General features: G+C 37.1%; 3 protein-coding genes across 3 annotated transcripts; 1 reads left to right on the forward strand and 2 right to left on the reverse strand.

Moving 5' to 3' along the window:
- Positions 1 to 2,909: 2,909 nt before the first annotated feature.
- Positions 2,910 to 5,375, reverse strand: LOC132154208 (5-hydroxytryptamine receptor 5A-like). The gene is made up of 2 exons (XM_059562793.1): positions 4,609 to 5,375; positions 2,910 to 3,284 (listed from the first exon to the last, which is right to left on the reverse strand). The coding sequence occupies exons 1-2, from the start codon at positions 5,305 to 5,307 to the stop codon at positions 2,949 to 2,951; spliced, it is 1,035 nt and encodes a 344-aa protein (XP_059418776.1). The 5' UTR covers positions 5,308 to 5,375; the 3' UTR covers positions 2,910 to 2,948.
- A 5,744-nt stretch (positions 5,376 to 11,119) lies between these two features.
- Positions 11,120 to 33,989, forward strand: LOC132154891 (PAX-interacting protein 1-like). Its single transcript, XM_059563614.1, has 21 exons — positions 11,120 to 11,330; positions 11,930 to 12,064; positions 12,171 to 12,214; positions 12,378 to 12,441; positions 12,557 to 12,667; positions 18,752 to 19,390; positions 19,645 to 20,497; positions 21,653 to 21,747; positions 23,419 to 23,511; positions 23,691 to 23,828; positions 24,209 to 24,330; positions 24,719 to 24,903; positions 25,020 to 25,063; positions 25,195 to 25,262; positions 26,316 to 26,418; positions 26,749 to 26,917; positions 28,948 to 29,048; positions 29,249 to 29,383; positions 29,911 to 29,986; positions 30,151 to 30,210; positions 33,688 to 33,989. Exons 1-21 carry the CDS (start codon positions 11,250 to 11,252, stop codon positions 33,702 to 33,704), a joined length of 3,333 nt encoding a protein of 1,110 aa, XP_059419597.1. The 5' UTR covers positions 11,120 to 11,249; the 3' UTR covers positions 33,705 to 33,989.
- Positions 33,990 to 37,651: 3,662 nt separating this feature from the next.
- On the reverse strand, positions 37,652 to 99,189 carry LOC132154892 (sickle tail protein homolog). The gene is made up of 21 exons (XM_059563615.1): positions 98,485 to 99,189; positions 80,618 to 80,898; positions 75,668 to 75,863; positions 75,097 to 75,295; positions 70,860 to 70,953; positions 51,789 to 52,561; positions 50,389 to 50,490; positions 50,234 to 50,274; positions 49,985 to 50,151; positions 48,722 to 48,897; positions 46,682 to 46,818; positions 46,364 to 46,511; positions 45,874 to 46,273; positions 45,010 to 45,232; positions 44,247 to 44,494; positions 43,785 to 43,928; positions 42,588 to 42,704; positions 41,587 to 41,661; positions 39,714 to 41,456; positions 39,129 to 39,254; positions 37,652 to 38,529 (listed from the first exon to the last, which is right to left on the reverse strand). The coding sequence occupies exons 1-21, from the start codon at positions 98,663 to 98,665 to the stop codon at positions 38,011 to 38,013; spliced, it is 6,090 nt and encodes a 2,029-aa protein (XP_059419598.1). The 5' UTR covers positions 98,666 to 99,189; the 3' UTR covers positions 37,652 to 38,010.
- Positions 99,190 to 144,179: the final 44,990 nt, after the last annotated feature.

The raw sequence follows: 144,179 nt of genomic DNA on the forward strand, positions 1-144,179 counted from the left end.
TGCTTATTTGCGACAAACTTGAAAATGAGCCAGATTTAAGTAATCCTTGCAAAACATTATAATATTTCCCTAAGAGTGCCAGATTTGATCATTCTTTCAATATCAGTCATATTTAAAGACCAAGGAGAGGGAATGTTTATGATCAAACCTCCAAACATTTGACATCTCTAAAGCCCTGAATGTGTTCTGTACAGAAACTGTGGCATGCAGAGTCTCAAAGAAATTCACTAAAAAAAAAAAAAGAGAAAAAAAGACAACAACATAAATAAAAATGCACAAGTGGGTATTTGGACAAGAGGACAGGCAGCTGGATGGTGCAAAAGACCAATCAGAATTTAATATTTCATTCCAAATTTAAAAATGTAAAAAAAAATGTAAAAAACAGTAACAGTATAAACATGATGGCTCGGTATGTACCTCGGTTTTGACGTCATGGTTCGGTATAGTTTTGGTACAACAGGGGCAAAAACTAAACATAAAATTGCTCTTTTTTATAAAACAGTGGTTTACTGAACTAATTGCTCTTTCCTTAAATAAATTCAATTATAATGAAAATAACCTCAGCTTATGCTCTAAACTATAGGGAGCCCTTTTACAGTAATATAAAATTACAACTAACAACAGAGGCCAAACTTAAATTGAATAACTATTTATTTTTAAATATAGTAATCAACACCCAACATAAAAAAAAAACAATTGTGAGCAAACATGTAAATTGCACATAATGCGATTTTTAAATTATAAAATTTATATTTGTTGTTGAAATATATATGCATTTACACAGTGGCTGTCATAACTTGTTTCATATAACACATTAAATAATTAAGACATCACTAACAGGTAAAGTAAAATATAATAAGTAGTTTAATATTTAGCAAAATGCTCTTCTCTAGACTTCATTTCTCTAGTGAACCAACGAGCTGTGGACACTGAAACACTGACTGAGTGATTACATGGGGCATGAGATGTTCATATATATATATATATATATATATATATATATATATATATATATATATATATATATATATATATATATATATATACAGTACAGACCAAAAGTTTGGACACACCTTCTCATTCAAAGAGTTTTCTTTATTTTCATGACTATGAAAATTGTAGATTCACACTGAAGGCATCAAAACTATGAATTAACACGTGGAATTATATACATAACAAAAAAGTGTGAAACAACTGAAAATATGTCATATTCTAGGTTCTTCAAAGTAGCCACCTTTTGCTTTGATTACTGCTTTGCACACTCTTGGCATTCTCTTGATGAGCTTTAAGAGGTAGTCACCTGAAATGGTCTTCCAACAGTCTTGAAGGAGTTCCCCGAGAGATGCTTAGCACTTGTTGGCCCTTTTGCCTTCTGTCTGCGGTCCAGCTCACCCCTAAACCATCTCGATTGGGTTCAGGTCCGGTGACTGTGGAGGCCAGGTCATCTGGCGCAGCACCCCACCACTCTCCTTCTTGGTCAAATAGCCCTTACACAGCCTGGAGGTGTGTTTGGGGTCATTGTCCTGTTGAAAAATAAATGATGGTCCAACTAAACGCAAACCGGATGGAATAGCATGCCGCTGCAAGATGCTGTGGTAGCCATGCTGGTTCAGTATGCCTTCAATTTTGAATAAATCCCCAACGGTGTCACCAGCAAAGCACCCCCACACCATCACACCTCCTCCTCCATGCTTCACGGTGCGAACCAGGCATGTAGAGTCCATCCGTTCACCTTTTCTGCGTCGCACAAAGACACGGTGGTTGGAACCAAAGATCTCAAATTTGGACTCATCAGACCAAAGCACAGATTTCCACTGGTCTAATGTCCATTCCTTTTGTTCTTTAGCCAAAACAAGTCTCTTCTGCTTGTTGGCTTTCTTTAGCAGTGGTTTCCTAGCAGATATTCTACCATGAAGGCCTGATTCACACGGTCTCCTCTTAAGTTGTTCTAGAGATGTGTCTGCTGCTAGAACTCCATGTGCCATTGACCTGGTCTCTAATCTGAGCTGCTGTTAACCTGCGATTTCTGAGGCTGGTGACTCGGATGAACTTATCCTCCGCAGCAGAGGTGACTCTTGGTCTTCCTTTCCTGGGGCGGTCTGCATGTGAGCCAGTTTCTTTGTAGCGCTTGATGGTTTTTGTGACTGCACTTGGGGACACGTTCAAAGTTTCCCAATTTTTCAGACTGACTGACCTTCATTTCATAAAGTAATGATAGCCACTCGTTTTCCTGTACTTAGCTGCTTTTTTCTTGCCATAATACAAATTCTAAATGTTTATTCAGTAGGACTATCAGCTGTGTATCCACCTGACTGCTGCACAACACAACTGATGGTCCCAACCCCATTTATAAGGCAAGAAATCACACTTATTAAACCTGACAGGGCACACCTGTGAAGTGAAGAACATTTCAGGTGACTACCTCTTGAAGCTCATCAAGAGAATGCCAAGAGTGTGCAAAGCAGTAATCAAAGCAAAAGATGGCTACTTTGAAGAACCTACAATATGACATATTTTCAGTTGTTTCACACTTTTTTGTTATGTATATAATTCCACATGTGTTAATTCATAGTTTTGATGCCTTCAGTGTTACTCTACAATTTTCATAGTCATGAAAATTAAGAAAACTCTTTGAATGAGAAGGTGTGTCCAAACTTTTGGTCTGTACTGTATATATATATGAATGAATCTCACATGCCTTATATATACTGATACAAACTGACTGCCAAAAGCCAGATATTGTCTGTATTCATTTAATGCAAGGGATAGTCTGACATTTTGGCTGAGTGTTCTTCACGGTTGTCACTGGGTCAAATTATGACTTTGCCTGACAGTAAAAGCCCGGACATCGTTCCCTCAATATTTGATCGCTGATGCTTTGTGAATTTCCCAATCTTAAGGGTGTCTTAAACCGGCATTTGTGGCAAGGCCAAGATTTCTGATATCTCTCAGCACTGTCGGGAGAAGAGATTTCTGAAAGCGTTATTATAGTTCTTGTTGAAGGCTGTGTAAATGAGCGGGTTGAAGAAGGAGTTGGAGTAACCCAGCCAGAGGAAGATACTCTTCCATATTGGTGGAATGTGGCAGGAGCACAGCGGCGTGATGAGCTCGGTGAGGAAGAAAGGGATCCAGCACAGGACAAACACTCCGATGAGGATGCCCACCATCAGAGCTGCTCGCTTCTCTTTCTGCTCTCGCCACGTCTCACTGTCGGTCTGGAATGTCACTGTGGCATGGCGTACCGTGAACACCATCTGAGGCTGTTGTCTAGAGGCCTCTTTCACCTGAGGGAACAGATGCGTCTTGAGCATTACTGCTGTGAGTGGATCAGTCAGGAGCATACAGTAGATTGAGGTCAAATACCACAGTATTTAGTTTTAAAATTAGAACACATAAAGATAGTGTACATCCCTACAGGGTGTAATAATATTCATATTTTCCAATAAAATGATCTATTTATACAATATTCCATATATTCCTCATAAATTATATGTAAGCCTCAGCAATGTATACCATTTAAAGGTTTGGGCTCACTAAACTTAGTGTTTTAGAATGAAGTCTTTTATTCTCATTAAGGCTGCATTTATTTAATTAAAAATACAGTGATATTGTGAAATATTTTAAAAATGTAAAATAACTGTTTTCTATTGTAATATATTTTAACAAGTAATTTATTCATGTGATGACAAAGCTGAATTTACAAAAGCCATGAATGTCAGATGATTCCTCAAAATAAGTTTAAAATGCTGATTTGGTGTTCAAGAAATATGTGTTATAAATATCAATACAGATAATAATTACAGCTTATTTGTGGAAACCGTGATCTTTTTTTTCAGGATTATTGGATGTATAGAAAGCTCAAAAGAGCCGTATTTATTTAAAATAGAAATCTTTATAGAAAATTTAAAATTTCTTGATCAATTTAATGCAACCTGAATACAAGAATTATTTTACTTAATACTAAAAAGAAATATTTTGAATGGTGGTGTATGTATAATCAAATTCTTTAATGATTTCATTACACTGAGAATATAGATGAAAATAAATGAAAATAAAAAGCAAAATCTACTGAATCCAACAGAGAGATTTCGACCCTGCACATGCATGTAGTTTTTTTCCAGTCATTCTTTCTAGGGTTAAGATATCATAGCATAAAAATGCATAGAACTTCTGCAGTGTTGGAATGGCCATGAAAATAGCCATTTGAGAATAAGCTTTTAAACCATTAATGTTCCTGTGTCAAACTTTTGACAATCCCTCCTGAACCCACTGAAGTAGAACAGGATGGTAATAGAATGGAAAATAATGTAAAACTTATCTAAGGAAGGTGTCAGGAATACTATTCACTAAAGTGCTGTAACATGCTCAGAGATTATGCCATCATGTTGTTCAAGGTAACAGAGCAACAAAATTGGACATTCAAGTTCAGTTGGCTATTGAACTGCCGTATACTAACATTCTGTAAAATAATGACAGGTTATATATTTACAGTCTGATGTAAAACAATAGATTTCATTCAGCAGTCTTAGGAAAGAAACTCTCTCCGCAGTACATTATTATAATGCCAACCTAAGAAGTTGCTGAAAAAAAGCAACATATCATCTGTACCTCATGAACCTCTGCAACTGGAGTGATGGTGTTGGTCCTCTTTGATCCAATTCGGAACTTAGCAGCTTTGTATATCTTCCAGTAGACAAACAGCACAACACAAAGAGGCAGATAGAAGGCTCCAAATGTGGAAAAGATGGTGTAAGACGGCTCCTGGCTCACCTGGCACTCCATGTCCTCCTCTGAATACGTCTCACCCCAGCCAAACAGAGGGGAGAGGGAAATAACAGACGAGAGCAGCCAGGTCAAGCCAATCATCACATTGGAGATCTTCTTTCGGGTCTTCAGCGTGTACTCCAGGTGGCGTGTTATGGACCAGTAACGGTCGAGGGCTATTGCTGTCACGTTCCAAATGCTGGCAGTACAGCACAGGACGTCAAAGGATATCCAGACTTGGCATAGAACTCGGCCCAACTTCCATCGACGACCGTTCAGCTCATGGACCAGACTGAGAGGCATCACCAAAGCAGCCACCATAACATCAGATATAGCCATGGAGGCCACCAGATTGTGGGGCACACGGTGGAATGTTCTGACTCTGAGAATTGTGACTAGGACGAGCATGTTCCAGAAAAATGTAGCCACCAAAAGCATGGCCAGCAGGGTAAACGTCAAGACGCTGAACACTGTCTGTGGTCTGAAGACATTTCCATATTCTGAGCTTTGATTAAAGGAGCTGTTCTGGCTGCCATCAGCCATGTTATTGAGTGCTCTTTTGTCTGCTTTACACCACTTACAAAAAAACAAGAAAGATCTTCACTGGACTGCAACAGCTGTAAAAAGTGAGAAAACAGACTCTTAAAAATTCAGCTGCAAACTTTTGTAAACAAGTTTCAAAGTGCACGTCTTTGAAAATGATACTCTGATCATTTACGAAACTACGAAAATGTGAATTTGTGAAAACGGTGATATCATACACATGCTTATTATGTGTCCAGTCTATGAATATATATATATACACATGCTTGTAGTGTTTCTTTACAAAGTAGCATCGCCAACTACTGGCTTTGCATGCATAATACAACGTTTTCAATCATTTTCGCAAGATCTGTGTGCACTAGGATTGTTTTGACAATGTTGTCATTTGTACAGAACACTTTTTCAACTGTACTACCATCTTTGTTGTGTACATATACCCTTAAGCACAGCATTTTTTAACATAATAAAACATATTTTTAGCTGAAATGCCATGCCAGAGAAAATATGCCATTCGCCATCTCTGGTGTGGCAGAGCTGACATTGAAATGTATACTAAGGTAGATCTGATGATATGCATCTTGCTGGGAGCAAAATCTAATTAAATCTTTGATAATTTATTCATATTTAATGTGAGTGAAAAGCTTAAATCCAAATTTTACTACAGGTGCTTATACATCAATATTTTACAGCACGTATTCCTTCATGACACAATAGTTCATCATGCTTTGTGACTCCATAATGAATCTGCCACTGGAATCTCCTCAAGATGTAATTTCGCTTTGTCAAAAATGTCTGTGTAAAAAACTGGTCAAACTGATTAAAGGGTTAGTTCACCCAAATATAAAAATTATGTAATTAATAACTCACCCTCATGTTGTTCCAAACCCGTAAGACCTCCGTTCATCTTTGGAACACAGTTTAAGATATTTGAGATTTAGTCCGAGAGCTTTCTGTCCCTCAGTTGGAAGTGTATGCACGGTATACTGTCCATGTCCAGAAAAGTTATAGAAACATCATCAAAGTAGTCCATGTGACATCAGAGGGTCAGTTAGAATTTTACATTTACATTTTACAGTTAGAAAATACATTTTGGTCCAAAAATAGAAAAAACTATGACTTTACTCAGCATTTTCTTCTCTTCCTTGTCTGTTGTGAGAGAGTTCACTGCAGTGTAGTGATATCCGGTTCTTCTTGATCCAGTTCACCAAATCGAACTGAATCGTTTGAAACGGTTCACGTGTCCAATAAACATTAATCCACAAATGACTTAAGCTCTTAACTTTTTTAATGTGGCTGACACTCCCTCTGAGTTCAAACAAACCAATATCCCAGAGTAATTCATTTACTCAAACAGTATACTGACTGAACTGCTGTGAAGAGAGAACTGAAGATGAACACCGAGCCGAGCCGGATAACAAACGTACGATTGACTCGTTCTCGAGTCAAGATCCAGTTGCATCAGTTTTCGGATCACCATTAGTGATGGGAAGTTCAGTTCTTTTCCGCAAACTGGTTCTTTCAGACAGTTCGATTCAATAAACCGGTTGAAGAAAACGGTTCACCGGTTCTTTTGCGCTCGACGTAATGACGTCATTGGCGATGATTGCCCTTGATTCAAGCCTTCGGTTTACCCGCGCTCATAACATTAGCACAGAGTCAGTTCAGAATCTATCACCAAAAAAAAACACAGTTCAGTTCAGACGCTCTGTGTGTCAGTCTGCTTCACGCTGAATCACATATGCGCAGTATCATCAGCTCCTCGGTTCTCGAATCGGATGCGTCTGACAGAAACGGTTCATGACTCGAGAACGAGTCAATCGTTTGTTCGTTATCTAGCTCAGCTCGGTGTTCATCTTCAGTTCTCTCTTCACAGCAGTTCAGTCAGTGCACTGTTTGAGTAAATTAATTACTCCGGGATATTGGTTTGTTTGAACTCAGAGGGAGTGTCAGCCACATTAAACAAGTTAACAGCTTAAGTCATTTGTGGATTAATGCTTATTGGAGACACGAACCATTTCAAACGATTCAGTTCGATTTGGTGAACCGGTTCAAGAAGATCCGGTTACATTGAGTGATTCGTTTTGAACTCTCTCACAACAGTCCCGGAAGAGAAGAAATGCTGAGTAAAGTCGTATTTTTTGCTATTTTTGGACCAAAATGTATTTTTGATGCTTCAAAAAATTCTAAATGACCCTCTGATGTCACATGGAGTACTTTGAATATGTTTTTATTACCTTCTAGACATGGACAGTAGACCATACACACAGTTTCAATGGGGGGACAGAAAGCTCTCGGACTAAATCTAAAATATCTTAAACTGTGTTCTGAAGATAAACGGAGGTCTCACGGGTTTGGAAGGACATGAGGGTGAGTTATTAATGACATAATTTTAATATTTGGGTGAACTAACCCTTTAAGCATGCATGCATGTATGGCTTTGGGAAATCCATGAGCAGAAACAATAAACATGTCAAATCGGAAAGGTGAAATATGGAAAGATTGATGACCGAAATAGCCCTTCTTGTCTTAGGCCCACGCCTTAAGGGCATGAGGTTTTCAGGGAAAAACAAGTAGTGGATGATATATGCCTGATGTATGTAAAACATAAAAATATTCAGAACACCTTCAGCTTGAATGTGCATACACAATAAACGAATCAATTATTTTCAATATCAATGATCAATGGTCTAAATCAAACATCAGCTCCAAGTGTCAATCTGTTCTTTTAGACAGTATTTTAGAAATGAAATGCACGTGTGGGAAATAAACCACATAATAAACCACTTAATTTCCTTTAATCAAATATGAGATATTCAACAGACTGTATAATTTGCTCTCACGTAGCTGATGTTCTCATCTTTGAAACATTATTTTAATGACAGTTAAAACAGTGCCACGTCGGAGGGCTCATCCTAATCACACTGTCTCTTCTTCTTATTCTTCGCAGCGGATCCCTTCAAACATAAGGTGACAAGGGTTCATTTCAGACCTGCTCAGTAACACAAGGCTCCTTCAAATTGTGTCAGGCAAGTGCTTGTAAACCACGCAGAAAACATAAAATGTTTTGTGTTGTATGCATATATAAAATGCCAAACCTATACAGCACTTTATTAGTTCTCACTCAGTGGGTTTTGAATTTGTGCCTGTACCGGTGGTTTTGGACTTGATGACACCTATTGCTGTTAAACCATGATGTTTGTTTTGCTATTTTTTTGCTTCATGCAATATACATCTATATAATACATTCCTGGATTCAATGCCAATGAATTCTTGTGCATTGTTGGAGGTTCATACTGGTAAGTGGTCTGGCTGATGCACTGTAGTGTGATCAGACTTCCGTGAGTTCTCTTCCCCACAGTCACTGTGCGTTGGATAGAGGCATATTTCCTTGATCTGTGACATGGAAGCTGCTGGTCGTCACAGTTTGTTTAATCAGTCTAGCAGAGACTGGTTGTTGTTTGGACATTTTATATCTACACTCTTACTCATTCTGTCTGAACTGTCTAGTGGACTGCGCACATGCTGATCCATAGAGGTGACCTCAGGTCAGTTGGGACACATTTTCCCATTAGAATGACCCATTAGCTAAAGCATCAGCCATGAGACAAAGAAAATAATATTGTTGTTGTTATCAGGATATTATTAATTCAATTGCAAGATGAGGCTGGTCATGTGATCTCAATATGGCAGCGAAACGTGGAGTTGACATGCAGAATAAAACAGCTTTATCTGCGATTCTATATTTTAATGATATTTCTCAAAAGTGCTGTTCATTTAAAAAATAATAATAATTTGCAACATGAATGCATCTCTACACTTAAAATCCATCTTCAAAGTAGCTACATCAAAATGTAGGCTACAGAAGTGTCTACTGAACTGGTCTGTGAAGGCAGTTTATTGTGCATTGATATGCTAAGCATCAGCTGTCACTTGTCAAGCTGCCCTACAATTAACATATGCAGAAACGATGTAAGTGTATGCGTATCAGAGAGAGAGAGAGAGAGAGAGAGAGAGAGAGAGAATTCTGCACATTGCGCGACTCACATATAACAGTTTTTTGAATGTAGGCTAATTCGCAAAACTGGTTATCGTGCACACACAGTCACACAAGAAAATTATGGGTGACAATTAGTTGCACAAGGTGAGCAAAGTTAGTTATGATTCGCAATATAATTTGTTAATAAAAATTAACTTAGCGTACTAATGAATTGGAAAGACCATTACTTTCACGTGACATTCACATTAGCCTACTTTATTATTTCAACGAATACAGCATAACTAAATGGCACACATTTACGCGCATACAAATTCACGGCACCTCACCACAGCACAGCTGGATATTGGTTTTCTTCCATTACCACTTACCTTTAGGCAAGAACACTTTTGCTGTAGCGAAGGCAGTATCAGCACATTCGGTAGAAAACAATGTCCTGAGCACACGCTGTCCGTCAGTGTGTGTTTCTCTGAGAGGAGTGACCGCGCTGCGCTACTGCAGCTTCTCTAGTATCCACCTCGGCGCAGACCACATGGATAGGTTAAGAGTTACCATATCACATCCCAGTGAGAGAGACAACTGTACTGAGCTGTGTGTTACAGTTAGACGGGTATTTTGTATTATTATTGTTGCTTTCTGCAGTTTTTGCACAGGAGAAATTATATTCTCTGAGGCACCTAGCCTATTTTAACGTGAAAGGCAAACAAACACGCATACAGAGAAGCTACTGTATATTAGTAAGGACAACTAATAAATGCTTAATTGAGCTTCATGATATTCTTCCGCTACACATAACCCATGCACACCCTCACCTGTTGACATTAGATTTATTCTACAGCAAATTTTGTGGATTTTCCAGCATATATATATATATATATATATATATATGGCTCTCCAAAACAAAGCCACACATGCACAGACAAAAAGATAGGGAATAAACAAACAAACAAAATCAGAAAACCTTATTAGCTGGTTGTATTATTGGTATTGGACCTAATGAAACATGACTGGGAGCAGAAAAAAAGACAAATAAATCCTGTCTTTGCAAATGCTGATTTACTGTAACCTTATTTATTTACACATTATAGAAATATAGCTTAAGAAAATGTTCTTTAAATACCAACAACGTCCCCTATTTATAAACGTCTTATCCATGAAGATGTCTTCTCTGGCCTGTCCCCATGCAGCTAGCCTGTGCATAATGAAATGAAAGGTCGAGGTTATTTAATTATGTTTATTTATTTTACATTTTCATGTACATAATTTTATGTAGCTTTAAGTCTCACTAGGTTGTCACTGTCAACCGTGTTACATCATATTAGTCTTATTAATAGCTCTTTAATTTTTTTTACCTTTACCCAAAATGTAACTAAATCTATATATGATAAAAAATTAGTTATTTCAAGTTAAAAACAAACTACAGCGAAATGTAGAACTCTGTAGCCAAATCACAGACCCGTCAGAAGAATTCAAATTCAAAGGTAAACTGCCTTCTAATTAAAATGTGTTGGTTATAAAGAAGAAACAGTCACAATACAGACAGAAGTGTTTCATATTTGGCGCTTTAATTTATGTAAATAAGCGCGTAAAAGATGACGCGTCGCCCACAAACGTGACATATTGCACAAATATAGGGGTGTACTGAAATAAGCATTATATTTCGTTTAATAAAACTACATAATATATATACAAAAACGATCTGGAAAAACAATAAAAAAACGTTTGTGGTAATACAAATTATAATGTTATTCTTGTATTTTATATATTTAGCAGACGTAATTGCGTAAAGATATTGATCTCCCCCCACGGAAGACATGTAAGTGCCCGGAGCCCGCCGAATCCTCTTTGGCGCTTCTGTACTATTTTCCTGTGAGGTCGGTTCTACGCTAATCTGACAGCCACATAATGCTTACTTTCTGCTGTAAAATTAATTAAACCTGTAGAAACAATGTCGGAAGACGACTTAAAAGTACCGGAAGAGCTTTTCAAGGACGTGAAGTTCTATGTGGTGGGAGACATTGATCAGAAGGTAACCTTTCATTTAACAGTAAGAGGCTATTCATTTAGCTTTTTGGCTAATAGTGGATGTCTGGTGTTAGCATGAAGGCTAACCTACAGCATCTCATAACATGGTGAAACTAGGGGATACCTATAGACACATTGTATTGAATATTATTCTTTAATAAAATCGGCTTTATTATGTCTGGTGCCTTTATCTGCTGTTAGCGAAAGTCCTTTCTTCAATATGTTAACGTTAGCCATTCTCAGTGACAACAATGCGACACTTCTCACGTTGGACTCAGCTTTGAGTTGTGTTAGGGATTTATTTGCGACTGTGGGAATGATCCTGTGTGTAAACAGTTTTTGTTAAGGGTAACTTGTATCTTAAATAGGAATTCGAACAAACGAAAAAAACGTTAGCATATGTAGCCCTCCTTTATGTGTTTATCATATTGTCTTTATTATGGATGGATTCTCATTTGACTTATTATGTTTACATTACATTCTTGAGTGATTTTTTTATACAGTTCCTGCTACATCAATTAAAATACGGTTTAAAAACAGATACGGTTTAATTTTAAAAATTGATTGTTATTTGACTGAAATGTTGTTGACATTTGCTGATAGGTTGTACAACTTCTGAAAGCTGGGAAAGGAAAAGAAGTGTCTTACAATGCCCTAGCAACCCACATTATAGCAGAAGATGGGGACAATCCAGAGGTTGGGGAATCCAGAGAGGTCTTTGACTTGCCTGTTGTGAAGGTAAAAACACATGTTTGAAAGACATTTACTGTTGGCAACCGTTTTGGCTGATCTCCTGCCTGTATTAGATGTGATCACTTACTGTCACTAATGCTTTCTGTTTTAGCCGAGCTGGGTGATCCTGTCTGTCAAATGTGGAGACCTGCTGCCGTATCCTTTCATGATTAATGGGTTTGAAAGTCTACAGTTGTGTTGTTGTTTTTGCACACGACATGTCACACATCAACTTAATGCAACTTTGCAAATGTTGACTAATTAAAGATGAATAGCATACTATTTAGATGTTAATTTATCTTGACTGGTAATCAATCAGAGTTACAGGATTTTCCCCAGAGTCAGGACAAGTGTTCTTTGGTGTTACAGCTTGTCTGCCACATGTAAGTTTCTCCTGCATATTCTGACAGTTCATTCAAATCTACATCTTGTCAACTGTCATTTTCAGGCCGCATGGATTGATTTGAGTATTTACCAGTCTTGTTATTTTTATTATAGCTGTCAGACGATCTCAACACACTTTGGGCCTTTATTACATTCTATGGAGGTGACTGTCAGCTCCACTTTAACAAGAAGTGCACACATCTGGTTGTGCCTGAACCGAAAGGGGTAAGCGCATGTCTTTAGTCTTATAATGAAATGTTTATTAATGGTAGTTAGATGTCAGTCTAAAATTTAGGCTATTGTGTTTTTATTAATTTTGAATGCATAGTGCACCATAAGACAATGTGCATCAGTACAATGTCTTATGGTCCACTTTCTCTCCAAAGTAAAGTGGGGGAGGTGTGTGAGTTCCAGCTGCTCAGTTAAATTGTACGACTAATAGAGTGCGTTTAACAGCTGCTGTCTGGAAGACTCTAGGTTTACGTCCGTGGGTTGTTTGCTATTGGATCAATTGAGGGATGGAATTGGATTGCTGGTCTTGTTTTATTGGCTCTGTTTTTGAGGTCTCAGTGCTGTATTCAAAAACGGGTCCGTTTTATACCCACCATCTTAACCATCTAGGTTTTCAAAGCCTGCCTTTTATAGACTACCCTTAGTAACCAAACAAATGTCATTGGTATTATCTTGTAAGCACGCTGAAACTAGGGATGGGCGTTTTCCGCAAAATATCACATTCTAATATTTGAGAGCACAAAAAAACGAATATTCGTCGATTTAAATTGTTTAATAAGACGTTATTTTTCAGCAACACTTATTGTTTCCGTCATTTTTGAACAAGCTTATACATAATTAGCTTGAACATTACGCTACATCGTGTTTTGTAGCTGAAAACCTTTAACAATGCGTGCAAACCAACAAAAAAGTACAGATTAAAAGCAAAAAAAAAAAAAGTGAACAAAGAAAAAACGTAAATAAAGCAGCCTGCGGTATTTAGGCTATTGTACAGAAAGTAGCCTACATTTAACTTGGAAACTTTTAAACTGTCAGCAAATCTTTTTTTTTTTTTTACATGTTCTTGTTAAGGAACACAGGCATGTCAACATGGTAAAGTCGGCTTCTTAGTCTGTTAACAATAAGGACGGCTGCGAAGAAAACGCGTTCTGACGGCACAGACGTTGCCGGGACACACAAATAACGGTGTGCTAAGAGACTAAGTTTTGTGAAGCGCTTCGTGTTTTGTTTCACCACTGAATGTGATCCTCATCTGGTGGAATACATGGCTCCAGCAAGAACTGTTCCCACTCGTCTCGGCTGGACTCTCTGTAATCGTCGCTGAAGAACTGGCTCAGCCTTTTCCGACAAGCCGGATCCTCTTCATCGTCGGTGGTGGCGGCTGCATCCGCACCACTCTGATAATGAAGATGCTCTGATAATGTTCAAAAAGTTTTTTTTTTTCTTCTCTTATGTTTTCGTCGAGGAACCTGAGATGTTTGTGCCGAGGGTCTAGGGCATACACGAGAAGAAGACCCTGCATTCTCCAAGTTAGCGGTGTTTATTCGTTGCTTGAGATATGCCGCAACAATGTTCTTGAATTCGTTCTTTTTCTGTGATTCTCCACCGCATATTTGAATCATTGTAAAAGACCGCAGTTCTTATTCACTCCTTAATTATTTTTGCTTACAGACATCTTCAAATATGCAGTAGAGAATCACAGAAAGTGACCAAATTAGGTTTTATTGTGGAATATAGTGAAATTTGAATATCATTTTTATTTATCGAATAATTACAGCAGAACGTATATTCTAATTTTCGACTATCCATGCACAGCCCTAGATGAAACCTTTCTGATTTAACTATTTATATTGAGTAAATCCTGTGTACTTTGACAAATTTAATGGAAACATATAACCACTGCAGTGATCAGTGATAAAGTTGTGGATTTTTCAGTATGAATTAATGTATCTGTCAAGCACAAAATATTTTATCACTGTCATGTTGTAACATAAGGCTGTATGTTTTCTGATACAATTATGTTAGTAATTAAAATTATTATTATTTTTAATAATAGTAATAATAAAAATAATAAAAAAAAAAGCTCCAGGTTTTTTTTTTTTTTTGTAGGCATGCACAATTTGGTAAAAAGTTTTTATAGCTTTATGATTATATGATAATAGTAAAAATAAAATAGTATTAATATTAAACAAAATGTGGAATATTACTATTTTATTATTTAACTGTAAAATAAAATTTAACATATAATAAAAGAAAATATTATATATATATATATATATACATGTATTTTTTTTTTTTTTACAGTACAGCAGTTTTTTTTTTTTTTTAATAAATTATATATTTTTTAATTTATATTTATGAAGCCCTTAAAGCTTCACTTTTGTTGACAACAGTCAAATTTGAGAAGATGGTTGGCATATCCCCCCCCCCCCAAATTAGGGCTGCACGATGTGTCGTTTAAGCATTGATATCGTGATGTACGAATCCACGATAGTCACATCGCAGGATGTGCGATGTAGGCTGTCGTAGTTGATCCGTTATTCATTAACTGTACGGGCCAGCTGCTCCCCGGCCCTTGACGAATGTGATTCGCGGATTAATTGCACAGCTTAACCATCTTTAACAGGGCAGAGAGCGTGAGAGAGAGCGTGAGAGAGAGCATGAGAGAGAGCGTGAGAGAGAGCGTGAGAGAGAGCGAGAGAGAGAGAGAGAGAGAGAGGCCGCACGCTCACCGTCTTCAAACAACACGAGAGCTGTCTTGCTCTCTCTCCCTCGTGCATATTAATCAATTGACACGATCGTGTCGATGTTTAAATCGTTTAAAATGAGAATGTAAGTGTGCTCACCCCATTTTTGTTTGTAAGAAAAAATTAGATTAGATTTCATATCACAATATATATCGCAGAAAAATAAAATATCGCAATGTCTTTTTTTCCCAATATCGTGCAGCCCTACCCCAAATGCATATTATAAGCAACCCAATCTTGCTGCACATGTATAAATTATTTAAACTAGAGAAGCATTTACTGTGACCCACAGCACATTAGGGGTGGGCGATATGGAAAAATTTTATATCACAATCTTTTTTATAAATATCACGATTCATGATTTTATCACAATTCTTTGTCATGTTGGTTTTACTATTTTGCAAGTTGTCTGAGTTTAACAGCCAAACTAATTTCCTATTATAAAGACAAAGCCTTTCAAGTTAACAAAAAAGAAAAGAATGGCAGATATTTAGTCCAAAGATAAAAATCTTTGTTCTTATTTTTTAATAACAAAGATAAAAGAATGACAAAGATAACCACGACCATATAATATACAAATAAAACAAACAGTGCTTTATTTTTCAGGTACAATAGGTGTATTAACCCTTTCGAATCGATTAACGTGGATACGCGTTTTGAGTCATTTTCTCCTGATAACCCCGAAATGAACTTAAATTACACTTTCAGTTTTAATCGTACAGATAAGAGCAATACATCAATCGAATCTGTAAAGGGTCTACTTTTTTTTGGATACAGACATAATAACAACAAAACTTTGTGCACTTACAAAATAAAGATAACAAACAAGGTGCGCTGTCTGCAGCCTTTGTCTGCGCTGATCTTTATTTACAAACACGTCATTAAAATGAACTGTAACTCCGTGAATACTCAACGAAAATACATGAGAGAGATATCTATAGAAAGCTTGACATGTCTATTTTTAAACTAAACAAGTGCTGCCGAAAACAGATATTCTGTGATAAAGTAATCCATATGAAAACAAGGCGATGTCTGTTTTTCAAGTCTCCCTTCATTATATCTAATGTGACCACGCCCCCGCGCTGAACGCGCTATTCAGATTCAAACTGAAGCGCGCAGCTTGAATTGGCCCATAACAGAAGAAAAAGCAGTCAGACTGTACTTCAAGTTTTTATTTTACTGTTTGCTTCGCGATGAGAGGAATAAGACATAATTCACCCCAAAAAGATGTGATGTGGTTGAGGATTTGAGAAATGGATTTCCTCAGAAAAAAAAGAATGAAGCACTTTATTCAGCAGAGATCATAAACATGAGTAAGTCTCTTTTTATTTATTTATATACTTGTACTAGTTTTCACATAATGTGTAAACATTTTACTAGTTAGACTTTTTCCAAATACTTTTTCCAAACTATAATTCCTGACTAAATGTATAGTAATCAAGTGAAACATTATGAAGTTTCAATAACAATATACAATACTATACCATTCAAAAGCTTGATGTAAATAATATAAATGTAACAAATAGATAACTGTAACAAATGTAAAAACAGTGCTTTTCTTTCAATTTATTCCCCCTAAAAACCCAGAAAAATATTCTCAGCTCTTTTCAACATTAATAATAATGATGATAATAATAACAATAAATGTTTTTTTGTAGAAAATAAGATTGTTAAAAGGATTTCTGAAGGATTGTGTGACTGGAGTAAGGATGCCAAACAATTTGTTTGAAAGTCAGCTTTGATTGTTTCTAATAAACTGTTTAACTGCTCCCCCAAGTGGATATTAAATTATGTTGTGGAATAATTAAATATATTCTAAATAAACTACAAACATAAAATTATATAGATTTATTTTGTCTTCACATTCTTTCTTGTAACTCCTCACTCTCAGTGGCATAGATGACTGAATGGCTCATTATGCAGCTCATTATGCGGCCCTTTGTCTTCTCAGGTGTAAATCACAATGATATTCATGGTAGTTGACGCCTACTCGCATATGACTTTTACCAACAAAAAGTGTCTTAGAAAATTTAAATCAATATATTGTTTTCTGTGAGTGAGTAAACAAGATGATTTTCACATAATTTAGAAAGAAAAAATCTAGGCTACAAGCTCCAGTTCTCAAAAATCCCGGGAACCATTGTTCTTTATGTGTTTTTTTGCCTTATTCAAGAGTTTTAACATTTTTAGTTTTTCACTAACCACGCATAATATTTTTTTTCTCAAAAACACAATCATGTACATACATGCATTTCACATATTATTACAGCCCAGTTTGTGCTGATTACAGTGAGATTAGACTTTACCCATTTAGATATTTATAAGAAACTGAAAAAAGCACAAATGTCAGGGCATGACAAAACTTCTCCAGGCCCCAAAAATACCCTTAGACTCCAGAGGGTTAAGCAGGAGCATTCAAGAAATGTAATGCAAAATATTTTTTAACAAATATTAAAATAAAATATTATATGAAATGATTCCTAAAGCAACTGTATTACATTTCTTCAGTCAAGAGCAGTGAGTGATTTTTTCCCTCTTTGTTTTGTTGTTTTATTAACGTTAAATAGTTCACCCAAAAATACAAATTCTGTCAGCTATCTGTAAATTCTGTAATATTGTTTTATATTTATACCACCATTTACTCACTCAAAAGTGGTTTTGAACCTGAATGAGTTTTTTTTTCTTCTGAAATAAATGCGTTTTTGAGGAACGTGGAAAACCAAACAGTTGCTGGTCCACAGTGACTTCCACAGTATTTTTTGTTACTATCAAATTCAATGTGGACCAGCAACTGTTTGGTTACCCACATTCTTCAAAATATCTTCTTTTGTGTATAGCACAAGAAAGAAATTAATACAGCTTTTGGACAATGTGACAGTGACTAAATAATGACAGAAATAAAATTTTAGGGTGATCCATCCCTTCACAGCAATGACAGTAGGCTGCATGTTTAATAGGCCTACTGTCCCTTTTAGACCTGCACACATCTGATATACAAGCACGTATAAGTTTTTCTCTAAACTGATTACTTAATTTTAGACATAACCAACTGAGTCTACATGTAATCCTTGTGTGTTTTAACCGTATTAGCGCAAAAGAAAACTTCGTTCAATAATCAGGTGCTGTTTGATAGGTTTTAGTGCGTACGCTTCAAGTGTATGCAGCGCTCAGAAAAAGCACAGGTCAGACCAGCCCGCGAATGAAAAGCACATGCAGATAACGAGAGAGTAACTCTACCGCTCAGTTAACACTGCTGTGAATGCATGTGGCGTTGTACAGTATATGATGGAGGCGTCAGAGCTGCAGCTTATAGAGTGTGCACTGTAGCACGATACTACGATATTTCTTCAAAAGCAGATAGTGGAGACATTTTTATCATCCACGTTCAAAAATCGTTATATCGCACACCCCTACAAGCACACATATTTATTTAAATAAATTGCCTCCTTTGTGATTTGATAATCTCACTTGGCCATATTGCAATTTTTTTTTTTTTTTTTTTTAGATTCGTGTAATTAGTTTCTCATTTGGGTTTTTCTGTCTTTTGCAGGCCAAGTATGAATGTGCTTTGCGGCATAGCAACATTAAGGTAGTAACTCCAGAATGGATTTTGGACTCTGTAAAAGAAAAGAACAGGAAGGATGAGACTCTGTATCACCCACATCTTACAGTATATGAGGCACCAGAAGAGGAAGGCAGCGAGTATGAAAATGAAAGGAGCTCACATTCTGAAGGCAGCTACGGTGACAGATGCTCACCCAACAGCCGACGGTCCAGCCCTACATCATCCCGCGATGTTTCCCCGGTAGACAGGCGTAGTCGTTCACCCTCATCAAAACATGAGCGCAAGTCAGAGTTGATGTTTGATGACTCTGATGACTCGTCTCCTGAGAAGGAGGACTGCAATCTGAACTGGACCCCAGCTGAGGTGCCACAGTCTGGCCCCGCCAAGCGTCGAATACAGCCTGGCAAAGAAACAGGTTTGATCAATCTCTGTGCCAATGTCCCACCTGTACCTGGAGGCTTTGGACAGCCAGATGCTCGACTGGTCAGCGCAGGTGGAGGTGTGCCTATAGGGGTGGAGAGATCAGATGTCATGGGTGGATGGAATCCAGCTGCTCGGACTCTGAGGAACATTACTAACAACACAGACAAGCAACAGGCTTCACGAACCTCCAATGTGACACATGTAAGGGGTTTGATTTTGTTTTAAACTTATATAGAGGTAGAAATTCTCCTCGATTTATCATGGTTTTTATCATGGTCAAAGTTTTTGAAGTCTTATTCAATGAATCAAAAAAACAAACAGTAAAAAACAATAATATCGTGAAATATTACTGATTAAAATAATTTTTTTTCTGTTTTAATATATTTTAAAATGTAGTTTATTCCTGTGATGGTAAAGCTGGATTATTTATTTGTTTATTAATTCTTTAATTCCAGATCCTTCAGAGTATTTCACCCTCCTCTAAAGGTGTGGTGGAGCACCTGGGAAATCAAGGCCAGTCTGGTGTTCCCCACCAGCTTCTGTATAATTCAGTTAAGACCCCGCAACAACTACCACCCGAAGCACAGCAGCAGATAATGCAGCAGCAACAGTTACATCAGCTACCACAACAGCAACAACAGCACCCGCAGCAGATGGCACAACAGCATCCTATGATGCTGCCACAGGTGATGCAGATGCACCACCATCAGCAGCAGCAGCAACCACAACAGCAGCAGCAGCAGCCGCAACCACAGCCACAGCCGCAGCCACAGCTACAGCAAGGCTTCCCTCAAATGCCTCAGCAGTCTCATCAGTTCTTACAGCAACAGATGCATCAGCAGATGTATGCACAACAGCAGCAGCAGCAGCAGCAACAACAACAACAGCACACATTCCCACAGCAGCAAATTCGACCACAGCAGCTCCCGAGGCCACCACTTCAGCAGCAGCATGCATTGCAGCAACAGTTGCAGCAGTTACAACAGCAGCATAGGCTCCAGTTACAGTTACAACAACAACAACAGCAGCAACAACAACAACAACAACAGCAGCAGCAGCAAAACCAGCAGCAGATGCACCAACAGCATTTGCAGCAGCAACAACATTTCTTACAACAGCAACTCCAACAGCAGCACATGCAACAGCTGCAACAACAGCAGCAAATGCAACAGCAGAATCTGCAGAACCAGCAGTCTCTGCAACATCAGAGCCAGTCGGTTACTCCACATCAAACCCAGACCATTCTGCAACCTCCAGTGACGCCTGTGCAGCTGCACCAACTGTTTGGGCATGAGCCAGGCCAAGACAGTAAGTGCAGTGGTTGCTGCTTTGCGATAACACACAGGCGCGCACAATATAAAAAGTTTGTCTTTGTTATTGAGATGTATCTAGAGTCTTATGAAATTTCAGCTAACTGAAACAGTGATTTCCAATGAATGGACTGACTCACAAGTAGGGCTGTTTGATAAAACGATAATGATAATTATCACAATATGACTTTCCTTGATAAAACTATAACAAGAGTTTGAATCATCTTTGATGTAATGTTTATTTGCCATAAGTGGGATGAAACGGCACTACTCATTTGAATCACACCACACAGACCATTTATCCGCTCAGTTTAAAGTTCAAACGACAGTGCTGCGTGAGCTTGCTAGACAAGATGTGTTTACTCTCTAATAATTGACGATATGCACCATTACTTCCTGGATTTAGATGAGCCAGCTCAGTCATTTCCGCTCAACTGTACTGTGCAGTAAAGGGAGCGGCCTTTGCTCGGTTTCTCTACATATTTCATTCAAAATTTTGAGAAAAGCTTAGTTTGTCTAAGATGACCAAACTTCCACCATTTCAGGAATGATAAACACGGATTAAAAATTTATGCGAGAGAATCCGTTAAATCATGCCGCGCGTCATTGCTATGATTGACATATGATTGAGTGGCAAAAAAATTAGTCATCTAACGAGCTGATTCAGATTAACAAAACTACAACAGCAACAAGTCTGTGTTGGATAAAACTTAATGTAGTTTTTTAATTAAATCTTAACATTTAAAAATATTCAATGCATTATTTATTTGTTATAACTTATTTACTATATAGGTATTTAAATATTTCAGCATTATAGGCTGTTGCCTGGTCTTCATGATTTGAAATAATATCACTCATTAAAACATGCAGAACCTAAGACATTTTTTGAGATATTTATTTTGTTAAAGAAAAATAAATGAAAAAAAAGAAAAGGAAAAAGAAAAAAAGTGAAAAGAATTAAAAAATGTGAATAACTTTCACCTAGGAGCAAAAATCTGCCTTTTAAACTTGAAAGAAATAAAGTTTAGAAATTTATCGTGATAATTATCGATATCAACTGTTATGAAAAATTTTATCATGATGATTGTTTTAGCCATATTGCCCAACCCTACTTACAAGATGCCAGGGGAATTAACATAATTATTTTTTTCAGTCCCTGAAGAGGGATTCCTGGTTGGCTGTATCTTTGCAATTGCTGACTATCCAGAACAGATGACTGATAAACAGTTACTGGCCACATGGAAAAGGGTAAGTGACTCCACCGCACCTCAGCTAATACTGAATCAGAAACTCCAAAATATAGTTTTTTTTCCCACACTTATACTTTTTAAATTTAGGTCCAGTGTTCAGAAGACAGTTTGGAGCAGTGGTTCTCATCCAGGGCCTCAAGATTACTTAAAATAAGCAAAACAACTAAATATCAAGATATAAAAAAATGTATTTAATAGAAAATGTGAATTTTTAGTTACTTTTTTTAGGGGTGTGCACGGATAGTCGAATATTCGTTCTGCTCTAATTATTCGATAAATAAAAATGATATTCGAATTTCGCTATATTTTTGCTTATCATAAAATGTTTTTTAAAAAAGTCCACAATAAAACCTACAGTAATTGGTCACTTTCTTTGATTCTCTTTGGCATATTTGAAGATGTATGCAAGCAAAAAATAATTAATGAATAAGAACTGCGGTCTTCTACAGTACTTCAAATATGCAGTGGAGAATCACAGAAAGTGACCGAATTCAAGAACATTGTTGCGGCATATCTCAAGCAACGAATAAACACCGCTAACTTGGAGAATGCAGTGAAAACTCCTCTTCTCACGTCCGCCCTACACCCTCGGCACAAACATCTCAGGTTTCTCGATGAAAACATGAGAGAAGTAAGGAAAAAAACCTTTTTTGAACATTATCAGAACATTTTCCTTGATGCGAGTGGTGCGGATGCAGCCGCCGCCACCAACGATGAAGAGGAAGCAATGCCCACTCGTCGGAAAAGGCTGAGCCAGTTCTTCAGCGATGATTACAGAGAGTCCAGCCGAGACGAGTGGGAACAGTTCTTGCTGGAGCCATGTATTCCATGTATTCCACCAGATGAGGATCCCATTCAGTGGTGAAGCGAAAACACAAAGCGCTTCACAAAACTTATTCGCTTAGCACACCGTTATTTGTGTGTCCCGGCAACGTCTGTGCCGTCAGATCGCGTTTTCTTCGCAGCCACCCTTATTGTTAACAGACTAAGGAGCCGACTTTCCCCCAATCATGTTTACATGCCCGTGTTTCTTAACAAGAACATGTAAAACAATAGAAAGAAAAAAGAAAAAAAGATTTGCTGACAGTTTCAAAGTTAAGTATAAGCTACATTCTGTACAAAAGCCTAATTGCTGCAGGTTGCTTTACGTTTTTTCTTTGTTCACTTTTTTTTTTTGCTTTTAATCTGTACTTTTGTTTGTTTGCACGCATTGTTAAAGGTTTTCATCTACAAAACACAATGTGTAATGTTCAAGCTTATTGTGTGTAAGCTTGTTCAAAAATGACGGAAACAATGAATGTTGCTGAAAAATAAAGTCTGACTCATTAAACTTAATTTAAATTAACGAATATTCGAATATTCGTTTTTTGTGAGCTCAAATATTCGAATGCGATATTTGCGGAAAACGCCCATCCCTACTTTTTTCTTTCCTTAGAAGTACCAGGATTTCCATTGTCTTAAAAAAGTATATATGAGCTAAACTAATTTTAACATTTTAGACCTGGAAAACTCCTGAGGTCTAGTTAGACCTGACTAACACATTATGAAATAGTATGTTAGAATATCAGTTCTGAAAAGTGCATCTCTGAAATCCAGCTCTCACTTCAATGTCCCTTTAGATTTCTTTTCCTGACAGAATGCTAATAAGACATTGTTATTTTGCACACAGATCATTCAGGCAAATGGAGGAGCTGTGGACTCTGCTCTCAGCCGCTGTACTCATTTACTTTGTGAGAGTCAAGGCAGCAATATCTATGTCCAGGTAAACATAAAATCTTGTTTTGAAAAGAAGCTTGCATTATACATTATCCTTGCTTTCTGTTAAACTGAATAGTGTTAAATTGGTGGGAAAATGTCCTGAATGTTATGTCCTTTTTTTTTAGGCTGCTCTGTTGTGACATTTACTAATGATCTGTTATTAAACTCTTTTTTCTTTGCCAGGCTTTGAGAGAGGGAAAGCGTTGTGTGACGGCTCACTGGCTCAACACTGTTCTCAAGAAGAAGAGGATGGCCCCCCCCCACAGGACCCTTCATCTTCCCTTCAGCTTCCCTCCAGGGGCCAAGCCCTGCTCGCAGCATGTAAGAACCAGTCCTTTCTGTTCACTGGCTGTGTTCAGTAGTAGACATGATTTTTAAATAATCCTAACATTTTATTATTATTTAATAATAGTGATTACCTGATTTTAAATAATCACAACATTTTAAATAATAATACTTAAGTATTATTGATAATGATAATACAATTTTTATCTGGGACATGAATGTTCACATTAGTGTTTGAAATATAGTCCTTGATATTGAATCAATAGAAAAACAGAATCAAATTCATTCTGCAAATACCCAATACCCAGCCCTATGTCAAACATGTGCTGTTATCCAGTTTATCATACATTTGAGCTGTGCTGTACATGACCTTTAGTTTCATTTTTGTATTTTGTATTTGGTTTTTGTTGTAACAGATCATTTCTGTGACTGGATTCGTGGACAGTGATCGTGATGATTTGAAGCTCATGGCCTATCTAGCAGGAGCCCGATACACAGGCTATCTGTGTCGTAGCAACACTGTACTCATCTGTAAAGAGTAAGAACCAATGCAGTCTCCAGTTGTTGCTGTCTTTCAACTGGTTGTTCACTTCTGGAGGCTTTTTTCCTTCCAGAAATTGTTAAAGTTTACTAAAGTTAGTAAATCTAGAGTTTTTTTTTCTCACTATTACAGTTCATAGAAGTGTAGTAAACTGAACATTTGCAGTGCATATGTGGATTTGTTTTTCTTTCAGTGATAAATATCATAAGTTTTTATTTAAAAAAAAAAATTCTCAATTCCCTTTTAAGGCAGTTAGAACAGTTTTTTTTCTTTAAAAAAATGAGCAAATATATTAAAAACAACAAATTACGGTAATTTTTTCTTATATTTCTGTAAGTTCAGTCTTATTATTTATATGCAATGCCCCCTCTATCAATGCCATCAGACCGAGTGGGCTGAAATACGAGAAGGCAAAGGAGTGGAGGATCCCATGTGTGAACGCCCAATGGCTGTGTGACATCCTACTGGGGAACTTTGAAGCTCTGCGGCAAATCCAGCACAGCAGATACTCCCAGTTCAATTTGCCTGAACCACTGGCACCTAACCCTCATTTTGTGCACAATCTTCTGAGTAAGCTTTATTTCAAACTTCAGCAATGTCATTTTAAGTTATAACGATGCTATAGCTGCCAGATTTCCAAGCTATCAAGGAGGTAGAACATAACATGCTCAAATTTTTGGGGTCAGGTGCTTGGCGTATTCCTGTGAAGATCTCTTCGGAGGCGTTGGCGGTGAGTGGGCTCTCACACAGGCACTCTCTGATTGCTTGCTCTCTTGTTTGTGCATCTTGAGTCTTGCAGTGAAAGTCCTCAGTGGATAGAGGTGTATCACAGTCATCTTTTTTTGATTTCGCTTCATACAGAGCTTACGTCTGCAGCTAAAACAGAAACAGCCTGATGTCGGCTCGCAACCACCCAACAAGAGGCCCAAGTGAGTTCAAACCGTTAAAGATTGTTGGAACTATAATTAGAGCTGTATGGTAGAATCCAGGTTGTGCTATTTCCAGATCCAGTTCTTCCAAAAATGTTCTGCTTTATCTCTCAATGTCTAAATTATAATTGAGTTTTGATGTGACTGCTAAGTGCATTCATATGAGTGCATTCATACAGCCAAGCATGCACAAAAACACATGCAAGCTAAAAAGATTCATCTTTATCCAGTGTCTGCTCTATTTTCTCTCCAGGAGTTATGATTGATAAAAATTCAGTAACACTTAAGTTTAGGTAGCAATTTTCACTATTAATTAGTTGCTCATTAGCATGCATGTAACTAGCATACTGTATATAAAGCACATATTAGTGCCTTATTCTGCACTACCATATTTTAGATCCCTTAATCATACACCACACCTAAACTGAACAACTACCTTATAAACAATTGATACAGCAGCAAATTAATAGTTAATAAAAGTTAATTAACAGTGAAAATTGGTCCCAAACTAAAGTGTGACCAATAATTCATTATACTAACTTGTTTAAACTAGAATTGCAGGTAACTCTTGAACCTTTCTCACAAGTGCTCATCAGCTCTGTACAGGACTCATGTCTTGTACTTTATTGTTTTGTTTTCGTTGTTCTGTCATTTCTTTTTCGTTTGTGAGACTAATAATTATTAACCTTTATGTATTAACCTATATTGAACCAGGCAAGTCACTTATGAACAAGTTCTTATTTTAATTTTCAACAGTAGCCTGGCAGGAGAATTAAAATCTCCTGGAGGACATACAAACATACATTGCCATATACAAAAAACCCCCCAAAAAACAAAAAAGTGTAAAATATTGAACGCAGAGCTGAACCTGTATGTGCATGCTGTGGTGATGGTAATGACATTTGCTTCATGCATATACAACTTTGGGCTTAAGTAGGTGATAAAAAGGATAAAAAATAAAATATTAACAGTGTTAGTAAGTACAATAAATAAAAACAAATTAAACTTTCCGGGCTGAATGCTGAACAAATAACATTCTCTTTTCTTTTGCAGGTTAGAAGAGTTGCCAACACCTACTAAAAAGCTTCCTCCCGAGTCCACACCTTACGTGCTTTTCACAGGCTTCGAACCTCTGCAGGCTCAGCAGTGCATAAAGGTAACTAAACACATACACACTTTTTGTAAGCTGCAGAGGCAAATGTACTGACACTGATCAAGTTTTAAGAAGTACCATAAAATGTCTCTAGTCACATTGTGTCTAGCTGGCAGCTCTCAAGGCTGCTGGAAATCTCTGAAAATGAACATGTTTGTAAAATGGTCATGAGCTCATTTCCTCTGAACTGTTCAAGAGCACAGAGAAATATATTGCTCCACTCAGATGCGCTTCAGTAAGTAACCCTCATGGTGTTCTGCTCGCCCTCCCCTGGATCCTTTTATCCTCTCTTTAATCATCTTTCTCCCTCTCTTTCCTCCTCCTCGTCTCCAGAAATTGTATGATCTTGGAGGGGAAGTGGCTGACAGCGCTCAGAAGTGCACTCATCTGGTTGCTAACAAAGTGACAAGAACTGTGAAGTTCCTCACTGCTGTATCTGTAGTCAAGCACATAGTCACTACAGAATGGCTGGAGGAAAGCTGGAAAAGCCAGAAATTTGTGGGTGAGTCTGTGTGAAATCTTATTTATATTTCAATCGATTTTTACTGATGCGTGAATGCTCTGAGGAGCCTTGCTTCATATTCCAGTAAGAAATGTTTTGTGATTAAAAAATTAAATATTAATGTTCTGTAATGAAAAATGGATTGGAATATAGTTGGTTCTTGAGTTTCCATTGAAATGGACAAGCAATCTCAACCCAGCTCCAATTTGGGTGTTAATTCTCAAACCTATTTGGAATGTGCTGATGTGGAAATTTTCATCGGTACTGCCAATTTTTGGACACCAGAAGCAAGCTCACACTTGTCACAAGAAGACCAACCTGTCACCCTGAAATATTTTAGGTTTGTTTAAAATATTTCAAATAGTTTAAAATGATATTGAATATTTCAAAACTGGTTTGAAATCTGATCACTTGTCAGGGTTGAGCACTGTCCCAGTGAGCAAGAAAACAGCAAACAACATAGAATGAAATAGCGAGAAAGCAAAAGAGGTAGGGGTGTGTGAAATCTCGATATTTTCTGGAATTTTGTTGAAAACTATAATTAGAAGTGCTGTCAATCGATAAAATAATAATAACAACAATAGTCACAATTTTTTTTTCTGAAATTAATTGATTAATCCCACCTAACATTAAAGTTTTTAAATATACTTCTATTGCAATAATTTTACATTGACTCTTCAAATTAATGTAGAAACATATGAATACTACTGATGTCACTGTGAATTCCCCCCCCCCCCCCGAATATTTAAACATCGACTAGCCATTCATTCAAATGGCTGATTGATTCAGTAATGAAATACTGTTGTGTGTTTCTCAGAGATTCAAAAGTTTTGCTGTGGCTTTGTTATTGAACTATTTTTGTTGTCAAAATACAGCAGAAACAAAAACTGTTGTGTCTAAAATATCAATCACTTAATTTTAAAAGGATAGTTCACCCCAAAATTACAATTACCCCATGATTTACTCACCTTCAGGTCAAGTGTATGTAACTTTCTTCTTTCAGACGAATGGAGTGTATATAATATAAATTTAGGAACTCTAAATGTGCTCTTGGAGTAGTCTAACCTACATTTGTAGAGTGGATGCATGCACTAGAGGTCTTCACGGGTCCAAAAATTCGTGCCCGAACCCGAAAGAGACCCGTAATGTACTATACCGAACCGACCCGGACCTGTCTAATATTTCAAAAGCTGTACCCGGACCCTTGTAGATCCGAGAAATGCCTACCTGGACCCGACCCGGACCCGTATATTATTTGAAAGCTGGACCCGAACCCGTTGGGAAGACACAGACCCGACTGTGCGCTCTGCTTCTAACGGCAGAGAGAGAGAGATCGCAGTTTTTTTTTTTTTGCTCAGTCTGTTCTTTTCCTAATTTTACAAGTTGCAAGTTACAAAAAACACAAGCAGTGTCTGATCACGGCCAGGTGTTCTCCGAGTCCGATGACTCCGATCGCATGGGTATTACACACAATGTTAAACAGACCCGGGACCCGAAGTAATAGATTAGGACCCGACCCGGACCCGGCTGATCATTTAAAATATAGTCCCGGGTCGACGGGTCTCGGGTGCACTGTGAAGACCTCTGGCATGCACTCTTTGGGTTCGCACACCTCTTGTAAGAGGAGAAAGTGGATGATATTTTATATTTCCATTCTGTGCAAATTGGTGTAAAAAATTTCTATTTTTTATTTTAAACACTAATTTATTCCAGATGTTCAAAATTCCGGAAAGAATTTTGAATCATCAACCTTATAGTTTATTTGGCATAAGCTTTAAGGCATAAGGTTTAGAATGTTGCAACTAATTTACAACCAATGGGGCAAAATAGGGCATGATCTGCTTCTAGTAATGTTTCAATCACACCATTGGCTGCAATTTAAAAACTGTTTGGTTGCCAACATTTTCCAGCATTTTCTGCAAGATGTTCTGCAGAAGAAAGTGGTAAAGTATCCCTTTAAGAACATTATATCAGTAGATACAGCTGTATTGCACACTCCTAATTTGATTTGTTTGTCTTTTTGTTTGCAGATGAGAAGAGATACATGCTGCGAGATGCAGAGGCAGAGGTGCTGTTCTGTTTCAGTCTGGAGGAGTCACTGAAGAGAGCTCATGCGGCTCCACTCTTCAAGGTTAGGAGCTTTGGGATATTTAGTGTCCATCCACTCTTATCACTTTCCCACTCTGGTGTGTGTACTTTGACTCAAACAGACTTGTTTATGTGACTGCGCAGAACAATAGGCCAAACAACTATGTGTCTCTGCACTGACATGTGGCCTAATTGGATATCACAGGGAAGTATGTGTTCAGTTGTCTCATGCTTCTTTTGCAGGGGAAGTATTTCTATATAACTCCAGGAATCTGTCCGAGCCTCAGCACAATGAAAGTTATAGTGGAGAGTGCCGGAGGGAAAGTGCTGTCCAAGCAGCCCTCCTACCGCAAGATCATGGAGCACAAGCAAAACAAGGTACCCTAATCAGATCCCCAATATAGAGGCATGTGGGGCTGCTGTATTGGTGAGGATGCTGTGCCAGACTCGACTCGCTCACTTAATGAACATCTATTTACAGCCAACACAGCTGCTCTTTGGATTTTGTGCTCTTTTTGTTTTGTTTGAGTCACAATGTAAATTCAAAGTACCATTTAAGGGGAGTTATGTTAGATAAACTAGGATGCATTACACTTTTTTTATTGCCAGGACATGTAGTTTACATAATATAATACTTAATACACACTATAGTTCAAGCTTTCAAAGGCAGTAAAATTGTGCTTTTGAAAAATCACTGCTCTTCGGCGAGGACACATTAAATTGATCAAAATAAAAAAAAAACAATTGTGCTAAGTTGTTATTATAAGGTGTTACCAAATGCTCTTTGACACATTTGTCATTAACTATGGCCTGAGCATGCTTTGAAGTCCATGTGAGACCTGATCTAAAATTGTGTTTGTCTGTGTAATAGGAGCTGACACTTGAGTTATCCCTGTTTGTTTTAGAATTTACCCGAGATCATTTTAATAACCTGTGAAAATGACTCCCACCTGTGTCGAGAGTACTTCCTGAAGAACATCGGTAAGAGGGCATGTCCTTCAAGCCCAGTTTCCACCTCAACATTTACATTTCTCACTGTATAATACTGTATATAGCCACTGTAGTAGGAAAATGTAGCATGTTCACATATTTCAACCAGCCATCAGTCAAGCACAATCAAATGATTTTTTGATGATTTATTTCAGATGTTTACACTGCTGAGCTCATCTTGACGGGGGTGTTGACTCAGACCTTGGATTATGAATCATATCCTTTTAAAATGCATGCAAGATATAATAGACACATAAAAATAATTTCTGAATCAGCTTCTGAGTGACATCAGTGATGTCAGACTTATAATGAAGCAAGAACTGTTTTATGTAATTAAGCTTTGTTAAACTCATCATTACTGATGTTCATATGACAGCAAGTGACACATTTTTAGCTTTTTTGTAATAAACAGGGTTTCCAAGCTTCTTGAAAGTACTTGCATATCAGACACATGGATTCAAGGCCTGGAAAGTACTTGAAAACAAATATAAGTCCTTGAAAGTGTTGAATTAAATTAAATTTGAGATGGGGTAGCGTGAGAAAAAAACTTGTGAGCTGATGTGCAGCCCTCCATGAACCTATGGAGAAGCAGTGCATTTGCGACTGAAAACTACTGCGTGCAAATGAAAAAAAAATATATATTTAGGAGCACCAGTGCGACTGACCGGATCAGCATATTTGTATTTGCGCTCAGGGGAGCTTCAAAGGTTTCTTATTTATTTACAACGTGTGCTGAGTCTGAAATCTCACGAATCCTCTCATTATAGGAAACAAAGTATTGACAGGTTGTAAATAAGAGATTCATTATGCATTGTAGGGAGCTTCGTCGATTATAATGGAACTTTGTGAGATCGCGATGAGTGAGTGACAGCTTTTAATAATTATTAAGGGAGTTTGCAAATGAGATATTGATTTAATACAACAGTTCATTAAAATAGAAATGAATATTAAGTGACTTGCATTGTCTGACTACAAAACTTGCCTGAGTTCGCTCTATTTTATAAACAAAAATAGTTTCAAACAAAGTCACAGCTGAGCCACTGTGCATCTCCGAGAAAACACATGCATTTTTAAACAAATCCGAATCAATTACCCATTCATAAAGCCATTCACTTGCTTCATTCCTTAATTAATTAGTTATTCGAATGAATCAATTGAATGAATGATTCAGTGATAAACTCAAACGCCACATACTGGCAGTTTTGCTTTCATTTTTAAAGGATCTTTTTATAGGGCTGGACGATTAATCGAAAAGTAATCGAAACCGAAATTTAGAACCTCTAACCAACCTAATTTTCCCATGTCGGTTATTTCGGTTATTTCCTGTTAATACTTCCCCCTTAAAAGCGTGTGTAGCCACATGATTCTACCAGTCTGTGGCATAAAAGCAAAACACAGAGGTGAACGCCGGTTCAACACATAGTGATGGCGCGCGAGCGGTGAGCCTTGAGTCTTCACTAAACTTTGTCAGTTGTATTTGTTTTATGGTTTGGACGTTCAAGCGATTAGACGATCGGATGTGTATTATTATATCGAGCTACCATGTTCGCGCAGCTGCATTGTGGCACGAAAACTCATAGCTGTGAAGATTGCGCGCACAGAGGAACGCAGTTGTCAGCGCTGTCCTGTGATTTATCACTAAAGTATCTTAATATAGCATATTTTTCTACTTTTGAAGGAACTAGGCTATTTACAAACCCCAGCTTCACAATAATATAGAGACGGTATGACTAATTCACACACGCAATCACTCGTACTGGTACTGTTTACCTTTAATCTTTATCTCTTACACCGAGCAATAATATGTAAGAAATGTTACGAACATAGATAAAATAACTGCTGATAGTGAGCTATGATCGTTCTTTCAATAGGAAAAAATATCCCACCTTTAATAGTCGATCTCAACCGTCTGGCTGAGGCCAGTCTAAAAAGATGCTCAGGACAGTTGACAGAACGCTGCTGCGTGTCGACACGAAAGCGTATCATTTTCACGTGTTAAGCCTTGCCACTTGCAAATGTAACCATTCAAAAGACTTTAAAAGACAAAAAAACTTTAAAGCATTCAAACACAAGACGCGGAAAAGCTGAACTGAGTAGCTGGTTCGTGTCTCACAGACAGTAACACTGAACCGACCTCTCGTTTGCAAAGTTCTCCTTTAAGTTCCTCCTGCACCTCAACGAACAAAACCAAATCGCAGTTTAAACAAACAGAAAAGGATGTGTAAGAGCCCACTTCATCACCGCGGTCTTCTGGTGTTCAGGGCTCACGCAGAGAGAGGCGTCTCAAAACACTTGAACACCGAATTTGTCTGTTTTTGCTCTTGTGAAAATACATAAAAAATATGTGAAAATACCCATCTTGGATAGTATGTTCGAAAAAACTGTCAGTTATGTCTTAAGTTAAAGTAAACAGTTGAGAAAAAAATTGTATGTGTATTATATTGGATGCATTCATTGTGTCTTAAAGTGACCGCGCCTAATAGGGTTTGGGCATGTTGATGAACAAATAAACAGAACGAACATACAAATGAAACACTTTCAAACAGGGCCCACTGGTACAACCTGAACCGGGGCCCCGCAATCCCCAACTATGGCCCTGTTTACAGTACAAACCTTGTAAGTGAACTATGAGGGCAAAAAACAAAACAGAAACAAAATAATCGCTCATTAATCGTAATCGAGGTAAAGTGTTCAATTAATCGAGGTTTTGACTTTAGGCCATAATCGTCCAGCCCTAATCTTTTGTTATTTTTATTAATTTAATATTTCTGTATTCAACATTTTATATTTAAACCATTAACCTCAACATGAATTTATGAATTTAATTGCACTCATGCCACCTGAGTCTCATTAAACGTCTGAAAATACACCTACAAGCCACTTTTGTGTTTTTTCTGTATCACCTCTGTAGTGCAAATTAGTTTTTTAATACTGATTTCATTTGATTGGTAACTTATTCTACTTGATTTTATTCTGTTGTTTTAATTAGAAGTTTGAAAAAGCTTATAAATGTTTGAATTTGACTAAAGATTACATGTAATAAAGTTAGAAAAATGCCATTACAAAGGTGTAAAAACTAAATTCCCTGTAAATCACTTTAAGGAGTCAACTATAATCTCGTATTTGGAAGGCTAATATTTGATCTGAAAGTTTGATTATTGATTAGAAGGGCCTCCTGAAATTTTGAACTGTTTTTAACATTTTTAAAAGTAAACATAGAGCCCTGTTTAACCAATTTTTAATAATTTAAAAATTGAGAAATTCTCTCAAATTGAAATCTTTTACAAGAATTACAGCAAAAAAAGTTATATTTATTTTTATCAATATTTAAGAAATTGTATTTGAATATTACCATGAACTTCATTGACTTCAGTGGATTTAAATTCCTTTGAACACAACTGCTAAAAATGGTCTAAATTTATGAAACCTAAATGTTCAAAACCTCATCACTCTGAAATTTTTACTGTAAATGATATGTGTAAGTGAAATGTTAAGTGCTGTAAGAGGTCTGTCATAATGCTACATATGCTGTGGTGTGAATTTGATAGGTGCTTGATCTAAAATAAATGGTGCTTGAAAAAAAAAGTCCTTGAATCCTGTGTTCATGAAAGAGTGGGAACCCTGAATAAATTTGAATGTAATTATTGATTTATGTATGCATGTTTGTTTTGTTATGCTCCTTAACAATCTCACATATAAATTCACATGATGTCCATGTAAGAACATGAATAATATATGACTGCTGGTGCCCTGTTCTGGATCAACGCTAAAGGTTACTTATTAAATTTTAATGTACAGTCATGTTATATTTCAATGTTTGTATTTTATTACTTGATTTAATTATTTGTTACCAGTTTTGTAAACAAAGTAACAGTGAATCTACATAAATTACTGTTATTTGTAATAATTGTTTTAAATGAAGGCAAAGCTATGTTTTTACTATGATAAATGTTTTCCCCTTTTATGGTTTTGGAATAAAAATCTGAAATTTGATAGTGATTTAAGTAACGAATCTGTCAGTATATCTGTCTGAATTGATTCTTACATTTACACACATTTCTAAACTCTCCTTGAAATGTATTGAACATATTTATAAATGTCAGGTCTGGAAGAAAAAAAATAAAAGACACATCTTTTATTCTGTCTAAACCCCCCACAAATCTCCCAGGTTTGCCAGGTCACAAAACACATTGACTCTCAATCATGTCGTCTCACCGATGCTTTCAGGAGTACACAGGGTACTACTCTGTTCTCATTGAGGCGTTCTCTTAAAAGCATTATTCTTGATAGACAAAATTCAATTAAATGCTAATGAAGTGTTAGAGTACTTACCGGTGGAAGGCAATTGTGTGCTGTCAGACAGTTCGCCCGGGGTGATCCCATGGCTCCTGAGTTGGGTTGTGGAGTGGAGCTGGCATTAATGCCTTCTAAAATGGGATAAATTAAAACTTCCCCAGCCAAGGTCATGTGCCAGAAATGCAACAGGGGAAACAATAGGTGGTTTGTTCAGAGCTTGAGATCGCCCACTCAAGTGTTAAAATATAGATTGATGCACCCTAAAAGTGCTTTTACATTGCTTCTGTTTTGGAGTCTAACATACTGCATCAGAGAATGCTTACAACTGAATAATCCTGTGCAAACTGTACTACATAGCTTCATACACAAGTCCACTGAGGTGGTTCTTTGTGCTGCTACAGAAACCTTGAAACTTGTTGTGGAATCCTTGTATCCATCTTTCTTTTTCAACACATTCATCGTTTATGGTTAAATGGTGACAAAATGTGTTTCAATCTTTGGTTATCTGGTTGTTACAGTAAATAAGCTCTAGCAGAAGATTGAGAAGAATAAACGTGAGTTTATTAAATGGCACAATAAATAGGAATACAAAGAAATTTTAAGCAAACGGCAGTAGCTTGAATAACTAATGCAGCCGCCTTAATTTCCTATCCAACTGACACTCTTGTTAATTGCGATGAATTAAAAATGCAAATTAGTGACCAGATCTTTGATTAACTTACACAAGTTCCTTGTTGGTTTGTTAATGTCCTCAAAGATTTATGATGTTGATGCTCTTGTACCATAAGACATCAGGAGACACAATAATTAATCTTAAATGCTAAAAGGACTTGCGCTTTAATTACTCTCGTTCTGCTCCTCTCTATAGCATTGTAGCATTTGGACACTTCTTAATGGTAAATGTATTATAATATACAAATTACATGCTAATTAGTTGGTGCTAAGCTTAGGGATTCAGTCATTCTAAAATTTGCATATGAACTAATTACTTTCATTAAAGCTGACTAATTACAAATTTGAGGAGGGACCTGGAATGGAAAAGGAGCGTTCCTTTGTCCAGACAGTGTTTTCATCTGGATTATTTGTTTATGTACATTTGGAAAAACTGATCAAATCAGAAAATTATTTTATACAAATTATTATTATTTTTTATTTATTAGAAATGCCCATGAGTGAATGTCATAGTGCTGAGTTTGTGAATTGCAACAATAAAACAGTCAGTGGAAACTGCTATTTGTTAGCTGATGATCGCCTGCACCATGTCTCTGAACAGGTACGCTAAATTAATTCTTTAAGACTGAATTCAACTTGCAGTTAAAATAATGCATATCTAAGCACGGCAAACAAGTCCAAATTAATAGATGTGCCAATCATTTGTCTCAGGAGTTTTGCTGTCCACATATTAGATATGACTCTTACATCAATCAGGTATTAATTGCTTTCATGTCTCGTATAATAAAATGACTGCTGAGGGGCATAGGCACAGTTCTAAAATGGCTTTTGAAACCCATTTTTAAAGACTTTTAAGATCCCCACTTCAGTTTATCTGATATCTCAATATAACCTTTCTTAAATTGTTACTTAAAGATCTGAATTAGTAATGGGCTACTCTCATAACACTGACTGCATCACATCCAAAGTATATTATAGTAAAAAAAAATATTTATATTTATATATATATATATATATATATATATATATATATATATACACACATGGCATATGACACATTTGACCACATGACTATTGCTCCTAACAGCTTATTTTCATCAGTTCTTTTGTTTTTGAGTCTTTATATTTCTCAGATTTCTGCTCATTTTAAACCAGATACAGATAAAGTAGCACAGTAAAGATGACATTTATATGAATGCATTAGCGAGAGAGCAATGACAGGGTCTCTTAGTGAAGCTGTTGGTTTAAGAATTAAATGCTAGAACTTTTCAGTTTCTAATTATTGAGAAATCACAGAACAGTGTTGGCATTTCCTGACTACTGAATGATTCTGTGAATGATTCTTTAATACACATATAATATTGAGAGGTTTTCCAATTAAGCTTTAGATGATTTCATCACGTCTCTTTTCAGTGAGAATCCAGCAAGTCTGTTGCTCTTGCAGTTGCATATTGAAGTGATGCGAACTGGAAGTGCTGTCATCAGTTTTCAAATCGCTTTATCAGGCTTTGAAACAGGTTAAACTCTTTTACGTTTGCTAAAGAGACAAGTGTGATGTTTTGACATTTGCTTTAAATTCTGTTCTGCATCCACGTTTTAAAATATGTAGTTGTCAGACATTTTACACATTCACATGCATAGCTTAAATAAATGCACACGTAAAAATAAATGACAATACACTGGAAGCCCTTTATTTGATAAACATCTCTGGCAAGCATTTTCTTCCAAACAATTTTCATAAAATTTATACAGTATTACAAAATCAGAGGTAATATTTACAGCATTTATCTTTGCATTATCCATGGTTAAATATCTGAAAAGCATGCATAGGAGTAAAAGGTTGTTTGACATTTGACGAGATATTTGAAGGAGTACAAGAATAAAGCTGAACACAAAGCTAGGCTAGAGAACCACTATGATGGTTGCACACTCATCCACTCATACTACAGTATATACACCATTGTTTTGGAGTCTTTAAATTAAAACGAAAAAAAATATAAACTTTGGTTTTATGACAAAACACTACAAACTGCAAATTGTTAAAACTGGCAGTGCACTGGAGGCAAAACGCAACAATTCAGATTAAATTTAGTTAATTTTAAACTGTCAAATCAATCACCACAAACCATAATTCCATAATTCAGAAGCACCATATGTGGCTCTAGATTCTGAACTACTTCTGGATTTCAGTGGAAGTGCACAAAGACAATAACACAACCCTAAATACATGGCATAACTAAATCAGTATTTCTGTTACACCTTAAATACCACCAAAATGATTGCACAAACCAGTTAAACCATTTCTGATAGATATACAGTGGGGTCCAAAAGTCTGAGACATCTGGTGAAACTGCTTTTATTTAGCATTTTTAATATTTAATATAACATGTTATATATAAAATAAGCATAACAATTTAAGTTTGTGTAAAATCTGATGATCATGTTTTCCAGAATGATTTGAGAAGCAGGAACATCTGATAATTCGTACATATTTACAGACTTGCTTCTTTGACCTCTTCATTTGCTTCTAGTGACCTAGAAGAACAGCAGAATCCTGCATATTCGTAAATCCTGCATTTTTCAAATCCTGCACCCTAAAGAAAATCCTATAACAACAACAACAAATAATAATAATTAATAAAGATTTTAGGAAGGTCTTATACATTTTTTAATCATCGCTCTCTCAGACTTTTGGACCCCCACTATATATGGCTAATTTAAAACACAATACACTGAAAAATCTTTCCTTTTTCTAAAATAGCAATGTATATTTCATATAGTTCATGTAAGTAAACAAATGCACTTCTTTAAAATATAAAGCCAACACTGTCAAGTTTAATCCCTCACATATATCAAAACAAAATCCATAATTCAGAAGCACCATATGTGGCTCTAGATTCTGAACTACTTCTGGATTTCAGTGGAAGTGCACAAAGACAATAACACAACCCTAAATACATGGCATAACTAAATCAGTATTTCTGTTACACCTTAAATACCACCAAAATGATTGCAAACAGAATGAACAAAAGAGAGAAATGGACAGCTCATGCCATGTTCCCGGTAAAAGATGGTGGTGTGATAGAGGCTTGGCTACTGCTGGTCTTCAGAGACCTGTGGCTGCTGAAGCTGGGCATGTGTACAGCTCGACCTCCCCGGCACATGACAGTAGGAGACCGGAGGAATGGAGAGAAAAGGGATGAGGAAGAGGAAGTAGAGGTCGGAGAAACGGAGGAGGAGGTAGAGTAGGAGCTAGAGGAGGATGAGTAGGAAATGGAGCAGGACTGGCCATTTTGAGTCTGCGGAGGGAGGGTTAGGTTTTGACCTTCAGGCTGCTGAGAGGGTGAGACGGGTCTACAGTTGGGCCAGCTCAGGCTGAGACATGGGATAGAGGACTTAGAAGAAGAGGAAGAGGTTTGGTTAGTAAGCCTAGATGCATTTGAACAAGGAGCACGGGTTGAGCTATGTTTCCATGAGCTAGGTATAAAAGCTGGGATCTTAGAAACAGGCAAAGCAAGGAAAGCATGTTTACTATTCCCACCAGCTTTCATAGCACTCCCGTTAGCCTGCGAACAAAGATGCCGGAAGACATGGGAAGTCAAGTAGGATGATAACACAAACGTGAAAACATAGAGCTCTATATTCCATAAAAATATTCTACAGTACAACACCAACAAAAATATCACTCTGGCAACAAAGGGCGTCATTTTGTTTCTCTCTTTTCTCTCACAGTTTATTTCACACATTAAGCAACAGAGAGAAAAGAAGGAATAAAAGGAAGAATATGGGCACCAGACCAAAAAGGTCAGAGGCTCTTCAAAATGTCTTCATATTACAAAAAAATGGGAATATAAACCATCACTCCCCAACCAACACAGTAGGATTAAGCTCTAAATTCATAGTGTTTGCATCTATGATTGACTGTTGGATGAAAACAGTCACATAGTTTTCCTGTATAGCTCAACTGGACCAATATGCTAACAACGGCAAGGCCACGGGTTTGATTCCTAAGGAGCGCAAGGATTGGTATATATGATAAACATGCACAAGGAGTTAGTTATGATGAATTGTAGGGAAAGAGAGAGCATCATATTGGATCCATGTGTCCACAATAAAATTACTCCAAGATGTCTTCATGCCTTACACTGCCCTACAGTAAAACTACCTGCCGGAATTGTCTCTGGGAGTCCTGCAGCTTTTGAGGTTTTCCGGGTTTTTCCACATTTCCTGCTGGCTGCTGGCGAGACTTGGGTGAGGAAATCCGACTCGAAGCAGGAGAGTCAACAGAGTTCTGAAAAGAACAAGGAAACAATTTCAGCGATGGATTGAGGCGATTGACAAGTACACGACAGAATGAGGACAGAGCTTTTAAAGATTTCTCATTTGTAGATGTGATTGGGGACAGAAGAATGCAGGCAGCATGCTCAAGTGTACCATCAATTTCCCAACCACAGTGCATGCACTATATTAATCCCAAAATTGTGAGGCTCTCAGACAGAGAAACAGTGTGTGGATACAACCTCATTGAAAGTCTGAAAAGTGAAAGTAGACAGAGTGGTGTGAAAAAGAATTCCATAATCGTGTCCACTGAAATCACACAGAGCCCTCAAAACAGAGCGTTCCCAAGTGAGTTCACCCAAAGACACCTACGAAACACATTCAAAGTTGATTACAGTCATTGTTTAGAAAGTCAGGCTTTTAAAGCAAACCCAAGCCACCAGCAGAAGTTTGCAAAGGAGTTGAGAAAGACCTGTTTACTGTTGGAGGAACTGGAGGAAGTGGCCATGCTTGAGGAAGAACGAGACTGTGTTCTGGATCTCTTTTGCAGAGATGACTTGTGAGATTTGGGCTTCAGAGGTGCTGGCTTTTTTGTGGGACTGCCCTCCTCCGGTTCTAAGTCACTGGCAATTCTCTTTGCTTTCGATTCCTCTTTGCGAGAGACTTCTGAAATCAATGCAGGCCCAATATCACTTACGGTGCTTTCTAACTGCTTAATGGTCTGCTCGAGGCTGTCTAATGTTCGATAAGTTGACTTACGGAGTTCCTCAGTTCTGTCTTTGGTGCTCTGTGATGTGGTGGTCTGGTTTTGCGATAACGACCTAGGGGTGGTAGACTCAGAGTCTGCATGGGACTCGATCTCAAACCTTTTAGCTTCTTTGACCTCAGTCATGGTTCCATCTGGTTCCTCTTCATCCTCATAGACAACTACCTGCAGTGTCTTTTTGCCAGTTTTTGTCCCCATACGAAGGGCCTGACCAATAGCTACAAGCTGCTTCTTTGGGAACTTAAACTTGAATTTCTTTTTCGTGTCTTTAGGAGATTCTGTCTTGTCTCCATCCTCAACGGTAAGAGCAGAACTCTCAAAGGAACTCTGCTGTTGTAGAGGCACTGTAACACTACTACTTCTCTGATTGTTTACCCTGTTCTCAGTTCTGCACTGATCTCGATTATTTCTAGGTGTTATCTGACCGATCTGACTCTTTGAGTTGGCTTCCTCTTCCTCTTCCTCTTCCTCCTCATTCTCTTCATCTATCCTCTCTTCCGATAGCACCCTCTCCAGCTCTTCTTCACACTCAAAGATGGTGGAAAGCCGCTTGTAGGCCTGACAGATATCCATAGGCTCGTCAAAAATGATTATAACCGGCTTCTTGTCACATCCAGAGTCCTCAGGGGCAGATACAGTTGGTTCTGAGCCCACTTTAACAGTTTGGACATCTGTGCCTTTACTGTTTACTAGCTGTTGGTACTCTCCAGTTGATAGAGCCTGTACCTTGGTTTTAGTGATCCTGAAAGCAAAGTTATTTGGTGGAGGAGGACCTTCTTCTCCTGGGAGGTCTGGACTTAGACTGGCCTCCTCAGTGTATCTGGCCTGATCTTCAGATGATCTCTTTGTTACTTCCTGCTCAATGTCATGGTCATTTGGTTGTGTTGAAAATGAGGCGTGAGAGTTTGGCTGATGGACTGGTGCATGAACCTGAAGTTCAGCACTTTGTGGAATCTTTCCAACGAGTGTAACCTGAACAGTGGTTGTGCGATGTCCATACTTTATTAAATTATCCAGAACAGGTTCGACTTGCTCAGAGGACGTCCGCAGTATCTGCTGTTCTAACTTCTCCGCAACAGGTGAAACTTTCTCAGAAGGTGTGGGAACTGCCTGCTTTAGGGACTTCAGCACTGATTCAGTCTTGAGCTCTTTAATGATCAATGGCTCTTTTTCAGCTTCAGTGCTGTTCTTTAAAGAGTTAAATGGGTCAGATGACACCTCATGAATAATAGTTTGCTTGCTTTGGACCTTCTTGACTGATTGGCTTGACTGAATTGAAAATATAGATAAGTCATTTGATGTTAACAGTTTTTGCTTGGAAAGGTCAGAAGCATTCTCAAGTGCAACCTTTGAAGGAGAAAAAGTGGCTTCCTTATGTTCCTTAAGGTCATCTGGTGTAGAGGTGCTCTCCCTTGATGTTTTTGATGTTCCAGTGATATAATACATGACCTGACAAAGAAATCAAGAATCCTTTGGACTGGACTTCAAACAACATATTAAAGTCAAAGTGAATACAATCTGTATACATGCTCTTAAATCACATATAAATCTAATGGAAACATTAACAAATGATATTTACCTCAGGTGAACCAGGTGTTGCACTATCTTCCCTACTTTCAGATAGTGCTCCTACTTCAGACAGGTGAGTGGTCTGCTAGGACAGGTTGTTAGCACAGAGTCATTGCATTACACTGTTTTAGACCTTTATTTACATTTTCAAATTAATACCCAGCTAGTCAGTAAAATGCAGAGAGAAAGATTAAAAAAGAGGTCAATGGTGCCATCTAGAGTTTAGTTTAGCTTACATCCTTAGTTTACTAAGGACTGCTGTATGTTGTCCACCATTGTGTCAAAATAATGTATTTAAGGTGACTAGAAATGCTTGAGGGAGTAGTGAAATTGTATGTATAGTATTTTCCATGCAAATAAGTTTGGTGTTGAAAGAGATTGCTGAAAAACACATGCTTGAATTTATATTTTGTCTATTTAAAAAAAAAACATTAAACACAAATTTATACATTACATTTACTACACATTAAAACATTCATAAAGATGAAAATATTACCTATCCCTTATATGCTTTTAGAGCCCAAAACATCATACAAAATATTTAAATATTAATTTAGAATTACCAAATTTGATACCAAATATATAATGTTTGGTATCCACATACATATTTTAGTTAATTTTACAAAGCAGTAATATTATATCTTTATACCTCCTTATGGTGGACATTTTGGCCCTTTTTCAAAGTGAACTCTGAATGCTAAAAAAGGAAAGGGTCAGAAGTCAAGAGTGCTGAATGGCTCTTCCGAACGCTCCAGTCACTCTGACCCACCCCATGCTGTATCTATTAGCATTCAGCAGGAGAGTGTGAGTGACAGATCAGTGTTAGACACATTCAAACATATTACACCCTCACTTGATGAGGGGCTACGGTCAGGCATTGACGTGCGTCAGTACATCAGTATGGGTGTTGCGAAGAAGTGTCAGTAGAGCAGGAGGTTATGGGACATGACTGCTCATACAAGCACTGTTGTTAAACTGCGATGGCAGTTTAGCACACATCACATCCATTACCTTTGTGTAGTAAGACAGGGAAAGCCCTGGCTCCATCTCACTGTCTAGGGGCTCACGGGTTGTGAGATCAAGAATGTATCGGGGCAGTAAATCTTTAATAGTGCACTTCTGAAACACCTGAGGAGCGGTAAGGGTACGGTCATTAGGTGCTATGGCTGTGTAGGGGTGAGATTTCTGTCCTGTTTTTGTGCAATTATGAGATGCCAACAGAACTAAACACCTTGATCCAGACAAGGTGCAATACATGTTCCCTATACACACACATATATATATATATATATATATATATATATATATATATATATATATATATATAAACATCAATGCATTAGATACAAGTGGCACCTGCACATATAAGATGCAGATTATTTTCTTAGAACTAACTTCACCTTTCAGTTTTACAATCTGATAATAAAGTAATCTTATTAAGAATGAATAAATTTGAATAATAATAATATAAAAAAATACATATACTTTATTTCACTATAACCCTATATACACATTTTCATTCAGTTATATTCATTCATGTTAATGTATAATCATTCATTCACTTATCACTATTCAATACTTCTGCTGCACAATATATGCATAATCCTATTCACACTACTTTGTCTCTTTTTTTGAGTTATTTATTGCATACATTAAAATAGATGTCATCTCTCTGATTATATTTTTTAGAGCATTTTATTTAATTTAAATCAATTTTTTGGTTTCTTAATGGTTTTTGTGGACCTGCAATTTTTGTTTAAAATAAAATACTATACTTGGTTTTCTTTAATATTTTGTTAACTGATACAATGTCATTTCATAAATTTTTCAGTGTGATATGTACAAATACCTTTAGAGGCCACTTTATGCTGTTGATTTAGTACTTTTATTCCTAATGAAAATAAAATCGGATTCATGAAGATAGATTTGTAGTATTAAACCTTACCCATTCTCAACAATAGAGGGCAGCACAAGTGCAACTTCTGAGAGAGTCATAGTACCCCCTTTTTGATGCTTTTGAGTAAATGTTGACACTGGTGTGGCCGTCTGATTTTTGAATGGGCTCAATATTTGTCCCTTAACACCTCTGACATGTCTCACACTTCCTGTGTGTTTGGTTTTCCTCTGTTCTTGTGTTCGTAAAAGAACAAGTGTGCGTTCATGTCTTTGTGTGAGTGGCTCCTGTGAGGATGATTGTGGTTTGCTTACCTGTAGCTCAGCCATGATCTTATCTTCTTCATCCTCTTCATCTTGTAAGGTGGAGGTGTTGACAGGAGGAGGGGGGCGGGGCTTAGGCTTGACCTCTGGGGGCACACGCAAGGGTTTGGGCTTCGGGGCCTCCTCTTCACCCTCCTATAACCAAAACAACCAGTCAAGTGTGACCGACCCTCACCCTTCATTATGTCTCTCAAATCAACAAAAGCAGCTGGAATCTCTACCGTGACTTTCTGTCACTATTATTCACAAAAACAAGGACGCATTATGGAGCGAATGATACACACAGGCAAAATCTAACACACTGAAATTTCTACACGTAGCAGATGTGTTGTTTTCAAATACTAGTTATTAAAATTGTCAAGTTGTGTGGGAATGCAGCTTAGCAAGGCCTAAGTCACATGAATAATGGTGTGATTTTAATTAGAGGAAGCTGAAAAAGCAGGACTCAAGCACCTGTGCGCTCGTGGACTCTTTCCGGGTGGTGTAGATCACCTCTCCTGAACGTCCTGTGGTGAGTCCAGTTCCAGAGGCGTAGAATCTGCGTGGAGGGGGAGGGGGAGGCGATTTGCTGACCGTTTCAGGGTTGGGCTGTACTCTGTCAACACTGGCCCTGTGGGGCTTCTCTATGGTCGGCTTCTGTGGCCTATGCAAACTGGTCTGGACTGGTTTATCTGCTTTGGGTCCATCCTGTGGTGCCGCTTCTGTTTGAAGTAATATAAAAAGTGCATCGATAAACAATATAAATCCTGCAGATTAGATCCAATCTATAATCAAGCACATCTGAACCAGCTAATTTGGGTTTATTTAAAAAACAGCGAGGTGTATTGCAATATTTAAAAAAAGCTTTTGTCAGGTAAAAAGACAAAGCATAACATGGGGTCCAACCAACATGCAGAAAAACAAAACATAAAACAGGAAATGACAGAAAAAACCCCTGGAGCCTCTCATGACTGTGTTTCAAGGCAAAGGAAACATCAAATAAATTCATATATTTAAAATATCATAAAATAGCTTAGGTTGTAATGTGGTGTGACTCCAAAAAATTAAAAAAATATTTATGAATTAATGATAAATCTTTTTTCTTCTTCTTATTTTTTTACTTTAAATAGCAAAAAATGTCTTTTTCTGAATATCTTTTTTTGTGGTTGTTACTTTTAAAAGAAACCTTTGTGAATGAATTGTTTATATGAATATTCACATGAGTGGACAGACATACCAGGGGGCCCATGGAGTGGATACACAGGAAGTGGAGAGTCCTCCTCATCTGTCAAGATGCTGGATGGTTGGAAGGGGGCGCTGTCAACTGGATTGCTCACTTCCAGGTCAGGAATGGCCTTCATAAGACTGGCCTGGCTCTGCTGAAGGATCCTTTGCATTTCCTTTTCCGCTTCTGGTCTAGTAGAGTGAACCTTGTCCACATCTACTGCCCATTTGGAAACCTGTGGAGAACCCGACAGAAGTTACTGTTTGTTGGAAATAATACTGGGTAACGGTATGGTCACATTTACTTCTGCTCTGCAAAATTTTACAGGCAAAACCGAGTCATTTCAATGGGAATCTGCACAAACAGCCAATTTCATGTGAGGGGGAAAAAGTCCTCCATGCAGATGGTCACTTGAACTCACCATGCTAACCAACAGAAAGCTTCATTGTTTGAAAGTGATTTTTGTAGAGAACATTTTGCTTTTTTGTGAAATTTACTCATTTAAGTATATTTATTCACACTTTAAGAATTTTTTGAAGACGTTCCCTGTACTCCTAAAAATAAAGGTTCCTAAAGGGTGGTTTTATAGTGATGTTTGGTTTCCCAAACAACCAACCAACCAGTAAACACTGGTAAAAGAACCATTTTTAGTTAGTGTAAAGAACATTTTTATAATCTTAAGACCCTTGCCTCTATATATAGAACCTTTTATGCAATGGAAAGTTTTCATGGATGTTGCAGGTTCTGAATGGAACCATCAATGCCAACATTTGTAAGAGTGTGCAGATAAATACAGATGTACATAAGACATACTTGTGCTGGTGCCAATCCACAAATCGTAATCATTCAAAAGTGAAAGTCACAGCTGAACCACACCTCTTCAGGCACAGGCCTACTTGTGTTCACAGACATCTCCTCCGCTGAGGAGGATCCAGTCGTCTTGATGGCAGGGGTTGCTGGCACGGCTTCCTGGCCCTGTGGAGATGCTCTCTTTTGCAGGGCAGGGCTGTTTTCTCTGCTCCTGGGACTGACCTTCGCCACAGTGGGGGAGTCCCTGCCATGGGTGGGTGTGAGCGGGGGACTGGGGTGGTGTGCGCTGACGGCAGCCGTCTGAATGCGGTGCACAGTGACAGGAGAAGAGAGCACAGGCTCCGAGTAGCTTTCTTTGGCAGGTGATCTTGGTTGTAGGGTGGGAGACTCACAAACAGGTTTTGGAGGGCTGTACTCTTCCACAAAGGAAACTGAATCCGTATGGTTGTGGCTCTCAGTTGCATATCTACAACAAACAGAAACCCTAACAATGAAGCAGCCAAACAACTACAAACTGTAAAGGAATGGAATATTTCAAATGGTACATGAGTTTCACCTTCTCAGTCCACTGAGAGTGTCAGTCAGAGCTTTGACTCTCTTCAGCATGCTGTCCATTTTGTGAGGCTCCTCCTTAAGAAACCGCACCGCCTCCACCTCCACCCTCAACACAGCACGCATTTTCATCTGCAGGGCTGGGAACTCTCCTGAAAAGGTGCAATTTGTTATTATACAACATTATTATCTACACTGCCACTGCCATGGTCTACGAATCTTACTAACCCTAAACTTTTGAACTGTGGTGTATAATAACTACAGTACGTAATCATTAGGGTTAGGGTTAGTCCACAGGGAGGGTAAATACAAATTCAATCACCTTTGAGTGTGGCCAAAGCTTCTCCTACTTTCCTCAAGTTGACCGCCCCTTCCTCCACATCCTTCATAGTGACTGGTTGATTGCTCATGGCACAGGTGGATTCTTTCTTGAGCATCTCCACATAGTTCTCCAGCTCTCTGTGACATTGTTACAAGGATGTTTCATTGTTTCATCAGCACCCCTGCCACTATATTGCTATACATTTACATTTTACATTTAATCATTTAGCAGACGCTTTTATCCAAAGCGACTTACAAATGAGAACAATAGAAGCAGTCAGGTCAACAAGAGAACAACAACAGTATACAAGTGCCATGACAAGTCTCAGTTAGTCTAGTACAGAACGCATAGCCAGTGTTTTTTTTTTGTTTTGTTTTTATGAAAAAAACAAGAAAAGAAGAATATATAACAAGTATTTTCGCTCAAGCTGCATGTTCTCTACAATTTCATGTAAACTAACTTGACTCAACTAAATGAACTTTCTGTTCATTTCCTGGTTTAAGCAAAAAAAAAAAAAAACTCCACCACTGTTTATATACATTTCAATTGCATTTAATCCAGCATTTGCAGCATTTAATGATAGTTAATACTGTGTAATAAGCAAGTCTTGACTGTTAGTCTCGACTGCTAGAGAATGAAACCTGTTTAACGTGATTTAGTCTTGTTAGTTGTTGATTGACAGTTCACATATAGAGAGGTTTAGCTGTGTATGCAAAGTTGGCCACAAAATTCTGCCCTCAGCCAAATACTTTCAGAGGATCATCATAACCTACGTCTTTCTCAGATTTTCGAACTTCATCCATCTTGAAACGGTTATGAAGTGTAAATTGTTGAAGCTGGTTGCCATGAGTTGTACCAGCATAGTAAAGTCTTTAGCAGGGCCAGCCATGCAGGAATCTGCAAGCCAGTACACATGCGCTGAGATCACAGCCTAACATCATCCAAAGTCCTGCTTTTTGTTATCTTTCTCACCAAAGCACAATCTAACTTAAGCCAACAACAACATTTCTTGGTTGTTATTATTGGTATTAACTGATATTTGTTGGTCACTAGAATAAAATGCTTTGTATATTTAATGTAGTATAATATTAGTATAATGTATGTACTTATATAGTATTTATTCATATTTTGAATGAGCTTTTGTTTTTATATTTTTAGCATTCATTTTAACAAGTGTTAGTAATTTTATTGTGCTTCTGTAATTTTTATAATTATTGAAATATTTCAATTTAGCTTTCCTTTTTTTATTTCAGTTTTAGTCATTTTAGTACTTCAGATTTCAGTTAGATGCAATTTTTTCTAAGTTTAAGCTTTTAAAAAAATATCTAATATTATATTTCAGTTCCAGTTAACATTGTGATTTTCCAAATTTTTTTCTATTAATATTTTTATAGCTTTTTATTTTAAGTTAACAATTTAATAAGAACACTGGTTTCATGCACAATGTGACTAAACACATACTTATTTCTGAAGCAATCTGACTTCTTTTTCCCCTTCAGGACAGCACATATTCATCATGACAGGAAACACAAAGAATCATTCTCAGGCCTTATTCTTCTGAGACAGGTTGGGACAGTGGATTATTAACTGCATTGTTTCATGCAATTACACACACACATCCACCCAATATAGGTAAGACTAGTTTTACTTTATTAAGGTTTACACCACCAAATGGGTTTTAGAAAAATACTCAAGAGTCCATACAACAATAATGATATAAAAATCCCCTCAGTTCACATCTATTAAAAACCTACATTGGTCTTTGTTTATTAATATGTGCATTCAGCATTGACTGGAGGCATGGGGTTGTAATGAATTAGTAAGCAGGATCTAGGAGAATTCAGTTTTGATTAGACGTGAGCAGTTAATCAGCATCAAATCTGGCTCATTTGTTTCCGTTAATCAATGTACTGACTTGTTCTGTTCGTCTACAGCTGTCTCTCACATTCTACAGATGACCAGTCCGTAATGAATGCATCATTACTAATTAATGTCAAGTTCTTAAGTGGTCACATAAAAATTGCTGTTCTGTTGTCTTACCCGAGTTGCATGAGAACTCTCTCCTCCATGCCAAGATATCGGTGTCTTTCTTCTTCCACCTGGACTCGTTGTCTATGAACAGGGTCCTCAAGGCGCAGCACAGTGTCTGAAAACCTCTCTGAGATCTTCTGCTCTGCCTGTCGCAGCATCTGCTTCATGGCATCCTGGTTCTGCAGCTGTGTGTGCAAGGAAAAGCTCTATCAACACACTTGTCTTTTGACCAACTGTATATTATAACTCATGTGTTTATTATAATACTACATCACCTTACTATAATTATATAGTATGTGCATGTGTGTTTATATACTACCATTCAAATGTTTGGGTAAGAGTTTTTAATGTTTTTGAGAAGATTTTCTTATACTCACCAATATTGCATTTATTTGATAAAAAAAATACTGTAAAGAGTAATACTATATTATTATTATAATACAGAATAAAATACCTTTCCTATTTTAATACATTTTAACATGTAATTTATTCCTATGCTGATTTGGTGCTCAAGATTTTTTTTAATTATTATCAGTGATGAAAACCCACAGTGTACTGGCAGACTTGTAATGAGATGTGTTAAGATGGGGAAAAAAAGCAGTACGAGTAAATTGTTAGGTCAACTTAAAAAAAATTGTAGTTGCTTTTTTTTTGTTTTATACCAATGTTATTTGCAAGGCATAAATACGTTTGAGTTAATAAATGTCTGTAAGAACACTGGGGTGGACAATATTTTTGTCATTTTATTAGGTTTATCAGGTTGATATGTTGATGCTTCAGCTAGAGATGAAAGGAGACTGGTTAAATTGTGTTAAATGGGTTTCTTGTACATACATGAGATACCCGTCTGTGATGCAACGCCTTGTTATACTGCATTTCTGTATAATATTGATGGTTTCTATAAACGTGGCATCTTAAACTATTGATTTTATTAAGAGGTGGATTAATTCAGGACACCACTGAGGGCCTAGGTGTGAAATGCATGGCCCGTCATGATCTTTAAAAATATTAATGGCTTAATTTCTTCTTTTTTTTCTTCTTTTTTTAATCTTACTGACCCCAAACGCTTGAACAGTAGTGTATTATTTAGTAGTGAAATATGTGAAGATAGTTGCTTCACTATTAAATTGTTGCATAACTTTGCGAAATACTTTTTTTTAATTTGACAGACAGCACTAATATCTTATAAGACTTTATAATATTGTAGAATAAGCATTTAAAAAGCAGATGCCCTGGACAGAACCTCTTTTCAGTTTGAATTTCTATGTGTACCTGCATCTGTTTGAGTTGGTGGAGCTGCAGTCGGAGGTCAGAGACATTTCTCCTGAAGGTGGAGAGGATTGAGCATATAGCAGGGTCTCTTACAGGAGGCTGAACCTCGGCTGAAACACTGTCTGTCTGCACAACTGGGTCTTTAGGTGATGTTACAGTACAGACGCCTGGACAAAAACACCAATTTATGAAGTTACTGCTCTGGAGGGAAGAAGCATCATTATAATCAATAAGTGAATGTTTACTGACCACCATTCTGTGACTGAGACCCCATCTTTACAGGATTCTCACTATAGAGAAGGTCAAAACGTTAAATCTTAGAATCATTTTGCACGAGATAATACTGACACAAATTAGATTCATGCTATTTAAAATTCACATTAAATGTTTCTGTGAAAATGTACCTAGAAGTCCCTTTGGAAATCGGATTTGGCCCTTTCGTAAGAACATGCTGAACGAGTCCAGTAAGACTGGCTATCTGCTGCTCCATTGCCCTTATTCTTTCACTGCAAAACACAAGCCACATGAGATAATTACATAAATGATCACATTCTATTTAGCTAAGGATCTAAGGAGTATTAAACAGTGCAAACAATGCTAAAGCCAGCCAATTTTATTGCCGTTCTCTGTTCCTGAGGGCAAAACTCTGGTAAACTTCAGTATTCGAGGCATGGTAGTATATATGTGAATTCTGGACTTTGCCCTCTTCTCAATTTAACTTAATTTACTTCACCACGCAACATGACTATTGTGTTCTTTTCCCCATCAGCCTTTGATTACTTATGCACTATTTGAATGAATAACAGAAGAAAGGGGTAGGTTTTAATATCGTAGAATATTAATCCTCGCTGTAAAATACATGCAAACTGTTTTACTTAGATTAAGGGTCAAACGTGAATTTGCCAGCCAATCCGACACCTTACTCATCGAAGCTGTCAGTTTTGCTGCAGTGTGTTCTTTAGATCTTGCATGGGTAAAAAGCACAGTGTCATCAGCATACATCTGGATGTTAACATCTGGACATGTTTGAGGGAGGTCATTTATATATATACAAAATAAAAGAGGTCCTAAAATAGACCCTTGAGGGACCCCTGAAATACAGTTTGCAAATGAGGAACACTTATCACCCACTCTTGTACATTGTTTTCTGTTATTCAAATAGGATTCCATCCAGGTCATGGTATTAACGGATAAATTAAATTTAGAAAGTTTCGATAATAAAACGTTGTGATTAACGGTATCAAATGCCTTCTTAAAATCTAAAAACACAGCTCCAACGACACCGCCTTTATCAAGTAGACTTTTGATTCGTTCCACAAAAAAACAATTTGCTGTTTCTGTCGAGTGATGTTTTCGGAAGCCAAACTACATCGGGTGCAAGGTAAATTCACCTTAATTTTGATGAGAGACTAGCTGATCATAAACAACCTTTTCTGTAATTTTAGAAACTATTGGAAGTATACTAATGGGTCTATAATTTGATGTAAGAGTTCTATCACCTGTTTTTAAGATTGGAGTCACTACTGCGGCCTTCCAGGATGAAGGAAAATAAGATTTTGTTATTGACAAATTTATCAAATGAGTTAAAGGCTTACATAGTATTAATTTATAATTTTTCAAGAATTTTGCATCAAAATCAAAAACATCCTTAGACTTGGACCCTTTCAAACAATCAAGTGTTTTCGTTACTATATATTCTGCATACTGTATATTCAGAATATACACATGAGCCTCAATGGGTCAGAAAAACATTTTGTGTTGTCTCACAAAACAATAAGATGCAGGTTATTTTAAAAAGACCCACCTCTGAGGATTTCCTTGAAACAGCCTCTCTCCATGACCGGGCGGAAGGTCTGCAAAAACAGGGGAGCCCACATTGCCTCTTACCCTGGTCGCCCCCTCCATGGCTCCATTACTGTCCTTGCGGAAAGATCTTCGCACAGGTGATACTCTTTCCGCTGCCACACCTTGTGAGGGCATGTGGGAGTTCTGGCCTGGGAGCATGTCAATCATTCTGACCTCACTGACCCTGTGAGGGGAAGCTGGCGGTGTTTTGGAGCCCATAGAGGCGAGCTGACTCTCACTGTACTTGCGAGATTTCTGTCTGTAGAGGGAGTGTTGCAGATCCTGGCCATCTGCGTACGCACCGTCAGACTTGATGGAGCGGTGCTGGATGTACACCGCCCCATCCGGGATGTCTCCAGTATGGCTGCCTTGAGATGAGGCTACACTGAGCCTGGCCTCAGATGAACCGTAAGCTTCTGAATACAAAGGAACACTCTTGCTGCTCAGATCCTCATCTGGTTTCACATCCCGTCGCTCTAGGATGGCACTGGGGCAGGGTGCGATGGAGCGACTGGGGGGCACGTTGGACAAACGGTCCCTGGGTAAGGTGGCGCCACCAGGCATGGCAACAGAGTGACCGAAGGGGATCCTGGAAGGGGAGGAGGGCATGGAGCGTGGTGTAGGAGGAGACATAGAGCCCTGGACTGAATGTATGGGACTGTGAGGCAGAGTGTGAACTGGGCTTTGGCCTCCCGGCTGCTGTCTGCCACTGTAGAGCCTATCTCTTGTGATCTGGGGATAGAACGAAAAAGAATATCAGAGGGAATTTGGGTTAAAAAAGCAGGTTTTGGAATCAGTTTAATTTGTCTAGTTTCAACCAAGCAACAGATAAATTTGCTCCAAAAAACTGTAGTGTAACTTTTCACACTACCTTTGATGCCAGTAAAAAAAAAAATATATATATACAGTATATATATATATTAGGGGTGCAACGGTACGTGTATTCGTACTGGACCGTTTCGGTACAGGGCTTTCGGTACGGTGCACGTGTGTACCAAATGACTGAATGCAATATTTTGTACGTGGAACATAGGTAGATTTTCGTGTTTCCAAACTAACATATTAAGTGGCGGAAGTCTCCGCGTTCAGCGCAAATCCCGCCCTGCAGCTGATTCTAAGGCCGGTGACACAATGGCTGCGTGGCGTGAGCGGGGCGTTTCTGCTGCGTGTCAGTTGCGTGACGGCTGCTTCGCGTTTTGTGGAGAAGGTCCTCACTGCAGAACACAAGATTCAGGGGGCGAGGTTGGACCTAGATCCAACTCCTCCCACTTTATAAACCGTGTTCTGCCGGAAGAAGCTGCATAAAGTTACATGTTCGTGAAGTTGCAGGCTTGTGGCCCGTAATCACCAACATTTGCTCTTATAAGTCTAGATTAATATTAGTTGAGATAGATTCATTATGTAGTGTATGTCTGTAAGTAATAATCACAGTTAAATATGTCAAAGTTTTGACGGTGTGCATACTATTTGATAGCGCCAAGACATGTTTAAGTAACGTTAACTTTAAAAGTACTAACAGTTAACTAGATAACAGCTAGCGCGCACATGTAAACCTACAGGTGGACTGTTGTTGGCAAGGTAGTTTACACGCTAGCCAGGCTATGCTAACTTGGCAAGAAATACCATTTGAAATACATTTAACGTCGACCATAGATGCACAGAACAGTGTTGCGACGTGAGAAGATTGCCCTTCAGAGATGCCATGCTGTTTTTGCACATTTTCATTGTTATTGCCAAACACAGTTACTGTATAAGCAAAGTCCATTCGTGAGTGCTGGCTGAACTTAATTTTAAAGTGCATTAGCCATAAAAGGTGAGAACCAGATTTGCAAAACCATGCTGTCTTTCCAAAGTTTTAACTTTCTTCGTTTTATTCCTGACACCATTTACTGTGTTATAGGGAAGCCTCAAGACTCAAGAAGGACCAAGTGAACTACATGAATTGTTGTCTCAAGGAGCATGGGATTATTGTGGTATAATGTCACTAGCAATTTTACATTTTAGAAATTTTAACTCTTATCCAGTGTTGGGTAAGTTACTCAAAAAAAAAAAAAGTAATTAATTACTAGTTACTAATTACATTAGTGTAGGTCACTGTACAAATGACTCTCTCCAAAAAGTACTAAATTTCTTATTACTAATTACTTTCTAAATCCTATATCAACCTTGACAAGTTAATGATACAAAGATAGACATGAAATGTTTCTTTTAATTCTTCCAAGTAACTATATAAATTATTCTGTTCACACTTTAGATTAGGGTCCAATTCTCACTATTGACTATTTTTCCACAATGTACTCCTAATTATTGCTTAGTAATATGTAGCAAAGTAGTTGTTTAGTTTAAGAATCGGTTAGGATTAAGTATTTGGAATAAGGTTTTGAAGAATAAGACATTAATATGTGCTTTTTAAGTAGTAATAAACAGGCAATATCCCAGCATTATTCATGCTATTACACAACTAGTTTATTGTGAGAATTGGACAAAGTATTTAAAGTGAGAAGGGTACATAAAAAGCATGCATTTTAATGTTAGACTTTAAATGCTGATGTTAAATCCACTATTTAATTGTGTATAAATGTTCTGCAGTCTATACACCGTGTTAGTTCAATTACATATGAAATAACTATTATTAAATTACAGTAACTATTTACTTAGTTACTAGGTACACCCAACACTGCTCTCAGCATACTGGTCTTTGTATTCCTTTTACAGGGAGTATGTGGTTTTTATACAATCTTGTTTGCTTACAGTTGCCATTTTTATCAATGTTGTTCTCCAGGAGGGTGACGAGCCTATTCTGACACTGGCCCTTGTCTGCACTCGCTTCAGAGACCTTGTGACGGGGGAAGCCTTAAGAAGATGAGCCCATTTCTTTGGCTTGACAGTAAGTGTTCCCTAGTAGTTTTTGCATAACTTTTTACGTATTTTTAAAAAATTCTTATGTTATTTGCTTGAACAGCTGGTTAATGAATTCTAGCCTTGTGGATTTTTGAATGTGTGTACTTTTACATGTCTACAGGTGTCACAAATTGGAGTGCTTTCTTTTCATACTACAAGGCAGAGTTCTACAAAATGTACAGACTGGAAACTTATATGCAGTGGAGACATATTCAAAAATTGTATTCCAGGTATGCAGTGGTAGTCGTTGCCATGTGGTGTTTTGCTTTCAATGATGAATTAAAACATTACAAAAATAATGAACATTGGAATATTTATTTTTTTCTTTCTTTGCTAAACCTGTAGGATATGTAGGTCGAGGAAGAAGAGGGGAACTCGACACCCACCCAGGCTTCTGCAGCGAGCTCTGCCAAATCTGTGCTGTTCTTTGAGTGTTGTGTGCATGTAGTGCAATAGATGCAAACTCCTCACTTTTCAGTGACAACTCACTTTTTTGAGGTTGAAATGGGTCACCTATGAGCAGGCACGTGCAGAGGGGGGGGGGGGGGCACCTGCCCCTTTGCCCCTTAGTGCTCAAAGTGCCCTTTTGTCAAAGCAAACTTTCCTCTAATTTTTTTTTTACTCGTTTTACTTCACGTGTTTACTTACACGTTTGAGAATCGAGATATTTCCTGATATATTAGGCATGTTTGGAATTGTTTTGAATAAAAAGGAAAAATAAATAAAGCATAAGCCTATATCAGTTATACAGTGCTTTCGTAGCATGACTTATACACCCCCCCCCCCCTCAAAGTGCCCCCTCAAAAATCATGAGTGCATGACGCCCCTGATCGAGGGGTCTGGTCTTTTTATGTTATTTGACTAAACTATTATTATATTACAGTATTTATTTATTTTTTAACACGTAGAGTGCCTTAAAAATAATTATCACAACACTGGTAATGCTTATTCAGATTTTCTCATTCTCTGAATTATCATTATGAAAATAAAAACAATTCAGAAATTAATTAAAATATAATTATATTTTAAATGTTACACAAATTTTTTTTTTCTACAATAGCAACAGTGTTTACGACAGCAAGACCACTTTAGCCTGTAAACTCAATATCTCTCTGGAAATAAATTTATTTTATTTAATGTCAATATAAAATGAATAATATACCTGACCTACCATCAAAGTGCAGTGTCAAGGAGATTAATAACACATGTAGCCTGTCATTTGTTTACATTGCAAAGGTGTTCAATTTTAGACAACAAGAACTACAACAGTAATAATAATATTAATCACTATATTCCAGTGTATCAGTTGTTTAATGTTTTGTATCAATATTTAAGGTGGACTTATTGATTAGGTGCAAGAGTAGTAGTGATGGTTAAAATAATAGATTAATGCTGAAATAGTAAATTGAGCCTTGTTCCTAAATGGACAGAGAGTAGAAAATAAAAGATCAGATGAGGAGATGGAGATAGAGGAAGAAAAAGAGGGAAATGTAGAGGCTAGTGTTGTCACGATACCAAAATTTCAGTATTAGGTACAGATACCAGTGAAAATCCACGGTTCTCGGTACCAATTTCGGTACCAAAGCAAAACACAAAATATGCTAATTAATTTTTTTTAATTAAAATGAAAAAACTTTTTATCTCTAAAAATAAAACCAATGCCATTCTTTATACTTATTTACAATTGTGTTTAAAGTTTTTCTACAAGTTATATAATTATGAAAAACAGTAAACAAGTTTCTCCCAAATTTAATTTGTCTTTTAATTTATGAAATTTAAACACATTTTATTTTTGGTAAATAAAGGGGATTCGCTATTAAAATTAAAACATGGAAGAAATATTTTGTGATTTATTTCTTTAAAAAATAAAGTTTTATTAATTTTTTCAACAGTAGTAGCAGTATCACATACATTTTACTAAATAATAGTAATATTTTGTAGCACAATGCCTTTATGTAAAAATGAACTTTTAATGAATGCATATTTGTCATTTTAACTGAACTTAAGACTGGTGGTGATGCTGATAAGATATTTTTGAGGGTTTCTGTAAAAAATAAAAAAAAATAGTAATAGATCATATGAATTATTATTAAAAGATAATACTGCTACTAATTCTACTACCATACTAACAGTATACAATGAACTATGGATTGATGAGCTGCTGGGTTCATGAATATTAATCACGTTGTCTGCGTTCGGTCAAACTGATTTGCTGAAATCAAAACAGGGACGGTAATAGATGAACGCCAGCCAATGAAATTGCCATTTGCGCATTAGCTCCGCCCACTACTGGAAAAACCGGCATATCTTCTTCTTGTTCGAAAAATATTAATAATTCTAAATGAACTCCATTATTTGGACAGGAGAAGACAACAAAGAATATAGTTTACATGTAGCGTGTCGATTCAGCGTGGTAAGACTCTCGCTCTCTCTCTCTTTGCATGTGTGAGAAGGATACTTGTGATCTAACGTGGGTAAATAAAGAACTGGTTGTTTCAATAAGTTGTGCATAGTATTTTCTTTACTCTTTACTTCTTTACTTTAAAACTGTCTAAAAATGTAATACTTTATTTATTTGGGGTCTGAGATGTGGGAACAGTGAAGTGAGAGAGGTTGGGCAAATATTTTCTTACTGAAAATAGCCGTCATCTTTTACAACATAGGATTTTGACTATATTTTATTCACATGCAGTTGTCTATTAATGTTCATGATCAGTAGATGAAAGCACACCTATTTTCTACTTGATTAGAAAATATGTAATAGACACATGATTTATTACCATTCCAATAAAAGCAGATGTGCCTTATTAATTTGAAGTCAAAGTGGACTACTGAGAGGGTAAGATTTAGCCAATCAAAAAACACACTTGTTTTTATTCTTACTTTTAACAAGAAACTACGGGCATTTCAGGCATTGTGAAAGGTATGATTCTATTTTTTTATTTAGGTAGTTATAATGTTTTTGAAATTAATACAAACGTTCATCCAAATTAAAATCCAATAAAAGCAGATGTGCCTTATTAATTTGAAGTCAAAGTGGACTACTGAGAGGGTAAGATTTAGCCAATCAAAAAACACACTTGTTTTTATTCTTACTTTTAACAAGAAACTACGGGCATTTCAGGCATTGTGAAAGGTATGATTCTATTTTTTTATTTAGGTAGTTATAATGTTTTTGAAATTAATACAAACGTTCATCCAAATTAAAATATTAAAATATTTGGTACTTGCCCATAATTATGTGCGCCGGACTACAGTGTTTGTAACTAAGCATTTAAGTGTTATTTTAAAAAAAAAGGTTCTTAGCAAATTAATTTTTCCGTCAAAAGAATAACTTTACTTACGACTCAATGCGGAAACAATAGTAAGTAGGACGTGAATATGTATGACGTTAATCTGCTATATGTCCAATCTAAATGCAGTGGGACGAGATCCAACTCCGCCCCCTGAACGTAGATCCAACTCCGCCCACTGAACGTAGATCCAACTCCGCCCCCTGGATTAAATCCAACTCCGCCCCCTGGACCTGGATCCAACTCCGCCCCCTGGATCTTGTGTTCTTCAGTGAGGGGCTACTGGGTTTTCTGTCTTTACACACCAGAATCGTGCCTGACGCGGCGCTGGCGCTCTGCTTGCTACTGTAGAGCCCCTTTCACACTGCAATTCCGGCAAATACACGGGTAAAGTGTTCCGGCAATTGTTCCCGGGTCGCTAGATTTTGCACTTTGACACTGCCAGTGATTAAGTGATTAAAGATCCCGTAATGACACGTGACATCAGGGCGTGACGTGTAATGTACGACTCGAAAACGTTAGGCACGTTATACTTTCACTGAAGCAAGCGAACGATCTCGGCGTCAGCGCGGAAAGTGAGGAACTAACTGATCTCTGCTTCATTACAGTTTGCACAAATATCTTCGTCGCGAACGTTGATCTTCCTTCAAAACAGCCGGTAAAGAGTCGCGCGATAATGCATCACTTCGACACGGCATTAGATCTGGCTTTAGTTCACACAGCGCTTGTCCCGGGTTGAACCCGGCAATGTTACTAGGTCCCCGACCCGGGTTCAATGCCGGAATCAATCCCGGGACATGGTTGCTTTCACACAGAAGCGACCCGGCAATGTTCCGTCAATATGCCGGGTCCGACGTGCAGTGTGAAAGGAGCTCTCTGACATAGAGGGAGGCCGCCGAGGCGCCGACAGACCAGGATCTTGTCTTCAGGACAACAATATCTATACTTCATGTTGAGCATAAATATAAAGCCTACTGATAAAGGACACCGTCAACAGTATTGACGGCAAAATAGACTATGTTTGACAGGTGCAATATGCCAGTGTGTCACCGGCCTAAGGTTTTCAAAAGGCATCACGCGAGTGTGAACATCACTACAACTAGGAAAAAAAACGATTGTAATTCAAACGCAGCTCCCGTCGGCATTTAAACAGACCTTTGCTCTTAATTCCGATCGGTCCAACGCAATAACGAAATCTGAGCAGGTCTAAAAACTGAAACTGTTGATAATGCACTTTACGCTTTGGAAAAGTTATATATATATATTTTAAATATGAGCAGGTCTACAAGCTGGGATTGGTAATGCTGCACTGTAATCATAGTTATTTTATATTTTTCATTATATTTTATTATATGATATTGGTTTGAGACTGAGAGTATTTTATTTAGTGGAGAACTTTGCAGCAGTATTTTATTTTCTATTCTAATATATATTTTATATATATTTGATTAAAAAGTATAAAAGAAACAACCTGCAGTTTAATGTCTCCATTTCTTTCATTTATTATACTTTAAATTATCATTTATTTCTGTGATGCAAAGCTGAATTTTTAGGATCATTATCACATGATCCTTTAGAAATCATTCTAATATGATGATTCATTATCAAAGTTGGAAACAGTTCTGCTGCTTAATATTTTTTCAGAACATGTGATACTTTTTTAGGATACTTTGATGAATAAAAAGTAAAAAATAAATACAAATTAAAAAAGAAGCTATGTTTTTAAAATATAAATATTTTGTAATAACAATATACACTACTGGTCAGTAATTTGGGGTCAGTAATTTTTTTTTTTTTTTTCTAAATAAAATCAATACTTTTATTCAGCAAGGATGTGTTAAATTGATAAAAAGTGATAGTAAAGAAAATATATTATTAGAATATATATTATTAGAATTTTTATTTTTATTTTTATAAATGCAGTTCTTTTTAACCTTTTATTCATCAAATATATTAGACAGCAGAACTGTTTCAAACACTCATAATAAATCAGAATATTAGAATGATTTCTAAATGATCATGTGATAGACTGGATGTTACATGTGACACTTAAGGCTGGAGTAATGCTGAAAATTCAGCTTTGCATCACAGGAATAAATTATTTTTGTAAGTATATTCAAATAGAAAACTATTATTTTAAGTTGTAATAATATTTCACAATATTACTGTTTTTCTGTATTTTTTATCAAATAAATGCAGGCTTGATGAGTAGAAGAAACTTTTTTCAAAAACATTAAAAATAGTAATGTTTCCAAACTTTTTTGCATGATTATTTGGTTGTTGCAATGTATTATTTACATAGATTGCACTGTTTTCTTTTTTTTTTTCTCTCTCTGGCTGTCCATGACCATATTATTCAGAACGCTATCCCACCAGTTAAAAAATGTTGTTAAACAACTCTCAAAGAAAGTCAATGGATATGAAAAGGATCTTTGAATTTAATGAAAAGGAGCTTTTTATTACATATTTGTTACAAAAACGATTATTCTTCACAGAGAAGATTTCAAAGCAGGAAACTAAAAGCAAAAATTGTATTGTATGATTGTGTCGATAAGATTTATGTTCAGACAAGTGCACAGATGTGAACAAAAGATGAAACCAGTGCAAAAGCACAGATAATAGCCCTGCCAAGACCTGTCTTTGTACAGTGGTCATGCTTAAGTGTGCAGTAATAAAGCCCACAGATGGAGTGTGCGTGCAGGTGAATTATCCACCATTCAGAGCACCAACACCCTTTGCATTAGCCTAAAGATGAACAATGTTATATACCTGGGGTTATCTTATAACCCCAGGTCAGATTCAGAGCACATTATTAAGAGGAACCAATAAAATTATAATTGCACTTAATGTATTTTGTTGAAGATTTGACTAAATGCTTATATCCTGAAAACTGTATCATATGAATGACAAGACAATCTTGTCTGTCTGTCATTGCTTCTTAAAGAGTTCTTTAAAGAAATTTGCTGTTAGAAATAGAAGTACACATAAGGGACAACCCAAACTGAGTCAGGCATGTTTAAACAGGGGCAGCCATAGTTTCATTATTTTTTTATCTAAGCTCAAAATATTTGTTTCTTATTTCAATGGGTACATAAAGACCTCCATAAAATTAACTTAATATTTGTCATGTGACCACAGGAACCAAATGTACTGCAAACATGCATGTTTAATTACAAAACTCTCTAGGATCTTTAGTTTGACACTGTACATGGATCTATAAATTATGTGTATGAAGAACAAGCTTCAACTTTCAAGAGATTTACAGCATTGATTAACAGCTCAAATGAAAGGCCAATTTATCATCAGGCCCAAGCATTACAGAAAATGGGTGCATTTTTGCAATCCCTCAAAATAAGTGCATCACATCAACAAACGTGTCTGTGCATGTTTGGTTTCTCACGCTTTCAGGAGACTTGTTTTACACATCCATTTGTTTTAAGTTCCTATCATCACTAATCTAAAATTTGGTTTAGGTGGGAAAAGGGTTTCCCAATACTACAAATTGTGAGCAGAGTGCAGTATTTTTGCACAGCTGTGCCATTGAAACTACTGGGGGGTCACAGGTTGGAGATCTTATTGTCCCATGAACACAAATAGACATATGTGCAAAACACACTGTGTTGAGATAGAATGGGAGTGGCTGGTTGGTCATTCCAGCTGTGATGGAACATGTGTACAGGCACTTCCTTCTGCGAAATGACTAGTTGGTCAGGAACTGGTGAGGTCTGAGTTCAGATGTTTTTTAGCGGTGGTTTTTTAAAGGGACTAAATTTGGAAATCCAACATTTTTCCACATCGGAAATCCAGCTTGAACATCCACATTGGAAATCCACATCCAAGCTTTAGTGTGCAAACTGTAAATTTCAAAACACCAAAACCCTCTTTGAGATGTTATGTTTATAAATTCATCCCATTTAAAGTATTGCTGCTCCATCCAACAAAGCATCACTTATAAAAAAAATTCACTACATGAATTCATTTCCATTCAATTTAAAAATCGCCTGCTGCATGTGAAATACAATGTTCATGTTATTGTTCATTGGTTTCTCACACATTTTGGAGAATTTATATATATATATATATATATATATATATATATATATATATACACACAGTCGTGGCCAAAAGTTTTAAGAATTACATCATTATTGGAAATTGGAAAAGTTGCTGCTTAAGTTTTTATAATAGCAATTTGCATATACTCCAGAATGTTATGAAGAGTGATCAGATGAATTGCATAGTCCTTCTTTGCCATGAAAATTAACTTAATCCCCAAAAAACCTTTCCACTGCATTTCATTGCTGTCATTAAAGGACCTGCTGAGATCATTTCAGTAATCGTCTTGTTATCTCAGGTGAGAATGTTGACGAGCACAAGGCTGGAGATCATTATGTCAGGCTGATTGGGTTAGAATGGCAGACTTGACATGTTAAAAGGAGAGTGATGCTTGAAATCATTGTTCTTCCATTGTTAACCTTGGTGACCTGCAAAGAAACGTGTGCAGCCATCATTGCGTTGCATAAAAATGGCTTCACAGGCAAGGATATTGTGGCTACTAAGATTGCACCTACTGTAAATCAACAATTTATAGGATAATCAAGAACTTCAAGGAAAGAGGTTCAATTCTTGTAAAGAAGGCTTCAGGGCGTCCAAGAAAGTCCAGCAAGCGCCAGGATCGTCTCCTAAAGAGGATTCAGCTGCGGGATCGGAGTGCCACCAGTGCAGAGCTTGCTCAGGAATGGCAGCAGGCAGGTGTGAGCGCATCTGCACGCACAGTGAGGCAAAGACTTTTGGAAGATGGCCTGGTGTCAAGAAGGGCAGCAAAGAAGCCACTTCTCTCCAAAAAAAACATCAGGGACAGATTGATCTTTTGCAGAAAGTATAGTGAATGGACTGCTGAGGACTGGGGCAAAGTCATATTCTCTGATGAAGCCCCTTTTCGATTGTTTGGGGCATCTGGAAAAAGGCTTGTCCGGAGAAGAAAAGGTGAGCGCTACCATCAGTCCTGTGTCATGCCAACAGTAAAGCATCCTGACACCATTCATGTATGGGGTTGCTTCTCATCCAAGGGAGTGGTCTCACTCACAATTCTGCCCAAAAACACAGCCATGAATAAAGAATGGTACCAAAACACCCTCCAACAGCAACGTCTTCCAACAATCCAACAACAGTTTGGTGAAGAACAATGCATTTTCCAGCACGATGGAGCACCGTGCCATAAGGCAAAAGTGATAACTAAGTGGCTCGGGGACCAGAATGTTGAAATTTTGGGTCCATGGCCTGGAAACTCCCCAGATCTTAATCCCATTGAGAACTTGTGGTCAATCCTCAAGAGGCGGGTGGACAAACAAAAACCCACTAATTCTGACAAACTCCAAGAAGTGATTATGAAAGAATGGGTTGCTATCAGTCAGGATTTGGCCCAGAAGTTGATTGAGAGCATGCCCAGTCGAATTGCGGAGGTCCTGAAAAAGAAGGGCCAACACTGCAAATACTGACTCTTGGCATAAATGTCATGTAATTGTCGATAAAAGCCTTTGAAACGTATGAAGTGCTAGTAATTATATTTCAGTACATCACAGAAACAACTGAAACAAAGATCTAAAAGCAGTTTAGCAGCAAACTTTTTGAAAACTAATATTTATGTAATTCTCAAAACTTTTGGCCACGACTGTATTTATATATATATATATATATATATATATATATATATATATATATATATATATATACATATATATATTCACTGCATATTTTGTTTTATTGATGAAATTAAAAATAATTCAAATAATTTTAGGTAACAATAGCATACTGATATCAATCACCCTATTTAAAAAAAATGTTTGACTAGAGACAGGTGGACATAACCCTGAGTGAGCCAAATTATAGAGGGCTTACTAGTGGAGTAGTTTTTCAGACCAACTGCTGAGTAGTCAATTTTGAAAATATGCAGTTTTGCACATCCCTAGTCTAGACACATTCTTCTGAACAAACTATGCTTACAAAATTTTTTAAAATACAGTTAATTGCACTGGGATTCAAGTGGGTCTATTTTATTGATATAGCTGTATATCATCTAGCTACCTGCTTTCCTCACTAGACATAGTTATGAAGAACACATAAGCCTAGCTAAACAGCAGGCTGCTTGTGTTGTGGGTGGTGTGAGCAGACAGGAGTTGGTCCTTTCTGCACTCTCATTAGAGCTGAGAACTACATGGTCAGGCGCATCCACTGCGGTACTCTCCTGAGAGCCTGACCTCAGTTCATCTCCACACCCGGCCCAGGAATTTTGGCTTTGAATTATCCTCTTCCCAATCTTCCATGGCCTGTTGAACTCAAGATATGGATGAGATAGCTGGAGACAGTCCAGTCTTCTCCAGAATTGCTTATAATTAGATTAAGCAAATTAAGTAGCACTGCACAGGGCTGTCTCAGAATGTCTCTAAAGAAGTGTGTTTTTGGTTGTGAGGGAAAGATAACCTTGTTCAGCTTCCCAAAGAACCCAGCATTAAAGGGTTCATTGGATGCCACAGCCACTTTTACAACAGTTTGAACTGAAATGTGTGTTGGCAGTGTGTGTACACAGCCACTTTATAATGATGAAGATCCACCCAGTGTTTTTATTTTTATTTTTTTTAAATCTCAAATCTCAAATCGAGCCGGTCTCAGATGCCTGTCTGTGTGCCGTCACATTATGCGAATCATTCATGATCCAGCTTCCCCAGATAGCAAAATTCCTGAGGCCCAGTTCAGGCCCACACCTGACACTTTCATCTGGCCCACATACCATGTGGAATGATGGCAATTGGGCAGTCCGCTCCTGTTTGCCAGATTTGGGCCACAAACAAGCCAAAAGAAGGCCCAATGTCATCCATGAATAAACCAAATTAAGAAGAACTGACCCAAATCTGGGCCACATAGATTTTCATTCTGTAACAGATCTAACTCCAGATCCAACACCTTGCTACGGCCCACATACTGCATGGAATAATGGCATTTGGGCAGTCTGGTACTGTTTGCCAGATTTGGGCCTGAAATAAGCCTTAGCATTGCTGTATGTAGGCCAACCAAATAATCCAAAACTGGCCTAATGTGGGCCACATTCTAACCCTGGTCTTCCCCACATTCCTCATGTGGCCCACATGCTGCTTGGAATGGGGGCATTTTGGCAGTGGTGCACAAGCAGGCCACTACACAGCCACATTGTAGCTAATAATGAACTAAATAAACCATAAATAAGCATTATCTGGGCCACACTAAATTTTAAGTGAGTTATGCATCAACAATACTTAACATTGTAAAGAGAACTTTAAAAATGTCCTCAATAAATGTTCAAATAAGTTCCAGAAATGTGTCCTACTTGATACAATCATCCCGACACAAGTTTTGCCCAAGCAGCAATTAAAATGTCACAGATTAATATTCAAAGTCACATTCCAATACTTTAAAAAGCTGTTCATCACAAGCTTGAACTTAAATGCTTCTCACTCAGACTATACCAACACATTTAGTCTCTGAGTGTCATAGCTACACAGTGTTAAATAGTGATGTTCGGTTCTTGAACGAAACATGCTTTTAAGCCGGTTCTCAGGAAGTAACCGGTTGAGCTGGTTCACAAATTTAACTGAATCGAACCTCAGTTCCTTGTTGATGAGGACACACAACCGAAGTAGCATGCCAACTCAAAAAGAACAGATTGAGCAGATTCAATCAACTGTCGAAGTTTGCAGAGGATTATAGAGGACTCGACAAGAACCGAATGAGCTGTGACAAAAGTTCCTCTTCAGGAACTCCAGCTGTGTCAGTGAATGCTTGGGAATACCTCCAATGTGACTTGCTCTGAATGGGCGAGACATCATAGGTGTGTGATGTCAGAGACCAGGAAGTTTTAAAAGCACGTCCGGCAAAGCCGGCACCAGCCTTCTGTCATTCAGCAAGCGCTCTGTATGTGTGTCAGTCTGATATTCGTTTGTGAGTCTTATTTCGTGTTATTTGTCCATCATCATGTCAAAAGCACGAGAAAAGACTAAATACAAACTGGGCGAGGTCAGGCAGAACTTCAAGCTGTATGTTCCTCCCTGCCCGCGTTACATTACGGGTGGGGTTTGTGCGTTATCTGTTTCGGAGCGGAGCATGCAGAGTTGGCTCTCGATAGGAGGTTGACGTGGAGGGTGTCGATGAGGATTCGCCCCCTCAGTCGTCCCAGTATGATGAGCTCTTGTAGGTGGTAACTTGTGCTGTGGCCAAGTTGACCATCGATTGGCCAGCCGAGAAAAAGGCTGTTGGATGAGCGTTTTCTGCCTGCCTGCCTTTTTTTCCTGATTTGCACACTGAGTTGTGTAGATTGTGGGGAAAGCCATTCTCTGCCCGCCCCTTCATTCACGCTTCAGATTCAGGGATGAGTAGGCATGGTTATAAGATGATGCTCCGGGTAGAACAGATGCTCGTGAGCTATCTGTCTCCTGGTGTGGCGTCGTCACTGCCCTCAAAGCCGCTGCGTACCACTTCAGCGATGGTGGGCAAAGGGTACTCGGTAGCAGGTCAGGCTGGTACATGTCTGCAAACCATGGCGGTGTTACAATCATACCAAGCCGACCTGCTCAAGGAATTAGAACGGCATCAGTTGAACTGCACAGTCATTCGACTGAAGTTCTCAAGGACGCTCACTCTCAAGAAGGTCATGTTTGTCACGATCGATCTAAAAGACGCATACTTCTATCTCTCCATCCTTCCAACTCACAGGAAGTTTCTGAAGTTCACTTTTGGGGGCAAAGCCCAATATCAATACCAACATCGGGTTCTTCCCTTCGGCCTTGCACTCTCACCTCACACTTTCACAAAGTGTGTAGATGCAGCTCTGGCTCCACTGAGACTCCATGGCAACCGCATACTGAACTATATCGATGATTGGCTGATTTTAGCTCAATCAGAGCAGATGGTGGTTCGACATCGAGATGTTGTTCTTGTCCACATGAGAGAGCTGGGGTTAAGACAAAATGGCAAGAAAAGTGTGCTTTCTTCATTAGAGAGCACCACTTAACTGGGCAAGGTGTGGGATTCGACCACGATGCAGGCGCGATTGTCACCTGCTCGGATCGAGTCGATCCTCACTGCAGTCGCAAGAGATAGAGAAGGCTGGTCACTGACTGTCAATCAATTTTTTCTGGGTTTAATGGCAGCTGCATCCAACGAGATACCTCTTGGCCTGCTGTATATGAGACCCCTACAGTGGTGGCTAAAGACCAAGGGGTTCTCCCCGAGGGGAAACCCACTTCACATGTTCAAGGTCACGCGGCGATGCCTATGTGCCTTGGACGTGGATAAACCACCAAGGAGGTCTGCATTCGCACCCTCTGTACAGGCAGGCGCATCAGATCCTTGTGTGGGCCCAGGGCAAACTCCTTTTGCGAAGAGAAGTTCATATTCCTGGGCATCTAAATATGGGAGCAGACATCCTGTTGAGGCAGGGGCTAAGGCACGGGGAATGAAGACGTCACACCGAGGTAGTGAAGCAGATATGGAGAGTTTTTGGCCAGGTTCATATGGACCTGTTTGCAATAGGGAGACATCGCACTGTCCCCTCTGGTTCTCTTTGACTCAAACGGCTCCACTAGGGCTGGATGCCATGGTACAGACTTGGCCAAGGCTTTGTCTGTACACCTTTCCCTTGATCGCTTTGCTCCCGTGAGTTCTGGTGAGAGTGCGTCGGGACGGGGTCCGTCTGCTACTAGTAGCCCCATTCTGGCTGGGTCGAGTATGGTTTTCGGACCTGATTGCCCTCCTCGATGGTTCTCCATGGGAGAATTCTGTCAGGAGGGATCTCCTCTCACAGGCAGGGGGCCTCTGAGATTATTGGGGTGGCCTCTGAGGGGGCACAACTTCGTAGTTTCCATTCTCTCAACCGAGGTAGTTGAGACCATCCTCCAATCCAGAGCTCCTTCCACAAGGAAACTGTAAGTGGAATGTTTTTTTAACTTCTAGGTGCGGAGACCACCAGCTCAACCCAGTTAACTGCCCAGCTGATACAGAGCTGGAGTTCCTGCAGCCCCGTTTCACCCCAGGGTTGACCCACTCTACCCTGATGGTCTACGTGTTGGCCATTGCGTCCTCCCACGCCCCTCTCAGTGGCCAGTCAGTGGGTAGACACCCCCTAGTTACACGTTTCCTCTGCGGTGCACTGAGGCTGAGGCCTCCTGTACATTCTTTTTCACTATGTGGGACCTGGCTGTGGTATTAGAAGCTCTCTGTAATCCTGCATTCGACCCTATTAAGTAAATTTCTGATCGCCAACTCACTATAAAGACATTGGGACATGCAGGCCCTCTCCGTGGCCCCTTCCTATATAGATTTTGCCCCAGGTCTGGCCAAAGCTTTTTTATACCCTCGAATTGGGTATGTCCCTAAGACCCTCTCTTCTACACCACGGCCTGTTGTACTCCAGGCCTTAAGTCCTCCTCACTTCAGGGAGCCAGACCAGAAGAAGTTTAATTGTATGTGTCCAGTGCGAGCACATATGTCCACAGAGCTGCCCTGTGGAGAAGGGCGGACCAGTTGTTTGTTTGCTATGGTCCACCTAAGAGAGGTATTCCCACTACAAAACAAACCCCTCAGTCAGTCAAAACATGAATGTTGCGGGCAGGAGTGGGACCAGATAAGATATATTTCTGTAGGAGCGGGCAGGCGTGGAACAGAATCTTCCTGAAGCGGGACTGAAAAATCCATCCAGCACAGGTCTCTACTCACAGCCACATTAGCCAGAGCTTACTATGCCATATCTTCCCCAAAACTGGCCCAAGTCTGTTTGAGGATAACTGGGCCACAGTTGTGGCATCATATGTGGGCCACTTTAGACTTAAAGCCACATTACACAATAAAGCGCTATATAAATGCATCATTCATTCATTCATTCATTCATTAGCCAGTGCTTACCATGATATATCTTGGCCAAAACTGGCCCAGATACGTTTGAGGATAACTGGGCCACATTTGTGGCATCATATGTGAGCCACTTTAGGCTCACATTTACATTAGCCAATGCTCACTCTGCCATATCTTTGCCAAAACTGGCCCAGATATTTTTTATATACCTGGACCACATTTGGTTTACACCCTGATCACCCTTTGTCGATAATGCCACATCTTTGCCAAAGGTGGCCCACATTTGGTTGGCACTATTTTGGCCATAATCACTGTTTACCACATGGGCAATTTTAGGGTCACATTCAGATTATACATTGCCGTCACAACATAGCAACTTTACCTACAGAGGCCCACATATGATTTGATACATTTGGGCCATTTTTGCTGTTTTACATATGGGCCACTTCAGGCTTACATCCATTTTGTCTGGCCATAAAAAGGTCAGCAGTGTCATATCATTACCTTATGTGGACCAAATCAGCATTCTATCTGGGTCACGTCCAGAAGAAGTGAGTGTAAGGTTTCTTAATGTATCTTTCCTAATAATGTGCTTCTTAACAAGTTTCACAATGAATGTGGCTAAAGCTCAGAAGAGAGGGACGGGGTGAGCAGAGCTCATTTGCATTTAAAGCCAATCTGAAATGCGCTGTTTTTGACAGGGTAAAAACGGTATTGTTTTAAACTACCATTGAGAAATTTTAACCAAACTACGTTACAGAATTTTAATTAAGTGGGTATTCGATGACCCCTTTAAGGGAACAGTCGATGCAGTTTGTTTTTTCCAGGGCCAGGATTTACATATTGCCTAAAATATCCAGGTTTTGTCTTTGTTTTCCTGATTCCTGTTTTGCTAAAGGGTTATGATAGAAAAGTAGTTTGACCAATAACATGCAGGCATTGCACATAATCGACCAATCATGGCATGTGAGAAGATGGGATCTACAGAGAATTGTCAAAGTTATGCAAATACGCGTACATATTAGGTGTGTTCTACTTAAATCAGTACTTTGAAGACTGACTGGTGTATGACATCAAAGTACCATGAGAGCAATTTGAAAGCATAAGGAGCCGTCTGCTCTCTATAGCTCTCATGGTACTTTGATGTGATAACACGGATCAGTCTGTGCAGTGCAAACAAAGCCAAAACCTGAATTATAGCCAATATAAAAATCCTGGCCAGGAACTGTCCAGGGAAAAAGTCCAGAACCTACCTGAGTCAGAATCTCAGGTGGTAAGTAAAGCTGCAACAAATTTCTGTGTTTTGTTGGCAATCGGCACATACGTGCATATAATGTAACACAAATGTGCTTGTGACACTATAGCTTTTTTTTTCCAGAGAGAAGCTGTAAAACTATCTTTCTTTTATAAATCTGATAAAACTAAAGACTCTTCGGAAATATGACGGATGCGATACTACTCTTTAGGTACTCAAAATTAACATAAGATTGGCATAAACTGTGTGAGTTTTGTCCACTTTAAATCAAATTCCATTTGTTGCATAATGAGATAAAGAACAGGCATTGTCTGGCTTTTTGAATTACTGGCATAATTCTGCATTATCTACATTCATGATCCCAAACAAATCACTTTAATGCAGCATGGCAAATACTATTGTGCCTTTGACATAGTAAAAATGTCAGATCTCAGAGCCAACCTGTTTTGCTAAAGGTGACCTGCCCATTATAATTGTGCAAAAGAGAAGAGACCAACCAGTGGGCCCTCTGCCAAAATTAATGGGTGTGGCAAGTATTTGCTTCAAATTCTGAGCTCTAAAGAGCATATTCAGAACGTTAACCTTCATGATCCTGTCACCTGTTCAACACCAGCAGCAAATGTTATTGAATATGCGATGATTTTTAAGAACGTGAAGAGTAATAGTAATAGAACAGTTCAGTGGACAAACTTTTGTCACTCACCCTAATTTCTCCATTATTGGCTTTTGCGTTGTGATTGAAGGCCTGGGCTGGGTCTTTGTGATAAACTTTCAGGCAAGAGTGTGTTGTTATGTTCCTGCAAAACACACACACACACACACACACACACACACACACACACACACACACACACACACACACACACACACACACACACACACACACACACACACACACACACACACACACACACACACACACACACAGGTTTGTTTTTGTAAAAAAGTGGGGACATCCCATAGGCATAATGGTTTTTATACTGTAGAAACTGTATTTTCTATCAGCCTTCACCAACCCTACCCCTTAACCTAACCCTCACTGAAAACTTTGTGCATTTTTACTTTCTCAAAAAAAAAAAAAAAACTCATTCTGTATGATTTACAGTATATGCGTTTTGAAAAATGGGGACATGGGTTATGTCCTCATAAGTCACCCTCTCCTTGTAATACCTGTGTCATACCCATTTCATTTTACAGATTTGTGTCCTGATATATCACAAAAACAAGAGCACACACACACATATATACATATATAATTTTAGAATATTAGTATTAATACACAACCATTCAAAATTTTGGGGTAAGGATATTTTTAAAATGGTTTTGAAAGAAGTCTCATTTATAAAGGCTTAATTTATTGATTTATGATCAAACATACTGTAAAAACAGCAATACTGTGAAATATTACTACAATTTAAACTATTCTATTTATTTACAAAATGTATCAGTAGCTGAATTTTTAGCAGCCATTACCCCAGTCTTCAGTGTTACTTCATACCTAAGAAATAATTCTAATTATGCTGATTTGCTTTGAACCTTGTCTATTATCACAGTTGAAAAATAGTTCTGCTGCAAAATATTTCTGTGGATTTTTTGTGATTTAGCAAGCTCAAAAGAACAACATATATGTGATATACAATTTTTTGAGCATTTAAGTATTTATTGTCACTTTTGATAAATGTAATTAATCTTTGCAAAATAAAAGTGTTAATAAGTATTAAATACTCTCTCTATACACACACACACACACACACACACACACACATATATATATATATATATATATATATATATATATATATATATATATAATGAGCGTTACTACAATATGCTGCAGCACACAGTGACACAAAGGTTAGAAGCGTGTCAACACAAGCTACTTCCTCATAACTACATTGTTAACAAACCAAACCCATCCTGTGCCGAATAACACACACACAGAGAAAGAACAGATTGATCAATCTCTCTTTCTATTCCTGCTGACTTGTTAGGAAGCCACTGGCCAGCGAAGAGTAGGGTGTGGAAAAGGGAGTCACCCAAAAGTTTGAAAGTACTTAAAATCGACCACTGCCTGCACAGTGTAAAAGGGAATGGCTGTGATATTTCTGAGATATTTAACATAATCTAATATTTTGTACATACCTGTAGTCAGAGGTGGAAAGAGTACAAAAATATTCTACTCAAGTAAAAGTACCATTACATTAATGAAATTTTACTTAAGTACAAGTAAAAGTACCAGTCTAAAAATCAACTCAAGTAAAAGTAAAAAGTAGCTCATTTAAAATTTACTCAGAGTAAAAATTACTTAGTTACATTTTAACAGTGGGAGGGAGTCAAAAATGGGACAGGCCAAGGGTGTCAAACTCAGTTCCTGGAGGGCCACAGTCCTGCACAGTTTAGATATAACCCTAATTAAACACACCTGATCCAGCTAATCTAATCATTTAGGTTTATTTGAAAACTACATGATATGTGTGCTGGAGCAGGGTTAGAACTAAACTCTGCAGGGCTACGGCCCTCCAGGAACTGAGTTTGACACCCCTGGGATAGGTCTATTAATCTCAAACTAGTTGTATTTAATTAAAGGAATCAGTTATTTAGAATAATAAAACATTTGGGCTGTTACCAGGCAAATAAGTATCAACAAACTCATCTTTTAATGCAGAGGAAATGCAGAAGATTCATTGGAAGTGGCATTTAGATGTATTACACTGTTTAGTGCAGGACAAGAATGCATTTAACCTGCAGTTACAAATGCATGAATAATGTTTTGATATACAAGACATAAAATGTTGAATACTCATTTGAAATGATAAGAAATTCATTATTTAAAAAATGATACTTTAAATGTGAAATTAAAATGGCCAGTATGTGTCAGCAAGTCACTGTTAATAAGTGAGTCATTGCGATTGAACCGAATCATTTAAACGGTTGATTCATTCAGAGACGCAAAACTGTGCTTTGGTGGCTGTGTTTGGAATTATTTTCTGTTGTAGAAATAGAGCTAAAAAAGGCAATATGGTGTCTAAAACGCAAGTCTCTTAATTAACTTGTTTACTGAACTGTTATATATATATATGTATGTATGTATATATTCATGATGATTCTTGGAGGAAAAGACGGAATTCTTTGTGTGATTTTGATTTAATATATGAAATTATATAAATATGTGAATTTTCTGCCCCTATATCTTCAATTTTGTGATCATTCTAAATGCATTTTAGGATACTGAATCACACAGTGAAAGAACGCACTATAAATGCACGCGCACATCATTAAAACAAAAAATATGATATTATTGCAGACTATATATATATAGCACACTCCTCACCACTGTCTTTTTGGCTAATTTGTGCAAAACCTCTTGCTAAAATGTCAAAGCTTCATTTTAACCACCAATGCAACGATGCAATCATTTAGCTTAGCTCTACATTCTTGCGAAGGGTTGATGTCTTGTCGAGATTTTATAAGCTGCTAGTTTGGTCTTCCTAGGCAAGTACAGCTTACACTGCATAATAGAGCATACATATGGCCAGGGGTTCACTTCATTTCCTTCGAGTTCAACTTCAGAATATGACGGGGTTTCGTTTTCAGCGGTGTCTGCACCACTAACGCCTGTTTTGACCGTCTGCTAGTGATGTGTCGTTCGTGAACGAATCGTTCTTTTTGAACGAATCTTTTAGTTGAACGAATCGTTCTCGTTCACGAAATCCACTGACTCGTATTTCTCGTTCACTGAAGTTACTCCCTCCACAGCAGTGCGGCGCTATAAGCAGCGCATGCGCAGCTCAGTGAACCGAGTAACAACCATTCCATCCTGTCAAAGAGTTACAACCTCGAGCCAATAGCCTTTGAGTATGAGATGTGACAGAGCATGTGATTTGTTGAATGTAGTGAGCGAATACGCCCTTCAATTAACGAGTTTCATATGAGTCTGAACAAGATCTAGAGATCTTATCGTTCGTGAACGAGTTGAATGATTTAGTACATCTCGTTCGTGAATGAAATGACTGAACTGGCACACATGTCATTCGTGAACCTGAATGAACGGATACATGTCGTTCGTGAATGAAATTAACTGGTACATCGCTTATCTCGTTTGTGAACAAAATGAATGAGAGTAAACTGGGTTAGTCTGCCATTTAGCATGTCAATCTCGCAAAATGCAAAGCGCAGTTACAGTTACTGTGCACATACGCTTGTTTTGATATTTAGCAACTCCACGTTTAATCCCCGATTTAAAATGTGAATATATAATATACAAATTGTCTGACCAAACAATTAAAATGCTAATTAGGCAAGAAAACCTTGTGCTTTGTTCATCTGAACAACTTAATTAGACTGTATATACTGAATGCGATTATACACACATTTTAATAAAGCCAGATCAGTTTTTGTAACAAGTGAATACGTTCGTTGACTAAAGACATAACACATAATACACTCTTTTTTCGCCACCTGCTGGCATATTTTGTGTAATACCAAGAAATGATCACTGAACGAATCAGTGAACGATTCTGAACGAATCATTTTGGTGAACGAACTGAAAATGAACGAATCTCTAGAAAGAATCATAATTTCCACCACTACCGTCTGCATCTTTCTTGTGATTTTAGCGCCAGTTTGCCCTCCTGCCCATTATTTACTGACGTAGTTTCCAGGGAGCGATTTTTTTTTTTACTCAGTAATTAATGTGTTTTAAAATGTAGCGAAGTACAATACTTTAAACAAAATATACTTAAGTAAAAGTAAAATTACAGATTTAAAAATTTACTTTAAAAAGTATTAGTACACAAAAAAGCTACTCAATTACAGTAACGCGAGTAAATGTAATTCGTTACTTTCCACCTCTGCCTGTAGTATGTTATACATTTTGAATTCTTTATATAATTCATGTAAAAAAAATTGTCTGACAATGACAAGAGTTGCATAACACACACCTGACATCAGTCAACTCATAGTACATATTCCTCATGTCATCTTTGATGTATATAGCCACACTGGGGGACTCCAGTATCTTCATGGTGAGGTGATGAGGGAAGGCACTGACAAACAGAGCCTTGATGGTGTCTGCACCTGTCACCTCACTGGGCATTCGGATCTGTTTGGTCTCTTCTCCATACTGCAGGTAGAGGACACCTAAATATAAAGCAAGTATAAGAGATTGATAATAGCACAATATGTAAAATGTAAGATTTCTGCAGGAGATGAATTAAGTATAAAATGACTAAAAGCTGTATAAATATACCTTAAATGCATTCAGTACAGCATATAGGCTAACAAGTATACTAATCCTAGACAGGGACTTACTGATCTTCCCTTTTAACATGCAACATGGATTCAAACAATCTTTTCATTTATTAATATCTGAGTAACTTCAGCTTTGCCTTAAAACTTGATTTGTAACTTCATCAACATTACTTCAAAATATCTACTGACAACAATTTGGCATAAATAAATCAAAAACACACCCATGAGTTAAAAACTCAAAAATACTGAGTGTCACTTTACCAAAGGACCTGTCCTTGGTCTGGTAATTTGACTTGACCACGGGGAGGCTCGCTCGGGAGCGGCTGCCTCGGGTGAAGGCGGAGGGGGCTTCTCCTTCTGACATGGCCTCCAAAGAACCAAGGGAGGCCAAAGAGAGATGCTCCCCCAACTCCCCTACAGCAGACTGAGGGGTTACACTGTCCCCAGAACTCCTGATCTACAAGACAACACAGAATGAGCAAAGAAGAGGTTAAACAGATCATTTAGAACTGTATCTATCATCAAACACTTCACAAATATTTTTGACTATATAATTTAACACTAAAGATTTCAGCAATGTTATGTATTATCTGTTATGTATTATTGCATTTATCATTATTTTGAATTAGCTTTTCATTTTATATTTTTAGTTTTAATTTTAGTTTGAGTAATTCTGTTATATGCGTTTGCTATTTTTATTAGTTTTAATTTTTTTATATTTCTTTTTTATTAATCTTACTTAAACTTCAAAGTCAATAAGGCAACATTTAGCATTTTCATTTCATTTTTAATTTTTTATTTTATTTCAGATTTATTTAAATTCATACATTTATAAGTTTATGAACTGTGCATTCTGAATGTCAAGATGTGAGCAGTGTGATACCGTCATAAATTTAAATGCTCAATTAAAGGCCACAGAAAGGTCAGAGAGGAATTGTGGAGAGATGCTAAATAGCCAGACACAGCCCTATTCAGTAAACACTCAATACCCGAAAGAACAAAAAATAAAAAATATGATATTAAAATCCTTTATTTATTATTTAACCACATTTGTAATTTATGTGCCTATAGAGACAAACTGAAAACAATAATCTACTGATCACAAGCGTGACTACAAAATAAAAAAAACGTATGGTAGTCTTTTGATTCCTTTTCTGTTTCACGACAAAATCGTCAACACGTCTTTAAGTCGATTACGGCTCAGTCCTGTAATTTAACTCACATTAAAAAAGAAAATGGAGTGAGTTAACTCCAGTGGCACAAAAGCAGTAAATGCACAAAGACCAATTAGTGTGCTCTGGCACAAACATGATCCTTTTTTGTAGCCTATTTATTTTCAAAGACCAAAGTGTATCACCGTGGTTATCCTCACAATAACACAATTTAAGCCTATACAGACAGCAGACATCGGATGATGTATATGTTCAGGGGCTTGGCAGATCCTGATGCAGACCCTGCTGGAAGTCATTGCTCCCAACTCAGCAACAGAAAGAAGCGACAGGCAGAAGGCCACACATACTGAGTCAGAGCGCGACTCATCATAACGGCAGCATGCACACTGACCTGCTCTGACATGCACACCTGCCAGATTACCACCCTGCATGACCCTGAAGGAACTTAATCCTTCAATACTGCGCTGCTTCATTTTCCACTGTGGTTTTGGTGACAACGCAATTATGAGGTCAGGACAGAAGCACACAATTACACCTTAGACTCAACGTTTGACGCAGGCATTTCCGAAAGCATCTCGAAACACTTCTGTAAACATCTTTTCAGAACTATATTTAAATCAAACCATTATTTTGTACGCTTGACTAAGTTTTTGTGCAGATTAGTTTGAGCTTGTGTTTTGACCGAACAATGCTACATTGTGCTAACTTAGACACTTTCGATCTGAGGTCTTATGTTATGGAAATCTAAAAAAAAAAATACTGTTGCACCTTTTGGAGGATCTCTGCTGACAAAAAGATTTAGAGACACGATTTTTTAAAAGTTGATCTTTTAACTTGAGCAACAGGTTTTTAGTGGAGTGTAATGTGCAAAACATTGCAAGAGTGAATTAGTCAAAAACTTCTAACACATTTCCAATGAAAAACTATGAGAAATCAGATCAGTGGAATGCAAGAAAAAAAAGATACACATTTTTAAAAAGTTGACATTTTAACTTGAGAGCCAGATTTTTTGAACACTATATGCATGAAACATTGCAAAAAGTTGCAACAGTCAGAGAAATACATTGAATGCATGTTTTTTTTATAGAAAAACTACAAAAAGCAGTACTGTGGAATGCAAAATGTGAGACACTGGGAAGTATAATTCAAATAACTGAAGTGTATTTGAATTTGACATGTCATGAGCGAGACTGCAAAAGGCACAAGATGCAAGTCCAGTGGCCAATGAAATTCGTCTAGAGCATCTTAACATACAAAAACAATGGAAAATCACCACAGTGGAATACAAAAAACATATTCTGTGTGAACAGCCCTTAAGAATACAATAGATCAGCTTCATTATTCACATTACTGCTGCAGTGACTCCACATTCACCCAATACTTCATCCTTTGGCTTTGATGGAGGTAGGTGAACGCGCCCATTATGCAGGCAATACTAGAAACCTCTTTTTAAAGTTAAAATCTATGTTGACTGATGGAAAACAGTGCTCTGGCAATTCATAGGAGGCAGATCCAAAAATCTTTCATTCTGAAGATCCAGGCTGAGACTTGAAGGTGATGAATATGAGTTTGATGTTATCTTTGCACAGGTGTTGCATTGTGAGATGACTAACAATCGCTCCGGTGTGCACAGAGCAAATAATAGGCTTTTATGTTCGTTTGTAAAAACAAAGTGCATGAAACTGTACTCAGATTAATGATGCATGACAGCTGGGATCATTTTAGACGTGCACAATTCAAATATACGTTAAACATTTCATTGTGTGGATTAAATAAAATAAACATGATTGCATTCTTAAGATTGCTTAAGGATAACCCTGAAAAAAAAAACACTTGTTGAAAGTGTTACTCTTATTATCCAGATCCAGGTGCTTCAACTGCACCCTGCAGACCAGGGATCAAATTTACACGTATTTCACACGCATAAGCAAAGTGTGCTGACATACGCTCACACTCGGGCACTGTCAGAATGCATTACCTGCAGAATGCCGAGAGAGGCCTGAATACAGCAGTTTAAAGCGTAAGGGTGGGCTTGAGGGGGCAGCTTGTATGGTTCACTGCACTCTACTCTAATCACAGGCAGATTAATGGCCACAAACCATGCTTCATCTGAGCTGGTCTAATGCCAGGTCTTTGAACGCACTAGCAGGGGCAGATAAATCATACATCATTCTCTCTGGGTCTGGATATTACTGAAGTAAGAAAGAGCGAAAGGTGGATGAAACACACACCCCTTCAGTTTTATTCAGTGTCAGGGGAATGATATGATATTACTCACGGCTGTGCAGCCACAGAAAAAAAAAACATACCAAGACTATGATAAAAAAAAAAAAAAAATCAAGAGACAGACACACTGCATTGAAAGGAACCAGCTATTGGGAAAGCAAATACGTTAAAAGAAGACCCCCAATGGTCAGGTGATCAGATGCTAATATTAGGGTAACACTGCACTTTTTACCATGGCAATCATACATTATTCCGATGACTTTAAAGACAATGCGTTGATTCATTAGCTAAAAGCTCATAATTTAGTTAAATTGTATAATGGACGTTAACTATTAAAAACCTATACATATAAAGTAAAATAAACATAAGTTTCCTTACTTAAAGAGTTGAGACAAGCCTATTGATTACACAGACTGACTTGACACTGTAAAACAATTGTAATTTTAGGCTTATTTACAATACCTTGATGCAAAACCTCCACCTTGATTCTTCACACAAAGAAAGACATATTCCAGATAATAAATAGCAAATGCCAATAGCAAGTCCGTTAGTGTGTCTGAAAGTAGATGTAGATCGCTGCAGAAGTTTGTCTGTAGTGAAGTGACGATCTTTAAAAGCCGTGACATCAGCGCCGTCTGCACAGAGACACACCCACCGACATGAACTTACCTGAAAGACTGGTTGGGCTACAAAAAAACCACTGAAGCAAGGTGGTTGCGAAATGTCCCTTTCCATCCCCTTCGTGTTTACTACATCTTAAATCAAGATAGCGACATTAAGTCCTGAAAACATTAGTGAGGCTGCCTATTAAAGTGTAACGCGACTCTTTGGAGTATTCAATTCTGATTGGTCAATCGCAGTAGGCGAGTGGCCGTATTCTGTAGTATTGTCTCTACTAGTATACTGATAAAATAAAATATTACTCAAATCAGAATTTATTAAAAGTTGATAACAACAACTGCAATTTAATAAATATAATCCCATCTGTAATTATCACATGTAATGCGGTCAGTGACGTTGCAGCAGCGCTCAAAGTTAACGCGCTTTATTTTAGCCTACATTCCGCGTCCCAGACTTCAGATGGGTTTCTTTGGGTATGTTCTGCTGTGTACCTGCTTCATTTGAAAGCAACTAGCCTACTAATGGTGTAAAATTCTACAGCTTTGGATATCTGTAGCTACGTGAGCGCAGTCAGTCACCTGGAGGTGACTGATAATACATTGATTGCGTAAGCCTATGTTTACGTGACATATACTGGCTATAATTTAGCCTACCTTTTATATTTATTTAATTAATTAAGGTGTACGTTAAACAGTTTATTCACATTTTATTTTTTTTATTTTTTTTATTAATGTAACAGTTTATTTAAGCATGCATAAAAATAAACCTGCAACAGTCCAAGCTGTGACTACACCACTCAAACTTATCCATCCGGCAAAGATACAATGAAAATGTCAAGCGGAAACTAGCTGCAATAAAAATGTCAGTGTTCCTTGATACATGTGTAGGTCAGAGTAATGGAATGGTAACATATGTGGAGAGGGGCTAAACCAACTGTAAAAGTTCTTCTAGCAAGGCATGGACCAATCTCTTATAGAACTATGTCATCTTATGGAATATCATTGACTGGGATGACAAAATGTAATGATTTACACAGAAAACAATGGATTTTTTTCTGTGCTGTTACCTTATTTTATCATATGCTTTCATCTGTTTTTGATGTTGCCATTTTGATTTGACTTTTATATTTAAAAACCTGATTTAGCCTAAGCGAAAAAATATTCAGCAGTTGATTTGGGCTGATTAAGCTTACCTGGTCTCTGAGTCTTTCCTGGTGCCCCATAATGACAGAGGCATGATGGGGATATTTCTGTTTTAAATGCTCAAGAAAGGCCTCTTTCTTGTGGTCCATGTTGTAGGACTGCATGACGATCACATCCCCGGCAGTATGAGGCCCTCCTACTGTGTGTCTCCTTGGCACAGTGTGAGGGGACCAGGGGTCTGTCTGCTCGCTCTCATCTGCACTGCTTTGTTTTCTGCTGTTTCTGTCCACATCCTCATGGGAGCACATCCTCTGGTTGCTTCTCGCTAGCTCTTTGATTAAAGGCATAAGAACATATACAAAGGAATACAGATTAGATAGGGACACTCAGTGGGCGGCTGTACTTGGCTTGAGACCTGCAATTAATTAGTGTGATAAGCAACAGAGTCAAGGCAATGACTGGCTTAGAGTCGGACAGCTGCTGGCCAAGAGAGCAATTATTGAGCAAAGCTACAAACAGGCCATTTGTTTCCCATACACAGCTTGCTCCTTGCCAAAAGAGGTCTCAGTGAACTCAGTGTGATGGCTCATTATTAGCCCGGGCTGACTGCATGGCACCGAGGCCCTCCAGTGGGGAGTCAAACTACTGCAAACAACAGTTTGATATACTTTAGAATTATTATTCACATGCACTGTTGTTATTACCAACTAAAACTAAGAAAATGTAAACTGTTAAAAATCATGGTATAATGTTTCATAACATAAACTAGTTAACATGAACCAACAATGAACATTTATTTATATTAATCATTTATTTATTAATTCATTTTAAAAATGTATTTGTTATTTCTATTTGTTAACATTAATTAATGCATTGTGAACCAACATGAACAAACAACCGGCAGTTGTATTGCTGCTAACTATAACATTAACAAAGATTTAAAAATGCTTTAAAAATATATATTGGTCATTGTTAGTTTATCTTAGCCAATTCGTTTACTAATGTTAACAAATGAGAACTTATTATAAAGTGTTACCAAAATCATAACCATATTGTTATTTGAAAAAAAGCTAAAATGAAACAAAATATAAATATTAGATGAAAAGCTTAAACTTAAATGAAATTTATAAATGTTGTCTTGTCAACAAATAAATAAGTTTAAATGCAGTACTAAAATGAGTCAAACTAAAACTGAAATAAAAATACATAAAAGTTAAATATAGCTAAAAATAAATAAATACTTATTCCAAATATTAATAAATACTATGTAATAGTATATAAATAACACTGAAATACCACAGCTGTTCTGTTATATTGTGAATGTGCATTCAATAGACATATGTAAAACAATATGATACAAATAATTCTTATACAATAAAACAGCTTTACAGGCCTTTTCGAATAATTTTAGATATAATGTACCATGCTACTTGATATATTGCAAGCACTGCACACATCCTTTTAAATCAATACATTTCTGCAAAATTAATTTTCATAGTTTGTGGAACCTGTAGGTTTTGTTTGGGTGAATGTTCCAACAAGTTTACTGTAAAGAATTATTGCATCATTATTGGCTAAGACAGACATATTCCATCATTGGAAGCTAATGAGAGACAAGCAGTAATCCCACTTAATTTCCTTTCTCATGGTAGCCATTCTGGAGTCTCGGGCTTCTTGTTAGGGAAAGAGTTTAATGCTTAATGAGGACATCTAAAAACCCTGTGGTATGTGGAGGAATTTTCTCATTTTTTATTGTGCTGCTGTCCTCCCTTTGTGGATAAGCTTCACTGGAAAACATTAAGAGAAAAGAAGAGGAACTTTATGGTCTTTCATGTGACCTGTAGTTTGTAGTGTATGAAAAATGAATATAGGGACTGAGACGATCCATTCACAGACAATTGTGGTGAGATTTGTGCTTTATGTAATTTTTTTTTTACAGGCCTAGTATTGTTGGACATTTAAAGGGATACTCCACCCCAAAATGAAAATTTTATAATTAATTACTTACTTCCATGTCGTTCCAAACCTTTAAAAGCTTTGTTCATCTTCGGAACACATTTTAATATATATTTTGGATGAAAACCGGGAGGCTTGAGACTGTCCCATAGACTGCCAAGTAAAATACACTGTCAAGGTCCAGAAAAGTATGAAAGACATTGTCAGAATAGTCCATCTGCCATCAGTGGTTCAACCGTAATGTTATGAAGCGACGAGAATACTCCACAAGGATGCACTGTTTTCTTTCATCAAATCAAATCAAAGCATAAATACTTTGTGGCACGGCTGACACAGTAGAGCGTACGCTGTTTGAGTGATGTGGAGAGACACAGAGGAGACTGTTGACAAAGGAATTGTATAATAAAGTTGTTATTTTTGTTTTCTTTGCTTACAAACAGTATTCTTGTTGCTTCATAATGTTACGGTTGAACTACTGATGGCAGATGGACTTTTCTGATGATGCTTTTCATACTTTTCTGGACCTTGACAGTATAACTTACTTTGCAGTCTATGGGAAACATCCTGGTTTTCATCCAAATTATCTTAAAATGTGTTCCGAAAACAAAATAAGCTTTTACAGGTTTGGAACGACACAGGGGTAAGTGATTAATGACAAAATTTTCATTTTGGGGTGGAGTATCCCTTTAAGGTGTCATACATTTCTTTAGTAATGGTCTGCTGAAGCCCTTTAACTTTTCCTGACGTGAAATATCCCCAGCCCATTGCTTACTTATGAAAAATTGGACACTAAAAGAGTTGTTTCCTCACAGAGACACTTTGAAAGAAAAATCACACTGTCAACAGAACTGAAGAGGGTCAGACTGATGAAGATGAAATTGTTGCAGTTTGCATGCCTTTGCGCTTATTCCCCATAAAACATAATTCATGAGAGAATATAAATAATTTTTTTCTAATTTTTGTGCAGAACCTATCATATATTGTGAATGAGGTATGTTGAGATGGAGTGATAACTTACATTTGTACTACTCTAGAAGAAAAATGAAACATTTTTACTAGACGCTTCCCATTTCTGACCAGAAAAGAGATTCCTTCCATTTTCACCACCCATTTGAGAAAAAACTTGCTTGGTGTGTGCTCAACATCAGATATCTGGATGGCCCTGAGAGGAAGTGGCTGTAGATAACTGATGATGGCCAGCTGTTCCTGTGGTGATTATGTATGAATGCCTGCTTGTTGTTGGACTAAAGAAACAGTCACACTCCTCTGAAAGTTATCATTCATTCTGTACATACAGATAGATATACGACAGCAGTTATTCTGAGGAACATGAAGGATGTCTGTGTTGTTATGCACATCAGCAATTGTTTCGCAAATGATCTTTGGTGTAAGGTTCAAATTTTGTAAAACCTTTAATGTAGAATTTCTCATGATTTAAGATATATTATCAATATTATAAATATAATGTTTTTGTAAATGCAAATACACTATATACACTTATTATGCCATCAAGGCTGCATTTATTTGATCAAAAATAAAGTAAAAACAGTAATATTGGGAAATTAAAAGGTAAAATAACTGGTATATTAAAATGTTATTTATTTTTCTGATGGCAAAACATAATTTTCAGCAGTCATTACTCCAGTCTTAAGTCTCACATGACCCTTCAGAAATCATTTTACAGTAATATGCTGATTTGGTGATGAGGAATAATTGATTACTATTATCAATGTTAAAATCAGTTGTGCTGCTTAGTTTTTATGTGGAAACCATGATACTTTTTTGCAGGATTCTTTGACAAAAGTTCAAAAGAACAATGTATATTTTGAAACATTATAAATGTCTTCAATGAGACTTTCGGTCAATTTAAAAAAAAATCCAGGCCCCAAACATTTGAATGTAAATAAATAAATAAACAACATTATATAATCTTGTGTATTGAAACATTATTTTGGTCAAAAATTTGTGATACCCGATGTGTAAAAAGATACAGTTAGACAATGAATAAATTACTTTTTTTTTGTTATAGGCAGTGAGCTGTTTATTAAATCTGTAAGATTTGTTGAAACATGTATGTTGTATCTATCAATTTATCCATCTATTCATCATCTATATTATATTTTTATTGTATTTTAATTACTTCAGATGAACAAAAGATGGGCTAACATTATCTCCAGTGGTATTGCAAAGCCCCTCTGGGTAACTTTCTATGTTTGCGCCCAATTTAAGAGTATAACTCTCCCTTTAATGGTCTTTTAATGTTATCCAGTTCCAAGTGTATGGGTTATTAAAAACCTCCCCTTATATCCTTTATTCTCTCTAATTTATACTATCCTCAGTAAAACAGACGACCACTGGAGAAAATCCAGGTCTGAGCTGGTCAAAATTGTCTGTCATTTTCCAAGCTTTAAGGTCATTTTATGGAGAGGATATCCTCTCTTCACTCACAGATGTTATTTATGCACTTGGGACTGAATGACAAACCTGTATCTCCAAAACCTAAGCATTATGGTGTGGACTTCAAGCTGAGTTTGGCTAATGTCTCATCTTCCATACTAAGCTAAAAGTGTGGAGGATTTCAATAGGTTTGGGTATTTGCAGGCCTGGCATCACAAGTATTTGCTTTCCTCTCAAACGGAGGTAAGTGTTGATTCCTCTGCCTCTTTCGTGAGAGTTTTATGCTTGAAAAATTAGATATAGCAGTCAAATACCATGTAGACACACACAAAATATTTATGGGGTCATTAGGGCCATACATGAGATTCATTGTGTGCTTTTTCCTGATCGAATATATATGCCATCTGAAATCCAATTCATTAGATATACAGTACAATTTATAAAAATGTTTCTACAGAAATGTCTGCTGAGAATTCATATTTACCATCACAGGAAGAATTTATATTTTAAAATGTATTAAAATAAAACTAATAATATTTCACTATACTGTTTTACTGTTTGTGTGTGTGTGTCTGTGTGTGTGTATATATATATATATATATATATATATATATATATATATATATATATATATATATATATATATATATATATATATAATTTATTTTTATTTAATAATATATCTAATAGTATTTATTTATTTTTTAGTGAACAAATAGTCAGTGAAACTTTGATGAAATGACATCTACAGTTATGTCATGAGACTCATTCATGATATCCACAGTGAGACAATGATTTTTTTCAGCCAAGGCCATTATTTGTCTTCCCATTCTGAGGGGAAAGGTTTTTTTTTTACGTAACAAGGAAAACTTTCCCTCACTGGAAATCAACTTCTAACTGGCATTGTGAATGTTCTTATTATGGCATTGGACATAACTGGCATGGTTAGAGTATTTTGTGTCTGCCATCTGCCATGGCTTGAATGTTTGACTGCAGTGTGTTGTGATTAGTATTCAGTGTACTGTCTTCAGTTGAGAATCCTTAAGTATTCTGTAAAACTGAATAGTCATAAAATGTGGGATTTTTTAATGACTTGCTTTCGATCAGTTTTCACTACAGTGCTTGCATTAGGTGTTGGAGTCTGTGCTATCCATGATAAGCAGCTTTGCATACTTACCTCTCTGTCCTGTTATAGGAGGATTGCTTTATCTTTTAAATCCTAAACTGTGTTTGGCATTCGTTTATAGTCCAGGAATAAATGCTCTGAAGTGTTAGGTAACTCAAGGGACACTGTGTGAATGAAATAAAACCAACACATCCATCATTCTCGTCAACTGACTTGCTGAGAATGATTCCCTGACTTGTTCCAACAGATCCTCAGCTATACAAAGTACAAATTCCATATAACAATAGAACATTGACATGGTGAAGCTAATCCCTGGAATCTGACATTGTATGATTAAATGATTTACCACAAATGTCTATAATATAATGTATCAGTGCCATCTAGTGTTTAATAAGACTGAGAGTTCTCATATGTTACGATTGGTTAAACCTGGAAAATAAAATATGGAAGAAGTGTAAAAATAAAGTTATTTTACTTTTAAAATCAAAATGAAAATAGAGTTAAATATTTTCTTAAGAAATATTTGATAGTGGCAAGCCACAGTGTCTAATAATATGGTAGGAGTCTGTATTATGAGTGTTTTTCTTGGCCATATTTGAGCTTCACACATTGAGAAGAATGTACCTCCTTTGTAAAACTTATTCCATGACCTTGCAATTTTTTTTGGTAGTTCCTCTCTCACAGTCTAAAGTAGACAGTGTCCATAGAAACCTGTATAGTGCTTTATTAGCCAAGAGTATCAGTCTCTCAGTGTATCAACAGCATATTCAAACCAAACTGTTCAAACAGGCAGAACTTTTTAGAAAGCCAAAATACTGAGAAAATTCAACTTCAGGCTGTTCGACTCTGCTTTCCATCAAGAGTTGGAATGTATCATTAGAGATTTGACTATACCAAGACCAAAGGATGTTTATATGAGCCGAGAACTTTAGTGGCTGGAGTGCAAGTGAACTCACATATGGATAAAAATTAAAGTCGAGCTACACTAGTCTCTTCACTAAAAGAAAAAAGTCCCCTTTTTCATTGCTATTCTGTGAGTGGAGAGCATAGGAATTTTCCATTAACCTGGTACTACACTTCGCATATCAGGACACCAGCTTCAACACAGGCAAGAAATATCACACAGGTCAGATCCCCCTTGCATAGTATTTTCCATTTATTTGTCCTTGACTGTTTTTCCTGTCCCCTTGTAATTCACACAGACTAACAATAAATCCAAACCAACTCGCATCATCTAAAACTAAAACACCATGAAAAATGGCTGCAACACTATACTTTGCTGGGTTGCCAAAGTTATACAGCTGCAGGCCAGCCACAAATTTATGAATACACAAATTGTATTAATTAATATAAAACTCTTACAATCATCTACAAATTCACTGCATGAAACCCTATGAGTTTTGGTGATTATTACTTCATTGTTTATTGAGAAGCAGGTTCACATCTGGACTGATAGAGTGGATCATGATCATCAATAGCATTAAGTTAATTGAACATAAACACAACTCTGAATGTCTCTGGGTGACATTTTTCAAAGGGTGCTAGGCTACACCAAAGCATGTATTGCAATTAATTTCCTCCTTAATTTCCTTATTATTTAAATGTTTTATATTGATTTTAATTAGTAATTTCCTACCCACAGTCTCAGTATAAACACCACACCTGTTGTTGGAAATACTTAATGTGCCATCTCTGCTCTCTAACTCAGGGCAGGCACAATCACGTTGAATACAAATCCTCAGCAAAGTCAGCAAAGCAGTGGAATGCAACCCATCTAGCGCCCACTCGCACAAATGCCTTGGCTCAAAAGATTTGGGCTGACGCATTGCCATCAGCATTTCAGCAGACCTCAACAACAATTAAGCCTCATCAACCAGTGCTATTTCATAGACCATTTAGCTGGCCCACAGTAGAGGCCTGCATTCTTCTCCATTAGGACTCACATCTCTGTTGATGTATCACAAATCTGAAAGCTGATTTCAATACTGTGGCAATGTCTGCGGGTTACTCTGGCACAGCCAACTCATTACTGAAACCATCATTTATTTACCTGTAACAGCTGGTTCATTTTCTAGCTCATAAGCAGAGCATTTTAAAATTGGCATTCTATTTTATTTTGAAACATTATATTTTGTGTTTATCTTGAAATCTCATTTGATTCATTTGAAGAGATTTTCACTTTAGAGTCAGCATGAAATGAAAGATTATGTGTTTTCCAAATGTCATAGATTTTCCTCCACGAATGCTTACTTTTCACTTTTTTTCAAAAGTCAAACAGTCCAGTCATTTAGTCTGCTCATTTTTGAGTGCAGCGCCCACATCTCAAAATCCAGTCATAACCACTGGATTTCTTTAAAAGGGGACAGTGAATAGATTTCAAACACGTGACATTTGCTCTGATAATATGATCATCTTTAAAACACGGGTACACCTCAAAACATCAGATTCATCCACGCAGAAGAGCACAACCAAAGCCCAGCTCACATAATTACCAAAACAATGTTCATTGTAAGTAACTTGCATTGTTATGCTTCAACCCCTAGAGGGCCAAAAGTTAAATCATTCAAGTTAAAACATTCTGGGGGAAGCATAAGGACCATTAAAAATACTGCAGTTGGATGCTCCCCTTTAAGTTAAAGGAATAGTTCACCCTAAAAAATGAAAGCAGAAAACAAGAATGAAGAGAAAGTAATATTATAGACATATGTCTCATATTGTTTAGCCAAAAGCAATGGTTTAAAGTTAAAATGTCTTGATGAATCTGTTTATTACAAATATGCAGCTTGTTTCTTCACAATATTTATTGATCATCTGAAGTCATGTGCATTACTTGTGAATTATTGTGATGTTTTTATCAGCTGTTTAGACTCTTATTCTGACGGCACCCATTCACTGCAGAGGATCAGTTAGTAAGCAAGTGATGTAATGCTAAATTTCTCCAAATCTATAAACTTATCCACATCTTGGATGGTTAAAGGTGAGTACATTTTTCAGAAAATATTCATTTTTGTGTGAACTATTTCTTTAAAGTTATAAGTGTAAGGGTATCCTCACCATGTGTTCTCTTAACTTAAGAGCTTTGTTGAAAATAGTTGCAGTGTTTTTGACAGGCATGATATTTCCTACTAGAGGACAAAACTTCATGTTAATGTGACTGCTTTATTACGCAATAAATGATTGCTTGGCCTACATGTATGAGAATATATGACAAAAATAACATCTTTACTGCAAATGAGGTGAGCTACACCCCCCTTTGTACATTTCCCACTCTCATCATGCCAGTGTCAGTCTTTTGAAAGCATAGTAGACTGAGCCAAACACTGTTCCTCTTATTAAATCATACAAGCACACATGTGGTTTGCCAAAATAAAGCATGACTTAAACATTTCCTGAGAAGTGGAACAAGAAAACATTTCTTGAATTTTAAGGAGTTAATAGTTGCCACACACCACATTAAATACTGTCAAAACTTTTGGCTCCATGCTGTTACCTTTTTAGAAATTAAAATGTGGAGTCAATTTTTCATATCCAAGATCATCCAATTCAATTAATCTGCTGGATTGATTCAACCGCCCAATTCCTGAACATCAATAACCTGTATATGTTCTGCATAAATAAGGATTTGCCTTAAATACAACAGTACAACAGAGTTAGGTAGATTAATAAGTATCTACCTTTACATAATGTGCTCGTCGTGTTATATATTGCGGAATCTCACTTTTTAAAATGGTTCAACGACAAAAACGCTTCGCAAAAAATGCTGAAGTCCACATAACTGCAGCACACACACTGTCGCCACACACTACATAAAACATGCCATAGAAATCTCAATGATAAATTTCAATATCTGCAAGTTCGTAAGCAGCAATTCAAACATAAAACATAAGCATCCCAAACCACTGCTTATGAAATCTATGTCCATTGATAGGTGGAATCTAGTCCTACAAAAAAACAAACAACAACAACAACAAAACTTACCAGCTCTAAATGTCCTCTGAGATTGTTTGCATATCCTGTTCGGCGTGAGGCTCACACTGCCTCCCTCTATTAAATATGTGTCTCGCCCACTGCTCTACTCTCTGCTCTACTGAGCTGAAGTTTATGTAAGTTAGGTGTGTGTGGGTCGGAAATGCAGCAAAAAGGAGGGTCTGTTGTAAGACTAATGGCATTCCTGTTCCTGAAACCTCACATTTGTATACTATCAGCAAGGATGGGACAGAGGTGACAGAGATTACTGCCTAGAAAAGGCACAGACAATTAGTTAAGAATAAAAAGTGTTTATGTTTGTGGTTCCCGAGTGTTTGGACACAGGTTACGGCATCAGAGGTTTAAGACAATGGACACAGTAAAGCCAGTAAGAGCTGTCATTCAAGTTTCAAAGCACAGCTCTCATTCTGTCAGCAAGGGGTTCGTTTTTCAGCAACAAACCCTACCTGTGACCCGGAACAGACAACAACAGAGGTTTCGACAGCATTTTAAGCAATGCTTAGAAGAGCAGGGCAGATTTTGTTACATCTCTTTTTCCACTGGTTCCTGCACCCTCTCTTCCTGTCCATCCACAGATCAAGGCATCTAGCCAAAACAACAGTGGCTAAACAATACAATGAGATAATATATCAAAAACATTCTTTTATTATTATATATACAGTACTGTTTAAAGGTTTGGAGTTTTTTAAACATGTTTTAAAGTAGATTTTGTATTTATTCATTTCTTTTAATAGGCTTAAGTCTCACCTAGGCTATACACAAATATAATAAAATATTATTTATTATATTAATATATATATTTTGAAATATTATTACAAATTAGAATAATTGTTTCCTATGTTAATATATTGTAAACTGTAATTTATTACTACGAAGGCAAAGCTGAATTTTCAGCAATCATTACTCCCGTCTTCAGCGTCACATGATCCTTCAGAAATCATTCTAATATGCTGATTTGGTACTTGAGAAACATTTCTTATTATTATAAATTTTAAAAACAACGATATAGTGTACATTATACACTACATTATACAATTTAACAACTTTTAAAACGTATACTATATATATATATATATATATATATATATATATATATATATATATATATATATATATATATATATATATATATATATATATATATATATATATATATATATATATATATATATATATATATATATATATATATATATATATATATATATATATATATATATATATATATATATATATATAGTGGGAAGTCGTGGCCTGGTGGTTAGAGAATCGGACTCCCAATCGAAGGGTTGTGGGTTCGAGTCCCGGGCCGGCAGGAATTGTGGGTGGGGGGAGTGCATGTACAGTTCTCTCACCACCCTCAATACCACGACTGAGGTGCCCTTGAGCAAGGCACCGAACCCCCAACTGCTCCCCGGGCGCCGCAGCATAAAAAATGGCTGCCCACTGCTCCGGGTGTGTGCTCACGGTGTGTGTGTGTGTTCACTGCTCTGTGTGTGTGCATTTCGGATGTGTTAAATGCAGAGCACAAATTCTGAGTATGGGTCACCATACTTGGCCGAATGTCACTTCACTTCACTTTTTTTATAATCTTAAATGATAGAAATAAAATGATAGTGAGAATCATAGCCTGAGACTTGTAAAATATTTTCACAACAAACAGAGAGTCCTTTCACAGCACCCTTTCAAAAGGAACACATTTGTGTCTTAAGGGTCCTCATTGATCCCTTAAAGGTACATATTAGTAACTAACTTTTTCTCAGAGTGTATTTTTTTCCTAATGTACAACTTCTTTCAAACCTGCCCTTTTGATATCATGCAACATTCCTTTCACATCCAAATCCACTCTCTCTAGCCACTTTTAACATTTAAAAGAAAGACTAAGAAAAAAGTGATAACAGAAAATCAACTTTACAGTCCAATGGGCAAAAGTGACATTTATATGAAGGGCTGCCCAGAGGACATCATATTGTTAGGCATTCCTCTTTCAGCACCATTAGATAGACACCAACAACACAGATAAAAGTCCCTGAGCAGGTCAGCTTTATTCAACCGATGAGAGAATTAAGCGCTGCCACAGCCAAGTTTACACCTCTAAGCTGTTCACTAATGGTATTCTGTTTCCAAGCTAACCCATAAGGAGGGTATAAATACACCAGGTCTCTAGGATACAAGACACTTCCCTGAAACACTTTCAGGATTTGTGTTTTAGTAGGATAAGGGGAATCTGCATCACTCAGCTTCGTTCAGTGTTAATGTACATGTTTGGTTTTGTTTTACCATAGTTATATATAAGAAGTCAAAAAAAAAAAATTCCCAACAGCCATTAGTCATGTATCATTATACATATTTTTACTCTAATGTGTCTTTGCTGGATAAAAGTATTAATTTTTATGCCCCCACTTTTTGAATTGTAGTGTATCACAGTTTCCACAAAAATATTAAGCAGCACAACTGTTTTCAACATTGATAATAATAAGAACTGTTTCTTGAGCACCAAAACTGCAAATGATTTCTGAAGGAACATGTGACACTGAAGACTAGAGAAAAGAGTGGAGAAAAGATAGCTGAGAATTCAGCTTTGCCATCAAAGATAAATTACTTTTCAAATATATTAAAATAGAAAATTATTTCACAATATTACTGATTTTACTGTAATGCAGTCTTTGTGAGCACAAGATACTTATTTTAAAAACAAAGCATAAAAATTCTTGACTAATGTATATGTTAGTCATGCACTGATTTGTAGGAAACATAAAGGATGTACTGTATATGGAGAACTGTCTCAGTCAGTGTGTTGATTTAAAACTAAAAGACTGCCAAAAGGATGTGACACCTAAGAACAGCACAGTGTATGGAGGGACACAGATGTAACAGTGGCGGTGGAGGGCTCTCATAGGTTGACAAAGCCAAGCTGATTGATCTAGTTCACTTGTGCCCAGAAGCAGGGTCCTCTGGACTGCCATGCTGCAATGGTTCACTACACTCTCAGCGAGCATGTACATGCAGCGCACATCAAAAACAGCACAGATGAGAAGAGGAGAAATTCATTATGGTCCTGAGAAGGATCCCTTCTCTGCTGTTTGCACCTATTGAGAGCTTCTGGCTGGGCGAAGACAAGCACAGAGATAGGGAGCCATTGTAAGGTGGTTAAGAGAGCAGGAATGAGGGACACTCATCTCTTTTTTATGCTGTTGCAAAACATGACATCATAGCTTGCGGCTTGTGGACTAGGCAGTGCACCAAATTACCAGCCATTCGTAGCAGTCTATTAATTAACCATGCAGTGACAAATCTAATCTTAAAGCTGAAAATGCCTATGATAAAAATAGGATTCAGCTTCAAAAAACACCTCCAGATGGCTACGAAGATTCACATGAGAAAATGAAAAAGCACTCAAAACGTTACTGGAAGTCAAGACAAGGACTCAGACATAAAGAACCCAAACACCTATAAAGGTTCAAGACAGTGGCTTTTGATCGGTTAGTTCTGGCTTGTTTGGCAGCTTTGGGAAACTTAGTGTTGTCCTTGTATGACAGCTACAAGATGCTTCTGTGATTTGACAGCATCTGTTGGAGTTATCTAAAAGGACAGTTTCAGTCAAGCATAAAGATGACGTATTCTGTGTTAAGCGCTGTGCAATAACAGCTTTTAAAAAAAAGCTTTTAAATGAGGATGCACATAATAAACTGTATTATGGCATACTTGATGCATGTGTTCAGACCTCAGTATGTGCATTAGTAATTTCTTGGCTCATTATGCACTTTAAAGCAATTTATCACATTCCATTTCATCACAGTCCTTTAGTTGGAATAAAATAGCATCAGATACATATTGCTTGATTTATTTAATTTATTTGGCATAAAAAACTACTACTTTTTTGCTGCTTGTTCAAGTCACTTTGTTAAAAGGATGTTTTTTTTCATAAGTTTAAACTTCCAGTAAAAAACTAGTTTTGAGTTTGGTATGTTAATCTTGGATTTAGTATGCTTGTCATGTCTCTTTATTTGAAAGTTTTTATCCTGGTCCCCAGTCACCTATTTAAATTTTGCAGGTACTTTCACTGTAACTTTTGCTAAATTGGCATGACTGTAACTCCCTGAAAATACCCTAAAAATAGCAAAACCAGCTATCTGGTGCTAGCTAGAAAACCACAAAGTCAAACTTATATGTCTCTATGTGTGTGCAGAGAGCGAAAACAACATTATGGAGAAAGGGAAGAGGTAGAAAGAGAAACCAAACCACAGCATTTTAAAAATATTACATGACCTCCACTTATGATAATGGATAACCTCAGGAAACGGTCTCCATTTAATACTACACACCACTCATGCCAGTTACAACACTTAAACCTGTAACACTGTGAGTGACTGATTGTTCCAGATTGACTTTACTCACATCTCAGGCTTTCTCAAAATCCAATAAAAAAAGTGGCTTGACTAACAACAGAAAATACAACAAAAACCTTGACAAGACCAGCCTCACCTGGCAAGATGTCTTTGATGAATCATCTTTCCTGACTATAATGAGTAGGAAATAAATCTCTGAGAAGAAGGATAGCGCAACCTGAGGAAGAGCTATTGCCGTCTTCTCCCTCAAGTCACCTCTAAGTCTCATTATAGCCAGTTTTTGTTGTGAGAGGGAATATGTATTTTTAATAACTCAGTCTGAAGAGGCCAAGCTAAGCAGTGTGGATCTTGGCCAGCTCAGGCTTTGAAGTAGCTGTGGTTCTGACAACAGTGAGCACTGATATTGCTGGGCTTAGCTACTACATAACTCGACAAACTGGACTTGATTGGAGATTAGACTGAGTGCATGCTCACAGTAGCTTTAGACTCCAAATCATTATCAGAAAATTGCACAGAAGTGGCCTGTACATTAACCAGTCTTCTGCAGTTCTTCCATGCAGAACATGCTGCTGAATGACAGGAATGTTAATGTGGAAATATGTGGAAATATATACAATTCAATCTTGAATTCAATTCAAACTCCATAATTTACAACATAGATTTTTTTAGGTTGTTGTGCTCTGCATACTGTGGGTTTTCTGTGTTTTGCTCCAAAGCTGTGAGAATGCCATAGAGCTAAGTTGGTGGCAGGAACAAAAATGAGGTTGGACAGGGCAGCAGAGAGGAATGGGACAAGACAGGCACACATCCTGTGTGGGATCACACTGATGTCAAACCATATCGCTTCCTGCTGATTAAGCTGACGTAACGGCACATGAAGATTTGGCTTTTCCTGTGTTTCATTAGTGCTTCAAAGACAGATGCAGGGAGGTTATATAACTGCAGAGCATTACACTAGGCACATGAAGTCACACTAGGTAACGGCACATGAAGATTTCATGATTTAAATAACTAAGTTGAAAATATATAACATAATACAGGGATTGGAACTGGTGAAGCAAATCATTGTGAACACTTACGTGAAAGGTAAGAATGAACTGTTTCACTAGAATTAATCTTTCTAATGCTACAAATATGAGAAAGAGGAGTTTTAAATTAGCCAATCTACTAGAATTAATCTGACATTCCAACCCTAAATAAGAGAGAAATAGAGAAGACCATTTAGACAAGCTTGTTTGATTATATATTTGAAAAAAAACCTACTGTATGTAATGACCGGTTGTGCTATACAGCTCCTTAAAAAAGGGTACCTACATACTGGAAAAATATGAAACTGTCACAAAAGTTAGTAGCCTCCCTACTTGTAGTTAGTTAACAAACCCCCACTTTCAACAGAGTGTAACAGTGATATTTAAGTAGTTTGAGAGTGTTATGAAACAAGTGTATGAGTGGGAGGGCACTAAAAGTACTTTTGATGTGATTTGTTTTGATTGGTGGAGATTTTTTTGCAGAATCTTGGGTAATGTAGTTTTTCACCAGGAACTCTACTGTTAAACACAGTTATTTAAAGAAAGAAAGAAAGAAAGAAAAAGAAAGAAAGAAAGAAATAATATGTGGTTCAACAACAGCACATAACAACTTTGTAGCTCACAGTAGGTATGTTATCGTTCAAAATCAATTCTTCAGTGGAGAAACTGAATGAAAAATATAAGAAATATAACTTGACTGTTACACTCTGTTGCAGTCAAACTGATGTGACAACCATTCTGATTAGCTATAAAAGGAAAGACCACACCCCCAACTCTTTTTTTGCTCGTTACAGAGTTTTGGACTGCCACAAAAACAGGTGTGATATCTCAGGTGCACTTTTTGCTAAAAATGCATTTTGGAGTTCAGCTGAATAGGAAAAAAATCATTCTTCATAAATATGAACTGCAGTTGAGTGCACATATAGAGCCTTTAGTATTAGGTGTTAGTTCACAGAGGCGAATGGAGCTGCAAGTTTTTCAGAGGAATCTCTTTCAGCACATTTGGAGCCTCTGGGGGTAGAAAGAACTCTAAGAGTCTAAGAGTGTTGGATTCTGTGCCTGTGGAAATGTCATGTACTGTATATGCAGCGGCGTGGCAGGATTGGTGCTGTCTCTGGGATAAATCTCTGTTTTAACAGTCCTGACGGAGGGAATGGGTGACAGCAGGGGACAGTGGTTCTAAGGCTGTGCCTTCAATCTCATACCTCTCTAAACAGTGTGAGTAAAAATCATTGAAGTGAAAGAAAACTGTTTTGGCATTTGAAAGTGACTGGAGACTGATAACATAAATAAGCATTATACATGAAAAAGAAAACACATCAGAACAGCAAATAGCAGTCAAGTTGAAAGCAGGTAGTAACAGATAAACAATTTACATTTTTTACCGTCCAAAATTAATATAGTAGTACTGTATAGTAAAATAATTACACTTTACAATAACTTTTCTAATTGAATTTATATTTTAAAAAAAGTATCAAACTCTTCTGATGGCATAGCTGAATTTTCAGCAGGCATTATTCCAGTGCCACATGACCTTTCAGAAATTATTCTGCTATGGTGCTCAAGAAACATTTCATATTATTATCAATGTTGTGCTGTTTATTATTTTTGTGGAAACCCAGATGCATTTTAAAGGATTATTAGATAATCAGAAAGTTTAAAAGAACAGTATATATTTAAAATATATATTTTTTATTTTGTAATCAAGTAAAACAGTAAGTCACTTTAAATCTGTAACTTTGAATTGAATGCATCTTTGCTGAATAGAATATTAGTATTATTACTTTCAAATCTTACTGACTCCAAACTTTAAAATGATATAGATTACAATGGAAAGAAAATGCATAATAGTAAATGTGTGCTCAAGTGGGTAACTTTTAAAACAAGATTTCTTAAAGATTAAAAAGCACCACCATGTACCCAGGATGCTTTGTGTTTGTGTAACTTACAAAATTTGTACTGAATTACTATTTATAGTTAAGTGTATTACTGGAATTGGATTTTAAATTTCACATTTGCTATTTGTGTTATGGAACTTGTATTACAAATAATGTAGCACCTGATAACTGGCTTTGTTTTGTTTGTGTATGTGTTACTTTCATCTTGTGTGTGTGTGTGTGTGTATGGGTGTACCTGGTATTTTTTTAGTCCCCACTAGGAAACAAGCTTATAAATCTTACAAAATTATGTTTTTTGAAAATTAAAAAATGCAGAGAGTTTGGTGTGAGGAGTAGGTTAAGGGGCAGGTGATAGAAAATACAGTTTGCACAGTATAAAAAAAAAAAAACATTGTGTCAATGGGATGTCCCCACAATGAAAGGAATACCAGAGTGTATGTGTATATGTGTTTCCAGTGATGAACCACAAGAATGTCTTTTGTGGAAGGTGTCTGATATAATAATAATTGATTTGAGAAGCCTCAGTCCCTGTAACTATTAGCTACCATGTGGTTTCTAAACTGACGTAATTAGTGCGATGACTGTTCTTCAAAACCTTTGCCTAACTGCACTGTCAAAGCTTGTAAGTCACCCACTGACATCAATTGAGAGGCTTTTTAGAGATCATAAAATCAACCTACTGTAAATAGACATCAAAATCAGTCTGAAATAGCAAAGGTTGATGAAATCTTCTGGCTTATAAACCATTTCTAATCATTTTATGCTAAAGGCAGTGTGTTCAGCTACCTATTCAGTCACTTTTTAATTAAAAGTGTGTGGAACTCTCAGTGAATCTAGTTGAGAGTTGGTTAGCACTGAGATCAAGTGATGTGAGAGAATTTGATGATGAGGAGGGGAATGTAGCTAATCAGCAGAGTGAACACTGAGGGTCAAACCCCTGTCGTAATCCCCCCATATAGAGAAGGCATCAGCCAAACTATACAAGTGCACTCACATGCTGCAGTCAGTAATACCTTACAATATCTCCTCGACGGGTAGATCTAAACTCATGGCAGAACCGTAAGCAAATCTGTATGCGCTTGCATGGTCATATGTCTAATATTTTGTAGTGTGACATATATCTAATCAACTAAGTGCAATCATGCTAACACCAATCAGATGTAGGAAGCATAATACCTGGATTGGAAACCACTGGATTGGTGTCAGAAGGTTTCTGGGGTGGTCTGGATCTCACCAGGTTGCCCTCATTGCCAGCCTTCATCAACCTCTCCCCGATGACCAGCATGTGTGAGTGGTTACCTGGAGGTTCCTTTCGGGACTGCTTGGAGGGTTTGACCAGACGTGAAGGTTTGGACATCTCTCCAGGGTCTCCTGAAGCACTCTCGTAAGGGATTCTTCCAAAGTTCTCCCTTCTTTCTAAAAAAAACTGCTCACACCTTCACCTGTCCAAACTTTGCAGATAACCTCACATCCAACTAATTAATTTGCTGTTCTTCACTGTTAAAATTCATTCTTGCTCTGACGAATATTGGAGATTGAAACACATTGAAGTAGTTGAGGATTCCTTGAAGAGAACCATCTGCTCAGCTTCAGGCACCACAGTGAGGACACAACTGAAAACTTGAAGAACTGAATCATTGAAAGAGCTGAGGTTGTTAAACTCTATCGCTTTGCAGAAACGCACAGCATGCTGATGTCTAATCACTTCTCCCGCTTTGGAAAATGATCCTCCTAATAATCCAGCACCAGGCAAGCATCAGGCTCTAATCTACTTGTGTAGTTGCTGAAACATAGTGCTCTTAATGCAGATGTAATCTCTGTGTTAAGTCGCCATGCAGATTTAACCAGGGAGGCAGCAGGGATGATCACTCTGTCTCAGTAGGCTTCCTACTGCTGTGCATGCAGACCAGAGCCACAGCTAAGTCACACTCTGGCAGTGAGAAAGAGAGAGAGTGAGAAGAGAGAGAATTACTCCCATGTGCATGGTTGTGATAGGCTAAGAGTCCTTGTAACCTCCCTCCCCGCCTTATCCTTATGTAGTGAGGGCATGTTGTACTGCTCTGGAAGGATGAGCGCACAGGTAATCTATCTATCCAGCAAACAGCAAATAACAATGATACAATGATACAATTAATTTCCAGTAGACCAATTTAAATCCTGCCATACATTTTTGTTCAAGAAGCAGTTTCATTCAGGTATACATTATGCAACTTTCAGATTCTAAAGCTGAGGGGGAAATTATTTTAAAGCTGCTATAACTGAGTGACTGTAATATTTAACTATTTAATAATGACACAGTCCAGTACTGGTCATTAAATACTTTAAAAAACAAAATAATATGCAGCTACTGAGAAAAAAAAAAGTCAATTACTCAAAACAATGACAGCATTTCTCCTACTAAGGCTATCAGTCTCTCCCGTTCCCCTCTGGAGTTACTCTAAACAAAACCAGAACATGAAGAAGAGAAGAGTGATGAGATTGCTGATCGTGCTGCAAAGCCTGTGAGGAAAGAGAAGATCTTTAACAAAAACGATCTGCTCTTATGGGGAGTGTGATAATACAGTGCAGAACCAATTCAAATTCATGAATAGTGTGTTTAGAGTTATATGGCATGGGATAGTGTTTTTAATTGGGATGTTTGCTCGACTGAGGTCTGATAATTTGTGTGTCTTTACATGTGCAGTGAGATATGTACCTTGTGCATTTGAACTCAGAGTGCATTGCATGGTGTGTTTATGAAATGCAATATAATTCTTCTAACCACTTCTCTGCTATGGTACTAATTAGAATCTATAAGAGTATGTCTATATGAATATGTATTTGTCGGTATTTAGTAAGACAGTTAACCAGTATTAAAACAAACCGTTTTAAAATGGTGCCAACTCCTTTGTAGCCATGTAATCTAAATTCGCCTTATCCTTAATTAGAACAATTTATTTTCTCAAAAAAAAGCAGAAAGAGAATGGCCAAAAAGTCCTTCTTTTCTGTAGAGCAAGTGGCAGTAATAGTATTTGTGAATGCATAATAGATTTAGAGATGTTGTTCTGGAGTTTTTCTGGCTGTGTTTGTCAAACAGTGGCCTGTTGTAAAATGACATCTTGGTCAAAAGCAAACATTTCTGGTGTGTAATAAAACATGCAACTACAGCATAAAATGGACATTTGACAACCAACGAGGCCTGCATGCAAGCCTCACAAAGTCTTGTTTCTCAGATCAAAAGAAAGACAATACACATCCTCCTGTGTGATAGCCATAAAACATCCATGTGTAGTTAGACTCACAGATGCACTGATGAATCTTGTGGTCACAACAATTAAGTGATGCCCATGTCTCCCTGCCCCCTCCGGCATTTTTTTTTTTTTTGTCTGTCATGGGTTACTGTGCTCTAACCTGTGCCAAAAATATCTCCCAAGCACATGTTTCTGGGAGTTCGTGCTGTCATTGTTCTCTGAGGAACAGGAATAAAATGGCTTTAATAAGTGTTTATTTTCAGAACACCCTCGGTTTACATGAGAGCAGGCCCAAGGTCTAAAGAATGAAAGCTAACAGACATAGGAGTGCAGGGTCCTAGACCTCAGGTGTATCCGCATTCTCATGACAGTTTGACTTGTCAGCCGGTCTACAACGTCTGGAGATGATTTTATTCAAAAGCACACATTCAGCAGTCCTGCCAGAACAGACTACCTATCAACTCTGCTGTCAGTGCTGTCACATGAGAACAAAAAAATGATGTCTGGTTTTATTATTTACTATGTGGGAAGAGATCACTGAGAACAATGACCACACAGCATTTTTCTCTTAAGGTGCACATGCCTTTCTGTATAAAATATATTTTATTTTATTTTATTTTATTAGTTTAGTTTAATAGCTTTGCTAGAGGGCACTCTATTCTAGATTCTTGCCACTTTACCCTGGACTCCATTTACCATAATCCTTTGCCTGGACTCATCAGCACTCATCAATTGCAGTCACCTGTCTCTTATCACCTCATCAGTCACACACTATAAGAATGGCACACACACACACACACACACACACACACACACACACACACACACACACACACACACACACACACTCACACACTCACATCACTGATGACTGATATCCTATAATATTTCCTGTAATATTTTCTAAAGCCAGTGTTTCTGTGTTTTCCTGTGCCTTCTCTTGCGTTGCCTGGGCTTTGTGGTTTTTGGATCTTGTACTGTTCATCTGGTTTTCTCGATTGTTTTGTTGTCTGCCGTGACCATTGCCTGTTCTGTGGATTACTCTTTTGCCTGTTCTGACTATGCTCTTCATAATGAATCTGAATCTTCTGTTGTAGTAGGAGCTCTGAAGGGTCAAGTTTGCATTTTGTTTACTGATGTTTAGAATCTACGTGTGTTAAGCAAAATACTAAATGGCCACAATGGCATCATCACAATTATGAAGTTGAATGACGCACATTGCAGATTTATTGGATCATTATAGGGTTACTCCAGGGGTGAGAGCCTTCTGTCCATCTCATGCATATATTCAAAGTTCATTTTAATTTCAAGCAAATATGTATAATTACACAACATCTTATTTCCTGTCTTTAAATCTGAACCAGTCTTCCGTGATGACTCTTGAGTTCATTCCATCTCCTCTGTTTAAGGGGAACGGGCAGCTCTCTGTCCCTGATTTTCTAAGTTAACAGGAAATGAGTTTTCCTCCCCTTAATTCCGTTTGCCTTTGTTAGGAGCCAAAGGGTACATGCACATATACACACTTGACTGATCTTTGTACTTACAGTGTGTGTGTGCGCAGAGGGAGGAGGCACACTGATTGTAAAAGGAAGTGACTATGGACTACAGACCTGCTTATGGGTTATTGATTTTTTCTCAGCCGTGGAGACAGATAGCCGAGTAAAGTCCAGCTAGTGTCTATGAGAGAAGAAAAGCCACAGTAGCAGGTAGAGTTCACCAGGAAGGGGACGGTGCCCCTATAGTCCTCCCTGTGTTTCTTCTCTATTAGCCACAGTAATATAAATGCCACCTTCTTACTCACAGACAAGATAAAATAGAGCTCTCATTATCTCCTTTCAGGATGAAATGCCATAGCTGTGTCATGGTCAGAAATGGGTCACCCTGACTTCCCAGAGTAAGAGTGGAAAAGTGTACACTGCATTTGCTTAGAATATACTGCATGTCTCCTTCCTCAAGCTGCTTATTGTGACACCACTTGTTAGGAGAAAAAAAGGAAATAAGATGTGACTGTTATGTTCTGTTCAAGACAATGCTAAAACCAGATGCAAGGACAAATATTGCATATCCTCCACTTTTTCATCATTTCCAATAAATGGAATAACAGTCATGTCAACTTTTTCTTCATCCTCAAGAATGTCATTAGCAAAGCCAGAGTTCAGCAGTAGTTTGAGAAAGGTGGGCACAATTTAATTGTTTTAGGAATGATCCATCCCACAGGCATAACATCCATCCACTGATGCATCCATTTTCCAAACTGTTTGTCCTGTGTGGGATGGCAAGGATGCTGGAGCCCATCCAAGTGTCTCGGGCTGTAGGAAGGGCTACGTCACTCCTAATCCGATCTTAACTTGCAGTGAGTCAGATAAGCAATTAACAGGTAATGGCCTGCAATGGGTATGCTTACTCTTTATGGTTGTTGAGATGTAAATCACTATTGAAAAAGCCATTAAAAAAAAAAAGATTCCAGTTAAGCAATTCATATGCATTCATTACTCTGGAATACTCAGATCTGATTGGTCAATAGATCTTTACCAGGGTAGAGCAATATTTTTGTAATGCAAATGCACAACTTCCCAGTGAAATTACTTGATATCAATATTACCGTTATACTGTTGTTGTGTTTGTATTCTGATTGTTTTATACATTGTCATGAGCTGTTTTTTTTTCTTGTCAAGCTGACATATGCTAACATAATATAGGCTACAATTAAGATAATAAAATATGTTAAACTTGAATCAGTATTTGATGTCCATATATTTATTTATTTGGTGGGCCATGCAGTATTAGACATTTTGAAAATGATATACAATAGCACTTTATAAAAAGGTTTCATTTGTTTACAGTACTTAAGTATTAGTTAACATGAACAGGACTACACAGCATTTGCTAATCTTAGTTAACGTTAAATTCAACATTATTAAAATTAAGTTCTGTTAACTTAATGCTGTGAACAAACACATTTTTATTAACATTAACAACGGTTAAGAAATGCTGTAAAAACACATTGTTCATTGTTAGTTGATGCATTAATTTATATATCATCTTTGGTGTGGTAGAGTGCTACCAAAATTATTTTTATCTACAAGGTTGCCTCATAGATACTGCTAGTGGTGAGTGAACTGGTTTGTAGGTGGGCTGTCAGTGACTTGATCCTTTTGTGCCTAAGGAAGCCAAATAAGTCAATTTTAAATTCAATGGACCCTAATGCCAAGTCCAGGTCACTCTCCCCGACTCTCATTTCTTCCTTTGAAGTCTACTCCTACTTAGCCTGCATTAATATCCATGTGTGTGGTGTTCTTTCCCAGAGACCTGTGGTCACAGAAAAGCTACTGTAAGAGCAGACTGTGGGGGTTGGAGAGACAACCATTTCTATCAAGTTGAAAACACTTTTAATTTAATCACCAAAAATGACTCATACCTAGTTGTCCATCATTAACCTGAGAAGAATGCGATATATTTCTTAAAGAGAACCAAACTGTTCTGACGTTGCAGCCTAAAATAATCAGTCCATATGAATGGAGATGTATGGTGACTTTTATGTCTTTAAAGGTTATATCCAGAGCTGGAATGTGGTACTGTGCTCATTAAAAGCAAGTGTCAGACCCACAAAGTTCAATGGACACCAAGAAAAACACTGACATTGTTCTGTCAGACACAAGCTGAAGACTGAAGAGCAAAATGACAAAGGAAATGCATTCTCACTTTTTGTGACTCAAAGATGCGCAGGTGCTGGTCATATAATTAGAATATCATCAAAAAGTTGATTTATTTCACTAATTCCATTCAAAAAGTGAAACTTGTATATTATATGCATTCATTATACACAGAATGATATATTTCAAATGTTTATTTCTTTTAATTTTGAAGATTATAACTGACATCTAAAGAAAATCCCAAATTCAGTATCTCAGAAAATTTGAATATTGTGAAAAGGTTCAATATTGAAGACACCTGGTGCCACACTCTAAGGCAAACGCCTTTAAATGGTCTCGCAGTCTAGTTCTGTAGGCCACACAATCATGGGGAAGACTGCTGACTTGACATTTGTCCAAAAGACGACCATTGACACCTTGCACAAGGAGGGCAAGACACAAAGGTCTATTAATAACTTACAACTAAGGAAAATCCCAAATTCAGTATCTCAGAAAATTATAATAATACTTAAGACCAATACAAAGAAAGAATTTTTAGAAATCTTGGCCAACTGAAAATTATGAACATGAGAAGTATGAGCATGTACAGCTCGCAATACTTAGTTGGGGCTCCTTTTTCCTTGAATTACTGCAGCAACGCGGCGTGAATGGAGTCGATCAGTCTGTGGCACTGCTCAGGTGTTATGAGAGCCCAGGTTGCTCGGATAGTGATAGATGATAATAGATAGATGATAACTCTTCTGCATTGTTGGGTCTGGCATATCGCATCTTCCTCTTCACAATACCCCATAGATTTTTTATGGGGTTAAGGTCAGGCAAATTTGCTGGCCAATTAAGAACAGGGATACCATGGTCCTTAAACCAGGTACTGGTAGCTTTGGCACTGTGTGCAGGTGCCAAGTCCTGTTGGAAAATGAAATCTGCATCTCCATAAAGTTGGTCAGAAGCAGGATGCATGAAGTGCTCTAAAACTTTCTGGTATACAGCTGTGTTGACCTTGGACCGCAGAAAACACAGTGGACCAACACCAGCAGATGACATGGCACCCCAGACCATCACTGACTGTGGAAACTTTAAACTGGACCTCAAGCAACGTGGATTGTGTGCCTCTCCTCTCTTCCTCCAGACTCTGGGACCCTGATTTCCAAAGGAAATGCTAAATTTACTTTCATCAGAGAACATAACTTTGGACCACTCAGCAGCTGTCCAGTCCTTTTTGTTAGACGCTTCTGACGCTTGACACTAGGAATGCGACAGCTGAAACCCATGTCTTGCATACGTCTGTGCGTAGTGGTTCTTGAAGCACTGACTCCAGCTGCAGTGCACTCTTTGTGAATCTCCCCCAGATTTTTGAATGGTTTTTGTTTCACAATCCTCTCCAGGGTGCAGTTATCCCTATTGCTTGTACACTTTTTTCTACCACATATTTTCCTTCCCTTCGCCTCTCTATTAATGTGCTTGGACACAGAGATCTGTGAACAGCCGGCCTCTTTTGCAATGACCTTTTGTGTCTTGCCCTCCTTGTGCAAGGTGTCAATGGTCGTCTTTTGGGCAACTGTCAAGTCAGCAGTCTTCCCCATGATGGTGTGGCCTACAGAACTAGACTGCGAGACCATTTAAAGGCGTTTGCCTTAGAGTGTGGCACCAGGTGTCTTCAATATTGAACCTTTTCACAATATTCAAATTTTCTGAGATACTGAATTTGGGATTTTCCTTAGTTATCAGTTATAATCTTCAAAATTAAAAGAAATAAACATTTGAAATATATCAGTCTGTGTGTAATGAATGAATATAATATACAAGTTTCACTTTTTGAATGGAATTAGTGAAATAAATCAACTTTTTGATGATATTCTAGCACCTGTCTGGTTTCCACAGCCATGAAAAACCTGGGCATATTAGGGAATTTTAAAACAATTCTTTTCAGGCCTGGAATTATATGTGGTAATTTCTAGATATACTCAACTAGAAATTGCTCTTTTAAAAATTACTTATCTATTAATAAATTGGTTTAAAATGGTCAGTTTCATAACAACAAGAGCCAGTAAAAGGATCTGCAATTGTGAATGGAAGAACTTTTTCAGTCATATTGTGTCTAAGCATTAAAATGCTTAGAACCATCAGTGGAGTTCAAACAGTTTTTCACAGTTCTAAGCTGTAGTTTGTTGACAGATGTTGCACAGTCTGTTCTGGATTCTCTTTAGAAAATGGTCTCCATAAAAAATAGTTGTGTCTGTCAATGAGCAACATTTCAATTACTGTACTTACTTCTTGGCACATTGTTTTCATAATCAGACACTGGCAGAGAACAAAGGACCTCCTTTGTGTTCAAAAGCTGTTCATTTTAGCGGATATCGTTGAGCAGGTTCTTGGCACAGTTTGGTCTAAGAGCTTTAACAGAATTAAAAAATCCCAGAGGGATGATGGGCATTCACTGACAAATATCAGAACCTTTCAGCTTATAGAACACACAGTGGGACAAAAGAATGTTGCATATAGCCTATCACTCTAATGACATGGGGAAAACACTGAAAAAAAGGTATAGGCTAAATATAAATATATAGATAAATATTAAAAAAGCTGATCAAACTGCATGTTATGCAATTATCTTTCCTGCTCCACAAAACCATAACAAAATTGTATATTACACCTGGAGAGAGCTGCATTCCATTCATCTTATTCCATTCATCACAGTTGCACAATGTTAAGAGCCTTCATAATTTTGTCACTAGTAAATCTAAAATATAATGACAATTTTGTAATTTATATTTAGCTTGAAGCCATATTTCCCCCCAGCATTATACACATACTGTACACCTTTGAATGTTTTTTTTTTTTGCTTCATAGAATAGTGTAGTTATGACAAATTACCAGCAGAGGTTGACTGGACTATGCTAACCTTTTTGATATAATTTAATATCATTTGGTGGGAATAGTATTAGAATATTTTGGTTTAATGAATATGTGATGTTTTGTGGTATGCTCTGTCATTGCTCGTGCTACGTTTGTGTCATTATAAGCATTCCTGTCTGATACAGTATGCACAGCAATATTAACATATCAAAAGTTGTTTTAAAAAAGTATCACTATGTAATCTATTAGTCTTATTAGATTCCATCAGGTTAGGACTGCTGTTCATTTTCTTGGCATTCAAATGATAATTAAAATTCCTATGTTTGACCAGAGAATGTTTATAGAAATACTTTTTTTTCACGATTTTCGCAACAAAATTATGTGCAAGTATATTAATATAATACATTTTCAGGAAGAAATTTCATGAGATTGAACGTGGTCTCGATTTAAACACCTGGTCAGCTACTGCCCTCTATAGAAAACAGTCGGATATAGCGAAGCTATATATGTCCATGCACATAATTTAAATACATAATGTCAGGAGCTTCAGATAAAACCACAGACAACATCATTATATTTGTTATCCAGCTTGTTTCTGTATCAGCCTAGCTGTTCTCACTTTCTCTAGGGTAAAACTAAACCATCATCAGCAATAAGCAAACTTATGCCATATGCCATTTTGAACTTCTGTCATATGCTGCCAACTCGAACTAATTAATGTCTTTGTTTATTCAAGGGGAGCTTTAGCTTATGTCACCAGAGGCCATTTGTTAATATCATGTTTCCCCCTCCCAGTAGTGTGTTCTCTGGGGGCTGGCATATCTTGTTTAGGTTTCCTAACCAATCTGGCCTTGATTAGATCCCATGGGATTTCATCCAAAATCTGTGTCCCTTATCCACTGTGTGTCTGTTGTGTTATGGCTTTCAATAAATTTGACATAGGTCAATCACACAGTTGTGTAGTTATTTATTAGGCTTTCCAACCAAAATTAAATAAAAAATAATTTAAATAAATAGAAATACTACTACTACTACTACTACCACTACCAATAATATAAATAAATAGAAATTAAATAAAAATAAACCTGATAAAAATCATTTATTGATTTAACTATTCTCACTATTCGTGCCCACAATCAAAAAATTAATGAAGTGACATGACAGTCAGCCAAGTATGGTGACCCATACTCAGAATTTGTGCTCTGCATTTAACCCATCCAAAATGCACACACACAGAGCAGTGAACACACACACTGTGAACACACGCCCAGAGCAGTGGGCAGCCATTTATGCTGCGGCGCCCGGGGAGCAGTTGGGGGTTCGATGCCTTGCTCAAGGGCACCTAAGTTGTGGTATTGAAGGTGGAGAGAGAACTGTACATACACTCCCCCCACCTACAATTCCTGCCGGCCCGGGACTCAAACTCACAATCTTTCAATTGGGAGTCCGACTCTCTAACCATTAGACCACGACTTCCCAATCACTATCCACTGACAATCTTATAGTATGATAAGGGATTAATTGGCAGCCTGCCAATTTCTGATTGCTGAGGCAAAAAAAAAAAAAAACAAAAACAAAACAAAGAAGAAAACAAACCCACTGACTACCCCACTGATTTTCCACAGTTTAGTAAATATGGGGATTGCTAACAAATTAATTAGGAAGTATGTAAATGAAGAGTTAATAACTGGGCATTAAGACTTTATTTTATTGTATTTTTCTTTTAAAAATTTTAGGGTTGCAAGTTTCTGATATATACCACATTTACTTAATAATAATTAAGTAAATAATAATAATACTAAAAGATCAAATAAATAATGAAATAAATGTAATATATATATATATATATATATATATATATATATATATATATATATATATATATATATATATATATATATATATATATACTTTATTTGTATCATGCTCTTATTTACAGGAATAATTCTTTTGGAAGTTGAGGCATTTTAACCAGTGGAGGGCAGCAAAAAGCGACCTTACTTTTAGAGTCAACCAGAATAGTGATGTCAGAACTGCCTCTGGACTTGATGAGGAGCTGAAATCATCCTAAAATGAACTGTTTACAATGACACTGCTACCATTTGTTGGCATGGCAAATACTAAGAAGCCCCATGAAACCAAACCCCTGCATGCAAGCTAATGAAAGCCTGTATCATTTATCTATTTATGTTATGGAGTGTCATGTTGGCGTCTATAAATGTGCTAAATGTAAATACATCTGTGAGGCATTTTAATAATTTGCATAAATTAGTGTCAATAGGCTGATATAACGATCTTGTTGTCCTGTCCGAGAGAAACCCATTCTCAGTCATTCTATTAGATTAGTTTGATTCTTCCTCAGAATGGTCTCCTTGAATGGAATCTGTAGTGTGACAACTCCCCTTTCAGTATGTAGCGCTGCTAAGGCTCGCACACGGGCCCCAAGGCTTCTGCGAAGTGCTGGTTCAGACTAAATGAATTAAGGCTGATTTCCATTGTCAGTTGGTGGGCCATGTCTTAAGGAATTTATTGCTTGACTTGGCTTCATAAATATACCCTCCATTTTTTTTTAAGCCATGTCTGCCTCACTATAACGCAAAACTATACTAGACTAGATTAAAACTAGATTAAAATTAAAATCTTTAACCATAAAATATACTTTTTTTCCACTTACAATAAAATAAACGTTACTTGAAGCTTAAATCAAAATTAAACCAAGGCAAAATTCTAATTTTCATCCAGTTTAAGTGATGTATAATATAGCTACTGCTGCTAACAGATGATGATTGCATTAAGAAATAATGCCAAATATATATTTAAGAATTGCATTGTAAAATTTTATATTTCATGGTAGAAAAAAAAAAATAATTTATGATATTGTATTTGCCTGCAGATATTTAATTGATTTTACATTGCACATCATGTTCAATATAAATTTAAAACGTTTTGATGCAACATTAAAGTATGAGGTGAAAATTACAATCAGCCAAAACAATAAACTGAGAACATTTATTCTGGCTCTAGTCTCTTCATTAGGCGGTGTGAGTTAAACATTCATATCCAAGACGGTTGCTCTCACTTTACGCCTGACTGATACTCAATGATGCATGCATTATTGATCATAATTGGAACAGCATTAAATAACAAAGTGTTTTGGACCACATACAAAATGATCAGAAATCTTCATGCAGTGAAAACAGAGCCTAAAAATCAACACCATCAGCCCTGTACTCTACTCAGGAGGAATACTCTGATTAATTAAAGGGCCATATTGGCTTGCCCCAGGGCAGACTCTTACAGTACAAGCAATGCTGTGTACGAGGGGGAGGGGACATACCTAGAGTCTGCTGTTGTGCCTGCTTCACTCAGAGTACGGCTTACACCATGCAGGGGAGTATATTTTGGTATCGGGGATTATGCTGTTTAAGAAGACTAAAAGAGCTTATGCCAACTAGACAGACTATTGCAGACTAATCTATTTTAATGGACTTTTCCTTGTCTGAAAATGAAGAGTGGGCTTTGTGATTAGACACATAAAAGCGCACAACAGCCCCCTAAAATAAATTAAAGAGGTAAACCGAGTTAATTTGAAGTCTATTGTCTGTCTTCATTCTGAAATAATTGGTTAGAATTACTTAATAAACACAGAGACCTAGTTGTCTGATGTCATCGTGAATTAGGAGAGCTTTTTAGAGGGTAAAAGGCTTCTGAATTTCACTTGTAATTTTATGTCAATATGTTTTCTGATATCAGGTGGATTAGGTTCAGTACTATTTAAATCATATAGTCCCAGAGGATTCAAAGTAATTTAATAATTTTACCTCAAGTTTACGTAAATTTTTTAACCATAAACTAGTTTTATTATTAACTGTTCAGTTAACAGCAACATGTATAGCCTATACACAGTGTTGGGAAGGTTACTTTGGAAATGTAATAGGTTACAGATTACAAGTTACCCTGTTTAAAATGTAATAGTAGTGTAACTTTTTCAATTACTTTATTAAAGTAATGTAACTAATTACTTTTGAGTACTTTTTGATTACTTTTCTAAATTTGTGAAAATTAAAGAATAATAAATAAAAGCATATACATCAACTTAAATACAGTTATCTAATAAGCATGTGACGTATTCTGTGTAACAAACTCCTGAAACATTGGTGTTTTTTTTAAACTGCTGTCTCTTTGTATATGATGATAGTTTTCTCAAAATAAGTAAAAAGCACATTAAGTGACACAAAGCAGTTCTAGAAATTATGTGCTCGTGTACTCCTATATTGAGATGGCAGAGGTTGAAAACACTGCAAGCTTCAGTCCTATGTGTAGCAGTGGCGGATCTAGAAAATGTTGCATGGGGGGGCAAAGGGGTGGCAAGAGGTCTTGGCAGGGTGGCAGGGGTACATGGAATCCCTATATATGAATTGCTTTAAAAAAAACCACACAAAAACACTTTTAAACTACAGTAGTTATTGTTTAATCATGCCCTTACACACTACAACGTTTTTTAATTCACAACACACACACCAGTTATGTTTAGACTACTTAATTCTATTGTATTTGTTATTTCCCCAGTTGTAACCTGGTTTCATTGCTGTGATATCTGAGAGGAATTGGATTTAATAGGACTGCTTAGGCTTAGCTAATCAAATGATCGATCTCCTAACTGGCACTGTATTGTGTGTTGTAACGTAACAGCCCAAACTAAAATTGAGTATTTTTATTTAAAGTAATTAATTAATTATTAAAGCGATTTAAGGGAATAAAGAAAAAGAAAGGCTTGTTGTATTAGTGAAATAATTGTAACTATTTGCAACTAATATTTTATTTTTAATTTACATAAATGAATCAAGGAAATTATAGCATATTTTCAATTCAAAAAGGCAAAATTTAATAAATAAATAAAAAAAGTTGAACTTTTCTATTGTAAAACAGTCAAATAATAAATTATCTACTTACATTTTACCAGGCATTTGTTAACTTATTTAATAATTTTGACATTGATGAGCTAGACTGCTGAACTTTTAGTCTTCCTTACAACAAACAGAGCGTTGCGTAATGTAGTGCATCAGAGCAGCATCAATAATAATATCAAGTGAATCTCTTATCTGCATCTTAAGTTTATTGCCAATAATAATGACAGGTTTGCGAACGTGAACTCGGTGAGCTCGCGCAAAACACATCTTCAGCACAGCGACTCATTTAAACGCCTCTGATTGGCCGATGTGATCAACAGACATGTCTGTGATTGGCTACAATGCTCAACGTTGCAAAAGCACGTCAAAAGTACCTTTAATGCAAAGGGAAAATATAAATAAAAATGTAATATGCACTGTTCATGATTAGTTAATCGCGGCCGCTGTAATCTTATTCACATTTGTTTTTCTGATGAATTGTTTTGCTCTGTGAGAAAGACAATTTAACAAAATATTCGTGGCTTTACTAAAAACTTTCGGGGCTTAAGCCCCATTAGCCCAGCCCTAGCGCTTGCCCCTCAATATTTTATATTTTTTATTAAGCTGTTCTTGTCTTTACTAAAATCAAAATCAGGCTAATCAAAGAGAAGAGTGCTCTTACAAATCACGAGGGAGCGATTTGACCGCTGATTTTGTCTAACGTAATAGACTCGCTGTTTTTGCTGATGCTGAATCGTCTTTAGCATACAATACATTCATTACAAATGTAACTTTAAGTTAAACGTGTGTTTAAACTACACCTGGGGAAACTCACTTCACCTTCAGAGGATCTGTCCGGGGCAGCTCAGTCTCTGGTTGCAGGGCCACCGCACCGAAGCAGACTCGCTGTGTGTATGAGCCAGACTGAGCGAACGCCGCTCTGCACGTTTGAATCAGGGACGTAACTAAGTATTTGAGGGGCAAGGGGGAAGGGCGAATAATACATTTAAAATTAAAAATTAAATTGTTCACTTTTGGTAAATGTATTGGACATAGTGGTGGGTTGTTTTTGTAAGTACAGTTTTTGGATCATTAAAGTTAGGGGGGCAGCTGGGGGGGCAAGGCTCTAGAGTGGGGGGGCACCTGCCCCCCCTTGCCCCCCTGTAAAACTATACTTTACAATACAATACTCTACAATACTACAATATCTTTATAGAAAAATCCTAATACTGTACATGAGTCATGTTTTTCCCTTACAAAAATTAACCTTGCTTTTATTAGCCTATATAAAATTAAAATAACCTTGTTTTGTTTTTGTTTTTTTGCAAATGGATTTGTATTTATTTTTAAATAAATACATTTGTAAAATAATTTTACATTTTTGGTTACCACATTTAAACAATAGTAACCATTTTCTCTGGATTTATAGTTAAATATTAAAATGTAAATTTTCGTAAGGGTTGTGTTGTTGTCTGTCGTAGCTCCCCCTAAACCTATAAAAAATCGGAATTTTTTTCAGATAAATTCCTACTGTAACATTACAACTGATAATAATGATGTCCTTTATATAGTATTTTGAGTGATGACTGATGAGCAACGTGCTGCTGCTTGATTAAATAAATAAAAAAACAAAGACAAAAAAAGCATCTTTACAGATGAAACTGACCTGAAACCATGAACAGTAGTTCTGCTTCTCTGCTCCAGCAATTCACTCTATTCTCTCTCTCTCTCTCTCTCTCTCTCTCTCTGACTCTCTCTCTCTCTCTCTTGCATTGATTACTCTGAGTCTGATCCAAACCGTTTGGCGGAGGCGCGGAGAGCGCGCGAGTCATGACCAGTGTTGGGAAGGTTACTTTGGAAATGTAATAGGTTACAGATTACAAGTTACCCTGTTTAAAATGTAATAGTAGTGTAACTTTTTCAATTACTTTATTAAAGTAATGTAACTAATTACTTTTGAGTACTTTTTGATTACTTTTCTAAATTTGTGAAAATTAAAGAATAATAAATAAAAGCATATACATCAACTTAAATACAGTTATCTAATAAGCATGTGACGTATTCTGTGTAACAAACTCCTGAAACATTGGTGTTTTTTTTAAACTGCTGTCTCTTTGTATATGATGATAGTTTTCTCAAAATAAGTAAAAAGCACATTAAGTGACACAAAGCAGTTCTAGAAATTATGTGCTCGTGTACTCCTATATTGAGATGGCAGAGGTTGAAAACACTGCAAGCTTCAGTCCTATGTGTAGCAGTGGCGGATCTAGAAAATGTTGCATGGGGGGGCAAAGGGGTGGCAAGAGGTCTTGGCAGGGTGGCAGGGGTACATGGAATCCCTATATATGAATTGCTTTAAAAAAACCCACACAAAAACACTTTTAAACTACAGTAGTTATTGTTTAATCATGCCCTTACACACTACAACGTTTTTTAATTCACAACACACACACCAGTTATGTTTAGACTACTTAATTCTATTGTATTTGTTATTTCCCCAGTTGTAACCTGGTTTCATTGCTGTGATATCTGAGAGGAATTGGATTTAATAGGACTGCTTAGGCTTAGCTAATCAAATGATCGATCTCCTAACTGGCACTGTATTGTGTGTTGTAACGTAACAGCCCAAACTAAAATTGAGTATTTTTATTTAAAGTAATTAATTAATTATTAAAGCGATTTAAGGGAATAAAGAAAAAGAAAGGCTTGTTGTATTAGTGAAATAATTGTAACTATTTGCAACTAATATTTTATTTTTAATTTACATAAATGAATCAAGGAAATTATAGCATATTTTCAATTCAAAAAGGCAAAATTTAATAAATAAATAAAAAAAGTTGAACTTTTCTATTGTAAAACAGTCAAATAATAAATTATCTACTTACATTTTACCAGGCATTTGTTAACTTATTTAATAATTTTGACATTGATGAGCTAGACTGCTGAACTTTTAGTCTTCCTTACAACAAACAGAGCGTTGCGTAATGTAGTGCATCAGAGCAGCATCAATAATAATATCAAGTGAATCTCTTATCTGCATCTTAAGTTTATTGCCAATAATAATGACAGGTTTGCGAACGTGAACTCGGTGAGCTCGCGCAAAACACATCTTCAGCACAGCGACTCATTTAAACGCCTCTGATTGGCCGATGTGATCAACAGACATGTCTGTGATTGGCTACAATGCTCAACGTTGCAAAAGCACGTCAAAAGTACCTTTAATGCAAAGGGAAAATATAAATAAAAATGTAATATGCACTGTTCATGATTAGTTAATCGCGGCCGCTGTAATCTTATTCACATTTGTTTTTCTGATGAATTGTTTTGCTCTGTGAGAAAGACAATTTAACAAAATATTCGTGGCTTTACTAAAAACTTTCGGGGCTTAAGCCCCATTAGCCCAGCCCTAGCGCTTGCCCCTCAATATTTTATATTTTTTATTAAGCTGTTCTTGTCTTTACTAAAATCAAAATCAGGCTAATCAAAGAGAAGAGTGCTCTTACAAATCACGAGGGAGCGATTTGACCGCTGATTTTGTCTAACGTAATAGACTCGCTGTTTTTGCTGATGCTGAATCGTCTTTAGCATACAATACATTCATTACAAATGTAACTTTAAGTTAAACGTGTGTTTAAACTACACCTGGGGAAACTCACTTCACCTTCAGAGGATCTGTCCGGGGCAGCTCAGTCTCTGGTTGCAGGGCCACCGCACCGAAGCAGACTCGCTGTGTGTATGAGCCAGACTGAGCGAACGCCGCTCTGCACGTTTGAATCAGGGACGTAACTAAGTATTTGAGGGGCAAGGGGGAAGGGCGAATAATACATTTAAAATTAAAAATTAAATTGTTCACTTTTGGTAAATGTATTGGACATAGTGGTGGGTTGTTTTTGTAAGTACAGTTTTTGGATCATTAAAGTTAGGGGGGCAGCTGGGGGGGCAAGGCTCTAGAGTGGGGGGGCACCTGCCCCCCCTTGCCCCCCTGTAAAACTATACTTTACAATACAATACTCTACAATACTACAATATCTTTATAGAAAAATCCTAATACTGTACATGAGTCATGTTTTTCCCTTACAAAAATTAACCTTGCTTTTATTAGCCTATATAAAATTAAAATAACCTTGTTTTGTTTTTGTTTTTTTGCAAATGGATTTGTATTTATTTTTAAATAAATACATTTGTAAAATAATTTTACATTTTTGGTTACCACATTTAAACAATAGTAACCATTTTCTCTGGATTTATAGTTAAATATTAAAATGTAAATTTTCGTAAGGGTTGTGTTGTTGTCTGTCGTAGCTCCCCCTAAACCTATAAAAAATCGGAATTTTTTTCAGATAAATTCCTACTGTAACATTACAACTGATAATAATGATGTCCTTTATATAGTATTTTGAGTGATGACTGATGAGCAACGTGCTGCTGCTTGATTAAATAAATAAAAAAACAAAGACAAAAAAAGCATCTTTACAGATGAAACTGACCTGAAACCATGAACAGTAGTTCTGCTTCTCTGCTCCAGCAATTCACTCTATTCTCTCTCTCTCTCTCTCTCTCTCTCTCTCTCTCTCTGACTCTCTCTCTCTCTCTCTTGCATTGATTACTCTGAGTCTGATCCAAACCGTTTGGCGGAGGCGCGGAGAGCGCGCGAGTCATGACCAGTGTTGGGAAGGTTACTTTGGAAATGTAATAGGTTACAGATTACAAGTTACCCTGTTTAAAATGTAATAGTAGTGTAACTTTTTCAATTACTTTATTAAAGTAATGTAACTAATTACTTTTGAGTACTTTTTGATTACTTTTCTAAATTTGTGAAAATTAAAGAATAATAAATAAAAGCATATACATCAACTTAAATACAGTTATCTAATAAGCATGTGACGTATTCTGTGTAACAAACTCCTGAAACATTGGTGTTTTTTTTAAACTGCTGTCTCTTTGTATATGATGATAGTTTTCTCAAAATAAGTAAAAAGCACATTAAGTGACACAAAGCAGTTCTAGAAATTATGTGCTCGTGTACTCCTATATTGAGATGGCAGAGGTTGAAAACACTGCAAGCTTCAGTCCTATGTGTAGCAGTGGCGGATCTAGAAAATGTTGCATGGGGGGGCAAAGGGGTGGCAAGAGGTCTTGGCAGGGTGGCAGGGGTACATGGAATCCCTATATATGAATTGCTTTAAAAAAAACCACACAAAAACACTTTTAAACTACAGTAGTTATTGTTTAATCATGCCCTTACACACTACAACGTTTTTTAATTCACAACACACACACCAGTTATGTTTAGACTACTTAATTCTATTGTATTTGTTATTTCCCCAGTTGTAACCTGGTTTCATTGCTGTGATATCTGAGAGGAATTGGATTTAATAGGACTGCTTAGGCTTAGCTAATCAAATGATCGATCTCCTAACTGGCACTGTATTGTGTGTTGTAACGTAACAGCCCAAACTAAAATTGAGTATTTTTATTTAAAGTAATTAATTAATTATTAAAGCGATTTAAGGGAATAAAGAAAAAGAAAGGCTTGTTGTATTAGTGAAATAATTGTAACTATTTGCAACTAATATTTTATTTTTAATTTACATAAATGAATCAAGGAAATTATAGCATATTTTCAATTCAAAAAGGCAAAATTTAATAAATAAATAAAAAAAGTTGAACTTTTCTATTGTAAAACAGTCAAATAATAAATTATCTACTTACATTTTACCAGGCATTTGTTAACTTATTTAATAATTTTGACATTGATGAGCTAGACTGCTGAACTTTTAGTCTTCCTTACAACAAACAGAGCGTTGCGTAATGTAGTGCATCAGAGCAGCATCAATAATAATATCAAGTGAATCTCTTATCTGCATCTTAAGTTTATTGCCAATAATAATGACAGGTTTGCGAACGTGAACTCGGTGAGCTCGCGCAAAACACATCTTCAGCACAGCGACTCATTTAAACGCCTCTGATTGGCCGATGTGATCAACAGACATGTCTGTGATTGGCTACAATGCTCAACGTTGCAAAAGCACGTCAAAAGTACCTTTAATGCAAAGGGAAAATATAAATAAAAATGTAATATGCACTGTTCATGATTAGTTAATCGCGGCCGCTGTAATCTTATTCACATTTGTTTTTCTGATGAATTGTTTTGCTCTGTGAGAAAGACAATTTAACAAAATATTCGTGGCTTTACTAAAAACTTTCGGGGCTTAAGCCCCATTAGCCCAGCCCTAGCGCTTGCCCCTCAATATTTTATATTTTTTATTAAGCTGTTCTTGTCTTTACTAAAATCAAAATCAGGCTAATCAAAGAGAAGAGTGCTCTTACAAATCACGAGGGAGCGATTTGACCGCTGATTTTGTCTAACGTAATAGACTCGCTGTTTTTGCTGATGCTGAATCGTCTTTAGCATACAATACATTCATTACAAATGTAACTTTAAGTTAAACGTGTGTTTAAACTACACCTGGGGAAACTCACTTCACCTTCAGAGGATCTGTCCGGGGCAGCTCAGTCTCTGGTTGCAGGGCCACCGCACCGAAGCAGACTCGCTGTGTGTATGAGCCAGACTGAGCGAACGCCGCTCTGCACGTTTGAATCAGGGACGTAACTAAGTATTTGAGGGGCAAGGGGGAAGGGCGAATAATACATTTAAAATTAAAAATTAAATTGTTCACTTTTGGTAAATGTATTGGACATAGTGGTGGGTTGTTTTTGTAAGTACAGTTTTTGGATCATTAAAGTTAGGGGGGCAGCTGGGGGGGCAAGGCTCTAGAGTGGGGGGGCACCTGCCCCCCCTTGCCCCCCTGTAAAACTATACTTTACAATACAATACTCTACAATACTACAATATCTTTATAGAAAAATCCTAATACTGTACATGAGTCATGTTTTTCCCTTACAAAAATTAACCTTGCTTTTATTAGCCTATATAAAATTAAAATAACCTTGTTTTGTTTTTGTTTTTTTGCAAATGGATTTGTATTTATTTTTAAATAAATACATTTGTAAAATAATTTTACATTTTTGGTTACCACATTTAAACAATAGTAACCATTTTCTCTGGATTTATAGTTAAATATTAAAATGTAAATTTTCGTAAGGGTTGTGTTGTTGTCTGTCGTAGCTCCCCCTAAACCTATAAAAAATCGGAATTTTTTTCAGATAAATTCCTACTGTAACATTACAACTGATAATAATGATGTCCTTTATATAGTATTTTGAGTGATGACTGATGAGCAACGTGCTGCTGCTTGATTAAATAAATAAAAAAACAAAGACAAAAAAAGCATCTTTACAGATGAAACTGACCTGAAACCATGAACAGTAGTTCTGCTTCTCTGCTCCAGCAATTCACTCTATTCTCTCTCTCTCTCTCTCTCTCTCTCTCTCTCTGACTCTCTCTCTCTCTCTCTTGCATTGATTACTCTGAGTCTGATCCAAACCGTTTGGCGGAGGCGCGGAGAGCGCGCGAGTCATGACTAACACTTAATGACTTATTAGAGATTTAATTATCAAATGGCGGATTCGCAAATGATCGCTTTAGTACATTCGGCAGGCAATTATACAATAATGACATTAAATAGTGGGGCAAAATCGGCTGCCAGGCCACCGGGAATTGTCCCGGTTCTCCCGGTGTCCAGTCCGCGCCTGATTTCCACAGACACGCAGAATGTGCAAGTCATATATTGCATTTTTGGGGCTTAATATTCACAGACACTAGTCCATGTCATGTTTTGATTCAAGTGTACTGACCTACTTTTGATTTAGTCATCCAAAATGTGGCATATTCCGTCCGCGTTAGGCATTTTGTTTTTATGACTGGATCTACGAACCAGACTGTATTTCCGCATCCCGGAAATTATTAGGGCGGTATGTCTCAGAATAGTCAGTGCAATTTGGGAAAGAAATCAGTTAAATCTGTATGTGGATGTGTGTAAATATTCAAATGTAATCCCCTTTGTAATCGTTAAAAATTTCATAAGTAACTGTAATTTAATTACTCATTTTTTCGTAGTAACTGTAACTAATTACAGTTACAATAATTTTGTAATTAAATTACGTAACTGCGTTACATGTAACTAGTTACTCCCCAACACTGGTCATGACTAACACTTAATGACTTATTAGAGATTTAATTATCAAATGGCGGATTCGCAAATGATCGCTTTAGTACATTCGGCAGGCAATTATACAATAATGACATTAAATAGTGGGGCAAAATCGGCTGCCAGGCCACCGGGAATTGTCCCGGTTCTCCCGGTGTCCAGTCCGCGCCTGATTTCCACAGACACGCAGAATGTGCAAGTCATATATTGCATTTTTGGGGCTTAATATTCACAGACACTAGTCCATGTCATGTTTTGATTCAAGTGTACTGACCTACTTTTGATTTAGTCATCCAAAATGTGGCATATTCCGTCCGCGTTAGGCATTTTGTTTTTATGACTGGATCTACGAACCAGACTGTATTTCCGCATCCCGGAAATTATTAGGGCGGTATGTCTCAGAATAGTCAGTGCAATTTGGGAAAGAAATCAGTTAAATCTGTATGTGGATGTGTGTAAATATTCAAATGTAATCCCCTTTGTAATCGTTAAAAATTTCATAAGTAACTGTAATTTAATTACTCATTTTTTCGTAGTAACTGTAACTAATTACAGTTACAATAATTTTGTAATTAAATTACGTAACTGCGTTACATGTAACTAGTTACTCCCCAACACTGCCTATACAGTGTTGGTCATAGTGTTGATACAGGTCAATTAATTTTTTCATGATTTCATGATTCCATAAGCTTCAATTACTGTATATGTTCTTCAGTTAAAACAATAGGTTTTGGGAGAGAAAAAAGGAAAATTGTTTTCAGTTTTTTATTTTGATTGTGTTTGTGTGTGTGTGTTTAGCATTTAAATAAAAGTAGATTGTTTTAATGCATTACTAATAATATTAATTTTATTTTTGTTATCAATAATAATATATTCATTTTAATTATTTTACAGCAAGTCATCTTGCAGGCACTTGGAAGTTTTTTGAGTGCCCTAGTGGTTATTTGAGAACCATGTAGAGGAGCATGTTTTGCGCATGTGCTAACCATAATGCATGCACATGCTTGAGCTTACCAAAGTTTATCAAACAAGAACTGGCAGGTTAATAAATAAATAAGAAAAAAAAAAAAAAAGTAAAAGGGGGTTGGTATGGGTTGGCTTTTATTCGAATCAAACAGATCTGACATCCCTGGCATAGGCCTATTGTGAATAATTACCCACAAGAATACACAGACTTGTTTAAATAATTATTTACAAAAGTTTAATATAAAAACTAATGTATTTTATTTTCTAGATGGTATAACTATTATTCAACTAGATAAAAGATTAACCTGAAAGTTTAAAGCAGTTGTAAAAGCCTGAAATTTGAAATTTTTTATTAGATTAGACAACATAGAATAGATGTTGACAACATGTTTCTAGCATGATTAGCATGTTTTTAACATGATTGTCCTGTTAATAGCATTTTGCTGACATGTTTAGCATGTTGCTAGCATGGTTAGCAAATAACTAGCATTTTGCTAGCATGATTAACAAATAACTAACATATTTTAGCATGATTAACAAGTAACTAGCATGTTGCAAGCATGTTGCCAGCATGAATAACATGCTAGTAGCATGTTGTTATCATGATTAGCAAGTAACTAGCATGTTTCTAGCATTATGAGCATGTTACTAGCATGTTGCTAGCGTGATTGGCAAGTTACTATCATGTCACTAGCATGTTTCTAACATGATTAACATTTTATTAGCACATTGCTAGCATGATTATCATGCTACTAGCATGTTTATTGCATGATTAGCAAGTTACTAGCATGTTTCTAACATGATTAGCAAGTTACTAGCATTTTGTTAGCATTTTATAGCATGATTAACATGTTATTAGCATGTTGTTACCATTATTAGCAAATAACGAGCATATTTCTACATAATTATCAAGTATCTAGCATGTCACTAGCATGTTTCCAGCCTGATTAGCACATAACTAGCATGTTTCTAGCATTATTAGCAAGCTACTAGCATGTTGTTAGTATGTTTCTAACACGATTAACATGTTGCTAGGATAGATAGATAGATAGATAGATAGATAGATAGATAGATAGATAGATAGATAGATAGATAGATAGATAGATAGATAGATAGATAGATAGATAGATAGATAGATAGATCTGTATAGGTAAACACTGAGCGATAGCATTTAGTGTCCTGTTGTTTAGATTCATGGGATGTTATTGAAAAGAGAATAGACAGCATTGCGGATGAAGCAGAGGAGGAGCTGAGGAAATATGTTGGTAAGATGTTTTGCTCTCTTGCAAATGAGCTGCAAAGTTGCTGAAGACCAGAGCCATAGTTGCCATTGAATTTAGATAATCTCTTTGGTAAAGCAGGATTTGAACTTCATTTCAACACAGGATCTTTCTAACTGTTCAGATATGCTGTGTCTGATGACAGGATTTTTTGGACAGTATGCCTGTGTCCAAACTGAAGAGTCAGAGCTGCCAAATATAAAGATACTCACTGCCAAAACAGCAGAGTTTATGATGGTATGTACAGTATCTGCTACCACTAGATAAATTGTCCCTTATCATGGTCAGCTTAGTCCGTTCATACATTATTTTTTTTTTAAACTACAAATATAGGAAGTAATCCGTCAGATATCCCTCAATTTGCAGCAAGTTTTTGTCTTGCCAAAAAAAAAGGCCCACAAAAAGCTGCTACTTTGTCAGTGCATTCCTCTAGATCTGCTCAGTGAATTAATTCATGCTACTGGCCTTTCATCTTATTAGTTCAAGATTCTTCAGGCTTTAGCTTTGAGTGGAAATGCTCTACTAAATGCATGTTCTAGTTCCATAACTCAAAAAAAATTATTTATTTGTATTTGGGAAGGAAATATAAACTTCCCATTGAAAAAGAAAGAAAGACAAATAGAAAAAATTAATTAAATTAATTGATAGTAGTAAGTTTTTATGTTAACATTTATTTATTTGGCAGATCCAAAGCAACTTACAGGCTTTGATAAGTTGGATATAAACTGTATAAGCCATAACCTCTGTATTGCTTGTGCCAATATAATCTGTCATTCGATGTTACTGTAAATATCCTTTTATGTGTTTTAAAATATTTAATCTCAGAAAATGAACATGTTAAAAGAAGAAACTGAAAACAATACGTTTGCAGTATGAGACCCAACTGCAAGATGAATCTGATGCCCTTTATGCAAGTATGAATGACAAAATCAAGAATTTGGAGAACTGCCACGAAGAGGTTTGTGCCCAGTGCTGATTTTATTAATTACATGTATGTTATAAATAAAAATAAAAGTTTTCTTTTTTAATGTGTTTTAAAATGTAATTTATTCCAAAGATGAATTTCCAGCAGCCATTACTCCCGTCACATGGTCTTATACGCTGATTTAAGAAAACATTACTTTTTACTAGCAATAAAAACTATTGGAAACTGTTAATCATTTTGTTGAAGCCATGATTCTTTTTGCATGATTCTTTGATGAATATTTATTGATATAAATCTTTTATAAGATTATACATCTAATGTGTGTTTGCTGAATGCAATTGCATTTATTTTGTGTGCATATATATTATTATGTACAGTATTCTTTGTGCTCTTTTTTTTTCTTGATGGCAGTCCGTACGCTGAAGAATTGTTTGGCCAGTAGTGCATTTATCTTTAATGATGTCAATATGATTCTCGATTGCTTAAATATCATCCAGCTTGTGTTGTTATTGACCAGCAGGATGGTAATTATTGTTTAGTGGTCTGGTCTATTATGGCCTGAAGTGCACTTGCTAGTGGCCTGGACCCCATGGCTGTACACTAATAAGCAGGTACTTGCTTTCCACAAAGTGAAATCAATTGCTCACCTTTATGCCCTTGCAAACGGGGTTTACATGTGACATGAATGAGCTATCAGGCGCCAATAAGTGAGGTGTCTATTATTGGCCTTTTTAATAGGCTGCCCCTCTCACTCTCAAAGTTATCTCTCACCCTTAGTGTCTGAGCTCTGTCCAACCAAAACGGCTGCTTGTGTAGGCAGATGGCCGGGAGAACAACCATACAAAACCTGCCACTCAAAGTGTAACAAATGAGTGCAGCCCGGTGGAGTTCAAGCTTTGTTCATTGTGCTAATGAGAACTCTCACACCCTCAGGAGAGATGCATGGCTAATCACCTGTAGTTCTGTTACTGCAGCAGATGGTGGAGCCAGAGTTGAAGGTTGGGGTGTTCAAACGGGGCAGGAAGATGTTCTTTAGAATATCAAATTTACATTTACATTTAATCATTTACCAAATGAGGAGAACAATAGAAGAAATCATAATAACAAGACAGCAACAGTTTACAAGTGAAAAAAAATAGTAAAAACTAATAGATAAGTGCTCGTATTAATTGGTCAGGTGCTGACACAAAAAAAATGTGTTGTTTTTTGAAAATGGCTAAAGACTGGAATTTTGATCCAGGAAAAGGTCAGTGAGGATTATTTTGTGCCTCTTTGGAATGACAGAATGCAAGCTTTTGGAGGGCCCATAAGTCTGAACAAGCGAGTTTAGGTTTGTTGGTAAAGTGCCAGTGGTACCAAACATCAGTACCTTGAATTTGATGCGAGCAGCTATTGCCAGTCTGTGCAAACTGATGAAGAGAGGTGTAATGTGGGCTTTCTTTCTTTTTGAGGAGGAACAATTAGGTTCAGTATCTATGAACAGATAATAAATTGATACTGTCTCTCCCTAGAAGATGACAATAACACAGGGAGGGAAGGCTGAAGGGTGGGTGTTTGGGCTGAGGTGACCACCCTGCATGGATGCCCTATTAGTGATAGAGTAATCCTGCTCCATGACATGGTAAATGGACTGCATTTATATAGCGCTTTCAACAGACCACATGGCCATCCAAAGCTTTACAATTCACCCATTCACACACACATTCACACACCGACTGCGGTGTCTGCCATTCAAGGTGCCTTCCAGCTCGTCGGGAGCAGGTGGGGTTAGGTGTCTTGCTCAAGGACACCTCGACACTTGGTCAGGTGGAGCCGGGGATCGAACCACCAACCTTCCGGTTTGTAGACAACCTACATGAACCACTGAGCCACTGCCGCCCCATGTACATCATGTACATGTACATCATTATCATCTGACCGTCACACTTGGGGAGTCACATTCATAACATATGGTTCTGTATTCTGGGATTAAATCTACAGTAAAAAATCTTGAACCATATGCAAGATGTCATAAATCAGCATTTCATTTATTATGTGTGACTAAAATGACGCTGTGGCCTACCTTTTTTTTTTTACCCCTAAAAGGTGTATATTAGTACCTTAAATGTACAAATTACCCCAGTGACAACTTTTTTACCTTTTTTATGTGTATATGATGTTATGGTTTATTCGAGATCATACCAAATTGGACAAAAAACGAAAACCGCCAAACATCAAATAAACTTATAACAATCAAAACCTCTTTATGATTGTAATTTACTTTCTTTATGAATGAGTGAGAGACAGAGTGAATAAAGTGGAAAAAAGAAAACCCTTTGAAAGCCTTTGAACGCTTGCACAATCTTAAGTGTGACAGGCATGCAAAAGCCCAGTTAATGTTCGGGGCATGAATGGTTGCTGCGGTACAAAGTAGAGGGCCAACTGCGTGGATATCACAGGAACCTGATGGGCTCCATGCGGCTCCCAGTCTGCAAACTTCAGCGTGCTGACATGTGATGTGATCCTGGTGACACTGGCAGCACTGCTGCTGAGGGACAGCACAAAGGCAACAAGTCCCCCCCCAGGAAACTGTGCTCTCTGCGAACCCCCTGGGGCTGCTCAGCCATCCTCCAGTCAGACCCCTCACGGCCTGGCTCTGCCGAGCTTGTTAGAAAACAGAGCCCAGACTGTGGGTGGATAGGCCCCATCTGCCTTCCTTGACTTCCAGAATAAATTGACCTGAATGACAGGGGCACACAAACAGTATGATATGTATTATTCCTGTCAATAAAAATGTCCCCATGAATTATGGGCTTTGTATGTAATGTACTGCTGTCTTTCTTCCGGGCAACAAGAAAAGGCCGAAAGAGAGAAGAGGGGAAAAAACGAGATCGCCCTCTTCTAAATGTGTTTGCTTTTTTTGTTTCGCACTTTTTATTATTCATGGGGAAATGGTAGGAGGCAGAAAGTTGTACGATTGCTTTGTGTCTGAATGGCACTCATATTTGCCACGCAGCTTGAGCGGCATGGCTTTTGTTTTGCGCTGTAAAGGGAAAGTTAAAAAGGACTTGTGTCATTTTTCAGATCAGCTCCGAGGGAGCAGAGGACCACAAGAAAAGCAGACTGAAGTTTCAGAATGAAAGCTAAAAGATAACATTGGCTCGTGGCACGTCAAGCTGGAAGAAATTCCCAGAGTCCTGGAATCCAAAGATCAGAGACTGAGTAACATGCCACGTTTTAAACTTTTTTTTTTTTTTGTATAAACCACAAAAAAAAAAAAGTGTGCTTAAGTTTTTTCCTATGGTTTTTGGGACAAAAACAAACATTTGCCTCGAATGCTTGTTTTGGAAACATAGACTGATTCTCTTATCTTTCCCGGTGTGTGAGGTGGTTCGAATTCAGAGCGCAATGTTTGAGGACACTTGTCAGACCATAGCTATCATCTCACACTCTGTGGGAGTCTGTGAGGAGAAAGCAAACACAAGACAGGTGTATTCTCAAGGGTCAGGCCTTTATCTCTCATAATGTTTGATATTCATTCATTGCTTATGTAACTTTGGTAACCGTCTGAATATTTAACGCCACTGCGTTTTGCGTATCATCAATTTCACTGGAACATAAACTCCTTTTATGTGTCCCCATTCAGAATGTGAAGAACCATCTGCTAAAACGTTTTGCATTGGCTGTGACTAAAAATAAGAGCTGTCCAGGTCTTAAGTCTCTATGGAAATAAAAGCACTTGGGCAATAACACACTTGGCCCTTGAACTTAGAGGTTTGTGTTTGGTCAGTGCATGTGAGTGGAAGTGTCAACAGCAATGCATCAGGTCAGAAGTTTGTCAGGACCTTAGCCAGAACAGGTCACGCAGGCCAGGACTAGGCTTCAGTCCACTGACCCAAGGTGCAAAAGATGAACAAAGACAATTGGATGTCCTTTCGTTGTGCTCCCTGCATCAGCCTTTGTTTCTCTTCTAGATATTGTTCTTCTTTTTCATTTCCATTTATTGCAGCTGAACATGAGCAACTAAAAATGCAGTTAAACCTTGAAAGAGAAAGTGGCAGAGAAAAGGTGAGGTTTTTACGTTTGTTAAAGGTTTATTTCAACTTAAACTAATTTATATAGCACCATTAAACACAACAATTGTTGACTAATGTGGTGTACAAAACGTCCAAAGATAGTCAGAAACACACAACATTTTCTTCTCTTCCAGAATAATAATAATACCAAAAAATCCTGATAATTTGCTCACCGTCATCTGTCTTTCTCTCTTTCTCTCTTTCTATTTATCTTTTTGAAGAAAACATTTCAGGATTTTTCTCCATATAATGGACTTCAATGGGTCTAAATTGCAGTTTATTATTATTATTAATAATTATTATTATAATAATCAGCTGTTATTATTTAAATTTTACGACTTTTTACGAGTTTTAGCAGAACAAGTGCTTTTATAAATTATAAGTTTCACATTTATGCTATTAAATCTTCAAATAATTGGCCTCCTTTACTTCCATTACATATAATGGTTTTCCTGTTCCTCCCAAAAAATATTATCCTTACTAGTTACACACTTACAGTGTGACATCTAAGATAAACAGGGCAGCATACAGTATGTGAGGTTTACAGTCTAGACAATGTTGGCCCTCATAATTTTTCAGGTTCTGTGAGAAGAGAGAAGCATGCCAGCGGAGCAAATTATCATGAATTAAATACTCAGCAGCAACTGGTGCACGAGGGAGAACTAAATTATTTTATGATATGTGATCTAGCACAGCTGACGATATGAAGCACTGAGCTGGCATTGTAGCATGTTGATATTGGTAAAACATTTGGCGAATGGACCTGGTGCAGCGTTTTTGACATGCATTGATATAGTATTGTTTATTTAGTTTTTTATCTTCTGTGCAATAAAGATGAAGTGTGTGTGAAGTAGCACTGTGTGGTGTTAAGATTGGGGCCATGCCAGAGTTTATATTATTGCACTACTGTAAGAAACCATGTGGTCAGAGTGCTTTGTTGTGCATTTTGAATGCTCTCTAAGTTGGACTGCTGCCTTGTATTCATAAGTCATCTCAAGGCATTTCAGCCAGTTGCTGTATTTTACCATCACAACCTTTAAATACGATATTAATTAATGTAAATATTTTAATACATATTAAAACATATAAATTAAACATTTACATATTGGAACAGTTTTAAAGACAAAATGGTTATCAAGTATTATTTTACACAGCGTCTGCGGTTGATTGCAAAGAACAATATGCACCAAGTTTGCCACACAATGGATGTAATTAAAATATGAACACAGAGAACAACGTAAAAAGAGTGTGAAAGACTCTATGGTACTCAGCCATTGAATCCGGCCACACAGAATCTAGAAGGTTAAAAGTCTCTCTCTGGCCTTGCAGGGTTGCTGGGAGACAAGCAGCAAGGGTCCTGCTAAAGCTGGCATGATTTACCCTGCAATCAAACACTCATATTAGCACAGCTCTTCAGCAGAGTAAAGAAAACTATGCATACAGATGTTTAGTATTGTCACTTCTTGCTTTTTAGGTAGTTAGTTAGTTTACTTAGGTTTATATTTCTGCAGTACAACTAAAGCAAATGCACATAAAAAAGGTAAAAAAAAAAAAAATAGTAATATAGAAGAAATATAAAATGCTCATATGTATCACACGCAAACACAGATGTAATATATGCCAATGACATAGTGATTTGATTACTAGAAAGCTCACCACTGAAAATTAATTGTTGAAATTTATAAAACAATACTCTGCAATGATTTTTACAAATTGTAAAGATTTTTTTTCAAAGAATATTTTCAATATGTATTGAATATTTTCCTATTATGTTCACATACATAATTTAATATATAGATATACTGAATGATACAGTTTTTAATTACTTATGTTGCATTCACTGGAATGAAGAATAAAAAAACTTTAAATAACATTTATTTATTTATTTATTTGTTTGTTTATTTTTAAATAAAAAAGACATGGTAAACTGCTAGAAACCTTACAACTGAAAATTAATGTTTTTTAATGTGTAAAACAAACTCAAGTTTTGCAGTACAGGCTGTTTATATATATATATATATATATATATATATATATATATATATATACACACACATATACACACATATACATATATATATATATATATATATATATATATATATATATATATATATATATATATATATATATATATATATATATATATATATATATATATATGGAAAACATTCTTTAATTTTAATATTTTTATTGTATTATTTAATATTTTGATATTTTCTTTCTTTGTTTCTTTTAATTATTATTATTTTTTTTTAAGTGTTTTATAATAGAGGCATATCAGTTTCAGGTCAGTAATGTTCTTCCGGCTCTTCACATAAAACTGAGTGGACACAAAACCTGGTAGGGCCAGGAAAGAGACTAATGGAGCAGGTGGTGGCCAAACACACTCCATGTAGAAGCCCTGGTTAAAACCACTAAGGAAGACCTCCTTAATGCTGTATGAGCCACCGGGAGAAAAGGATTATCCTTATTTAGTGTAGCAGTTTAGACTGGCCTCTTTTCAGTCTTGCACCCTTTGTTGAGCCGCTCCTTTGTGACTGACTAACTCAGTGTTTAGGTCTAGCATGGTGGCTATGCATAAAAATGTAAAATTAAAAATGACATTTTGAAAAACTGATGTTTTATTCCACTTTATTTGATCAATTGAGCAGAAAATGTGTTTCTATTACCAGAAGGCTGCAGGAAAGACCTATAATGAGAGACTGAAGCCCAGGGCAGAGTTGAGTGTGAAGCTCAGCTGGATGTAAGCTTCGCCTCTGTGGAAGGACACCCAAATGAACCACCCAACTGTCAACAGCACTATTGGCTGACCACTTCTGAAGTCTTAACCTAGTTGTAAATACTCCTAAATATCCAAGAATCTTTTGAATGGTTGTAAACTAAGCAAACAACATGAAGTCTCGTCTACTGTCCCCTCGCGTTTTTTTTATTTTGCAGACAAAACAGTTAAAATAGGAAATGGAGAAAGATATTGCATGCATTGAAGCCTCACGAATGAAGGAGGAGAGTATGAGACCCAGATGAATGCATGCTCAGATATGTCACGGACTTGACGTGAGTCTACTCTGTCTCAGGATGTTTGGAGGTCTTGAACCCTTCGGACGGTACGGTCGGTCTCTCCATTATCCCAGACATCAGTGTCCAAAAGCAAAATCAGTGGATAAGGTGCACACGCAGTGTCTAAGTCTTATCGATTTTAGCCATGAGCTGCTGTTATAATTCAACCCGTACTAACAGTGAAATGCACTCATGGCAGCTCCCCTCTCTCTTCTTCAAGTGCAGATTCCTTTTCTTTTTCATTGAAAACACATCTAAAATGCTTTTTCTGTCTCAAATATAAATTATAACCTTGCTAACTTAAGGAAATTCACAATCAAGCTATGTTTATATACAATACCATTCTAAAGTTTAGTGTCAGTTAAACATTTTTTTGAAGGAATAACAACAATGTTTTTCTCACTGAAATACATGCCTTTCAAAAGTTTAAGGTCAATGAGATTTTTTTTTTTATAAGGATCCATAACGATGCATTCAATTGATCAAAGTTGATAGGAAAGAAATTAGGAAATTATATATATGATTTATATAATTACTTTGAAACATGCAGCTCTGGTGACCATGATAATATACTATTTTATTATGTCTATTTAGATTTTTTTTGTAGAGTGCTATTTCCGATGCTAATCTTACTTACCTTTAAATAAACACAGTATAAGCTATTAGTTTATATGTTTTTAGTTTATAGCTGATCCCAAAAGTAGCATAGCATAGCATCCAGGCTTCTTACATATGCTTCCCCATTTTTTTATTTATTGGTTTATTTTTTGTTGCTTGTTCATGGCTTGTTAAGGCTCTGTGAGATGGGAAGGGTGAGGTTAGAGTTGTGGGGGTGTGGGGCGGTTAGGACGATGACTCTGTCAACATGGTGACCGGATAGAAGTGGCGAGAAGGCGGCCAGTGTGAATCCCAAGCCTCTGTGCCTAGCAGAGGGTGGAATGTGGCATGCAGCTGACACAACACAGTGACAGCTGAATAGAAGTGGACAATGAGCCCAGTTTAAAGTCCACTTCATAAAGGGCAACCTTACAATAAGCTTGGCCACTGTAGTGGCTAGTTATTATGGAAATGTGTGGAACTCTTATCTTTTTTTATAATGCCCAAGCCTCAATGTTAAATGGCATGTGCCTGGCCCTCTGTAGACAGTGACTCAAACTTACATACAGTCCGCAAACAGTTTGATTTCTTTACCTTAGCAAACAATAGATCTATAAACATGTGGTCTGTGCTTGATAGAAGCAACATCTTTCAAAATCATGTCATTAAAAAAAAATAAGATTCTTACCCAAATACATATAATATTAAAAAATTTAGGGTCAATATTTTTTTTTTTTGAGAAATTAACACTTTTATCCATTAAGAATGTATTAAATTGATCAAAAGTAACATTGAAACCATTTTTTAATGTTACACAAGATTTATATTTCCGTAATAAAAAAAAAAAATCCAGATTTTTTACTTTCTATTCATCAAAGAATCCTGATAAAAATGTATCACAGTTTCCACAAAAACATTAAGCAGCTGTTTTCAACATTGATAATAATAAGATATGTTTCTTGAGCACCAAATCAGCACATTAGAATCATTTCTGAAGGTTCATGTGACACTGAAGACTGGAGTAATGATTGCTGAAAATTCAGCTTTGCCATCATGGGAATACATTGCATTTTAAAATATATTAACATTTAAATCAGCTATCTTATATTGAATATATCTTTCACAATAATACTCTTCTTCATTAAGATACTTCATACAATCTATTTTGAGTGGTAGTGTACATGGAATGTATCAAAACACTTGGCAAGTACTTCGGTTGAATGTTCTCTTATTAATTATTTTGTCGAAAGTGTAAATATGCATCCTTCATCCATCAAACTAGTAAGGAAACAGACTGAAGTGTAGCATGTCTTCATTGTTGTCTATTCTCAGTGCAGAGTACTTCAGAGGCCGTACACAACACACCATCACAAATCAACACCTATTCCTCTTTGCACACAATGGATCTTTGAGAGAAAAAGGGTAGACTGTCATCCTTTCTGGGTTAGGTTAGACTAACAAAACACTCTGCACCCACTTTTACCAAGAGAAACTTAAAAAGGCACTCCCACATTCTGTTAGGCCTTTTTGGGGGAACATGGGTGGAAAAGTGGATGTCCGAGCTGACCTGAAGTGACCTGACCTTCACACTGCTCTGAATGTATGCACTCAATCAGCCAACATGACATTTCACAAAGCTGTGTCAGCCCTTGATTGGACATGCCACACAAAGTGGACATTTGGTGTTTAAATTACCCTTTGTGAGTCATGGATCGATATAATGACATACAGAATATGGCCGTCAATTTGAATCTCTATTGGCAAAACAGATAAAGCTCCAAAGCCATTGAGGTGGACAGTCACGTGAAACCTTTTGAGATATTCAGTGATTTAAAGGGTTAAATGTGTTGTTTTATACCTGCTTTAAATGTTCTTTCTTCTGTGACTGGAGAAAAAGATGTTCAGTACTTGTTCTTTCCACAGCCCTCTGATGTTCTTATTGTTTTTTAATGTTATCAGGCTCAGCAAGCAGTTGAGCATGTCCAGTCAGGTGTGAGAAAAAGAAGTTTGAGATTTTAAGACAGAGGTACACTGTTTTGTTACTCTTAGTGTTGTTTCATTTGACTCTATGAGCTTTTCTACATTCTCTCTTAAAGGTGTCATATGATGCGATTTCAATTTTTTCTTTCTCTTTGGAATGTTACAAGTTCTTGGTGCATAAAGAAGATCTGTAAAGTTACAAAGACTAAAGTCTCGAATCCAAAGAGATATTCTTTATCAAAGTTAAGACTCTACCACGCCCCCCTAAAATGGCCCATTTAAACACACCCCCACATGTCTACCTCACTATGTGTAAATATTTGCAGAATGCCACCCAATTGTTCATGCAAAGAAGGAAGGTGTGGTTTCAGTAACTGCAGTTAGTGTTGAAGCAGCCATGTCAGGGAACATGACATATCTTGACGAAAGCGAAAAGCACTTTATTTGGTATTCTGAAAGTAGATGCATTTAGGAATCTTTTAGATCACTTACAACAGAACAGCAACGCATTTTATTGATGCCTGTTTCATGAACCTGGGTGAGGAGGTAATTCTGACCTTGCTATGACAATCTGCCGCTTCTGAATCAGCTACTGTAAGTATGTTTTGTTATTAGTTTAAGTATTTGCTATTGACTGTTCAAATGAGAGTTTTGCGCATCGTGTATGTGTGCGCGCATGTGTGTGTGTGTGTGAGAGAGAGAAAGAGAGACAGTCACACAGTGGAGTCGGCTGTTTTAACCATCCATGCCATGTGTACTGCAAACACATAGGGGCGTCACGTGACTCTTTACCCCTTTCAGGCTTGAACTGATGGTAAAACTAAGGACATTATTAACTGTCTGTATATTTATTTTGAAAGATGAAGCTTGCAATTATGGAAAGGGCCATTACATTTCCGATGAGTGCTTGCGGCGTTTGGCCAATCACAACGCACTTGGTCAGTTGGCCAATCAGAGCAGACTGCGCTAGTTGGAAAATTATGTGTTTTTTGAACATTAAAGCAAGTCAACATATTTTGTTGCACCAAATACACGAAATAATGTTTTTTTAAAAAAAAGCATCATATGAACCCTTTAAGCTTCCATACCATCAAGGATGAGATGTTCTTACCGCAGACGCTGCATTCTGCACAATGCTTCAGTCAGCTTTGCATCTGAGAGTGCTACAGTTTGTCCACTTTAATTGAATATGCTCTTCCATGATATTTACACCAAAACATGTCTTTTTCTTCATCAAAGCCGAACTTACCACACTGAAAGAGGGCAGGAGCTTTAATCATGTAACCCTTAATAAAATCTGCACCTGTGGCCTGTCTCGCACACACACAGAGCACATATACAGTAGAGGTTAACCCAGAAGAGACTTTAACAGGTGCACGCCCATTAGGCCCCTCATCTCTGGCCTCAATTGGTGAAGGCTGATGAATATGCATGTTTTGTTTTTGTTTTGCGCTGCACCCCACACCCCATTTACCAGAAGGACAAATGCAACTCAGATCACCTCATTGAGGGCAGCCTGTGTCGGATGTCATTCCTTGCACAAATAATGCACATGAAAACAGAAAATCTTACTAGGAACATTTAATCAATGTTTGCCATTATACATATTATTTTGCAGCATACAGTATACACTAACAATTAAAAGTTTGTAAAATGTGTCTTACTGTTTTTGAAAGGAGTCTCTGTGCTCATCAAGGCTGCATCTATCTATCTATCTATCTATCTATCTATCTATCTATCGATAGATCGATAGATAGATAGATAGATAGATAGATAGATAGATAGATAGATAGATAGATAGATAGATAGATAGATAGATAGATAGATAGATAGATAGATAGATAGATAGATAGATAGATAGATCCCATATGTCCCCTCCATTTGGGGACATATGGGATGAAAAATTTGAATACAAATATAGTAAATAGGTATTGGGAATTGTCTGTATTATTTATGATTGCATTTAGATTAACCAGGTAAATATGTCTGTAACTATACTTGTATGGACCAAAAGCAATATTATGAAATTCGAAAACTGACTACAATATGAGACATTAAAAGTGGTCCTCATAACTTACAAGGTTTATATAATGTTTTCATGATGTCAACCGATTTGTGAGGGTTTAGGTTTAGCATTTGGGTTGGCATCTTAAAAGCCCCTCTGCTGTAAGCCATGTATAGGTGCTGGAGGCCAGCAGAAGATGAGCAGTGTTTTGAACGTCAGCCTAAAGAGCGAGAGAGGGGCAGATGCTCTCTCTGGATTAGGTTAGTGCAGGACCACCTGAAAGAGATAACAACACAGACCAGTAACTAAAAGATCTAATTTAAGTTGATTACAGTTGTAGTATAGCATTAACACCTGTCCTCATATTGACCACATCAAAAACGATGTTCAAAGATATTCATTTAAATCTATCTGAAAGGCTGCTTTGTGCATTATTATCATATTAGCAGTGACACATGAGAATGAGAAATGTACAGAGTTGTCTTGCCATGGTTACTTTTTAATCTCTCTTTTGCCTATTATATGGACTTCCTGATGATTGGGATCTAGGTTAATGAGCTTAGCAGGCATAACTTGGCCAGATAACTGAAAGACTTAATACCCTCTGTCAATATGGAAGCACTCAGACACTAATCAACCTACCTAGATTACACCGCTGTCCAGTCGGTGGATCTCAACAGGCCAGTAATTATAGACAATAGATACTGTATGTATCATTGGTTCTGCACTGGTTCTTCTTTCTGCAGTTGTTGTGATTGATCACATTTATACACTTAGAATTGTAATATATATACACTTATATAGTAAGTTATTTTAATCATATATATTATATATATATATACAGACACACTACAAGTCAAAAGTTTGGAGCCAATAAAATGTTCTTGCGAACTTCCTATATCAACGTTATCAAATAATCTTGAAAAATCATGGTTTCTACAAAAATATTAAGCAGTACAGCTATTTTCAACAACGATAAGAAGAAATGTTTCTTGAGCTCCAAATCAGCATATTAGAATGATTTCTGAAAGATGTGACACTGAATACTAGAGTTAATTCAGCTTTTCCATCGCAGGAATAAATTTAATATTAAAAAGTATTAAATAGAAAATATTTATTTTAAACTGTAGTCATATTTCTCAATATTATTGTTTGACATCATGCCTAACTTTCTGCATATTTGCTTAAGTGCTTGAGAAAAGACCAGTACTTGCAGCCTTGGCTCTGGATGGATGGAGATGTCTACAGGCAATTGCATTAGTTTATAGTGGGTCAGCATGAAGGGGGTCACTGGTCCTCTGTCCAGAGGGCCTGGCCAGTGAACTCTACAACTGCTAGCTGGCCCCTGTCTAAACCACGGGAATTTGCTCCATACATCACCACTGACACTCAATAAATGAGACACTGGAGATAAGGCACCAGCTACTCTTGACACTTGGAAAGAGTTTGCAAACACATTGTTGACACAAAGCATATTATGTTTATTCAGTGTGTCACCAGTCTAAGTTGGTGTGAATAATTTCAAGCTTTTATGACAAACGCACTTTTACAAGCTCTTGTTTGGACATGTACTGCCTGTCTGTCTGTCTGAGGGGTCTTGTTAGCTAAGCTTAATTTATAAATATGAATATTGTATATTTAAGATTAGCAAAATGTCACCATTTTTAAATGTTTAACATTGTAGTAAACTTTTTTTAACCACATTGTGAACACATCACACTTGTTTTTCCTTTTTAATATGGCAAGTGCATAGCTTCAAAGTCATTGGGAAAATTATCAAAAGAAGGGGGACAAGACTTCTTGGACACAACCATAATAAATTTAGCCTTTTTTTTCCCTTTTTGTCCATGAATACGTCTGGCCCATATGCTTTTCTGCAGAACTCTTTGAAAGAGGCATTTACAAACCCAGGCCCACCACATTAAACACTATAACAATCTTCATTCATTGTAACTTATCAGACTCAATTAATCAACCTCAACAATGGCAATTCTGATGTGTTCGAAGCAACCTGAAAGGCATTGGTCAGCACTAGGACAGTCCTGAGTTTGACTCTTTTTCTGCACATAAAACTGCATGTTCTGTCACTCACCATTATTAAGACCTTATATTTAGTCCCACACCCAATAACATAAAATGTATTAGGAAATATAAACGTAAAAAATTAGCTTTCTGTTTCTCTTTCTCTCTCTCTTTTTTCTCTAAAAGGCTACAAAGCCCTGCAGTTAATAAAAAGCCTCTCAGTCAGTCTCAAAGGAGCATGTCTTCGCTACTGCAAAGTGAATGGTATTGTTATGGCTATTCCAGTGGGCTGAAAAGGGGTAACCACTGGTTTGATTCAGTTACACAGTGTGGTTAAGTTCTCCCTCCCACCGCCTTGGTGTCTATGGAGGGTCCATGACCTGTTTTGAATCGGACAGGGAAATGTCATGTTGCTCCTCCCATGGGCTGTACTCACATTCATTTGATTGGTACAAAAAATGACTTGGGATGGTGAAAACCACAGTTTGTGCATCGCAATTTATAAGTGCTCTAATATGAATGAAATGTATGATTTACTAGTGATATTCAGTTATATGGCTGGCAATACTATGCACTACCCTGATTAATAAAAATTATAATAATAAATAAAAAATTATATATATATATATATATATATATATATATATATATATATATATATATATATATATATATATATATATATATATATATATATATATATATATATATCTATAGTACAGACCAAAAGTTTGGACACACCTTCTCATTCAAAGAGTTTTCTTTATTTTCATGACTATGAAAATTGTAGATTCACACTGAAGGCATCAAAACTATGAATTAACACATCTGGAATTATATACATAACAAAAAAGTGTGAAAAAACTGAAAATATGTCATATTCTAGGTTCTTCAAAGTAGCCACCTTTTGCTTTGATTACTGCTTTGCACACTCTTGGCATTCTCTTGATGAGCTTCAAGAGGTAGTCACCTGAAATGGTCTTCCAACAGTCTTGAAGGAGTTCCCCGAGAGATGCTTAGCACTTGTTGGCCCTTTTGCCTTCAGTCTGCGGTCCAGCTCACCCCTAAACCATCTCGATTGGGTTCAGGTCCGGTGACTGTGGAGGCCAGGTTATCTGGCGCAGCACCCCATCACTCTCCTTCTTGGTCAAATAGCCCTTGATGCCTTCAGTGTGACTCTACAATTTTCATAGTCATGAAAATAAAGAAAACTCTTTGAATGAGAAGGTGTGTCCAAACTTTTGGTCTGTACTGTATATATATATATATATATATTAGTGCTGTCAAACAATTAATCACGATTAATTTCATCCAGAATAAAGGTTTTGTTAAATAATATATGCGTGTACATGGTGTATATTTATTATGTATATATAAATACCCACACATGCATGGATATTAAAGAAAAATATGTTATATGTATATACTAAATATATTTATATATAATACTAATTATATGAATATAAAGATATACATCTAAATACACGCAAACATATTTTCTAAATATATACTGTATGTGTGTATTTATATATTACATAATATATACACAACACACACACACATACATATATTATGTAAACAACAACTTTTATTTTGGATGCAATTAATGAAGATTAATCATTTGACACCACTATATATATATATATTCACGGTCAACTGGGAATCTACAATTATATATATATATATATATATATATATATATATATATATATATATATATATATATATATATATATATATATATATATATATATATATATATATATATGTATATATATATATATAATTGTAGATTCCCAGTTGACCGTGGCAGATGAATAAGATGTAGAAGTGTAAACTGGAGTTCTTTCTCCCTTCTCAACAGGCAACCACACTAGATTTTTTTTAGATTGTGTAATCTGACAATGAGATTTAACATTTAAAAAAATATGTATGTGTATAATACCTTTGCTTCAATTGTGCATTCATAGTTTAACATCTGAAAAAGGAAACACCTAGTTAGATTGAACACAAGTCTGTTATTATATTTAAGAATATTGATATTGATCTGTATCAGTTTCTCTCACTAATAAAGCAATTTCACAGCAATTCCTATTTCATACGTTTGAGCAAAAGTCAGTTAATTTGATCAGTGATGATATCACGCCACTGTACAAAGCAAAGAAAAAACTTTGAATCTCTTTAAGTAAATTCATTAGATTCCTCCCATAGTGAAGCAACACAGGGCTCCCATTAAGAGAAAACAAAGACTATCATGACTTTAACTGACTCTAATTGACTGTGCTGTGAATGGACTCAGCCTACTGCAGCTCTTAAGTCTGAATGCTGTTGGAAAGGTGCAGACATGAGTAACTGTATGCATTCTTCTGCCACAGTAAAGAGTGCTTCAAGAATGGTCTTTCACTTTCCGCATGCCGCATACAGCACAAAACCAGCGGAATGCACAGCTTTGGAGGCGAGCTCAATGGCTGTGAAGCCTAACAATAAGATCTTGGCTCTCGAACACATTTGAGTCTTTAGTCTTGCTCTGCCCCCATCGCTTTCGCTGGGTCTTTATTTAACTTCTTCACACTGTACAAAATAAATGATCATATGAAATGGTTTCTATTTTTACTTTTACTTGCTTTAAAATAATCTAACATTTCTAAAGAGTTAATTTTACTATAAACTTTAGCATAAAGTGATAAACAGTACCATTGACCTTCTAAATGTGGAGAACAGAGTGGTTTGGCTGGGAGCAGTAGTGTTCTGTTTAAACAGTGTCGCTCTGTGGCAAACCCCTGTGGAGCTGTTCTCCGAATTCTGGTCTCACCAGACCCCACTGACCCTCAGGGACAAGCTCAGAATCAATTACCAATTTCTCCTTTAACTATCTGTCATGTACAACGGATGGTTACTGGGTTGTGACTTGATCAGCCTGATCACTGTGCTCTGATCCTTTTCTCAGGGATTATGTGATTATGGCCTAATTTCTTGTAATCTTCCACTAACTGGTCCATTGCCAAAGTCACAAAACAACTTTCCCATACTGCTGTGCTACTGAACAGACCAGCATGGTCTGAACTGATTGCAGCTTAGTTACCATAGAAACTTCTATGAGATGTCAGATATATATCATTAGCTAAAATAATCTCAGGAGGGGGTATCGCACTAAAGATGTTTGCTACTTTCACAGGGTTTCAGGCTCAGGTTGTAAAACAACAAAGTGGAATTTTAGCTGAACTCCAGAAATTAATTAGTTTCATTAGTTGGTGGATAAATGGCGATGGCTGGTGTGTTGGATTCCAGCAGAGTTTCTCCATAGAGGGTTAATGGGAGTCTGGACTGGAAGCTTTCCCAGCTCTGGCCCAAGGCCATTTTAGCCAATCACTCTAAACTTATAGTTAAGTTGCACTGCTATAAGTTCATTCAAAGCTGGAAAGTAATTGAGCAACAGAAAATGTAACATTTTTCAGAGTGCTGGGGTTTCCAAGGGTACTTGGATACTTAAAATAAAAAAATAAAAAATAAGTCAAGCAATTGCTTTTTTTTTAAATCACACTTTCATAATAATATAGTCCACACTTTTTATTCTCAGATTGAAAGGGCAAGAGATTCTAAATTATATTTTTTCGTTGTCTATTTATTGTTCTGAGTTGCTGAGTTGAGTTGTTGATGAGTTTATTAATGCCATGAAGCTGGAGGTCTTTACTCTAAATATACCATTTTGTGTGTGTGTGTGTGTGTGTGTGTGTGTGTGTTACAGATGCATTTGTGTTGCAAATACCTACCCGCTGAGAAATGCTTATAAATCAGTTGGACAGCAGTGAGGTTCATGCCAGCGAACAACATACAGGTCTGTTTTCATAGATTTCCTTTTGTGATTATTAAAACGAGACCTGGTGAAAAATGATGCATGGTTTTACACTTTAGAAACCTGGCAACTAGGGGGAAAACCCTCTCAAGTCCATCCTGTCGAACAAAAGACGGTCGACGCATTGAGCAAAGATGCAACGAGTTCTGTGTCCCAGGCACATGACGTGTATCATGGAAACATATTGTATCGAAATCGTTTGTGTTAGAATACCGGGGATGAAAAAGAATGGGGCGCTTTGATCCGCGCCCTGGGGTCCGAGCTCCCCGAGTGCGCGCCGACTGACTGCAAGGCCTTGTTCACTTTCAGATAGTCTTACAAACGCCACTGAATGACATTTGCATATTTGTAATTTGTCACATTTTAGCCCGACTTTTCTGTCTCTTTACGGAAGGTGGAAGTCTGAATATAAAGGTGGATCAATTATCAACGCGTAGCTGTTCCCTTCTCATAGGAAGAAGGCTGCCTTGGAAAATTTGAAAATTAGCCTAGTTGTTAGACAAAAAAAAAAACAAGCACAAATCCACAGAAACACCAAGATTCAAGAGTGTTTAAGATGTGGCTATATTTTCCTTTACGTTTTGTATTAAAAACAAAACACTGCTTTAAAAAATTACACTTGGAAAATTACTGACAAAAAGTAATTGGATAATATGCACGGAAATCTGGAATGGCGTTTATGTGTTGATATGTTAACCTTTTTTATTTATTAATTTTTTAGTTGTTGTGGGTTTTCTAAACCCTCATTTCATGAAGAACTATCACAGTATGTGCATCTCCTTGGCGATGGGTTCGAACAAAGAAAAGAAGAAGAAGAAGAAGATGAAGAAGAAGAAGAAGAAGAAGAAGAAGAAGTCATTAATAAAAGTATGGGATCCAGGCAATGAAATGCAGTGACAGGCAGGGTCTGGATATCTTAGCAATGACACAAAATCGCATACGGTAACTACATGCCTGCCTTGAAATACGAGAGTTTGAATAAAGGAGCAGTAATATTTCATATGGGGCAAGCAAAAGCTGGATACAATGCCTCCCATATTAAGAACAATATTCAGTCCATTCGGTTGCGAACAAAGATCATAGCAAGACGTCTTTGAGGCTAATTCAGTCAAAGGCACATCTCGGCTTCCCCCGCGGTAAGGTCAGTGTCGTTGTGTATGGTCCACCAAGGGTGGTATGGGGTTCCATGGCCAAGCAAAGCCAGATGTCCCTGGTGTAGGGCGACCAATCTGGATTGTTATTATAAAGCACCAGAGATACTATTGTGGGCAGTCTTGAACCTTGTGTTATGAGTGTAAAGTTCAACGATTTTTTTCTTCTTTTCTGCACCAGCCAAATGGAAGGTCAGCTATGGCTTCTAAAGTAACAACTGGCATTTTTCGCGCAAATCCTCTTTAGGTTTGCTTTGACCGTGACTTGGAAAACACCAGTAGGACTACCATTCGTTGAACTGCTGTTCATCGATTAACCATCATGATGTCATAATGTACAAAACTATTATTAGAAAATGACGGTAATCATAATCACGATCTTCAGATGATGATGATAATAATGCTTGAGGTTATAATGTGTTTTTAAAAGACTTAGATTGGTCTGTGACGCTGATTATGAGGTAAAAAAAATTTTTTTTAGCTAATTTAGGTTATCAATTTTGTTTCCTTTTAAGCATATTGTTTAATGAGATATTGTAACATAATGCACTTCCATAACAACCTATCTAAACATTTGTTAAGGGCATAAAGAATGCCTCATAGATAAAAGTGAGCAAAGAAAATAAACATTTGTTGGCAAGTCTTGTGCTGCAAGTGGATTCAAGCTTTGTGGTAAAGAGAGGAAGGCCGCCTTCAGACGAGCAAACTCTGCCAGCTACCCATTTCGCTTTAGTTAGCCGGGCATCCCGTGCGCAAAAACCTTGGTAATATTTTATTTTCCAAAGTCCAATGTCATGGCATAACAGTATTTTTTCTGGAGGTAACTGGTGTCTTTTGTTACAAAAGAGAATGAGGTGCTATCTAAGGTGGTCATTGTCTCCTTTTATGCTCAATTGAACAATATTTTCTTTTTTTTTCTTAAAGATTTTGCACGTGTGCGCGCTTTTGTGCACTTGTTTCCCTGGATCCTGTTTGGCTGCTCAGAAGTTAAATGATTCGCAATAGACACCGGTTGCTCTGTCGAGGGTTTTGTCAGTACAAAGGCTGCTGCTTTCGCACCATATGCTTAATGGATACAGCATTAAAGGCCATAATAAAGGTAAAACGTGGTCTTTTAAAAGTTGGAAAGGTTCCCTTTATTTGATTTAGATGGAGCAGACTACGTGCGCACAAACCAAAGCGCGCCCGGGCATTGACTCGCTCTTTCTTTTCTGAGGCAGCGCAGCCACCACGTAGTGTGTTTCATTACAACATAAGCTTTTCATCACCCGGCTTTGTCCTAAATGAAAGTAATGCCGTGAATTAAAGAAATGACAATATTTTCTATCAGCTTGAAGGTCTAAGAGAAGGGCTCTCAAGCTTGGCAAAAATCAGGCACCACATTCATCATGTCACCCCGCACCTGTGGTCCTGGCATTCAAAGTATACAAACCTATTCTTATTAACCTTAATTATTCAAAAACGACACAATGGCTGAAATAGAGCAGGTTGAAGTCTGTTTATTGGTCGTAAATGTCTCTCTGGAGATCTCCAAGGCTCTTTGTTAGTCCTGCGCGTAGACCGCTCTTCTCCTTTCAGACATGAGTAGCCTTGGACTTTTCAGTTTTCAATCGTAACATCTGCTTAATCGTACGGATTAAAATATGGAGACACCAAACATATGCAATGGAGGATTTGTTAAATCCGGGTAATGAGTTATTAACAAGACAAAACAATGGAGCGGGATGGTGAGGGCCTTATGTTAACGGAGTCACTTTACGAAGCGCCTCGCATTACCCTTTCCTCTAAACAGAGCGCCAGGTGATGGCCAGGAACTCAATGTGCTTAGAAAGCTGTGCTCGGGTCCTTTTTTCTGCATGTGAAAAATTGGTGGGCATAAATTTAATGGCTTGATCAAGAAACAGCAATGCATCTATTGCCCGTGGACTTGGAGGACAAAACAATACTGTCGGCTGACTCGCGTTGGCGCCCTAAATCCGGGTGGATCATTGAAAATGTGTTTTATTATAACGCACGTCATGCTTCACTGTTACCATATTGTGTCAAGACAAAGGCTAATGGTACATTAAAGACAAGACAACCATGCCAACACGTCTTGGAGACGTAGACGGAGACGGGCCTCTCTCTTTGCTTGCTTTAAGCAGCTGCTCTCCAGGACCCAGGCGCACAAAAAGAACAAGTTTGAAATACCAGGTGCATCGAGGAGAAACTCGACAGGGACGGATATTTTAAAGTCCTAGT

Source organism: Carassius carassius, chromosome 12 (assembly GCF_963082965.1).
Source record: "Carassius carassius chromosome 12, fCarCar2.1, whole genome shotgun sequence".
NCBI classification, from domain to species: domain Eukaryota; kingdom Metazoa; phylum Chordata; class Actinopteri; order Cypriniformes; family Cyprinidae; genus Carassius; species Carassius carassius.

Excerpts from the sequence above, each read along its gene's own strand:
- LOC132154208 (XM_059562793.1), bottom strand. The coding sequence starts at position 5,307 with ATGGCTGATGGCAGCCAGAACAGCTCCTTTAATCAAAGCTCAGAATAT. Across the intron at positions 3,285-4,608 it reads CAGTTGCAGAGGTTCATGAG|GTGAAAGAGGCCTCTAGACA; the intron begins GTACAGATGATA and ends CTGTTCCCTCAG.
- LOC132154891 (XM_059563614.1), top strand. The coding sequence starts at position 11,250 with ATGTCGGAAGACGACTTAAAAGTACCGGAAGAGCTTTTCAAGGACGTG. Across the intron at positions 26,419-26,748 it reads AGGCTCAGCAGTGCATAAAG|AAATTGTATGATCTTGGAGG; the intron begins GTAACTAAACAC and ends CCTCGTCTCCAG. Across the intron at positions 29,049-29,248 it reads ATGCGGCTCCACTCTTCAAG|GGGAAGTATTTCTATATAAC; the intron begins GTTAGGAGCTTT and ends CTTCTTTTGCAG.
- LOC132154892 (XM_059563615.1), bottom strand. The coding sequence starts at position 98,665 with ATGTCCAAACCTTCACGTCTGGTCAAACCCTCCAAGCAGTCCCGAAAG. Across the intron at positions 52,562-70,859 it reads CCAATAATGGAGAAATTAGG|ATCACAAGAGATAGGCTCTA; the intron begins GTGAGTGACAAA and ends TTCTATCCCCAG. Across the intron at positions 39,255-39,713 it reads GTTCCTCCAACAGTAAACAG|AACTCTGTTGACTCTCCTGC; the intron begins GTCTTTCTCAAC and ends TGTTCTTTTCAG.